This window comes from Micromesistius poutassou (assembly GCF_964030765.1).
Source record: "Micromesistius poutassou genome assembly, chromosome: 24".
Classification (NCBI taxonomy): Eukaryota; Metazoa; Chordata; class Actinopteri; order Gadiformes; family Gadidae; genus Micromesistius; species Micromesistius poutassou.
In genome coordinates, this window is record NC_140294.1 from 3213117 (window position 1) to 3320616 (window position 107500).

The 107500-nt window shown below is 45.1% G+C and overlaps 5 protein-coding genes and 1 pseudogene across 6 annotated transcripts in view; 3 read left to right on the plus strand and 3 right to left on the minus strand.

Annotated features, from left to right (window-relative positions):
• Window positions 1-27861, minus strand: part of LOC311369779 (cytoplasmic protein NCK2 pseudogene) — a 28304-nt pseudogene extending 443 nt beyond the window's left edge. Inside the window, exons 1-3 of the transcript in view lie at window positions 27786-27861; window positions 11532-11816; window positions 2-579 (exon numbers count right to left, since the gene is read on the minus strand). The product of the transcript in view is annotated as a cytoplasmic protein NCK2 pseudogene (transcript). The remainder of the gene's footprint in view (window position 1; window positions 580-11531; window positions 11817-27785) is intronic.
• A 1444-nt stretch (window positions 27862-29305) lies between these two features.
• On the minus strand, window positions 29306-30928 carry dph3 (diphthamide biosynthesis 3). The gene is made up of 3 exons (XM_084487659.1): window positions 30783-30928; window positions 30201-30275; window positions 29306-29685 (listed from the first exon to the last, which is right to left on the minus strand). The coding sequence occupies exons 1-3, from the start codon at window positions 30888-30890 to the stop codon at window positions 29614-29616; spliced, it is 255 nt and encodes an 84-aa protein (XP_084343785.1). The 5' UTR covers window positions 30891-30928; the 3' UTR covers window positions 29306-29613.
• Window positions 30929-39399: 8471 nt separating this feature from the next.
• LOC311369780 (four and a half LIM domains protein 2-like) lies at window positions 39400-42518 on the plus strand (the record flags this gene model as incomplete). The annotated part of the gene is made up of 5 exons (XM_084487981.1): window positions 39400-39555; window positions 40075-40249; window positions 40955-41124; window positions 41681-41867; window positions 42367-42518. The coding sequence occupies 5 exons, from the start codon at window positions 39400-39402 to the stop codon at window positions 42516-42518; spliced, it is 840 nt and encodes a 279-aa protein (XP_084344107.1).
• A 1254-nt stretch (window positions 42519-43772) lies between these two features.
• LOC311369882 (uncharacterized protein C7orf57-like) lies at window positions 43773-54280 on the plus strand. Its single transcript, XM_084488100.1, has 8 exons — window positions 43773-43849; window positions 44527-44574; window positions 45511-45684; window positions 46583-46664; window positions 47740-47869; window positions 49781-49851; window positions 51601-51707; window positions 52020-54280. Exons 2-8 carry the CDS (start codon window positions 44532-44534, stop codon window positions 52076-52078), a joined length of 666 nt encoding a protein of 221 aa, XP_084344226.1. The 5' UTR covers window positions 43773-43849; window positions 44527-44531; the 3' UTR covers window positions 52079-54280.
• A 1570-nt stretch (window positions 54281-55850) lies between these two features.
• LOC311369781 (plakophilin-4-like) lies at window positions 55851-100236 on the plus strand (the record flags this gene model as incomplete). Its single annotated transcript, XM_084487982.1, has 21 exons — window positions 55851-55967; window positions 63513-63625; window positions 63809-63843; window positions 69074-69214; window positions 72125-72279; window positions 73217-73664; window positions 75538-75702; window positions 77410-77611; window positions 78020-78152; window positions 82397-82610; window positions 85019-85208; window positions 87513-87630; window positions 90212-90418; window positions 92913-93074; window positions 94456-94606; window positions 95330-95534; window positions 96468-96552; window positions 96954-97071; window positions 97689-97820; window positions 99179-99252; window positions 99973-100236. The coding sequence occupies 21 exons, from the start codon at window positions 55851-55853 to the stop codon at window positions 100234-100236; spliced, it is 3429 nt and encodes a 1142-aa protein (XP_084344108.1).
• A 4178-nt stretch (window positions 100237-104414) lies between these two features.
• LOC311369782 (kinesin heavy chain-like) overlaps window positions 104415-107500 on the minus strand; it is a gene marked incomplete at both ends in the record, with an annotated part of 20386 nt that continues 17300 nt past the window's right edge. Inside the window, 4 exons of the mRNA XM_084487983.1 lie at window positions 104415-104515; window positions 105416-105632; window positions 106400-106504; window positions 107220-107291. Of these exons, the coding sequence (XP_084344109.1) occupies window positions 104415-104515; window positions 105416-105632; window positions 106400-106504; window positions 107220-107291 (495 nt within the window). The remainder of the gene's footprint in view (window positions 104516-105415; window positions 105633-106399; window positions 106505-107219; window positions 107292-107500) is intronic.

Genomic DNA, 107500 nt, shown 5'->3' on the forward strand with positions numbered 1-107500 from the left:
CCAGGCCCCTGGCGTTGCGGCAGCGCCACCACTCGGGGTCGTCGTCGGGCTTCTCCACCACCTCCATCACCTCGCCCTTGTCGAAGTTCAGCTCCTCGTCCGTCACCGAGCTGAAGGGATAGAGGGTCTGCACCGCGTGGAACACCCTGCCGCCCGCCGCCGCCGCCGCAGCCCGATTGGCCGTTCGAAACCACAACCGCCGGAGCCCCACCCACGCTCAGATACGCCCCCCCTCCCGGGGCGGTCGGCGCCGGCTCCCTCCCCGTCGCCGCCCTCCTCCAGCACGTAGTTGACGGGAACCAGCCCGTGTGGCCGCCGGCACTGCCCCGCCACCAGCCGTCGCTGCACTTCTTCCATGACGACCACCGGGAGCCCTTCACCAGGGTGAGCTCGTCCTCGCGCTCCGCCGCGTAGGCGAATTTGACCAGCGCCGGGACGGCGAGGTCATAGACCCTCTCGGCACCGCCGCCGCCGCCGCCGCCGCCGCGCCGCCGCCACCGTTGGGGGGGCACTCGGAGTCACTGCTGGGCGTGGGCGAGGTGTCCCGTGCGCCCGTCTTCCTTTTGGTCCTCCCCAGGCCTGGGAGAGAGGAGAGACAGAGAGGGAGAGAGGGAGAGTGGGAGAGGGAGAGAGGGAGAGTGGGAGTGGAAGAGGGAGAGTGGGAGAGACCGAGAGGGAGAGACAGAGAGGGAGAGAGGGGAGACAAGGTTGAGGTTAACGGAGCTGAAGGTAAGATTTGAGGGGGTTGTAAAGAGCGAGCTGAAGCGAGCAGTAGAGGAGAGCAGGATTTTGAAAATAACTTCTGTACTTCATTCATTCAATCGGTCAATTGGTGGCACGAGTCTGAGCAAAATGCGGCTAGGTTGTGTGTGTTCTTTAATAGTGCGTTTGTTTACATATTTGTTAATAATAGTGTTTGTTTGAGAAGTAATTTGAATTTATAAATATATATTAAAATGTATAAATAAATATATATATATATATATTTGTACTGACATATTTTTTTGAAACCACTGTGGTGTCTGATGTATTTTGTCCATATTTTAACTGTACAATGATTGGTTGGTAATTAGGCAGCATGAATGGCGACTCTGAATGGGTCAGAAAAAAAGTTGCCCAAATCCGTATCTCGCCTAGGGCCCCAAAATGTCTCGAGCCGGCCCTGGTGCCTCCGGGTGGTGTTATGAACCCGGACACAAAGGCGTTTCCCAACATCTCTGGGACTTCCACAACAAGTATAGAGTCCCAGTGATGGTTATCTCAGCCACAGTTGGCGGAAAAAAAGGTTGGCGGTTACACGCAGTAAGCCCCTTGTTCCTCGCGTGAGTAACGCCAGGTGAAAATTCACTTTGCTTTTCATGTGAACACTTTAGGCTGCAGAAATCTGAGTTTGTTGCTCAGAATTAGCAGCAGCCTAGAGAATCGTATGTTATGTTTTTTTTTTAGCGAGGCCTGCTTTTTTAAGGTTGGAAACCTTTTGTTTTTCAAATTTAGACCAGCTCAACACCGACAGCAGCAACCTAGTTTCAAAGAGAAAGTGAAAGTACAACAGCACCCATAGCTTCTGAGCGAGACGCTTCTCTAAACCAAATCGGCTAAAGCACATTCTACGCTTAGTGGGTTGTGACTTTGCGGGGAAGTGAGCACTGGAGGGCTAATAAGCGGAAAGCACCTTCATCAGGGCGGCAGAGGCTAGCAGCAAAGCTAGGTATTGATTACCAATGCTAATGCTCCTCCCGTGGCAGGAATACTAATTGCGCAGCTACCTGACCTAGCCATGTGAATCCCTCACAGTGCTTTCAACAGTCATTTTCTGGTGACTGCGTGCCAGTAATACAAATTAAGCAGATGTTTCTGACATCCGACCTTTTCAGCTACAGAAAACAAATCTGCCATTGCTAGTTGACCCGTGCAGAAAACCTTTGATTTCTGTCGAGATAAACATGATGATTACTGATAATTGGGAACAGCCATAGAGCCATGCACATATGCCTAATCAACTAAAATTAAAGCAAGAGGTTTCCTTTGTTGAAGTGATGGCTCTGCCAACATTTCGACATGACGTCCTGTATGGGAAACGCAAATGTGTTTTTTCCATCATTGTCTCGCTCACTTTCTGCATTTGTCACAGTGTTACCAGAATTGATACGTTTTGGCCGATCTTCACGGTTTCTTGGGTTTGCTGTGAGCCACTTTGACAAAAGAAAAGAATCCCTCTCACCATGGTGGGAGTTTGAGCGACACGCTGGGAGAAGGTCATGAGATTTAACGCGTATCCAATCTACCAAAAAGCCATTTCCATTCTTCTGCTTCCTATGAGCTGATGTCAGTTAACGGTCCGCCGAGCAAGAATATGACTAGACGAGAACAAAGACAAGGAAAATAATTACAGAGTTTTTGGCAATTTGACAACGCAATATACAAAACACCTGACAGAAACCAATCATCCCTTTTATTGGAAGTGCCTCCCTCTCTCTCTGGTCTCCCACAGCTAAACCCATGTGACTGAACTGGGTAAGCATCGGTCGGAAGTCCCGCCCCCCTCAATCTCGCCAACATACGCACATTTCGAATTCCCCCCATTCCGAGCGTTCCCTCATGAGAGGAGAATGCCTGGGAATGAGGATGGGGACCGAGACCAAAACAGGAAGAGACTGGATGTCGTTGGCCTTAGAGACTGCAGATGGAGAGGTCTTGCGTCTTTGAGCCATGGAAAACCGGGACCTTTTGAACCTCTCCACAACAAGCTCCTGGTGAGATTGTCATCATCTCCTCACTCTTTTCACAATGAGCCATGACAAAAACACATTCAGATGCTATGTGGGGCTCATATTTGTCCCTTTCCACCACCGGTCAATGTTTTGTGTTCTCTGGGCCGTGCAGTAAAGAGACACAGATAGCCCGATTAGGGCAGAACAGCACTGCAGCACAGCCATTTATCTACGGTATTGTATTACCATAATTGGACATACCTTGTTTATACCATGTCATATTCACATACTATTTATACAGACTCACTGTATTACCCCTACATAAATACACCAGAACTTGAAGATACTTTCCATAATCTGGTTGGAAGCTGAATGCGTTTTGTTGCATCATGCATAACAATAATAGTCGATTCTAATCAAATCTTTACATTTTTCTTATAGAAAATTACAATTACAACTATTATGATTATTATTTATTGATTTGTATTCAGTAGTGATGGTACCACATAAACAAATCTCTTTTTTAGGGATCAGTAGAAAGTTAGCATAAAGGTTAGCATAAAACAGGTTTTAGTGTAACTCTAGTAGTAGTTTATTAATCGTTTTTTTCTTGTGTCACCAGGTTGACACAACATTTAAGAAAAAACGTCAATGCAATCCTAGTGGAAGCAAATTAACGGTAAAAGTTAGCATTTTAAATACTATTCGAAATACATTTGAATGCATCCCCTATAGTTTTCCTTGTTTCAAGTAAATCCAAAAAAGAACTAATAGCGCATTGCAATGCTTTCAGAATCTCAATACATATGTTATCATCGTCCTGAGGTCCCTGCTGATTCGCGACGCTGTTCTACACCTTAGAGAAGGAGAGCCCAGCCAGCTCTCCCCTGCTGGCTCGGACACCAGCAAGGTTGAGGCTCCCGGGGCTGGAAGGGCGATTAGAGCAGATTGGAGGTAGTGTAGCCTCCGTGGGTCAGAGAACCCCAGCAACCCCTCTGCCACCGCCCTACTTTACGTCCGTCAACACTGTCTCCGGGTGCAGGAGAAGGTCAAGAGCGACCCCTCCCCCGCCACAAAACCATATAAATCCATTTTCCCTCTCTCGGCTCCGCTCTGAAGCCTGAAGTGGGATCACCTAGGATGATCTTGAAGCTCCACTGACCACCTTACCCGCTGAGGCATATGGGTGTGTGTGTGTGTGTGTGTGTGTGTGTCCATCATACTTGTGAGCAGGAGCAGCATGCCGATATACAGGCATTTCCTTTTCCTGAACGGCCGGAATTCAAGCAATAACAGAAAGATTTTGTAAACAGGAAATGTTACTCGAGAATGCTCTCGAAAGAATGAAATTAATTATTCCATAAAAGAACATAAACCAAACATAAATTAAATGTTCTCTGAACGGAGCTAAGGAAAAGGCCAGCCTATTAGAGCGTTGCTTGTATGGCAGGGTCCTACACTTGCGTGTGGTTGCATGTTTAACTGTCAACTGAGACTGGGGACTGATTTAAATTCAACCACACTGAACGCCTGTGGGCCTCATGCAAGCACCTCATGGAATCTTCCTTGAAATCTGTTTGCAGATAACAGGTTGAAAGATAAAATAAGAAATTACTTTTAAAATAAAAATCAAGACGGGAAATTTGTGTGTCGCAGAAAGTAGAATTGAAAAATTTAAGTAGTTGGAATTTAAGTAATTTAAGTAGTAGTAGTAAATTAATTCAACCTTTGCGGGTGAACGAGGAAAATGTGGAAATTATTGTTAGCAGCATCAGAACCGCACCTTGTACGAATTGGACGAAAAACCAAAACCAAAGAAACCCAGAGCACCGCATCTCCGACGACGAGTCAACCCCCCCTCAGCACAACGCAAAGAAAAGCGGGAGGAAGGCTATATTTAGACTGAGCAGGAAATGAGGCGCACTGCCATCGGAACGGAGTGAGCAGCGCTTTTAATGGTGATGCAGGAGAGGCTTCTGACAAGCCGGCTGAACGCATGGCTGGGGCCCGGGGAGCTCTCACACACACACACACACACACACACACACACACACACACACACACACACACACACACACACACACACACACACACACACACACACACACACACACACAGTGACACAGATACACACACAGAGAAACACACAGATCTCCTTGCAATGAGATGACATGTTATCTCTACATCTATTAAATGTCAATGGCCCATAGCTCTGCCTACAATAAATGCATTCAACAATGAAGATAAAAAAAACCAGTGCAAGAGTCATGCAATACATACAATTCATCAAATAAGCAAACAGCTTTAAGTGCTACAACATAAATACTTAGTATATATATTTTTTCATGTGCCAAGATGCAGTCTGAGCAGATTTTGTCTTCAGTCCGCGGCAGAAGATGGGTGAGGTCCTGATGTCAGCAGGGACAGCAAACCATACACACAGATGTACACATCCCACATGTACAAAACAGCAGTCGCACGCGCGCACGCACACACACAGCGTAAACGCCCTCTACGTTTACAGTGACTGCATGCAGCGTGAATGGTGATGAGGTAAAACCTTCTAAACCTTCTGGGAACAAATTACGAAGAAAAAGCCACCTGCAGGGGCGTCCCCCTGATCCTGGTGAGATAAAAACACCTGTAAGAGCCAAACAAAGTGACCATTTAATTCACGGATGCTAAAACACGAAGGAAGGGAGTTGTTGATAATTGCCAACACACACTGGGGTGAGGATGGGTTGCTGCAGGTGCTGGACACCAAGAAAAGAGACACTCTGGGAAGCCTGATAAATAAAGGCCCCAAATATAGTTACAGATAGTTACATGCTTTGCGCACACTCACAAACACACACACACACACACACACACACACAGACTGGGAAAGGTTTGTAAGTTATCAGCCAACCTTTTTCAGAGCATCTAACTGTTAGTAGTTTGCAGTCAACATTCCACTTACAACACAAAACAACGTGGCTAGAGATATCCCGGGAAAGATGGCCAGCCATTAAAAGATAAAGATTCAAGCAGACGGTTGTATTAAGTTTTTCCCCCTGCGTGGCTAAAGGGAAATGGCATTGCATCTCCTGCTAGGTGAACACAGGTCACAGGGTTGACAGGGTGAAAAACAGACTGAATGCAACAGAGCAAAAACAATACAGAGGGGCGGATCTGTAGAGCCACGAACCGGGAGCAGTGATCACTGATTCTGAGTGCTGCTCTGATCAACGGACACGTTTGATAAAAAAACATTTGGTAAGTGAAAGTGCAAGTGAAAAAACAAGTGTGGTTTGTAAACTAGGGCAGCATCACTTAGCACAAAATAAGTTTGGATTGAATGCGTTGGTTACAATTTTGGATTTTCTTCTGACCAACACCAATATTTTTTTGCTGCTTGTCAGACAAAGTAAGGGTGGTGTCTCACCGTGTACTCTGGTCCCCGGCAATGGATGTTTGGCTATTAATCGTTGCCACAGGACTAAATGATTAATCTGTGAACTCATTAAAAAACAAGAAATAGATGAATGGAGCCCTGCGCAATCACAGTTTCTCAGAGAGGCATGGTTGGAATCCAAGGCGGGGATGACAACCCCGAAGGCCAATTAAAACACTTCCACCTTCGTTAACATCTGCACCCATTCAAACATGAAGCTCGGGGATAAGGCGGTGGAGGGCGCTGGTTGAATGCCCGCAGTGGATTAGAGCAGCCTCAATTCTCAGCTCCATTTGCACCATGAGAGATTAACAGGAAAAGTAAACACTGTAGAGAAACCCTCACTTGACGGACCGAACACAAATGAAACCCACCCCGCAAGGAATAACTCCAAATAAACTCTGCTGGGCTTTCAGCCAATAGGATTGTTAGGGAAAAGAAATCACTAGGTCGAGTCAGCCAATACATTTTATAAATATTCGAAAGCTTTCTAACAAACTTTCGTTTGGCCGTTTGGGAGCTGGGCGAAAGGCAACGACTAAATCCCTGATTATTCCAGGGCGTGCTGCAATTAATTAATAAGCTGATAAACAATGGGTTCAAGATCTATAATGTATAGAGTTGCTGACCTGAGGGTCAATCTATAGATCTGTCTCCGTGATGCGCCTTTGATCAGCAAGCACCTGCCCTGTCTCACCGTTACGGTCTATGCCATTGTGCCAACCAAAGATAAGACAGACAATCTAGCAGTGCAGATAGAGAACAGAAGGCCACTGAATATAACCAACTGAATATACAACAACAAATTACTAATTCAAAACGCTCGCCCATTTGTCCAAACCCCTCGGCAGCAGTCTCCCTCGTCACAAAATTCTGTCAAACTCACGATGGGAAAATGTCAGCACAAAAGAGCTGTCAAGTTTCCCATTTTGAATGTTTTAAGCAGCGCACAATAATCGGTGCCTGGTCTTGGACGTTGTCCATCGCTGTTACAAGACCACCACAGTCTGCCCTGCACTGTGGACACGCAGCCTTCCAGTACAACCACTGTACTCTCATTGGAGACAATGGGAGCTTTGTGATACACTGCGACACTGGGAGCTCACCAGTACAGCTCCGGTCTTCCACTGTTGATCCCGGCGAAGTGCCCAGCACAACCAGCGTTTTAACTGTTGCATTCATGGCCCACTGCATAGGCCTGAGCCCGATTCTGTTCCTATTATCGTTTTGCTTTTAAGTATGGTTCTTTCATATGCTAACATAATCCCCTGAACTGATACATTGGTGTGAGTGATAGAAATAAGAGCCCTCACCAAAAAGGTATTTCAGTAGAGATGACAGTGGAAGGGGTGGCTGGCATAACATGCCCAAATTTGGAGCTTCAAACCAGCAACCTTATCAACGAACACTTTGTCGCCTTTCCCAAACACCTCGTCCTGCCGAGTGTTCCGGTGAGCTTCATGGCATTGGCTCGGCTCGGATGTGACTCCGAACGGCCGATCTGTACGCGTGAAGAAGCGCGTCGCTATTTCAACCGCCCCGGCTGTGACGGCTCCACTCGCTTGTCAGAACACTAAACACTTTGTGTCCCGAGGTAAAGCCACGATAACATTATCCCCCTGTTCACAGTTCGGGGAACGCAGATTAGAGGAAGGAGCACACAGGCCTGGCAACTGCTGTTGTTCTCATACCAAGAAAATGTGTTGTGTGTGTATCTGAGAGACGCACACACACACACACACACACACACACACACACACACACACACACACACACACACACACACACACACACACACACACACGTAATTAAATCCCATGAGGGACAGGTTGATCCTCTATAAAAAGGATAAAGATGAGAGCGGCCGGGATGCGATTCCATGAATTACAATGGAATCGTCTCATTCCCGATTCCATGTCCCCTGTGGGATTCCCAAGATTTGATTTCATATTTTTAGCCCCAGCCCCAGCACATATTACTAAATAATAAATGAACACGGTCTGTTATAGTGCTGCCACCATTAGTCGACGTGAGCGATGACATCAAAGCAGACAATCACAGAATTTCAATATTTTAACCGTCTAATAGTGTTACGTGATTGGCCATCACAGCGTGGCGTTTCTCCAAAAGTTGATACTGTTTCAACTTTTTGCGCTTTTCGTGCAGACCGGGCTGCATCCTTTTTCGCAAACGCACGCATCCCCCCCCCCTCCCTTGCCACAGATTAACACACTACCCCCGTTCAAACGAATGGCTGAACTAGCGTTTTTGCCACAACGCCCGATTCAGTGTGAATGTCCGACCTGTTACTCTGAACACTGCATCCCAACACCTAACAACAAAACATTCCGACCAATGAGAAAATACATAACTGGCCTATGAAGGACTATACGGCTGTGACCAGTATGTATATGATGTCGGAGATACAGTAGGGAAGAGCATTGACTTGTCCTTTACATGTCCTTCCTTGGGTACCTCCTGATAAGACAGCATTGAAGGATTTCCTGTGAGAATGAAAGATGGCTACTAAAAGTCTGACTCTGTGTACACATTATGGGTGATTATGTTTTAAAATGAACCCTTGTGAAAGACGGTAACACGTTGTGATTGGTGTCTCCGATTGGCTCAAACAAGAATCAGTACAGAGAATACACAGAAACCCTAACACCTAATGTTCTATGAAGGTTTTGGACTTCTTTAATTATTTTTATTCTTAGTTTTTTTGCACACATTCACTGTAGTTTTGTATAAGGAACCATCTGGTAGATGCAAAAGAAAATTAGAAAGTACCCTGGAATTTACTCACTACTTACAGATCTTCCACAACAGATGGGGACAACTGGTGATTGCGATTGGACAGCGTTTGGACGCTGTCCAGCCATGAAGTGCACACAGGCGGAGCAAAAGCAACGGGAAACAGGGAAGGAGAGAGAGCGAACGAGTGAGAGAGAGAGAGAGAGAAATAAGATGAACACAGATGTAATCACACGTAAAGGAGGCAGAGCAGATTGGTACATTAGTTTGTGATTTAAGTTTTACTTAACTTAAAAAACACATAATTTTGGCATATAGTTCTAAGTAGGAGGGGGGGAAGTGTGTACCCCATGGTTACAGACCACGGCAACTTTGTGCTTCTTTTTCTTTGCTCATTAGCATCTTTGATTGTGAGCGCTTCAATAAGCAACGTTGTATATGAAATGCGCCACACACAAAGGTGTTAATCTACAAGGGTGGAGACCGCAACATTTACATTTAGGGAATTTAGCAGACGCTTTATCCAAAGCAACTTACAACGGTTAATACACACCGACGGCGGAGTCAACCATGCAAGGCGACAGCCAGCTCGTCAGGAGCAGTTAGGGTTAAGTGTGAGTTAAGTTGCTCAGGGACACATTGACACTAGGAGGAGCCGTGGATTGAACTAGCACCTCCCAGTTACAAGTAACATAGAAAAGTTAAAAATACTACTATCTTAAAGATCATAAAATATATACTAAGATAACTATACATTGGCCCTTTAATAACATTGGTAATTGCCAAAAAATCGAAATGTTTACATTCCCAGCCAACACCTGCTAGCTAGAGTGTCTGAGTCACACGGTTGACATTTGGTTTCTAATTGATGTGTCCGACCCCAGCCAAAAGGTCAACACAGACCTTAATATTTGCATATTCAAGGTAACAAGATGTGTTTAAGGCTTCAGGGCAGTCTTTCCAAAAAAGAAGGGTTTTACATAATATAAACCACATCCTTCAGGCAATGCACAGACAGACATACAGCTTTACGATATAGACCACGATATAGACATTAACATCCTGTGTTATGCGTTCGCCATATCAGTGTATCAGTGCAGTGCTCGCCATTTTTTCTTCCTTCATCTCTAGTCGATTATTTACCGCTCTCCTATCTGTGGCAAAAATGCCACTGCTAATGGTAATGCTATGCTATTGTGTTGAGTCCTCACTCATGTGAGGAAGCAAGACTTACAATCAGGTGTGTCGTTCACGAGCGCACTTTGCACAGATTTTTTTTTTAGGAAAACCTGTTTTTTAAGGAAACCTGTGAAGTATTGTGTGAAATTAAAACTTAAAAAAAAAATGTTTTAATTTCACGCAAAGAAAATTGTTTTCGTTCACGTCAAAAATGTTTCAGCTTGCAAAAGACGAGTAAAAGGCTCTTACCGTAGAGCGCTGTTTGAAAGACTTTCTTCGAGATTATTCATTATAAGAACCATAAGAATTATCATCATTTGTCTTGTATGTTAAGTGTGTATGTGTATGAGAGTGGACCACTTTTTCGAGTCCATAATAAAGATTATTATTATTATCAGAACTGTGCAAGTTTTCTTTTTGCAACCAGGCAGCAAGAAAGTTGTAGCACGCAAATCAAGCTTGATTTGCAAATGACTGCACTGTGACTACTGCGCACATCGCAATGACGACGCTGAAATTATTAATCGGGAAGCCCTAATGTAGCATAACATTTCGAGGGAAGTAGCGATGCACTAACACATACTTTGGGGGGGGGGGGGCAAAGGTACAGCGGCATCAGATACAAGTTATAATTAGCAGGTGGGGGGAGGAAGGGGGGTAGATTATCTCGTTCAAGGATGTTTACAAGTTACACTAAGAAGAAAGAAATACACTAAGAAAAATACACAGTTTGAATCGGCCATTGTGTGTATGTATGTGTGTATGAACCTGTGTAAGTCGCTTTGGATAAAAGCGTCTGCTAAATGCCCTAAATGTAAATTTTAAACATCAATACACTGCTGATCACAACTACCGAGCGATCACCAAATTTAAAGTGCCTCATCCAGCCCTGTTTTGCGAGGTTCAAGTTCAAGTTTATTATAGAGCCCTTTAAAAACAACAACATTTGACCAAAGTGCTGTTCAATTCATTTATCTAGTTATATAACAAACCAATAGAATAAAACCAATTAATTTTTTTCAAGGGAATATAAATTTGTTTTTAGGAGGGATTTGAAGATGGGCACTGAAGGAGATGCACTCGCTCGCGTATCATCATTCGTTTTAAGCCTAGACTAAACCAGAGTTAGAAGTTAAAAACCACCTGAGGGCGTGTCTGCTTAAAGTAGGGCTGTGCGATTAATCAAATTTTGAACAGCTGGATACATATCTGTACATTATTTTAGATTTGAACATTTTCTATTTGACCATTTTGTATATTTTTTAAGGCAAAATTTCAAGTTCTCAGTTACAATGTGTCTTTTGGGAGAGACATAATGAATAAATACATTATGTTTTAGTCAAAGTCAAAAATAATCGTTTGGATAATCGTGATTTGAATATTGACCAAAATAATCGTGATTATGATTTTTTCCATAATGGAGCAGCCCTAGCTTAAAGGCCTGTGTGTCTCACCCAGGGTGTCCTTGATGTTGCGCACCAGCGAGCCCTTCTTCAGGCTGTTCTTGCGCTCCACGTAGTTGGACGGCACGTAGCCCGTCTGGTTGGCCCCGTTGCGGACCAGCCACCACGTCTTGGAGTCGTCCAGCAGCAGCAGCCGCTCGCTCTTCCTGATGTCCAGCTCCTGGTCCTGTTGGGCGTGGTAGTCCCACTTGGCGATCACCATGGTTTCCTCCGTCATCTTTCATGGGAGTCCACCTGACCCCACCCCCCCGCCCCTAGCCCACAAAACCACCAGTCCTGGATTGACAAACAAACAGACAAATGCAATGGATCAGTTTATATGGCGTGAAGGGAGACGAAGCCAAGCTATTACCAAGGCATGGCCGGCCTTAAAACGTTTACGTTTCTAAAGAGCTGACTACAATTCTGCCCTTTCAATTGTTACATTTAGCAGACGCTTTTATCTAAAGCGACTCACAACGGTTCATACACACATTCACACAACGATGGCGGGGTCAACCACGCAAGGCGACAGCCAGCTCGTCAGGAGCAGATAGGGTTAGGCGTCTTGCTCAGGGACACCTCGACACTCAGCTAGGAGGAGCCGGGAGTTTCATAATGCCGTTGCTTCAGTTCTCCACAGACGGCGGGCTGGCTACAGATTGCACACTTAACACTGGGTTTGAGCTAAAATGAATGCCAAAGCAATTTGATGCTCACCCTTTCTTTTTGTCGCCGTTATGTTATACCATTTATGCTGGAACGAAAGCACCTGAGGCCTACTCAAGTGCCTTGTTGTTGCTAAGCTGAAGACCCCTGCATGTTTTCAGTGTGTGTTGCTTGTAAGTTGGACCATTAAGACTCGTCTCTGTAAACAGATGGTACCCCGGACGATCAACCAAGTCAAATGTCAGAAGAAATGTTCCTTGCAGGAGGTGTTTGCGTCTTGTTTGAGTCCAAGAAGTCGATTCTTTGTGAGGCTGACTCAAATTAGGAAAATTGGATGTTATACGAAGTGCAAAATTGATTGAGAAAATAGATTGAGAGAGGGGAGGGAGAGTGTGTGGGTGTACGAGAGAGAGGCTGCAAGAGAGGCTGTAATATCTCTTAAGTGCTCTGGAGATATTGTACGTGGAAAAGGCAAGATAATAAAGCTGGTAACTGGCTGTGTGTGTGTGTGTGGGTGAAAAGAGGTGGTAAACAACTTGTCATCTATTGTAGGGAGAAAATAATGGGGTAGATGTGGACATGGGCAGTACCCTAACATAATCTATTCAATTGAAGACAGGCAATGACAGACTGATAGAAGTGCTGAGTGAGACCACCTCATCAATACCATGCACAAAGTGCACAAACAGCCTGGATTGACAAACAAAAACATAAACATCAGCAGATCATCATCAATCCAGCAAGCAGTGTGAAAAAAGGCTACTAACCTTTAAGCAGGAACTATACTTAAAAAGACAAGCTCTCCCCAAATTGACTGACTGTGCAAGAAGTAGAGAAAAATACGTTTGGTGAGGTATGTGTCTGTTATTGGTCTCTGCAATGACCATGATAATCTTGTTCTTGCAATCTCACCTAACGTATTCTCCGCAAGACGTACGCTACCCGCTTTAGTCTTAAAAACGTTTGCCAATGTTTATGGACCGCCATTCAAAGCAGGGAGTGAATATCGATGGAGACTTTCCACCCAAAGCCATGCCTATATGAGTGTTGATTATTTTCTGAATGGCCAATCGTACATCATGGCAGTAGTCAGTAATCTGAAGACGCATACATTTTTACATGCATACTCATCCAAATGGATGTTACACTGTATCCATCTACTATTTCAGCCTCAGTTACCACCTGACTTCAGTTTGCAGTTTGTTTTTTTATCTTTTGGTTTTCTCAACTTGTCCCTGAACGCCCACCCCTACGCTGAGGTGACATTTAACAGTCTGTTACTTTATTTTTGTCAGAAAGGCAACTTCCTGAACAACAAGCAACACCTTCCCCCAAACTCCATGGTGGTGGTGGGAGGGTGGGGGACATCTCTAGAGATGCAGAATCCCATGCATCTCTAACGATGGTAGAAATGGAATAGGATGCTGCCTCATCCAGCTGTAGCAATACACGGCTTTAAATTGATATGGAAGCCATTTATTATTCATTGTGTGTTCATTGGTCTAGAAAGTAAAACAAAGTTCCTGCTCAATATCCTCTTTGAAACAGGGTTAGTGGTCCTGCAGTGGTCCGATTAAGAGGTGGAAATGTGCCAAACAACCGCCACAGAGGAGTAGACATCCGTCCACCACCGGAGACGAGAGAGGAGGAGAGAGAGGAGAGAGGAGGAGATGGAGGAGAGAGAGGAGAAGAGAGCGAGGAGGAGAGAGAGAGGAGAGAAAACAGAGAGGAGAGAGAGAAGAGAGGTGAGAGGAGGAGAGGAGAGAGAGGAACAAGGAGAGAAGAGAGGAGAGAGAAGAGAGGAAAGAGGAGGAAAGAGAAGAGAGAGGAGAGAGAGGAACGAGGAGAGATGAGAGAGGCACGAGGAGAAAGGAGAGAGGGGCGAGATGTATGAGGAGAGAGGAATGAGAAAAGAGGAAAGAGCTGAGAGCAAAGAGGAGGGAGGAAAGAGGAGAGAGGAGAGGTCAGCTGGAAGACGATGAGATTTGAATGCAAAGAAGAGAACAGCGACTAAGGGGCTGAAAAAGGGAAGAGAGGACAGCCCTTAAAAAAAGAAGCAACAAAGAATGAAAGAGAAAGCAGACATGCTCCAATCAGGCCAGCAGAGCGAGGAGCGATCACCAGCGAGGCCGGAGAGGAGATGGAAAGAGGGGAGAAAAAAACAGGAGGGCCAGGGGAGGGCGAGAGAGAAGAGGAGGGGGGATGAGGACGAATGGAGCCATGATGGTCATGGAAAAAAGCGCGCGAGAGAGATAGAGAGTGCGAGAGAGAGAGAGATAGAGAGTGCGAGAGAGAGAGAGGAAAAGGCGAGGGAGTTATTCGAGGAAAGGGTTCCCCGGGGAGCGCGGCAGGAAGTTATAGAGCACACGGACAGCGGAGGAGGAAGTGGCTCCCTGACCCGCCGGGACCCCCGGGGTCAGCCATCTTGGAGGCTGTCAAAACAAGCGTTGACCCCCCCTCCTCCACAGCTGGTCGCAAACAGTCAGCAAGATTCAGCCGACCTATAGCATTTATTTATAAAAGGGAAGGTCATGCAAACACACACACACACACACACACACACACACACACACACACACACACACACACAGACACACACACACACACACACATAGACACACACACACACACACACACACACACACACACACACACACACACACACACACACAGCCTTCGAGTGCTGCCGGGTGTTGGTGTGTTGCTCATGAGGTCATCAGCAGTAGCTTTAAAACTCACTTCGGCAGACAAGCCACTGCGCAGACTCAAACTTGTGCGTGCGTACGTGCGTTATATTTGTCAACCCCAAATAATTTGGCTCAGACCAATCAAACGCCGCCCGTCATCCAAGTGCAACAGCGCTGACAGCTGAAGAGACGCGATCAATGACCGCGCCTCATCGCCACCACATCCACCATAACAGCGAGACGGCTCCGGAGAAGCCAAAGGAAGTCTGCTCGGGCTTTTACGGCCATTAAGGGAGCGCGCCGCGCCCATTCAATTACCACTAGCCTATTAACTGGCAGAAAGAGAGAGCGAGAGAGAGAGAGAGAGAGAGAGAGAGAGAATGAGAGAGAGCTAGAGAGAGAGAGAGAGAGAGCTAGAGAGAGCTAGAGAGTGAGAGAAAGAGAGAGAGAACGGGAGAGAGAGCAAAAGAGAGAAAGAGCGGGAGTGAGAGAGAGTGAGAGCGAGAGAGCAATCACTCTCAGAAAAGGTGCGGGCCGGGTGGTGCGTGAGGGGTGCTGAGATGGATGCGTGGGAGAGTGTAGGAAATGAGAAAGAAAGAGCCAAAGATCCATCATGTCCTGTCAGCCGCCTCCCCGACGGTCTAAAGACACTTCTGTCGGCCTCGGTGAAAAACGGCCCATTACCTTGCTGTTTGTTGGGTAGAGGTGGTACGAAACAGCAGCGACGAGACCTCTGCCAATACTCACTCCCCGAGGTGTCATTTGACAGACAAACCCTATAGCCTACACCCCAGACCGTGTGCAACTCAAGAGAAAGAAAAGGAGTAAGAAAAGTGTTCAACTGACACAAAAACAATCAGAGTCTCTGCACTGATATCACAGAAGTTGAGCCTGGCAGACGTTTCATTTTTAATGTTAAATCAGTCAACAGAATTTCTGGATCCCGCGGCGAGGCAAACACATTTAAATCGGACGAGAGTCAAAAAAGTGCCATTATGCACTTTTTGGAGCCTCATGAGAGAGCATGACTGAGATGATTTCCCCCCCCCCCCACCCTGGCGTGATACGGGCTCGTCGGCTCGTGGCCTAAACAAGGATCCAAGCGGGGCCCGTGCGCTAATCTAATCCCTCTGCTAACAGCTACGCTTCATTAGCACAGCTGGAGGAAATCGCAGCCACTCACTGGGAAAAAAAAAGACACAAAAAAAATGCAGATTCCCCAGAGCCTTTCTCGTTTTATAGTAAAAGGGCCCTATGAATATGAATCAGTTATGAATTAATAATCCAGATGCATCTGCATGGAGATGTGCGTTTTATATATTAGGGCATGAAGAGAGAGCTGGGAGGATGGGGGAGTCTGATTAGCACAGCGATGGAGAGGAATTAAATTGACCAAACATTACATGGGGGATTGAGGTAGATGAAGTGATCCTGTGTGTGTGTGTGTGTGTGTGTGTGTGTGTGTGTGTGTGTGTGTGTGTGTGTGTGTGTGTGTGTGTGTGTGTGTGTGTGTGTGTGTGTGTGTGTGTGTGTGTGTATGTTTTGACTTTAAACCTGCGTTTGCGGTACAAGTTATTATAGAGTTATTCGACCAAAGAGAAACTTAATCGAGCGAGTCGATGAAGGTCTTCACGGTATTGTTTTCCGAAACCTTTACAGACGCTATTATAGTTACAGTCAACAGTCAACAGTTGACTGTAACTACAGTCAACCTGGGGCGGATGTAGCTCAGGAGGTAGAGCGGGTTGGCTGCTAACTGGAAGGTTGCTAGTTCAAACCTCCCGGCTCCTCCTAGCTGAGTGTCGAGGTGTCCCTGAGCAAGGCACCCACACCCTGACTGCTCCCGACGAGCTGGATGTCACCCTGCGTGGTTGAATGAATGGTTGTCGCTATGGATAAAAGCATGAGCGAAAATCCCCTGAATGTAACTTTGGCTGGCCAAGTTTTTGTTTGCTGTTATAACAGCAAACAAAAACTTTAGCCAATCACACGGGTACAAATAGCCAATCACACGCGTACAAATCCCCGCCTCCAGCCACATGATTCGGTCAGAAGAAACATGAAGCGAAAGAAAGTGAAACAACCGGTTCACCCAGTCTCTAGCTCGTCTGTCATCAGACGTCAGATCATTAACCTAAAGTCTGATCTGCGAGACTAGACTACACACCCACCCCATGTTAGCATAAATTACCCTAATTACACGTCTCATTGACTGAGATAATGGAGATAATCTGCCATAGCATTGTGGAACTTCATGATCCGATATTAAGATAATATCAACCAACATGTTTGGCGTTTTGGGTCCCCAACATGCTTTAGATGGGATATCCCGATACTGTGGGAGGGATTAGCTCCGGAGCGGGTTGGCTGGTAACCGCAAGGTTGGTGGTTCGATCCCCGGCTCCTCCTAGCTGAGTGTCGTGGTGTCCCTGAGCAAGACGCCCCACCCCAAATTGCTCCCGACGAGCTGGCTGTCGCCCTGCGTGGTTGACTCTCCGCCGTCGGTGTGTGAATGTGTGCATGAATGGGTGAATGTCAGTCAACACTGTAAAGCGCTTTGGCCCATTTACCATTTGCTGTGAAACATGGTTGATTCTTTTATTTGACCCCCAGAATAAAAGCATAAAGTCAGTTAAAAGATTAAAGTTTCTCTCTGTAATGTATGCCGCACAGTATTCAGGTCTCTGCCCTATCTACTCTGCTCTCCTTTAGACTCAAGGTTAGAGGATGGGAACACAGACAGGACGAGGGAAAAGAACGTCACCTGTTCTCTCCTAAGTGTCCTCCAAACAGAAACAAAGTACTGTACTCTGTGTGACGTACTTCACGAGATGGCCCGGGGAGCCGCGGTCTCTCAGATGTTACAGATTCAAAGAGGCACTTGAAGGTCACTATGGCAACAATAAAGAAAGTTTACGTTGGATCACTTTTGGGAATCGGCTCCAAAACTGTCGCTTTCTAAAGACCGAAGCCTCTGGGTACCGGGGAAAGGAACCGTTATATGAATATATGAAAGCTGAGTCACACGCAATACCCGCTTTGAAAGAACAAACACAAAGTGTGCGTCTTTGATGCCTTTGTATCGATTGAGTCGTCGTGACTCTCGAGGACGTCTGGAAGCTGGCGTAAACCGTCCGCTCGACAGAAAACGCCGGGCTGATTCCACTACGCCAGGGCTCCACTGAATTATGGAGAAGTGCTGAAGATGAATCAATGTTGAATCATTCTCCGTCGACTCCCCCCCCCCGCCCCCTGCCCCCGAGTATCGCGGACGGGTTGAAATATTGATTGCATTCTCTCTGGGCGGAAAAATAAAAGCGGTGTTTTATTCATTTTCTTCGGCTTTAAACGACTGCTGCTGGCAATTAAAGCGTGGCGAGTGCTGCGCTTTCAAACTTTTTCCGTTTTTATTGTTGGTTGTTTATATTATACAGCCAGCGTGTCTCGCTCATTGACTTGGGAGGAAAGTCATTTTCTGCCCGGTTAGCCACGCGCTACGGCGATTAGGTCAGGCTTAATGGGCCCCGGCTCTGTCGCCGAACCACTGAGGATGATGAAGGGCCCTTGCAAACAGGGCGGGGGGGGGATATGCAGATGAGTGCGGTTTGCTGTTTAGGAACCAGGCTTCACGCTGACAGGTAAATTGCCTTGTTTTTTTGTCGTATTGTGTGTGTGTGTGTGTGTGCGTGTGTGCGTGCGTGCGTGCGTGCGTGTGTGCGTGCGTGAGTCTTCCTTTGTGTGCCCATGTCTGTATGTGCCTATGTCTGTATGTGCCAATATCGAGGTAAGCATGTGTACGAAATGGAAACTGGGATTGAAGATGAAGACAGTTTTTTTTGCATTGAAAGTATCATGTATTCAATTTTTAATTTTTTCTCCATGACCCATCTGATTATCTGGCCCAATTCGCCTTCTGGTTCAGTGTTTGCCCTCAGCTGTATTCCAACAGCGATGCTGAGGTGTGTCTGTCTGACGAGTCGCAGAGAGGTCTCCGCGGGGTTAGTGTACGAGTTGCTACTCCGGGCCCATTTGTTTGATGCAGAAATAGTACAACACTACAACAAAACAATGTGACAAGGCAATGAGACTCGAGTCACATTTTTTGCCGTTAACGTTCGCCCATAAACAATTCAGTCTGTGATTTACAGCCAGCCTATCGTCAGTTTTTTAGTATTTAGTTTTAATACTGCTGCTCACCCCACCCACACAACATCCAATTATCCCAGCATGGTTACGGTAAAGCAGCCAGCAGGCTGCCAGCAGAGGACTTTGAAACTTTGGAGGACTTTAGTATTTCGTGTTAACCAAACCAAACACTTCTATGAGGATGGTTTACAATCCGTGCTCACAGACCTCGACCGACATTGCTTTCAGTGAGTGCTCACAGAAGCGGGAGGTCTTTGGGTTCTGGGAAATGGGTTTCAGCGAGCAGGGAAAAAACATTCAGGATCAGAATCATAATGGAAATATTCGCTTCAATCCACCTACAGCAAGTAATCACTAAAGAGCGCGTGTGTGTTGAGTGTGAGACGGAACAAACTGCCCATTAAGGCATGTTGAACCCACGCAAGAACCCTGAAACGGTTATTATATCTGAGGACAAGCAATAAAATCACTTAGTTTTGGCACTCGTAGCGAAAAAGGCTTTCACCGTAATTAACAATCACATAAGTATCAGACAAAAGGACACTGGGCAAACTGCTCACCATCATGGACAACGACTGTTATCCACTCTACAACGCCATCATCAAGCAGAAGAGCTTGATCACCTGGAGGCTACGCGCATTGCCATGCAAAACTGACGTCGGAAGTCATTTGTCCTCAGGGCCATACAATTGTACAATCAGACAATTAAAGGGCAAGAGATATAGAACATACGTACACTGTTCACATTGTTTACTGGCTAAATTAGCCCTTATGCACAGCCCCTCCCTCCTTCCACCAGCAATATTGACCGTTGATTTGTCTCTCCTACTGTTTGCACTATTCATCATAATGCACATATTTATTGTTATTATTATTATTTCTCAAACTATCCTTGCACTGCTACAGTTGTTATAGTTTTTATATTATTACAATGTCTATATAGTTATTTTATATTGTCCCTATTTAATTTAATGCTGGTCTCTGGATTTTAGAATTTATCCTTGCACTTCCTTTCCTATTTGCACTACCATCATGACACGCACTATCGCCGAGCACCTTACCATTCATACTGTATTACTGTATCAAAGGGTCAGTCCCTGTCCATGTGGCCATATTATTTTATTTAGTTTATTTAGTATCTCTTATTGTCCATAGTATTCATGTAGATCTCTTTTTTATAATCCTGTGTATGTTATGTGTGATGTCTTTAAAGCTACTGTGACCTTGAATTTCCCCTTGGGGATCAATAAAAGTATCCATCTATCTATCTATCCAACCACTTTGTTGACGTCAGTTCCACGTTTAAAGTCGTCGAAACCTCAGAGATATCATCTACCTAGCTAGGCACAGGCAACATCAGTACGTGACATGTGAGGCCCTGGGGTATATATAGCACTGCCAATGTAATTTACGACAAAAGACATTCAAGAAAAGGGGGGTTGAAGACAATATGGCCGACACGGCTAAACCATGTAGCGGAGCGGCTAGCCATCGAGGTCACTTAACCTTGGGCCTACACTGTTCACACCACCCCTGCACTCATGTACTGTGCAACTACTACTACTATTCTAGGCCTACTGTATTCTAGAAAGCAACACTCTTGTTTAGAAAGCGACAGTCAAGATTTCAAAGGCAAGCATTCATGTACAGTATCTTGTCCACCTCAGAGCTTTAAAACTAACAATTAACATTAAGTAAAAACAATAACGGTTAAATAAAGTTTTGTTTTATGGAGTAGCTTTAACGGAAAACAGTCAACACTGCTTAACCGGTGAATTATTAAATGGGGCGGCTGGCAACCCTACCGATATAACAGTGGATATAACTGTTTAAGAAGCATGCGAGTGACATAGCAAATATATCACTTTCCCTCACGGGGTTAGGAGTAGCCTGGTGTTCCTCAACATCTGCAGTGGAAGGTCACACAGAGCCTCGGAGGAACCGCCGGAAACACAAACAGATGGCCGCAGTGCCTCCACACACACACACACACACACACACACACACACACACACACACACACACACACACACACACACACACACACACACACACACCTGGATAATGGCTGACATTAAGTGTGTGTGTATGTGTGCTGCTGGTTTAATTCATGGTCCAGTAATCTCAAGAACTGAGTAGCCAGAATCACTCACACACACACACACACACACACTTAATTATTTAGGTGTGTAAAAGAGAATGGGATGGGGCCAGAGCTCATAGCACGCACAGCGAGAGATCAGCCAAAGAAAAGAGAGAAACAACCTCTCTCAAGTTAAATAAAGTCGCCTAGACAGCAGACACACAACACTATGTTAATTACTACATCTCTTTGCTCTTCAAATCAAGATTGTCACTAAACTGTACTCATTGGCCCCTTAAACTGTGGATACAGAAATGTTACTTTCCTTTTGCACCACCTTGAACCTAACACATTTATCTACAATATGCCAACATATATACGGTTGGCCAAGCCACTGATTTATTTATTGGATTTATTCACACGTAAAACAAAAACGATCGAAGAAGACCGAGTGTCCAGCCGGACTCCCTGCTCCCGCAGCAGGAAGCAGGAAGGAGGGGAGGTGAGAGGTCAGGTGACAACAGCTAGATGTTTCCCATTCCCTGTACCCTGAGATTGTCTTCCTCCTCCAGTCTAACCAGGCCACTGCAAGGATGGAGCCGGCTTAATGGAAACCCATACCTTTTGTGGGAGAAATATCGACAGGACACAGAGCCACTCACACACACACACAGAGCCACACACACATACACAGAGCTACACACACACACACACACACACACACACACACACACACAGCTAATTAGCGCGGCATACGCTAGCTGGCGTGTCATGTACTGCATGCTTTCCCACAGGGAATCGACCTATACGCATCCGGGGCCACGGTCGGAGACATCACGTTGTCTTTTCCCCTTTTTTCTTTCACATGAATCCAGAGCTCCGGAAGGGGTTAAACATTTGGAACGACACACGGGGCTATGGAAGCATAAAAAATAGCATAATAAGAGCCATGCACCACAAACATTGTATCATTAGAGAAAATGTTGTAGGACCTGTGCGTTGCAGATGACTTAAAAGAGGACGTCAAGGGTACTGTGTATTCTGTCCAACCACGGCCCACTTTCTATCGAGGTCCGCTCACTGACTTGCTCCTTACACTCCGCTGCCAGAACCCACAACCAGCAGGGCTCTGGGAATGTAACAGCGCTAGATTAGATCAAAAAGCCAATTACACGTCAGGATATGGATAACTATTCCGGGACGCTCTCCAAAACATCCTGTGCATATTGTAAACACTTCATCTGTAGGACATTCTGGCGCTGGTCAATGGGAAGAAAAGTGGAGCACAATAGTAGTAGCTTCTAAACATTTAAATTAACTTATTATTATATGACACTCAATTAAACATGACTTATATGTTGTTCAAAGCTTTAGTGTCTGATTAGCGTGTGGATGTTGATAGCTCGCTTTGTGACGGTAAAGGAGGACACTGGAAGGCAGAGGGAGAAGTGTCTATAGGGTCCCTCGCTTGAGACACAGAGAGCTCGAGGCTGGCTCCCTGTAGGCAGGCTGACCGTGACTGCACAAAACAAGAGCATGGCCCTTTAAGTTAGGAGGAAACTCAAAGCAAAGAGAAGCAGGAATAATAGCGATGCCATATACATTAAGGCTGAATGGAAAGTTGTTTTCAAGATTTACATTTAAATATGAAGTGCAGCAGTCTGTTTTGATATGTTATTCTACAGAATGTTGTGTAAATTAAGAAAAATACAACTGCACATTATGGGCTGTCACAGTTAAATAGTATCATCTATCCCTGAGTGGCCCAGGTGTTTTGCAGTGGAGGCCTCAGGCTCAAAGCCGACATGAAGTTTGCCATCATTCATTTCTCATTCATAACGTTTCGGCTGTTTTTTCCTGTCCTTTTCTTGGCAGATATCTGAAGAAGGCTTCATGTCTGAAAATGAAAAAAAAAACTATCCACTGAAATTGATCTGATGCAGTATTTATGCTGTGTTTTAGTCAACACAGTCCAGAGCGCTGGTCTCTGCCTTCTCGGCATTGAGTTTGAAGAGCTTATAAGTTTGATTATAAGATTAAGATTGATTATAAGTTTCATTAAGTTTCATTTGTTGTTCGATTTTTTACAACATTTATTGCTAACAATATAAAGAAAAGGAAAATTTGTAGGGCTGTCCCAAGCATTTCGTTAGTCGACGAATATCCCTCCGGACTACTTGTAGACTAATTGTACCAAATCTTTCATTTATTTCATATTTGAGAAATGTCAAGTTGCAAGTGGGGTGTTAAATCCTAACCATGTATATATTTTATTTGTTTTATGGGCACATCTGGTGAATTCCTTTAATCTGCGTTCCTAACTATCTGCTTCAAGATTTATTGATTGATTCTGAATCTGATTTATAAAATAAAGGTTGTTTTTGGTGCCAAACATACGGCATTACAAATAAATCCATAGTGGACAGGGAGACGTGGATGAGTTGAAACAGGTTGATGAGGAGAATAAGCAGAAATTGTGGGCTCAAACATATGAATCACAATGGATGGGATTGCATTTATCTGACTTTTCTTTACAAGTGAAACCGTTTTGTGGTCGGCTTTCTCTCTGCGTGTGTCTTGGATGCAAACGATGCATCCCTTTATATGGACAGCGTAATGCTTGAAGCAACAAGGCAAACCAATACTATCTAACACTCCCCGTTTATAACACACAGTACCGCCTGGAAATCTGTTCAATATTTAATGGCTGCATTTATCACAACCTATGATAAAAAAGATACATTTATTCTCCATAGCCTGCCGCATGCAATATCTCCAGTCTCCTGCTGACCATTAGGAATAAAACATAAAAGGTAACTAGATAAAACCTTGACGTAAAGTATTCATAATGTCACATTTACAATATGTTGTTGCCTCATTGCAGTTGGGAATTATCCCTAATGCATAATTTATAAGATGTATAATTCACGCACAACTGGTCGTTTCAACCAAGCGAGACTTCCTTAAAATCATCCTGAAAGGAATTACAGGATTTTCAATCTGCTAAACCTATGAGGCTATACTTGCCAAGTACATTTAACAGAAAATGTATTTTAATTTAAAAAAAAATGCTTAAGGGGAATTGTGGCTTTGAAGGTAATAAAACATTAAAAAGTTGCTTGGTTCAATATTGAAAACCAGATGTACATTAAAAGCGATTGTAGGACTCTTACATGCATAGGTTTTAATTTAACTTAAAAACAGGTTGTAATTTAACTTCAAAAATGAAACCTTCCCAAACTCTCTCTAGAACAGCCTGTTGGTTCATTAAAATGTATATTTCAACCGGGATAAATAAAGGAAGTGGTCTATGCATGGAAAATGCATAGACCATATAATGTCGATATCATATAATGTAAGACCAGGCTATAATGTCGGTTCCTTCATAACATTCGAAGGCCGAAACGTCATCCAAACAAAAGATAAATACATATTGAGCCGGGTGTGCGACACTGGGTGTGTGTGTGTGTGTGTGTGTGTGTGTGTGTGTGTGTGTTTTACTGGCTTGTGAAGAAAGAGTCCCCTGAAGACACCACCAGGTAAAGACTTCTAGGTGTTTGTAGACACCATGTGGGGGTTGTTAAATCATTCTTATTTATTCGCCATCACACCCGGCGGGGAACATCCCGTGATGGCTCTGTTCCCGGGTTTGGCTGTGTGGGGGGGTTGGGATGACGGTCAGGTGCAGCGTTGGAATGCTGTGGCTAATGTTCAGAAGGATCCGGACTCCCCATGTCATGCATGATTCACAACATCTCCATCCGCCCCTGTTTGCCGAGTGAATTCCCAATGCGTGGTCCGATTTTTTGGAGTATAATACACTCTGAACTGTGAATAATACTAATAATACACTCTTAATAATAATAACAACAATAATAATAATACACTTTTATTTTATTTAGTTTTAAAGAAAATGATTACAGATATGAAGCTGATAGACATTCACTGTTTTGTTGTCTTCAGGAAAACAGTGATTCAGACTTAGATACCAGGGAAAGGGAAACAATAAGGCTGTGTCATCATAACCATATGATAATAACTACTAATAACTAAACTAATAACTAAAACTCTCAAGGCAATATCTACTTATGCTCATACTACAGCGTGAGCTACATTAGCCAGCACTTCACACACACCGGGAGCAGAAGGTAACGTGCATGCTGGTGCATTGCACTGGTGTCATTTCAAAGGACAAACAGAGCTTCCACAACAACAAGACAGAGCTCTTAACCAGGAGAGCTCTGGATCTCTGCTAGACAAGGTAGGTCTATTGTTTTGCTTGTTTCTTCTGACATGAGCACTGCGCTCACAATCGTTTTTCATGTGCGAGTTGGGAATAAAATCACGAAATGTTCTATCACCTCTGGATGGTGGAAGCTGGAGTGTTGACATCATGGGTCCAGGTTTAACGTTCTCAAATCGGCCTGATTAGGAGAAATCATGTCAATGGTCCAACTTTTTCGCAGAAACTGAGAATGTTGCAAAAATAAATTCCCAACACGCATGTGAAGCAGTTGGCTCTTATTTTAGAAACTAGCTGAGTCTGAAGGTTCTCCTTAAAAATAGGCTCCTGTGTGGGAGGGGCCTGGCCAAGCTTGGGGCCTCAGAACAGTGTCCCTCACTGTTCTGAGGCCCCAAGCTTGGCCCGGCCCCTCCCACACAGGGGGGCCTCAGAACACCAATGTAGTCACTTGGCTCTGGGTGTATTGAGTCCAGGGTACCAGAAACTCAGGCTCCATCAGAATGATGCAAGCTGCACCTGGTCTGAGCCCAACTGTTGTGCTCCCATAGTCTTTCTTCAATAAGGATTTTTTGAGAGCACAATGGTTTCCCACTGGGTCTTGTGGAAACTGTGGCTTGACCACCTTAAAGGGTAACCCTGGGCCGGGGTTCACCAACCTGTGGTACCGGTACCGTCGGTCAGTGGCAGTTTTAGGCACGGGCAAAGCAGGCAGCCACCTGTCAACAACTCCGCCAGCCCGTAATCGCGGGTTTCGCCCAGGGCGTAATTCAATGTAGAACCGCTACTGCCGTCAGTGGTTGGCAAGAGTACCACAGTTGGTAGGTGGGATTTTATTCATGACACATTTATAATAGAAAAAAGAATGAGCATATTTGAAAACAAACTTTGGAAATATTGTTTTTTCCCAAAATCGTGTTGTTTTTTGTACATTCCATCCATAAGTTTTCCATTTGAATGTTTACCACAGATGTTTTGTCTTCATTATCGTTTGCTGAATAATCCCACTGGGAGCTTAAGGAGTGATGCTGACCTCTTCTTTCCACTGCTTCCTGCAGTAATAACTGTGTATAACGTGGGGGCTGGCCCTCTTTGCTCAGCCACTGCATGAGTATCCATCTATTTTTTACCTTTTGAATTGAGGTTGACCGCTAAAGACCTTGGTGACGATTTAGTGATCCACCCAGAGTCATAGGTTGGGAACCACTGCCTCAGGGACTGACTGTGACAGGTAGATTGATGCCACTCCCTATTTCAACCACCCAATTAAAAAGCACTGACCTGAATACAGACAGTCTCAACATGTCGGCCCCGTTTGGTTTAAGGATGACAGTTATTACAGCCTATTATACCAACACCAAAACGTGAGAGGAAAATGTTATGAAACTGGCCCAGCTCTTTGGAAAATAGCATTCACAGAACGTAGACCAACATGTGACAAGGCAGGTGAGAACATCTATAACAAATAAGCTCTTTATTGAATGTCAACAGCTGGTCTTTTGAGTCCACTGCCCACTCTCATCGGGTTTGCATCATGAATTAAAGCGATTTGGGAGTTTATATTTGTCCTGATAAAATGACGTTCGCGGTAGGCTACACTACATGTAGAACAACACTCGGAAAACAAAACCACCCAGCAGCCATCCCTTCCTCCTGCTCCTCAATGTACACACACACACACACACACACACACACACACACACACACACACACACACACACACACACACACACACACACACAGGATCTTAGTATTGGTTAGATGTCGCTTGTGAACCGATGACATCTCCACATCCCAGTCCGGACTAGACTCCGTGATGACTTAAGGGAACTTAGATTAAGAAATAAATAGATTGTATATATTTTTAAAAAGATTATACTATAATCACCAGCTAAGCCTGATCACGTCTAAAAGCATTGTTGCTTAGAAAGATCTCAAAGCGACGCCAACTCACAACAAGACACCCCATGAGTGCAGATAAACATCCGAGGCATCAGCTTCCCCTCGTCCTTCGATCTCACCGAGTGATCAACACGCCTAGAAATGCACATCAACGTGATACATGATTTTGGCAAGCGTTGTCCAGAACACAACACCCCAAACTTGTTCTGTGAACCGTGTTGCCAGATTGGGCCAGCCCAATCTGGCAACTCAACCTGGTCTTGTTCACTGTCTATGAACCTCTTTTGTGTGGCGCGGTGGACAAAGGAGCGGACGAGCCGCATGCACTGACCGCCGCGCTCTGCTCCCACAACAACAGAAACGTTCCGCGTCCAACGCGTTCAACCACACCATCTCAGGCACACACTCATATTCTTCATCTGGCTCTCAACTGGACCCTTTCTAACTCCCCGAGGATCGCATTTCCCCCCATCATCAGCACCCGCCATCCTGAAAGATGTGCAACTTTGTCGGACCCTCCGCCGCTGGATCCTTCTTACCTCGGTCGGTCACCGCGAGAAGGAGGATGAGCCGGAGACCGGAGGGAGAGAGTCAGGTGGTGGTGTCCAACCCGGCCGACGAAGTTGTCCAGGAGTCGCCCTCCGGTTTAATCCCCCGGTGAAATCGCCCGCGATGTTTATGTTTTCGTGGCTGATGTTTGACGAAACGAGGCCCCAGCTGCTACCTTACCGTGTGTGTGGCCCGGTCGCCTATCACTACCACTACTACTACCGCCGCCGCCTCCCGCCTGCAGAGTCCTACTGCTGGCTGCCAGGAGCCGTGACGTCAGAGGGGCCACGGGAGAGAAAGCTGAAGGGACGCACGCGCGCGCGTGCACACACGCACACGCACGTATGCACGCACGCACACACACACACACACACACACACACACACACACACACACACACACACACACACACAAGCACACACAAACGCACACAGATACAAATACACCCTATGAGGCGCGTAGGCTATAGACAAACAGTGAATAAATTCTTAATGTTTGTCAGTAAACTAGGAGGACATTACACTTGTACAGGTTTTGAAAGCCTTAACCTAGGGTATGGGGGGGGGGGGGGGGCAGCTTTATAACAGCAGCAGCCCCAATATAAATAATGTAATAACAATCAGCGGGAGGGGGGAGGGGGTGGTCCGCGTGTAGATGGCCCGGGACCGCTGGGATTAAAAAATAAAACTAGGTCAAAGTGACTAATTCTTTTGATCTGTTTCCATGTTACATTGACAATGGAGAAGGGCTTAGAGGGAAAAACATGACCATGGTATTAGAACGGGGGTTGGATATTATAGACATGTATTGTTTGCTTATTTAAGCTTGTTTGGTGTTATTCAGGAGAGGAGACAATGATCATATTGTGTGTTCATAGAGGACAGCTCTGTTGTGCCTCGCCTCAATTAGAACGACCCCCTGCTCAGAAATCCATTAAACCATAATAACCGTGTGTTCCTTGTCAAGATCACGTCAAGGACACGGCGGTGACGCGCGCCCTCCATCCTAGTTTATAAAGGCCATGACGCCCTTTGCCGCGCGCTCTGTCAGTCTACACGCACGAGCTGACGTGGACGAGCGACGGTCATCTTCCCTTATGGGCCCTAGGTTAACAAGGCCAATGTATCCTAGGCTACTGAGCAGCTGAATTGCATCGGTTTTGATGTGGATGAACAGAGCATGTATCTCAGGTCAACGGTTAAAACCTCAGTAAAAACTAAATGTTCAAATACTTGTAATTCACAACTGGGTCCAAAGCCATTTCCTTTATGGCAACTAACATAGGTCTATCAAAAATCTATTTTGCACAGATTCTAGTGAAATCATAACAAAGATACACTTGTAATGTGTGGTTGGTCAGAACGTTAACAGCTGTAACAGTGGATATAACAGGGCCTCCAGCTCAGTCTCCTCTGCTCAGTAGGACCGTTATTTATCCCTTCTCGAAGGCGCCCTCTGCTGGACAAACTACAAAAGCAGAAAATAAACCCGAAACGATGCGTTATTCGGCGTCAACGGTTTTTATTTATATATACACGTAAAATATAAATACAAATCAAGTTATTTACAGACAAGTTTGCATAATCATGAAGTAACCACTTTGTCGTTTCAGAGTAGCTGGCGAGGTAATCACATCTTCCAACCGACATGGAAAATATCAACACTATTATAAATAGACGATAAAACCGGGAACCCAGTCTTTTCGGACAGTGAACGGCGTGGGATCGCCCACCGAACCATCGGTGGGCGATCAGTGAGCATTGTGCAGAGGGGGGGCACGTGGTTCCTGGAGACCCACAGGCTAGGCTTCATCTTTTGTCACGACTGGGCCAGCTCCAGCTTGCTCTCCGTCGAGGGCGCCTCCACGACCTCTCCGGCCATGAACTCCTCCTGCAACCCCACCGCCACCACAAACACACAAGTTAGGCGTGTCTTATGTGTTATCAGATACAAACCGCTGTAGCGATCCACTATTGCTGTTACGTTGTTACAACACTTGAGTCACTCCATGCACACAATCGTGCGAGCTCCGTCAATGATTAGAGATGTGTTGAACAAAAATCAGTACACTAACCATGTGTTGATTCTTATAGCTGCTCTGCATAGTTTTTCGATTTCGTAATTTTTTTAAGTATGCTTGTAAGTATGTTTGAATGACATGCTCTCCATGAGCAATTTGATTTTGCAAAATCAAATCTCACGTGAACACGCCTGCCACAAATATAAACCATTGCACTTATGTGTTTGTGATAAGCTGTTGTAAAGTACTCATGAATGCAAGCAGCATAATGCAATTGATGTAGCCATTTGAGTGTAATTTGTTTAATATGGAACAGTCATTCATCAGGTAGGCAAGAGTGAACCCATTGGTGTTTGCTACAGTAAAGTGTGGATGAGCATCGCACCTGATCATAGATGACTTTTACAACCAGGGAACAACTGGGACATGTGGCCACTTCTTCACCATTTTCAAGGTCTTCCTGTGGAAACAACAGAGGATGTTTACTGAATTGATTAATTCAGATTCTACATTTCAGCAGACTAAACTACAGAACTACAGCCCCTCAGAACAATTTGAACTACAGCCATCTTCAGAACTACAGCCCCTTTAGAACTGCAGCCCCTTTAGAACCATTATAACTACAGCCCCATTTAGAACCATTAGAACTACTAACTACTTTAGAACAGCTCTACAATTTCCTCAGACTCTGCTTTCGTAGTACAAAACACGTGATCAGTTTAGCATTGTATTCATAACAATGAGCATGCTGTGTCATCCTGACACATGGGCTATACTGTCCCACGAAAAATGCCACAGTACACAAAAACAAATATCAACCAGAAGTGCCTTATAAACAGTAACCAATGCTTAGTAAACGTTTTGAATGTTTTAAATATTTGATGATAACTCACACAGATTCATCTGATGCAACTTTTCGCAATAGCCAAGTATTGATACTTGACCTGTTCTTATACATTCAACGTACCTTAGTTATAGCGAACCTGTCACCACAGGGACAAGGGAAGTAGTACGTTTCTGTTTCTTCATCGTATTCAAAATCTTCGATCTCTACCTCGTCGTGATATATCGACATTCTGGCTATTAATCTGGCCGAAGATATAAAAACGTGGAATTCTCACATAGCCAATGCTGGTCGACTCATGCATGTGACGTCAATCCCGGTTGTCGCAGGAAAATGACACTTGGAAAGTTCCGCCACTAGAGGGAGACAGACCGCGGTGCTCACATGGCATTATTCCATACCTCCTTCTACTGTCTCTGTCTTTCTGTCTCTCTGTTGGTATGTCTGTCTGGCCGTCTGCTTGCGTGTCTGTCTGTATGTAGGTCCTTCTTTATGTCTTTCTTTCTTTCTTTGACACTGTCATTGTTAGAAATAATAAGAGAAACTGTTTGAATAAGCTTTGAGCATTTCATAATATTACCCATGTTGCAGTATATCTCCATGATAGTTAATTGAACATACTTTATTATTAATATCAACAATTAATAATGCATTTTCCATTCAATATGATTACAGCCACTGTGTGTTGTTTTGTTTTGTTTGAGGAATTCATGTGGATCCAAATGTTAGGGGCTCTATTATCCTGGGATAGCTGTTAATGGAAAGAGAATGTGCTGCTAACAATGTTCTGTTCAATTGTCAACATGCAGTCTGCTCTTCTCATTGGCCAACAACTATTCTTGAAATGGTTCAGTAAAAATTCCTAACCTAGTTAACACTGGAATCCCCTTCATATCTGATGCAATTAACTTCTTGACCTGGCAATGCAACTGAATTCGATTTTAAGATTGATGATTCACAATTAATTAATTTATCTGACAAATTTAGAATAATTTAGCCCTCTCACCTTACCCCACCATTCAGTCCTACAGACAACTGCCACAATGTTACTGCAGAAAACATAAATACTAAACAAAGTAACCACTTTGTCGTTTCAGAGTAGCTGGCGAGGTAATCACATCTTCCAACCGACATGGAAAATATCAACACTATTATAAATAGACGATAAAACCGGGAACCCAGTCTTTTCGGACAGTGAACAGCGTGGGATCGCCCACCGAACCGTCGGTGGGCGATCAGTGAGCATTGTGCACGTGGTTCCTGGAGACCCACAGGCTAGGCTTCATCTTTCGTCACGACTGGGCCAGCTCCAGCTTGCTCTCCGTCGAGGGCGCCTCCAAGACCTCTCCGGCCATGAACTCCTCCTGCAACCCCACCGCCACCACAAACACACAAGTTAGGCGTGTCTTATGTGTTATCAGATACAAAGCGCTGTAGCGATCCACTATTGCTGTTACGTTGTTACAACACTTGAGTCACTCCATGCACACAATCGTGCGAGCTCCGTGGTATTCAGATCAGACTTTGGTTGAAGCTCTAGCTATCAATGATTAGAGATGTGTTGAACAAAAATCAGTACACTAACCATGTGTTCTGATTCTTAAAGCTGCTCTGCATAGTTTTTTGATTTCATCATTTTTTTAAGTATGCTTGTAAGTACGTTTGAATGACATGCTCTCCATGAGCAATCTGATTTTACAAAATCAAATCTCACGTGAACACACAAATATAAACCATTGCACTTATGTGCTTGTGATAAGCCGTCGTAAAGTACTTGTGAATGCAGGCAGCATAATGCAATTGATGTAGCCATTTGAGTGTAATTTGTTTAATATGGAATATTATTCTTATTATATGTTACACAACATTAGGGATCAACAATGCTTCAATTTATTGGTAGAAAATAGGAAATGTGACGAAAATAACAACAAACAAAAGTTAATTACACAATTTCCAACCACCAGAAAGCAAACCAATAGGGCATTAGTTACGGCCGGCTACTGCTGACCTATCACACAACAAGTCATTCTATAACTAGAATTCCTAGAATTCTATGTGTGTGTCTTTGTGCGAGTGTGTGCATGCAAGTGCGCATGCGTTGGTTTGAGACGGTTGATGCCACAGTGCAGTTAGGAGTTTGTCACGAGGATAATTGAATAAAGCGCCGGACACAAAGTTAGATTAAGTGGCTTGATCTTATAAAAGAAGAATTTTACACAGACTCTTTGATTCTTGGAACTGTGCTGGTTCAATGGCTTCGCACAAGACGAGGGTTTTGGCATCGGACATCTTGGGGAGAAATGGCATGTGACAGGATAGGTTGTTGGTTCCATCCCCAATGACTGCAGTCTACCTGTGGGCGTTCCTGAGAAAGAGGGCCTCACTGCTACATGCTCCTAAATTACATTTTAACTCAGAGTAGCTGTGGATAAAAGTGTCAATTATAAACAACCGGTCTCTGATTCAAAGCTATGATGGAATGGGTGTTACCCATAATGCAACATGGGCATTTTCGAACATAAGGCAGCAGGCAACATAAGCCCTTTTTGGTATGAAACCTGAGGACAAGACGTACAAGGGCACACATATTAACAGAGGTGAACAAAGGTGTGTGGGGGGGCCCATCTTCTGTAGGTACAATTTGAGGGTTGTTGAGAGGGAGTGAGCAGAAGCGAGCAGGATTTAGAAAATAACCACCCAAATAACCACAGCATTCTTCTTCATCGCCTTGAACACTATGTTGGCATCAACGGTTCTGCTCTTCACTGGTTTGAATTTATCTCAAGGATCTGAGATAAGAATCGAATCATTGCAACCTAAGCTTTGGTATCTCCCAGGGGTCAGTCCTTGGTCCATTGCTTTTTGCAATCGACAAGCTTTCCCCTGGGCAACGTTATCCGCAGCTACGGAATCAGCTTCAGCTTCAGTGCTATGCAGATAACACTCAAATCTACATTCCGGTTAAGTCAAAGGAGTCAACCCAGTTCTAGAAGGTTGAGTCCTGTCTGACAGCAATACAAAGTTGGATCGAGAACTACCTTCAGCTCAACATAGCGAAGACTGAGCAGGACCAAAGAAAATTTGAAGCAGTCTCTATATGTTTTGACAGCTCAGTCATCTCGAAAAGTGCCTGTGTTAAAAATCTCTGTGTCCTGTTTGACCCTTTGCCTTGTTTTGACCAACATGTCAAAAGTGCATTCTAAGAAATAGCTAGACAATTGACTAGAACAAGAACATTTTATCATATTACTCCTATTCCTGGCTCTCTACACTGTCTACCAATAACTACCAGATGGATTAGCACCATCCTACCTGAAGGACCTTATCATTTCTTATAGTCCTTCTCAGCCCCTCCGGTCTTTGGGAGGGGCTGAGGTTAAAAATAAATCAGCAGGGCAGAGAGCGTTCGCCTATCAAATCAGGAAATCAGGAAAACTGATTCTGCTGAGCTTTTCAAAGCAAAGCTAAAAAACAAACTTTTGGTTGGGACCTAGGGGTGCCAAACCAACTGCTGATGTGGGGACTGATGCTGAATGGGCAGATGATGTGTGTCAGTGTCTGACTGTGAATGTTTCTGATGTGTGTTTGTGCAGTCACTAAATTAGCAGTTGTTTAAATCTTTTGTGTGCCCTTCCTCCCTTCTGATTCATTATTCCGTCTGTTTTGGCGTGTTACAGTGACTGCGACTGGAGGCCTGGACTCTCCTTATGGTTAACCGGCAAGCACCCCATCACCATAGACATGACTTTTATAAACAAAATTATTTTTTGTTATGTTTTATGTTTTGTCTGTATGTATTTCAATGATGGGACCAATTGCAATCCTGACACTCCCTGGAACTAGGAATCCCCCACTCTGCATTCCTTCTCAAGATTTCTTCTTTGCTAATTAAGTTTTTTCTTGCCCTCTTGGGGACTCGGGTTAGGGGGATGTCAGAAATATATGGCCTGTTAAGCCAGTTGAGACTGGACCTGTGATTAAGGGCTATACAAATCCAATGAATTGAATCAAATTTAATCAAATTTAATTCAATCGGATTGCTATCTCTGTTAATTCATTTTATTTTCCCTTATTTTGACCGTTCATGTGAAATTCTCAGGATGATACAAATGGTTTGAGTTAGCAAGACAATTGGGATAGTAACACGGAGCAAAGAGGCCTACACACATGTTTCTGGGTGTTATCACAGCAGATATGCAAGCAAACACAGACAACATATAGACAGTCATGATGACAAAGGTGCTTTCACACCAAAAGTGAAGTGAGATTTTAGCCTGGCTAAGGTGCAAATTTTTCACTGGCCAAGCCAGCAGCAGAAATGGTGCGAATGGCGTGGCGCGAACGACAGGGTTCATGCAAATTTTGTGTGATTCTACTCATGCAAATGACTCAATTTGAAATATAATGAAATATTAATATTTATATATTTATTTATTTCTAGTCGCTTCTTTGCATTGACTTTGTGAACGCTACTCAAGGATTTGCTGTGCTGTGTTGACTGCACAAATCACAAAGAATAGAAAATGTTTAACATCGCATTGGATTCGTGTCTCTTTAATAAAACATAAACCAGAAGAGAGAATAGAGTCATTATGGTCCAAAAGGCCCATGTCTGACAAAAGTCTTCAATACAACGTTTAACGTGAACTTGGCCACAAAGTACATAATCACAGGCATCTAATGATCTGCGAGCACGTGGATTATCTTTAGCATCCTATGCAAGGCTTTTCTTTCAGTTATGTGAATAATATCCTATAAATCAGGCAATATGATGGCCATTTGGACATCTAATATCCATAAGATTGATGTTTGCCGACATAGGGGGGATGCACAACATATGTCTGTTTTGTGCATCCCCCTAACAGACTGACAGGATTCTGTGGTCAGAATCAAACTTATTATCTAGATGGGGGTTGATGTGAAAATATTCTTTGTTTAAAAGTTGTATACAATAAATCCTAAAGTATAAGGTTTTGTTCCTACTCAGTTACCTAAAGCTAGCCTAACATTTCTTAGAATTGGGAAAATGTTGTCCAAATTGAGTCAAATGAGGAGTCTTCTTTTTGGTGACATAGTATCATCAGCTAAGTACCACAGCACATTGGCATGTAGGGGAAATGCAGTGCTACTTGAGCCAAGAATAAGTACGTAAGCCAAGCGTGTTTACCATGCTAAAACCCTTATCCCATGTCCTTTCTGACTATTGCTCTATTAAATCAACATGTTTCCTAAATACCATAAGGAGCTCCTTTTTCTTGGAAAGGTTAGTATCTCTGAAGCTCAAATAAGTGAGTGTTATCAAGTTAAAATCAAGTTGAGTGCAATGTGTGTCTTCTCCTCTCTGTTCCTATTTGTCCACAGGTCCTACAGATCTATATTTAGAACATCAGAAAAGGCCCAGGCATAAATGCAAACAACAGAACAATTCACATATTCCTCTCTGTCAGGCAACAATGGGCCTTTATATGTTGTTTCAAGGCTGTCAGGATCTGTCAGGATCTGTGTAATTGCTCTGCTAGCAGTAACAAACAAGCTAAATCACCATCAAGTGGTCTGTTCTTCTTCAATGGCTAAATGTAGTTTAGAGCAGTTTCATGAGATTGCGGTTTGGTTAAAGTTAATAGCCAATGAGCTATTATGACTTTGGTGATGTTTTTATGTTGTTGTTTTTTTTAATAACCTGCATGGAGCAGTTCATTAATGTGTGGAAGTATGTCTCAAATTAATTTATTATTATTATTTTCAGTGGAGCAGATAAGCTTGTGGATGGAAAGCGCATTATAAGACCATAGTAGTCTTCTGTTTTCATATAAACCATGAAGTTTATTTTCAGAGGCCTTTTAGATTTGAACGTTTTTTCCTGTTTGTTTTAGCACGGCTGTGGTCATTGAGCTTTTTCAAAAGAGATCCAGTTGATCCAGTTAGTCTCTATGCTTTGTTTGTGTGCCAATTTGTTTCAAATCTGACAACCTGGGGTACTCTGAGAATAGTGATTCACGACACACAGGCCCCAACAAAAACCTTCTGACCCGGGATCGTACATCTGAAAGGTGATCATACTGGCTGTAGCATTGTTGTTGGAGAAGCCAGTATTTTGGCTTAGCCTGTTTTCATAATATCTGATGACATGTCATGCTCATTGTATGATTGAGTAGAGTACATTTGTTGCATAAAGTCCCTTTAAGGAGGCTTGCGTAACATGAGTTAAGGAGGGAAACAGCCTAGTCATGCTAGTGTTCAGCGAGTAAGTAGATTCAGATTCGTGTATGGATGGATGGATGGATGGCTGGATAAATAGATAGATAGATAGTTCTCGATCGATTGATACATCAATAGATACATGGAGAGAGAGAGACAGAGACAGACTGCAGACTACAGACAGACTGACAAACAGACATATGGTGAATAGATAGATTGATAGATAATGTAAATAAATCAACATACAGACAGAGAGAAGAAAAATACATTTAGATAGATCGACAAACAGATGGACAGCTAGGCGGCCAGACACACAGCTCCGTTTGGATGCTTATTATAAGTGGGGTACTGTTAGACTCAGCCAGGATTGCAGTCTGTACCCCAGGGAGCTGGCACATATACAGTGACTGTGGAGCCAGTCAGAGCCACATGTCCCTCCCAGGTCCTCGGTTCTTTGGGATATTCTTACTCTCTCTGATCAACAGAAGAAGAACTAGAGAATTCCTCCCTGAGCAGACAGTACATAGGTCTCAGTTAATTAGCTTCAACTCAATTTGTGTGAATCGCACAGTGAACAGCTGCATCCATCGAGTTAGTATCGTACAGGAATGAGGTTAAAGGCACTGGCTCTAAAAGGATCAGTGTGTGTCTGTGTGTGTGACATGTTCCAGGTTGCAGAATACAGTTAAGGTAATTCATCAATTATGCCAGACCTCTGTCTGCAGTCAGCAATAAAAACATAAATAAGTTTCATTGATGCAGCATTTATAGGTAGTGGTGTGTGGCGTCCGTGTGCATATTACAATATCTACATTTCTATATTTATTGATTGTGCGTGACTCGCAAAAAAAGTGAATAGTCTGTCCCATCAGCGAGCCACTGGCTCCGCCCCCTCTCTCAGCAGGGTTCATAATGGTTGGGTTGAGCCCTGCTCACACACAGCTTACCACGCCTTAGGCATGACCATCTCTTGAGGACCAGGAAGCCACCCAAGAACCAGAGAGCCACCCAAGCCCACCATCCCTTGAGGACCAGGAAGCCACCCCAGCCATCCAAACACAGCCTCTTCTAGCCTCTGTCCAGGTAACGACCCCTCCTGCCCCTCAGCTGTCTCACCATGGCGGTTCCTGATACAGCCTGACCTTTAACCAGTGTTGCCAGATTGGGCCATATTTCCCACCCAATCGGGCCCAATCTGGCAACACTGCCTTTAACCCCCTTCATAGTGGCCTACCAAACAGACTTGTAGTTCACGTCAAGCCATTTTGAGTGTGAAAGTTGTGAACCATTTCTTTGTTTTGATTGGGTGTTTTGTGTGGCGTATGTTAATGAGACATCACAACGTCATATACTGATGTTTAAGCTGATATGTTCCTATTAACATACCCTGCTTTGACGCTTCTCTTGAAATGGATCAGTTTGTGTCTGCACAAAATATGTATCTTGTATCTTAAGTCTTTTTTTCCTCTTTGATATTTCGATAGTTCAAAGACAATTTACACATGTCTTGCTTAAAATACCTACATACTACATTCAGTTCAGACTTTGAAAATATATATTCTTTTGCTTATGCTTTCCGACCTTAAAAGCTGTGTTGAACTTTTATTTATTTTCTAGATGCTTTAGGTTCATTTTTATCTATGCCCTTTCATTTTGAAACAATAAGTTTGAAACTTTAAACTGTGTCTTTAGTTCGAAAAATGTATTATCTTTCAAAGCCAGGTTTTGCTATTAAAACTTCTTACCTTACCTGGCAAATATTGATCCTACCTTATGACTTTGGAAGGATACTTTTATGATTGCCAGAAGTTGCTAGAAGGAACATCTACGGAACTATGAAAACTCCCTTAGACGATATATCAAGATGTTCCTTGATATCGACATTCAAGATTCAAGGCCAAATTTAATCTTCTAAAAAAGAGGTCTGGGTTATTCACACATAAACACTGAACTGTTAGAAAAGAAAAGGCGTGTGGCCATATTACGTTTTATGTGCTTTTTAGTCAAACTACTAGCTCACATTTTATAATGATGTCTCAGTATGTTTTGTAGTACTACAGCCTTTTAATTGCATTATTTCACACAGGCTCACACAGGCTCACACACACACACACACACACACACACACACACACACACACACACACACACACACACACACACGCACACACACACATTCCTGTTTCCTTCTTGCATTATTCTTATCTTTTCTGCTTCAGTCCAGTTAAATGTTTTGTAGAAGAATTTTGCAAATTACCCTTTGATCCCCAATGTGCTACATGTGACATAAGTCGTAACTTCACCCTACTGAGAGTCATGTGATCCATGATGTAATTTTGAGTACTCTAAAATCCTAAATGATCTTAAATACACGACAACCATTTAAATCGTGATGTATCAAATCAATGATGCAACTTATTATCACTGGAAAACAGATACTGTTTTTCTTTGAAATAATGAATCTGATATGAGAATACATATCAAACAACTATTACCACTGGAATGAAACTGTACAATTCTTTCCCCAGGACCAGTTATCCAAAATGGTGGCGATTTATGATTGCAAGGGGTGTAAAGAGTCTTTGTACGGGGGGAAGTACATCCTGCAGCAGGAAAACCCTTACTGCCTCACCTGCTATGAGAAATCCTTCTCCAACACCTGTGAAGTGTGCGAGAAATCTATTAGCTGCACCAGCAAGGTACTTTTATTGTGATGAATTGTTGATCACAGTTAGTGTTTCAGTAGCTTCCTGTCAAGAGTAAGGGACAACCCTTAACTTACTGTACCTTCCATTCCAATACATTACAAAGCCTTACAATTCCTCACATTTCATTACTTAAAGGGGTTGTAGGTAAGATTAAATAACTATTCTTTGAGTGTAATTTGTTAGAAATATCATTGATATCTTTAAGCTATAAATGAGTGAAATACGCTGTGAGAATATATGTTTTTAGTTCAATGCACCTGCCTCTATATGAGCCAATCAAGATTTTAGACCGCTCCTGGCTCATTTCTGACCAATAAGGGGAATCTCTTCCCTGATTGTTTCAGGAATCCATCTGTCCTGTCAATCACAGGTGCATAAAATCCGTCTTTACAACCCTCAAATCTGACCGACAGCACCTGAACATTCTTAGCCATTAAAGTTTAAAGTTAAAGTAAAGTTTTTTTAGCATTTCTTAGCTGTTTAAATGTCTCTAATTCCTCTCCCCGGCAGGATCTGTCGTACAAGGGCCGCCACTGGCACTCGGACTGCTTCCAGTGCACCACATGCATGCGGTCGCTGGTGGAGAGGTCCTTCACCACCAAGGACAACGTCATCATGTGCGTGGAGTGTTACTCCAATCAGTACTCTGCCAAGTGCTTCGGCTGCCTCAAGACCATCATGCCAGGTCGGGGAGGGGTCTGCTATTACTGTGTGTGTGTGTGTGTGTGTGTGTGTGTGTGTGTGTGTGTGTGTGTGTGTGAGTGTGTGAGTGCATGTTTCTTTCTGTTAAACTTAAACTTCTTAAGCAGCTTTGTTGTCCCGCCATCGGTCGTGCTTCGGTCTTAATGGGGGCAGGATTCATTCAATTCATCTTAATTATTCAATATATTTGATTGTCCCACGGGGAAATTAGCTTTGGAATCTGGCTCCTGCTGCAGTTAAAAATCATCAGACCACAACCCTTCATCGACTACAACAATACCACAACAGTGTACAAAATATGAAAAGCTTTAAAAGATCCAAACTATTGCACAGACTCCCATGGCTTGATATAGCGCAGTTTATGGCTTATATCACTGCACATCCCTTCTGTTGCACATTTAGAAGGATAGTGTGTGTAGAAGGAAAGGGACTGGGTTCGATCCCCCCCAAGATCTGCAGTCTATCTACCTGTAGATACCATGCCTGAAAGCAGCTTTGGATAAAAGCATAGCTCTTAATGCATAATAGTAGTATGAGTATATATATATATATATATATTTATTTATTGACAGACTCAAGGTCTAAATGTAACGTCTATATGTGTGTAATAGTTAAGTTAAGTGCCGTTTTATATCTGTCTTACATCCTCATGGTTTCCTGATGTCTCTTCTCCCGCTCTCTCACTTAGGCACCAAAAAGATGGAGCACAAAGGCAACAGTTGGCATGAGAACTGCTTCACATGTCAGCACTGCAAGCAGCCAATGGGCACCTGTAGCTTTGTGGCCAAGGAGGACAGCAACTACTGCCTGCCCTGCTATGAGAAGCAGTTTGCGCTTCCCTGCTCCCACTGCAAGAAGGTAGCCATTTTGAATAACCATCATAATACCATAATGACATACACAATGACATTCATTATCCATAAACAATTTTTCTCATACCCTCAATCTTGGTTTGTTCCATTTCTAGTTCTGTTATGTTCCCATTAATAATGTTTTGTTCAGTCGTTGGACTGGCCATATTTTCTTCCACTGACGTTTTCCCCGTCACGTTACCAATTTCTAAGGAGTTAAAACATATGCTGCATGTTGCATTAAATTAGATAGTAAGTAGTAGTAAATTTGATTTTGTAAACTGGGACATATTAGATGTCCTGCATGGCAATTCCATTAAAGGTAAAGTGAAGATCTAAGAATAAACAGTTACTAGATTCAAATCAATTGAGATATAAATAATCAAGATGCAATATCAAATTTATTTTTATCCTCACTTGAACTGAACTGGTTGGAGCGGACTTGTCTGGAAATATTCGCATGGAGCATCCGATTAGAGTGTGCGTACGCGTCTACGAGTTACCTTGGCCACTCCCCTTGATTACGCAAATGTTTAAACTTTACTACTTGCTCTCGCTTCCAGCCAATCACAACCGGAGGGGTCAATTACCGGGACCAGCCCTGGCACAAGGAGTGCTTTGTCTGCATCTCCTGCAAGCAACAGCTCTCCGGCCAGCGCTTCACCTCGCGTGACGACTTTGCCTACTGCCTGGACTGCTTCTGCAACCTCTTTGCTAAGAAGTGTGCTAACTGCACCATGCCTATCAGTGGTGAGGCCCTCCTGTGTGTGTGTGTGTGTGTGTGTGTGTGTTATTATGCTGAAATGCAGTTGCTAACTGGGATTGATAGAGGTCTATTCGTCATTGCGTTAGCCTCATAGCATCATCATTGCCATTCATATGTTGGCCAAATTGTGATATCTAACCTAGCTCTACTCTCCTAATGCTGCTGATTCAGTGTGTCTCATTGGCTATATCCTAAGCCAATCAGAGTGCTTTTTAAATTCCATAATCACTATGTCATCTATTTGGCATTTTGGATGCAAAATAAAAGATGAACCTTAAAATATGACTTGGGCAATTATGTTATGATATACTAATACTGTCATTCTAGCATACTCAACTATACATACTATATTATACCATATATATATATATATATATATATACAGGCAGCGCTAACGACCACAGCGGGCACCACCACATTACGGGTTATTAGATCAGCGACGCTCATCAGGACACCGTTGCCCTCTGCTGCTCTGCTCCTCAGGTCTGGGCGGCTCCAAGTACATCCTGTTTGAGGAGCGCCAGTGGCACAACGACTGCTTCAACTGTAAGAAGTGCAGCGTGTCCCTGATCGGCCGCGGCTTCCTGACCTCCCGCGACGATGTTCTCTGCCCCGATTGCAGCAAAGAGGCGTGAAGAGGGAGGGGCGGGGGGGGGGGGGGGGAGGTGGGGGGGGGGGGCGAGGAGACGGCAGAGAGACGGCGGTCTGGGGGAACTCAACCGCATTGCATTACATTCATGATCCTGATCTCAGTATGATTGTAGGTTAGGTTATGGTGTGTTTTTAAATTACATTATATCAACCGTTTTTTTTTTTTTTTTAACTAACCTCATTTACATTTTGTGCATGCTCATGAGAGGTGAATAGCAGGCCAGGCCCATGGCGTATAGGCGGTGCAGGCAAATGCTAGGGCTGCTGTCCGTCCAGACATCTGAGGACCATACATCAGATCCATAGGGGCCCCTACGGATTTATTATTATTTACTAATACTATTTTACTACATTTTTACTAATACTATTGTAATACTATAATTTCGAGATATTACAAAAAAAAGCCCATAATAACATAACTGCACATAGCCTATTAAATAGGCCCTATTTTGTGGGTTGCTGACTTATTCACATTGTGTTTAGAATTTGATTTCCGTCACTTGTTTCTTTAGTACAGTTTTGGTTGTTGTTGTTGTCTCTACAACAAAGAAAAATACACTCTGCAATAATTTACGCAGAAAAGGCACAAATTGGTGCAGAAATATTCACCAGAATATTTATGAGCATCAAAAATGAATTGTTTTAGTGCTCAAAATGTAACCCTTTATGTGTCCCCCTCCCCCCAAAGCAGACTCTCGTACAGTACGCCCTTGGGCTGAGATTCAAGGGGTACCATTGAAAACCCTGGCGAGGGCACCAAATTGGTCAGAGGTCGCCCTGGTAACAGGTTGCCTATTCATTAGAAATATTAAATAATTTATTTGTCTGGACAGAAATGTCAATATTCAGAAACTGTTTTTTTCTGAAGCACATTGTATTTACTGCACAGCCTTTAATATTGTGAACGCCAGAGATAATATAATGAAATAAAAATGTAAATTTACAAAATTTATTTGTATTATTCTTCATAAAACGGTGTATTGTTGTAAAACCTTTACATTTTATGAAAAAAAAAAAAAAAAAAGATCCTACTTGAATTGTTTCATCTCTTGCGAAAATTATAACCATAAAACCATCAGGTCTGACTGTAATGCTTTCAAACACCAAAGCAGGAGCACTAGAAGGAGAAATGATGGGATGGGTGTCAGCTTCTCATCCTGCATGAACCCGATGCACTCCGCCGCCGGAAGTAGGCTCAATCCGCGACCGGAAGTCTATCAAGCAGAGAACAAGGGAACGCTCCGGAGCTGTCACCACCCATCCCATTCATTGAATCAGTTCTTTATATTAAAACACAGGAAGAGCTCTAATCTCGGTAAGACGGCTGCCTCGTTTGAATCCCTAAATGTATGAATATATGTATTAGAATATAGTATAATAGGAGAGCTTTGTTCCGTGTTTTGGAAAGGTTAGCATTATGAAGCTAGCGGTGATGGTAAGCCGGTGGCTACATGTAGCAGCGCTTTGTATCGCTGCACACCGCTATATCGGCGAAATTAATGATGATTATGTCGAGGTTATGGGCGGCGTATTAATCATTCTTTGGTATGCTATTGCAGGGCACGATCTATCATGTCACTATCAATTTCACATCACAGTACTGGTCCTATGTACTGTTCTGTACTGGGCGGCGCCGTCCTGCCTCACCTGAATGGGTTAAAACGGCATGTTCTCCTAAAGGAGCCATGGATGGGTTTCATTATCTAACCTCCGCATCCCTCCCCTCGGTGTTTAAGAGATGCAAAAAAAAAAATCATGATGCGTTATTTGAGCCGATTCGAAATCGTTTTCTTTGTGATTGTATTGACCTTTATGTTTCCTTTTAGACAATGTAGCAGTCATGCTTTTAACGTGACTTTTAATTTATTTTAATTGCATTGTATTTTATGAATCAGGTTTAAACACGGGAGCAGCACAACTTCAATGTTCTTCTTCTACTTCTAATATTTTACTATGATCACGCTAATATTATCTTTTACTTCTGATCACCAGCTGAAATGAGCACTGCACTTCCAAACTATCGGAGGACCAAGCCTGGTGGTGAGTATGGATCACTGCATGCATGAGAGCCACATTTCCCATTGCAACAATTATTGCTTGCAAACTCGAAATTCTATTTCACCTTGCATAAACCTAGCGTCTCTGCATGGTGTTTTCTCTAGCTCAAAAGCACGCAAAAGACCTGCGACTTCTAAAAGTTGCTCATGGTGTCCTGTTGGCCTGATGGCTGACTGCACGCCCGTTTGATTTATTTATAAAGTTGCCTAAGCAGCAGAACCTGTGCTGCGGTCTTCTAGAGTTTTTCTATGTTGTCCAGATCATTCCCCCTGCGGCAGCACTGATGCCAGCCAGTGTTCTGTCCCAACGCATCAGGCCTGACAGACAAGGCTGCTCGGCCAAAGAAGCAAAAGCTATGTTGCCATAAGGCTGCAGCTAAGAACTATTTGGGTAGATTATTATTTACAAGTCGAGAATTATGGTCTTTTTTTATTACTTTTATTATTAGGATGTAGACGGTGTTTGGATTTTGGACATGTCACAAGAAGGGCTGAAAGCAAAAATATCAATTTATTTACATTAATTAACAGTTTAACAATTCAATAATAGTCTGAGAGACTTTCACTCCACCATCTCTATAGGTTGTGGCTCGGAATGTCCTGTCGACACCACTCCAGTGGATATAAGTTCCTGTTGCATTACTTTGACCTGCTTCAAATGAATAATAAATACCAGCAGAAGTCACCTTCTGGGTTTTGTAGAGGTTGTTGGCGAGCCTATGCGCTAAAATAAACAGTTAACAATGTATACATTGACATCTTTTTACATGTTTAAACTGACATATTTTTTACTGTGTTTAATCATACATTATAAATCGTACAAATATGATAATAATAATAAAACATTATCATAATGATGAATAAAGTTTGGTGTCATTGATAAAAAGCCTGGTCACCCTAAAAAATGCATTCATCACAGGCATCAAAGTGGCGGCTCCGACCAATGGCAACGCCGGGCCCACGTCCCAGATCCCGGGCCTGTCCCAGAGTGCGACTGAGTCCACCCCCACGGAGAGGAGCACCGGACGGAGGGTGGGAATATTCGCCACCGACTCTGAGTATGTGAAGCTTGCCAAGGCAGGTGGCCAGAAAGGTGAGGAGGGGGGGGGGGGGGAAGGAGGTTTGGCGTGGCCCTGGTTTCACAAATCAGACCTAAGGTTAATCATGGGAAGATGAATCATCTTGGTAGTATTTGTAGTATAAAGCAGCAGACAAACCTTGTTTACATGTTGTGCATGCTCATAAGATGTGAGTAATAGGCCCGGCTTATAGCATAGGCGATATGGGCAAAGGCAAGGGGTGCTGTGCATCAATAGGGGTGCCTATAGCTGAAATGTGGGGAACATTGTATTTAATTTTCTCCTTCTTCGTAATAGTTTCGACCAATTGTGTCGCTCGATGCGGCTGTTTGTAAGCCAATATTTGGCTAACGGAAAACATAAACTCGGACAAGCACGCAAAACTTTTCCGTATGAGAAAATGAGCTAAGTCCTAAGAAATAGTATCTGTAGTTCAAAATCGTTCACGTTTAGATGGGGCACTGTAGAAATACACTTGAAACTTCATCCACTCTAGCCAATGAGCTTCTCTTCGGTACAATATCTCTGTAGTGAAACAGGAAACGAGGGGTAACTCCGCCCCTTGCAGTTTTCGGTTTCAGGCTCTGCACCTGAAATCCGTGTCTGTGTCTCCCCCCTAAAACATAGGACTGCTGGGTCAGAGAATAGTATAAATGTGTTGGCTTGTCCGTAAGGGAGATAACTGGGTCATTTTGTTTAGTGTGCAAGCTATTTTTAACAAATGATACCAAAAATACAGTAGTGGCATCATTGGCGTCATTAAAGTAGGCCTGAGCCCACTGGAAGAATAAATAATCTGGATTTATCCCTGTCGCCTCCACACTTAAACGGGGGAGGCAAATCTACATCTATGGGGGCACATCTATAACCATGTTTTTTTTTTTAACCTTTTTTTGTGGATCTCCATGGAAGGCTTGCTGAGTCACGACGTGGATAAGGACGACAAGCCCAAGACGGCCTACAACCCCCCTGATTTTTTCAACGTGTCCAAGAGGTACCAGCGCCAGACACACAGACCCACAGACACACGGACACACACATATGTAGCGTTCAGCATCACATAAAACATCACATTATATATATACTGTGCATCCCCCTACCCTCTCAAATTGGTTAACAAAATAGTGTTTAATATATAGATATATATAATAGCAACAATCCATGACCCGCATCTTGTTAGTAACCAGCAGGTTGGTGATGTATTAGGCTTATGAAAAAAAAGATACTGATGTAGAGTTAAATCTCCTTTGTTTTTAAGAGGCTTGGGCCAGGCTTTGGCATTTCCTATTAGCATGATACACTCAAAGAGTATAATCTGGTGTAAACCAGACAAAGCCGACACAAGATTGTGTCGCTGAAACAGCCACTGCTTGGATGAGACCGCCACGGGCCTGCCTCTAGCGATCTGTCCCTGGGAAAGCCAATGGTGCTGATGCCGTTCACTTTTGCGTAGGTTGAAAACACTTTTGTTAGCAACTCGGTTTAATCAGTCCAATGGCCACTAGACCGCAGTGTTGGAAGTGTTTCTGGAAAATGGGAATAGTTGTGTGGAAACATTTACGTGGCTGCAGCAACATTTGGTCAAATAGCTTTATACCTACAGTGTCCTTTTTGGGCATTCAATTATTTTTTTTAATGCCGTTAAAGGAATGAGAAACTATTCAAAGCGTTTAAGTACACTGACGGCAGTTGCTGGCCTTATTTAAATCCTTTCACTAATTAAACATTTAGAAAATGTGCTAACTTCACTCGGCGAGGCAAAACCTAAAATGTTGCTTTGTCTTGCTTTTAAAGTCTGACTACAGTGTTTAAAAAAAAAAAAAATAATAACACCAGTGCAAATATCTAGTCTCATCGAAAGAAAGACTCTGTACACACCAAACACACCAAAGTCCCTTGAACCCCCATTCCCAAAGCAAGGGAGACAGCGTCGCTCCTCTCCAGAGAAACCCGGTTGTTGTGTTGTCCGCCGGCCCCTTGTTGCCCGGCTCCCAGGCTCCCGGGAGTCAGTCGCACCTCCTCCAGCTGCAGGTGCCCATGGGTTGTCGGTGTTGTTGTTTATCTTGCAGCGGCAGCAAAGCCACGTCCCCAGACGGCCCGACCAGGGCGCTGCGGCAGCCCCTGGCTGCGCCGTTTGGCACGGATAGCGCACAGTCCTGGGACAGAGAGGACGAGTGCGTTTCCCCCAGTAAAGATAAGGTGAATGGACCCCGTATTGGTAGTTAAACACCCCCATCCCATCCTCTCCGTACGCTGGCATTACTTTGCTATTCTTTCAGCATTTTTTCAGTTTTTCAGTTAATCTCCATATCTTATTTTTTTTCAATACTGGTACAGTTGACTAAAAAGATAATGACCATGAGGCTAAACCCTTATTAATGACAAAAACAACTGCCTTCTGGTTAAGAAGGCGAAACATCCTGAAAATATACAAAGAATCCAAATTCGCCATTAATAATGCATAAATACCCATCTAAAATCTTAAAAACCAAAACACTTATTTCATTAAAGGACACCCTGTGGGGGCAACATAAACACGGTGTTATGTTGGCCGAGAAGAGCCGGCAAGTGGTATTCATTTCAAAAACCTCTCTTGGTTACAGCTTCAATATCCATTCATGTCTCTGCATCTTGATTTAAGTTAATCATCCACCTCATCTTCAGCTCAATTTTGTTCAAACTGCTTTTTTGTCATTTTTGTGTATTGATTTGATACCCATGAAAGTGTATGTGTGATGTTCATACAACTGCTATTATACTCTTCATACACTTGTTGTTATACTTGTAACTGATTCTTGTATAATGGGTTTCTTGTATGGAGGTTTTGTTTTGGTTCTAGACTTCCTGGTCACCCAAATCCATAATTAGTTTAAATTTAGGTTTGTATTTGTTGGCATCAAGTGTGCATAGTCCAAATAGTCAAAATTTGTATTTGTTGGCATCAAGTGTGCATAGTGCATAGTCAAAATTTCAGTCGGTCTTTAGATACACATATATTATACACATATTATACGCATATTATACACAGATATCCATAACTGGATGTTATTAAGGCGGGGTATCTACAATTAAGAGTGACCTCACACTTTATTGACCAATGGTGCTAACATAAGCCTGTCCATTGACAAAAATGATCCTCATTATCCCAGGCAGCATTTATGTGGCTGGCTTAATAGATCCTTTTCAAAGTGGCATCATTGCAGGAAAAACAAAGTGTCCCTCATTAACTTTTTTTATGTACCACGGCGTGAGTAATATACTAAGCTAGTGAAAATATCACACAATGACCATGTGCTTTGTTACATAAAAGCAGCAGGCACATAATTGGAGTGACACGTTCAACACCGCTCAACAACGCTGTTTAAATAAAATGTGTACCTTTTGTTAAATGTCTCCATCCCCGTTGTTGAAACGCATTTGGAACCCCTTTTTTCGATGCTGCTAATTTGCGGCACGCCTTTTGCGTTTGCATTTTAAAAGGGTGTTGAATATTGACGGCTGAATTAAACCACTGACTCAGCTTCCCCGGCGGTTAGACCTGCTGGAAGTCAATGAAACTGCTCAACACAACGCCTAGTCATTCCAGGAAGAATCGCTGCGCTAATACTGTCATATTTAAACAGCATTTTATTAAGGTAAATACGATTTTCTCTTCATCAAACCTTCATGGATGACTAATAACAAAATCACCTTTCTATTTATGATCAAATATACCCGTTTGGGTTTGGGTGACCAGCCCTCAAGCTGCCATAATGCTTACAGATGTGTTCAGCCATCAAGACATGCAAAGATATTCAGAATATTTCCATTAAAGTGATGCTTGATTATATAATTACATCTTATTTATTTTACATAATGTATCATATATATGTTTTTATATTTTCATGTTGATTGGGCTATTGCTGGTCATTTGGCGATTTAAAAAGAATCGCAATCCAAACGTATCATGCCTCGTACACAAACACCATCACTCATCCCAGACACGTTGACGCCTGTCCATGGAGATGTTCATGTAACACTGGCTCCCTGCCATACTACACTACAACCGCTCGAATCAATACTATTGCCGCAGAACCCCAGTCAACTGTAGTTTGTCTGTTTGGCCCACAGGGGTCTCCAGAGAGCCCGGCCTGCGACCTAGAGGGGCTGGTCATCTCAGAGGCCCACAAGTACAAGAGAACGTAAGTCTCCGTCCTCATCCTGCTCCACACCTCCCACGCGGTTAGGCCCATTACCCACAATATCAAATCAAACTTTATATATATAGCGCCTTTCGTACAAAATTGCAAAAAAAAATAAAAAATTTGTAATACAATTTATTTTTACTGTATGGTTAAGCACCATACAATAAAAAATAAATAAATAAAAGGGATTGAAAGAAAGCTGAATTAAATAGGTATGTTTTAAGGTTTCTTTTTTAATGGTTTGTCACAGATTGTGATGTCCATGCTCTTCCCGCAGGCTGTTCCAGAGGCGAGAACCAAAGACACTAAATACCCTTAAGACCCTTTCCTTTGTAATTGACTGCTACAATATCAGACAGATGACTTTGTGTTGACACAAGGTCATTTGAGGGAGTACATAATGCGTGTTATCTCTCTGTGAGTTTGGCGACCCTAATTCAAATACTGTGTCGCCTAACTCGAACAGACCCTCACTGTAAATCCTACTCGGCTTTACTAGATGTTTTAAACAGCTGCACTCGTATAAAAAGATGGCCCCCTTTTTGTTCTGACTCGTTTGACAAGGCGGCGGAGAGGACCAATGTGTCTTGTTTCTATAAATATTATCTATCTGTAAAATGGGGACTGTTGTGTTCCCATTGAGTTATTTAAAGATGAACTTGCTGTTTTTTTTTTTTTTTTTTTTCTCGGTTGTACGACCGCTCAAGAAGCCACTACAAGGACATGTGGATGGTGGGATACTCCTGGTACCATTAAATGAACCAACCCACACATCGAAGTAGTGCCAAACCTGAATATTCAATTATTCAGATATTTTTTCGTTAAGTAGGTCGTCTGATCTCAATTCAGGATTTGACTGCTTAGTTAATTTTTGCTGAAAAAACATATGAAAATAAATTATATTTCTTTTTTTATGACTATGCATGTAAGTGAAACATAAGTAAAAGATTAGGTTACATTTCTCCCAAACATTCAAATAGGAACAAAATTAATATGTAATGGCGTGTGACATCTCTTATTCCAAGAACGCTTCACCGCAATGCTAAATTACCTCAACGATTTAATTGAGGTAACCATAGGATTTTAATAATGAACGTGTCTCCATGTTTAAATGAGGCCAGAAGTTACTGAAAGCTCTACTCCTAATAAGGGGTCGGTAATTGAATAAACATGAATAGCACAGATGGCTATGCAGTATCAGGGTTTCCCACAAAAGTGAAGGGTATTTCTTCCTGAGGAAGAGGCACGCAAGAGTTTTACAAAAAATAATCTCATGCATTATAACAACCAAATAAAACATGAGTAGGCTTACTCTCCTACTATGTAAGTCTTCCGAACTTTATGCTACGTTAAAGCTTTGCTGTAACCAAGTCAGACTTGGTTTCAATGAGTGGATCCTAAAGCCACCAACGTGGCTTTTGCTTTTTGCGTTTATTAAAATAACACTAAAAACTAGAACAAAGAACCGATTTAAAATACGCGTTACTGCAGGGAAAGGACACACATTACGAATTTACGTTATTATTATTTTTTTTCTGAATATTACAATTTTTGACTATCCGAAGCTTGATATTATGTATTCGGGCTAGCCATACATAGCAGAGGCCATATCGTACCCCGTCAAAACCACAGCATACGATTTTAGCACATGTCGGAAGTATATCGAGGGGTCATTAAATCCCTCACATTCCCACAGACCACAGTCTCCGTAGTGGACCAACCTCGTTTCTCCCCTCTCCTCTCTAGGTGCTACGACAAGAAGACCCCCCCGGTCAGCATGTCCAAGCTGCTGAGCTTCGGCTACGTCGAGGAGGAGGAGGAGAAGAAGAACTCCAACGATGACGACGCCTCCAGTACGGTCCATCTCTTACTCATATTAACCACGAAAAACATATTAATCACGATTACTTACTGGGCACAAAGGCTCCTCCCCTTTTATTTTATTTGTACCTGTTCTGTTTGAGTAGTTATGTTAATGAGATCTTATTTTTTTTCTAAATGGGGAATCGCATAGAGGAATGCGAGTACGCTAGCTGCATTAGCCTTCTGCTAACCAGGCCAACACTGGTGCTCATCTAGGTGTGTGTGTGTGTGTGTGTGTGTGTGTGTGTGTGTGTGCGTGCGCAACCCCTCCACCCGTTCAACCACTCTTTCCCCGTTCCCAGGCGTGACCTCGGAACAGACGAGCACCATAGCGACGGAGGACGTGGACGAGCTGGAGTAGGGCGGGGGACCTCCCACCTCCAGGGAGGAGGGTCCCACCGTCCTCCCCCTCCCTGACACGCACATAGTCCGTCCCATTCCTCCCGGGATTCACAGCCCATCTATTGTACATTCACCGACTGTTAAATTTAATGCTGGTGACAACGGTACTGTCCTCACTATTTATTTTGTTTTGATTTCCATCCGTTGACTTATGATATTTATTCTATCGATGTTCTCCATGTGAAAGGCACCGGTACGTTCGCAGCCAGGGGAAGGAAATTAATGTTCTCATTCTGGAGGCCCAAGGTGTGAGTTTGGACACACTAAATTCCCAGACGCTTGCCCTAAGGCTATGACATGCTCCAACAGAGCTCAGAGATCCAGGCTGAGCCCAGCTCAGCCTGGATCTCTGAGGGGAACCTGTGTGTTCGTGTTGCCCACAGTTCAAATATTCTCCTGCAATGCTCGGTGCTAATCATCCACATTCCAATCGGATATCTGCGCTTTTAACTTAATTATAACTTGTTTTATTGATAATTAATTCATAAACACCTTACAGCCAGACGGCTATGAAAAGATTGTTGTCCCTAGACCCAAAATGATCGCAAAATACTTGCCTACCCACCTTTACGCGTGGAAATCATAACTCGTAGTTCCCGTCCCGTAGGGGAGGCATTGCAGCGCTGGGCTCTCTTTGAGCTTGTCATGGAGCTTAACGCACAAAGCTATTGCATCACTCAAACTCACCTTTTCAGACCCAACAACAGCGCTGTTTTTGGCGGTAGCTTTCTTCCTTTTTCTTCCGATTAGAAGAACCAAAACAAAGGTGCCCGATAGCGCCTTCAGTGCTGGCTTCCTCCCTTCCGACATGGCGGCCATCCAGTCATCGAGTGCCATAAGTGACGTTGCGTTTGTGCTCACAAAGTGAAGTGGTGTGAAACATGGTGTGTGTGTGTTCTGACCCGGGCCGTGTGCCCTCTGGCTGCGGCGGTGGTGGTGCTTGAGTCTTTCCTCTGGGCCTTTCAGGGCAGCATCGTCTGTTGCCACGGCAGCAGCCCCTCTACAGTGGGACGGAGACCATGCGTATCACACGCCACTGCACACCGCCAGCGCATATACTGTCTGCTCTAGCGGTTTGTTCTGCGGCCGAGGGATTCCACCAGAATTCATCTTTTGGTCTTGGTGCGTCTGTAGCACTTAGAGGGTTTATTGAAGTTAAACGATATCGGGTTCTTATTTATTTATTCATGTCTTGTTCTTACCCTTATTGTTATTTCAACCTCTCCCTCTCAGCAGAGAGCGACTGAAATCAAATTTAATTTCAATTGGGATGGGAAACTTTCACTACAGTATTACAAGCAGAAACGTATTTTTGGTGGACTTTTCCTGCGCCTCCCATCAGACCGTGTTTAATATCAATGTCATAAGGGTGCCAATATGCAGGTTTAGCTGCTAGTCCAGTGTTACCACATTGTAGGTGTTATGTGAGACGTGAGCAGATCGATTTGTGCACTCGGATGACGGTGCCGCTCCAAGGCACGTGCACCGTTTACATGACGTTCATTCATTCAGAGTGAGATTCCTTTGTACTTGTACTCACTTTTCCACACCAAGTGTTCATTATTTTGTACATTTTAGGTATTTCATTTAGGCCTGTTTTTAGGATATTTTCGTTTTTATTTATTTATTTTTTAATAAGGAAGGAAATCCTTTCATACAACTTGTGTATTGTGGACATGTATTGAACTATAGTAGTCAGAACTGTTAATTTAAATTCGTCCAGCACGCCTCACTTCTGTCGAAAACAAATAATTGGAATTGTGAAACAAAGTTCTCCTCGCAAATAAATTAAATGAACATCAATGTGTGAAGCATTAAATCTGCTAAATGTAACTTCTTAACTGTGGATCCAAATTAACCATATTGTTGCCTAACTGAACTTAACATTTGAACGGGCATTCATAGTGATTTAGCAAATAACCGGTATTGCATTCTTTGAACTGGTTCTCTTTATGGTGCCATTTTCATGTCATTAGCCTACTATTTTGTTGTATAACACACACTAAATGTGAGATGAAGAATAACTGAGTAACAAGCGACCCTTCGACTGTATGGTTCGGAGAGATCAACTTAAAACATGAAGTGATGAATATGACCACGTGTTTCTTGATGAGTTCACTTTGAGTAAATTGTCACTGAAATAAATGGGAATGTGCATGTACCGGTTGGGTTTCTTGTTTCCATTGCGCTCACTTGTCCCATGGTGGGATATGGAGTATGTGGTGTTGGTATTGTAAGAATATGAATCAATTGGGTATAGTGTAAACAGGTGGCAATTAATAACTTCTTCTCCTCTGTTAATATGGAAAGGTGTGTAGTATTTTACCATTACTCATTTGTTTGGAAGGTTGTAGTGTCGATTTGTCACCACAAAGGGGCTCTAATGCAAATTGATAAATCGTGGCGCCAGGTGGATTGTGGGCGTTTTCCTGGTTGTAGAGATAACGGCCACAATGCCACCTGGTTTCAATAGTGTCTTTAACATTAACTCTTACAAATTAGTATTCGGCCTACCAGTTGTTTGTATACCCCTGTATGTTACAGTGCATTGCATGCATACAGTAAGTGTATATCTTGCAAACCATATCAATTGTTATTACAAATAAGCCTTATCTAAATGACCGATTCTTTTAGTAAAATACATTTTAATAGTAGTAGCCTTTTTTTTCCATTTCCCCTTTGGAGGTGGATATTCACAGGTGGGACGGCGATAAACACACACACACACACACACACACACACACACACACACACACACACACACCTTGATGGACCTGACCAGTAGCCTTCTACATTAGCACCAGTGTTGGCCTGGGAACATCAGGTGCAGGGTCCACACCACGGCGCGTGCATCCGCGATTGATCCGCGAGATCAAGGAAAACGATCCATCGCCGCATGGTGACGTCACGCCCCAATCACCACCAGTGGGCGGGTACCGCCGTCGCGTGCGTGTCTGTCGGTTTAACGGATGAATTCAAAATCCACGCTGAATAAATACACATTGCACGAAAAAAAAAAACGCCCCGTGGACCTTCATGCGCCACACGTACTTACGGAGAAGAAGCGTCGTCCTGTCGGACTGCTGTTGAATTGTGAAATGTAGCCGAGCGTGTTTACGCCTCACCGGACGTCGCCAGCTGTGGCCTGCTCACAACGGCAACATCTGGCTGGTAAGTTGTGTTATCATCAGCCTTAACGTTTAGCTAGCAGTAGGCGTTTCCTCCATAGCCCCCCTCCCCCCTGTGTCAACCCCCCCGTCGCGTTTGGGACTCTAAACGTACACGCGTCGTCCGAAAGTTAAACGGCGAGACTCTTTTTCGGTTGACCCCGCGCTCGTTTCGTTAGCCTCGTAACCGCCCGCTCGGGCAAAAGGCGGGACGCGCGTGATAGATGCGGGACGTGCGTGATGGATGCGCGTCATCGACAGCACAAGTGTATGGGCTGCGTGCACGCGCATGCCTAGTATAGATCGGTCGTTTTTTTTCTTTATGAATTCAGCCTAACAGACGTGTCACGTTATCCGCTGACTCCCGCTCTGGCGAGATGCGAGTCTCCGCGCGCTCCGCGGGAATAGACAGCGCGAGCCCTCTGCAACGCTCGTGTCATTGAGCGGCACCGTGCATCATCACAGCCCCCATGGCCAGCGAGTGATCGGCTCTGTGCGGCTCTCTAACAGGGTCAAAAGGGGCGCCCTGACAACCCGCCAGCTGTGGACTAGGAGGCGGCAGAGATGGAGGGTGTTTGTGTGGAGGGGAAAGGGCCACTGGCGGCCAGAGATGGGCCCAGCGGTCATAGCCTGCAACACGACACCACCACCACCAACCTCCTCGCTTCTGTCAAGGAGCAGGTAAGAGGATCAGCAAACCCCTGGATGCTGCTTGTTATTCTACCTATTTGCCTTTCACACACCTTTTCATCTCTCATTGGCTCTCAAGTTCTGGATCAGTGAGTCAGGCACTCTTGCATTGCCTCCTTATATCTTTGTGTTTGCCTAGTGTGCAGTGACAGCGGCTTTCTGTATATTTCTTTATCAAGTCGTTCTATATGGGACAATCTTCCTTCTGTTCTTAATTACACTTGGCCAGCGGCCATGTTCTGCCCTCGGTGTGTGTGTGTGTGTGTGTGTGTGTGTGTGTGTGTGTGTGTGTGTGTGTGTGTGTGTGTGCGCGTGTGGGTGTGGGTGCGTGTGGGTCTCTATTGTCCTAGAATTATGATTTGAGTTGATATTAAGGTATAACATGTTGGCTACACACAGGACAACCATAACACATTCAGAGCAATTAGCATAGGTGTAATATACTGTTTTCCCATCACTTAAAATGTTGGTTATTTGGCAGTGATGGATTTTATTGGTTCACAATAGGCGGTGGAGCAATAATGTTGATTTAATTTGAGAAGAAAATAAAAGAAAGTCAACAGACTCACCCTCACATGTTTGGTAATAAAAGTGTGTGTGTGTGTGTGTGTGTTGTGTCAGTGTGGGGGGGGTCTGGGAAATATCTGCTTAGGAGTGTGAATCTTTCAGTATCTCACGATTGGCTTCAATTTCGATTATTTGGGTCACACTTCGATTCAAAACAGATTCTCGATTCAGCACATAGAATCAGGATCTACTCCAGTCCGCTATGCGCTTAGAAATGTGGTGTGGCAATTGGGAAATGATGGCATAAAACCTGAGTAAATTGCTGAAATGTTCATATTTGAAAAAGTTAAAGCCCATCAAAATATTCCACTAATGTAAACACATTTTTGGAAGCTGTGTTTCGATTGGGAATCACAGAAGATAACAATTGCGATTCATTTTTTTAACATTGAACCATCCCTCTAGAACCCCTTCCGGGCACACTTGATACGTTACTTTGAGTTTGGACAGCCTTTGATGTCAATGAATTACCTAAAAAATCCTGCAGTCAAATGTATCTTGTTGAAAGCGTGTTCTGCATCTCTATGAGGGGCTATTTTGTTGTGAAGATGTTACCTCTGTTCTGTTATTTTCTGGAGGCAGAGTGCCCTATGATTGAAGAATAGTGTTGTCGTTTAGGTTTTTTGACATTGCATACATTTGCTGTGAATGCATTTGTTGTGAATCCATAGCACATTGTTGAACTGATATATCTTTGATTCATCTTTGTTATCAGTGAATTATCATAGAAACGATTATAGAAAAGAAGGTTACCTTGCATGGATATTAATTGATTGTAGATCTGTTAAATGCTTTTTCCCGGAAATTAAGTATGTTATTTTGTATGAACCATAGCTCTTTCTATCTGTGGGTCCTGGCTGCTGAGAATATCACCCTTACTTCAGGTACCAATGAAGGATCACGTATGTTTTTATGACTACTGACTATTGACTAAATCCTGGATTAGAGGAGAAAATTACAATTCAAAAACAGCTTCAAAGAAAAAAATACAATAATTCACCCTCTTCCTTCACTGCTTGTGTATTGCAATAATTAACTTTCTTTAAACGGTCATTAACGATTACGGCCCCATGTCCGTGATAAGCAGAAAAAAAAATGCCAAGCAGCATTCCCTATGCTATGGAACGAGTGTTGGAGCTCAACCCAGCTCTAGAAGGCTGCCCTGATATGCTTTTCCATTTTTCTTTAGCACAACGTGTCAGTTGGCTTGTTTAATGTCAGTTGGATGAGTCACGTTAGTCCTAAGGACAGATTCTGTTGATCAAAGGCAGATGGTGGCTTGCTTTTGTTTTTAAGGGACTAAAGTCGGCGGCATTGTCGTCGCAGTGGCCTCCTGTCTTCCAACTGCACGTCATGAGATGTGAACAGGAGTTTGAAACACAACAGGAAGAAACAGATGCTACTCCTTGTGTATTATAAGAAGGCTGGTTTCATTACTTGTCACGTTGAATGTGTTTTAATAGTCATCTTGCAGTGGCCCAGAGTAGCAGACAGTTGTTTAACTGGTCACCTCACAACACAAGTACACTGTTTAGGTTGAACCGGTTGAGTCAATAGTAGTAAGTAAACGGTGGATTTACAGGCTTGTCTCTCAGTAGCCTAGCATAAATTCACTGTGGTTCTTTTGCTGGGTACCTCCCAGTTGCACACAGCAGTATACAGACTCTAGTGGTTATATGCTAATTGCCTGAATATATTGAGAGGTGCATGGAGCCTGCCTTCTACAGCAGTGCTGAAACATGACATCAATTGAACACCCACCACCACACAATGGCTGATAGATTTTACCATTTGGCAGGTAAAAAGAAAAGAAAAAAGGCTGGTACATTGTTGTACTCTAGCAGGTGAAAGAACACAAATCAAAAGGTAAATGTTGGACCTTGCGGCGCAGAACCGTACAACACATACATGTACTCATGAACACAGAACACCCAGAGCTGTATAATAGATGTTGGTCAATGTCACCCTTAATGGGGATAATTCATGAGTAGATCATCCACCCATTGTTTTGCAAGAAAAGGGGCATTTATTACAGGATTAAATGGATGAGTGGATGAGCGATGTGTGTCATTTGAAACCACTCTTTCTGTGCTGTGCATGTTTGCATTACTGCTGCACAACGATGGGTGAGCTGAAGAAATCCATGGGCTACAGTTGCACTGTAAAGCCAGTGCTGCTCTGTCACGCCCAGCCCCTCCAGAATGGATTTTAGATATGATGTGGAAAGCATCACTGGTTAAAATCAGCCTGGCATGTTATTGATTAGATGTGACGTGTGTGTGTGTGTGTGTGTGTGTGTGTGTGTGTGTGTGTGTGTGTGTGTGTGTGTGTGTGTGTGTGTGTGTGTGTGTGTGTGTGTGTGTGTGTGTGTGTGTGTGTGTGTGTGTGTGTGTGTGTGTGTGTGTGTGTGTGTGTGTGCACGTTTTTGACGATAACATTATTCTGTCGACCAAAGATAAAATTCCTCAGGTGCAAACGGATGGTAAGAACATAAGAAAAGGGGGGAAAAAAACAACAGTTTGTCTCCAATGACAGAACATGGCCCGATTACCTCACAGATACACACACACACACACACACACACACACACACACACACACACACAGACACACACAGACAAGCAGTCCCTCGACACCAATGTCTCTACATCGCCAGCGTGACAACCACCCAATAGATAGAGACAGAGAGATACGGTAGGATGGGTGAGAAAGAAAAGGGGAGGGAGAGAGAGAGAGAGAGAGAGAGAGATTGTAGAAGTCATTGTGGTGAGCATCAGTCCAGGGCAGAAGAGAGGAAGGCTTTGTGACAGCGGTAGACCGGCACCCAGCTGGTTCCAGACGCGGAGCCGGGGACTGCTGCATGACGCTGTCTCATCCCGGCAGCACATGTCGTCCAGACAATGACACAGTCCCGGACCTCGGGCCCACAGCGAGGAACGGCACTGCATGTGCCATGGACTACTGTCATCTTGCGTCCAGTAACAAGAACCACATGCGCTGGCAGAGAGGACTTTCATGTAAATAATACAAGAGGTCAGCTTTAACCACACAATGAAGGTCTGCAATGAAACTGACAATGCAGCCTTGTTTCCTGTACGCGGTCATAGAGGTTTTATTTGCATATATATTTACTTATCTATTTTATTCAGATGTATTTAGCAGACGCTTTTATCCAAAGCGACTTAAGGCGGTTCATGAACCAACAAAGGAGTCAACCACGCAGGGCGACATCCAGCTCGTCGGGAGCAGTTAGGATGAGGTGTCTTGCTCAGGGACACCTCGATACTCTGCTAGGAGGAGCCGGGGATCAAACTAGCAACCTTCTGGTTCTGTATAGTCATATACAGAATATTCAAATGTCCAACACTCAAATGTACATCCCGCTATTTGATCAAATGACTCCTAAATCCAGAAGGTTGATACCTTGACTGGTGACACCTTGAACGTTGAAAAGACCCCTGTGGTGCAGCCATTGGTGGGGCGTTGGGCCAGTCCTCTTCACACTATGGTTCTGATCCGGATTGTCATGAGGGAGCAGCAATCTCCTACTCCAATGGCGATTTGTTTATTTTAGTTTTTATGTTATTCTGTAGAATGGCATGGCTTTTTTATGCTTTTCTGATGAAGCATATTAGCATTCATACTCTCTCTGCTATACTGCTCCCCACAAGTATCAGATTTAGCCTGCTAACATGTTCACTTTTTTTCCAATGTAGTCTCAAAATGGATATGGTGTTCGCCTATGACCCAGACGAAACGATGTTTAATTTGCCCTGCAGATAAGGTCTGGCTCCTCTCCCATACAAAAAGATTTTGTGGTCTGCGCCCATTGGCAAAGGCCTCTGGAAATAGAAAAATTAACGGAGAGGTTCCAGACTAATTGCAGTTTGCAGTTTGCATAATGAATGGAATTGTTCCATTTTTACCGTGTTCAAAAAAGCCAAGTGCAAGTCAATGTGTCTCGGCCCAGTATCTTGTTTAAATATATGTCTTGTTTAAATTTGATAAAATTGAATTGAATCGAGATATAATTATAAGCATGGATGTATGACACGCGCACAGCAGAATAAACAGTGTCTGAAAATTCCATGTGTGAGCGAATGGTGGCTTACTTTCTCACAGTCAGCACTAGCGTCTCACAAATCAGACTTTAGATTTATGCTGAAATTATGTAGACAAGCTCAAATCTGGGTAACAGGGTTTTTCATTGGTTCATGTTTGTTTGGAACGTGTTGTTGGAGGTGAGGATCTGTAAATGCATGATTGGCTAACTAATTACTTTAAATACAATTTTGCAGTAACCTTATGAAAGTGTCATCACAGTTTTCTTCAATAGAATCGCAACCCCCCCCCCCCCCCCCCCACCGAGGTAACACATTGACAGGTGATGATTTATTTTGAGTGACAATTTAAGTTTAAACTTTCAAAGCTTGACAACTCTAAAGTGTTTTGGCTTCTTCACTTAATTTTCTGCTAGGCGAGCTATTTTCTATAAAAATACCAATACTGGGTTGCCCCAGTGGGAATCAAACCCCTCACCACGGTTAGTGTTATTGCAATACTCTGCGGCCTGAGCCTCACACGACCAGGCAGTCTAAGCATGTGTTTGTTTTTGCATTACATTTTCTCCCCTTTTCAAATCACTGTTTTTGTTGTTAACTCAACAGCAAATATTTTGCTTATTTACCTGCTGTGTTTCTGCAGGGCTTTCAAACGTCCTCGTGAACAAACAGACGATGCAAAGTCTTCTCCTTGTTTGTCCATGGCGTCCCATTCAGGTTTCGTTATTCTAATCACACGTATCGCAAATCAATAATCTATTAGAAGAACATGTATGAAACACTAGTTTTTGTCTCTGTACCTTTTCCAATACTTTAAGACAGAGTAGGCCTCTGTGGTCACCATGTAAGACATCCCTCAAACCCTGGTACTGTATCACTGACTGCATTCACCCTATCATGGGAGGTCCTGAACCTTCACTGGGTAAAGGGCCCGAGTCCCCAGGCGCTGTGGACGTTTTTCAGCCAAGATGGATAGCATACGTCACATGGCTAGATTCTGACCCAAATATAAAAGCGCTTTTGTCAGGCATCACTAACTGGGCAGTGAGGCTTTAAGTGTATAGCCTACTTTAGAATCTTTTAATCTTAGATCACCCCTTCCCCCCTACCATGCATCCTTTTATGCATGGTAGGGGGGAAGGGGTATCCTTTTATGTTGGCCTATGTCTAGTCCCTGTGGTTTGACCCAGGGAAAATTGCAATAGTAATCTATCTTGTTTTTATGTGATCCCTAGGCATATCCAAATTGCACTTAATGTATACCACTAGATAACTAGTGGATCAAGGTCAATTTACGGGTTGAAATGGGGGCCCTTTAATCCAAAACACCACTCAAATGAGTGTGTACCTCTGTTTCTGAACATGCTATTTTCATATAATTTATTATTCTCATTTAAATTAATTTGTTTTCAATAGTGTGCTTTCACATGCAGCCAACAGATAGGACCTGTTTTGAATGTATATGTGCACTTTGGGGGGTTCCCGTAATCCATTAATTGATTTACAGAGTAAATCAAATCAAGCTATAAACCATTTGTTATAATTGAATTTTCTGCACATACAAATTTGTAATGCACAACTCGAATAACGCGGCATCTAGCAAGACAGACTCTGAAGAAATTTTATATAATATTCATAAGCATTTTTTAAATCCTGAATGTATTTGTGTATATATCTGAGAATACAAATGGTTAATTTTCCTTTACCCTGGAGCCCTTTACATCTACATAGGGGCCTCTCAGGGCCACTAAGCTCCTCTCCGGAGCCCACCGCCATGTTTCTACAGTAGCCCAGGATGGACAAACGGCTGTGGAGAGCTTAAATAAAGGAATACAATTCATAAATCGATCAGAGAACCTCATCACCTGACGTTTGGCTACTAGATGCATCGTTGAATTTAAATTGAATAGAATTGAATTGAATTAAACAAATTAATACAAAAACATTATTACTTAGTTTAGTCCTGCAAGCCTTTCAATGGTGACCTGTATAACCACAAGGGCATTGATGAATATTGGAGCCCATCTCCACAGGGATAATTAGTTAGATTTATTTCCTTATTTTATTGAGTAAGATAAAGGACATTCCTCATTGCATTTTAACTGTGACCCAGAGGGGGAAACATTTTTGACAGAGCAAATCAGATAAGTTATCAAGACCACAGCCTCCTTGATGCAAAATCAACAAAGATGTTTTTTTAATGAAGACTAGTGCTCAACCGATATATTGGCTGGCCGATATTATCGGCTGAAATTTGCGGTTTTTACGTGTATCCGCATCGGCCGATTTTTTAAATATATTTTTTATTTTCCCACCATGATTTACAGACAGTTTAATAAATGTTCCTTTTTTAAATTGAGACTTGTAACATTTGTTATCATCATTGTGTCATTTTTTATGATGAAAATTGAGGCAGCAAAAGCAGTATCGGCTCCAAATATCAGCTCAAGAAAATCGGTATCGGCCTATTGGTCATCAGCTAAGGCTGATGAAAAGAAATTGGTATTGGTATCGGCCCTAAAAAATCCATATCGGTCGATCCCTAATGAAGACTCCACAAGACGAAATGGGAATAAAACAAACTTGTGTGAAGCTGCTTTGATGGAGACACTCAGACCGGTGGGGACAAGAGATTGACTGAGAATTGACTGTAGAAAATCAAATTGGTAAAAGAGAGTGATGCATCAGGCTGAGAGCCTTTTATCTTACGTTGCATGTGATGCTTGACCCATCATCCCTTAATACACTTTTTTCTTTGATATCATCAGTTGAAGGTTTAACGTTTTCAGGGGCCATATTCACTCAGTTGTATACCGTTGGGCCTGCGATCTGGCTTCCGATCGCCGTGGTTACGCCGTACCCTAATCCGTACCCCCGCTACCCCCCACCCCCCCCCCCCCCTTTCTAAGGAGCTCCAGTTCGAGCGTTTGACGAGGGAGTTGGAGGAAGAACGACAGATAGTCGCCAGCCAACTGGAGAGATGCATGCTGGGAGCGGAGTCACCTGACGCGGACAGCACCAGGTAGAGAGGACGCACGCACACACACACACACACACATTCGCACATTAAAATAGACCCATATGTACTTGTAGGAAACGTATATTGTTCGTTTGTTAATGTCTTCCTTTCATCCTTCATTTCTTAACTCTTTACACTTTTTCACTTCTGCTCTCCTCCTCTCCCTCCTGTGTGCGTGAACCAAAGCTCGTCTGAGAAGTCGTTTGCTTGGAGATCCGCAGGTAAGGCTTGATTAATAACTCCTTTACGATCCCACTCACTCTCAGCGTTAATATCCTCCAAACAGTCTGTTCCCTTAGGATGTCTAGTAGCGGTGCAGAGGTGTGTGTGAGGTGTAGGGCGGTCACCTTCTGGTGGGTTGGCTGATTGGTTGGTCAATACGATCTTGTTCGACCACCTTCTCATTGGTCGGACCATCGCTGGCTTTCCTTTCATAAGGAGAAAAGTGCTTGTTAAACCATTCTTTTCTGGGGGCCGGAGGGATGTAACCCAGACCATTGTAGTTTATGTTTGAGTGATGTTTAGGCTGTATTGTGTTAATGATATTGATTATGAATAAAAAAAGTTTACAAGGCTCCGTAGTTTCTGGTTAGATAATCGTTTGGTTTAATAGACTGTAAGACGTCAAAACACTCCTTGTTTCACAACATTGAACAAGGCTAACTTAATGGAGGCCGCTGGTCGTAAATTACTGAACAATTGACTCGGCTCCAAACTTATCGAGAGCATGCCAAAGAAGTAGGGTTAGGGTTAGTGTGGCAGCATTGTGTTAAAAATTGAAACAAAAAAAGTATATAATCTAAAAACTTTAGGCCCCAGTTCTTGTTGTTTTAGGGTTGTCTGCTCGAGGATGCTCTGTAAACTTTCGTTTAACTCTTGGTGTGTGAACACATCAGAAATGGCACCTTGATTCCCATGGCAGTGGCATCCATTGTGACCCATCGTATCAAACAGATCGAGACCTAAGATTGATTTTCCCAGCGTGCGTTGTCTCCTGGCACTACGCAGCGGCTGGCCCACACGGCTCTCCGTGGCTATGCCGGTGTGCAAACCGCTTTCATTGAGCTCTGCCGTAACCGGTGGACCCGGGCCGATAGCGTATCTGAAACCCAGGGACTTCCTGCATACAGATCTTACGTGATATTAAGGCTACCAGGTAGGGTGGAGCACACTCCACTCTATTTTTATAGTATCTTTAGAGGCTGCTCTCTAACCTTTGAATGCATGTAAAATGCTGTTCCTAAATGCCCTCACTGCTGTTTCCAATCAGGAGTGTACTCTTTGGCCGTTAAAGATCCAATGTGTATTCCCCTTTTTGGACACTTCTTGGACACGTGTTGGTGTGTGTGGATGTGTAGAGCTCTGTCATGCCAGTGGTTGATGTTGATGTGCCCTTTACTACTTTTTTTTCGTTGACTTAAAAACACGTTCTATCTAGAGCTATTTGTCCGTTCTGGGCTACCGTAGAAACATGGCTGTGTAACATGGCCACCCCCATGGAAGAGGACCCGCTCCCTATGTAGACATAAAGGGCTCATTCTAAGGTAATGAAAACAGAACAATTCTTATTTTCATGGGATTATACTCTCAATTCAACTCAATTCAGTTTATTTAAGAAGGGGACAGTGCAAATTAATAAAACACATGATCATACATGGGTTAAAAAAGCCAGAATTAGCCAAAAGGCTATTTTTCATCTGTAGTCCCCTGGCATCGATGTTAAATGAAAATACAATTAAACAAGATAAACAACAACATAAACAGGACAGAACCCCACAGCACAAAACAGGGCATCACAGAACAAACTAAGGTAAAACTAACTAAGGTAAAACAACAGAACACAAAAAATGAATAAACTAAATACATAGTGTGTTGACCACATTCACAACAAATGATTTTAGTGTTGACATGTATATGTATTGATCATCCATTGTCTTAACTGCTTAGTAAACAATTTGTATGTGTTTAGTTCCCTGATATGTTGTGGGATTGAATTCCATTCCTTTGCACTTTTGACGGAACAGGCTGACTGACTAAAAGTGCTTTTTCGCAACGGAATAACACAATCACCCCTCGACGATCCCCCCGTGACACGATCAGTACCTGTTCTTCTATTGATGTACTCAGCAAGTGGTGGTGGAGCTAGATTGTGAGTGACCTTAAAAACCAAGCACACATTGAAATATTTTTGAAGGTCTTCCCAGCATAAAAGCTGGTACTTTTTTAGAATCGAACAATGGTGGAAGAGTTTTGTTTTTTTATCTAGAATTTTTATTGCTTGTTTGTATTGTGATTCAAGTGGCTTTAATGTGCTCAAATTGGCCTGCGACCAATTTGTCAGACAATAATTCAGATGAAAATCATAGAGTGTAGAAACATTTTAGCAGCCTCTGTAGACATGTAATTTCTGAAGGAACGAAAATTTGCGATGTTGAATTTAGTAGTATTGCAGGTTTTTTTTTACATGTGCCTTAAAGGAAAGGTTTGAATCAATTAACACCCCAAGATAATTGAATTCACTCACAACCTGTAATTTTTATCCCGCTACAATTATGTGATGGTCACTAGTGGGTTTATTAGTTTTACAAAATACCATGCTGACTGTTTTTGAGACATTTAATTGCAGGCAACACTCTCTCAGCCATGTTGTAACCTGAGCCATGGATCTAGTAAGCTCATGTACAACATCTGCCATGTACAAAAAAAACTGTATCATCTGCATACATTATAGTTTCAACCTCAGGACACACAGATGTAAGGTCATTAATATAAATACTGAGTGGACCAAGAATGGATCCCTGCGGCACACCAGCGGGCAACTTCAGTGACTTTGATCTTTTGACTATGATTATTTATGGAAACTGACTGAGACCTGTTTGTTAAATATGATTCCACTCATTTAATTGCACCATTACAAAAATTACATTTTGATATCTTGGTAAGGAGCACTTTATGATTGACCGTATCAAAGGCCTTCCTAAGATCAAGAAATACTGCACCTACAACACCACCCAAATCAAGAGAGAATTTTATTTTCTCTAACAAAAGACATGTAGCTGTCTCTGTTGAATGTTTGGTCCTAAAGCCAAACTGCATGGGGTGGAGAGAGGTTGGGCTGTTGTCAAGATGGAAAATAATCTGCTCAGCTACCCATTTTTCAGCAATTTTGAATGCTGTCGGGAGAATACTGATCGGCCTATAATTATTTAGGGATTTTAGATCTCTGAATTTGAAGATTGGAGTGACAATACCTGATTTCCATGCATTTGGAAACTGTCCAATTGATATTGACTGATTAATAATAAATGTAATAGGATAAGCCAGAACTGAGCCCAGGTCTTTAAGCATAGTCAAATCCATCCCAAACACATCTTTTGCCTTAGGAGGTTTGAGGGACCTGATGGTTTTCATGACCTGTGACTCAGTGATGTTAGTTAGGCTAAAGGCAGGTTCTACTATGGTGGCTGGCTCCACTCTGCCCTGGTCTACTTGGAAATTTGGAGATTTCAGCCACAGAGTCAACAAAGTAGTGATTGAAGGCCTCTGCTATTTCATTTGGCTGACTTAAGATAGTTCCATTTAGGTTAATTTCAGGCATTTTTCTATTACTGTGACTTTCCCCTCTCAGTTTCTTTAAGTGGCTCCAGATCATTTTAACATTTCCTCTGGCCTTGTTTAAAACTGCTATAAAAAAATTTGCCTTGGCTTTTCTGATTTCCCTCATTACCTTGTTTCTTAATGTTGTGTATTGATACTTATCATGTTGAAGTTTTGTTTTGATGGATTTTTTTAGAGCAAGATCACGCTCTTTCATCAGTTTTAAAATGGTATCATTTAACCAAGGGAGACTGTTCTTTTTGGCCCTATTTTTAATCTTACAGGTAAATTGTTTAATAATGTCCTGTATTTAGTTTGAAAATGTTAAACACTATATACTTTCCGATAGCAGCTCATTATCTGCTGGATTGAGGTTTTAAAATTATGTTGCTCATTCCTCAGAATTTTATGAGATTCTGATGCAGCCAAGGGTTTAAATCGCTTACTATTCAGCTTCCTTGCCACTAAAATCTGATTGTGATCAGACAGTCCTGTTAGCATATTGAATGATTTCAAAATTCTCTCAGGTCTGTTGCTAAAGACTAAATCAATCTGTGTACTGGTGGAATTAGTTATTCTTGTGGGCCCATGAATTAGCTGTGTTAAACCCATCCCATCCATAACCTTTTTCAGATTTTTCCTATTTTGTTTATCCTCCCAGTTTATATTTAAGTCACCCATGATGATTACCTCTTTCTTAAAATTACATTGTTTCAATAAATTATCAAGTTTTTCATAAAAGTCAATATTTGATGAGGGGGGTCTGTAAATTACAATGAGGACAAATTACATTTGTGGTGACAAAGTTATATCGAGACAAATCAATTCCAGTCCATTTTCATTTGATACATGGATTTCTTTACAATTAAAAATATCTTTGGCATAGATCAAAACCCCCCCCTCCCTTTGAGCCCACTCTAATTAAATCATACTTGCGTACTTACAGACAATTACGCTAAACGCTACTTAATTCTACACACTGCGCCTTTAAGAGAATCCTAATCTTGAAAGTGTCCGAAAATCCAGCCAGGTTCTGACATGTTCAAGGGCAGGTTAACAGTACAGATGACTAAACACCTCTACACACACACACACACGCACACACGCATGCACACGCACACACATGCACACACCTCACACGCCCCCCTCCTTGGCTGCCAGACTGCTCGGGATCCACAGGCAGCCCAGAGAGGGATGCCTGTGGCGAGAGAGAGAGAGAGAGAGACAGGCGATGAGTGTGGATGTTTTGCATGCAGTGCTGGATGAAATAACCAAACAGTAGGGCAGGATGGAGTGTTGTTTTGATGAAAAGGAGGAATGCATGCAAAATATGCGAAACAGGAGCAGCTTCAAAGGGGATGAAATTACCACAATGCACCGCCGGCGTATGTGGGCGGGGCAGAGGATGCCGATCTGGCCCCGACAACCGAGCCGGCGGAACCGACACCCATCTGTCACACACATGTTTTAATAGACGACGGTGATGATGCACTGTATTGAAAGAGTTTCCGTGGAAACAAAGAGCGAGAGAGGGGATTGTTAGTCTGAGCCTAACCTCCCCCCCCCCCCTTCCCTATCTCTCTCTCTCTCTCTCTCTCCCCCCCCCTTCCCTATCTCTCTCTCTCCCCCCCCCCTTCCCTATCTCTCTCTCTCCCTCCCCCCCTTCCCTATCTCTCTCCCCCCCCCCCCCCCCCTTCCCTATCTCTCTCTCTCCCTCCCCCCCTTCCCTATCTCTCTACCCCCCCCCCCCCCCTTCCCTATCTCTCTCTCCCACCCCCCCTTCCCTATCTCTCTCCCTCCCTCCCCCCCCTTCCCTATCTCTCTCTCTCCCCTCTCCCCCTGTCTGCTTGACAGATGCCTCCGCTCTGGGGGAGCCACGAGGAGGAAATGGAGGAGGGGCGTTCGAGACCCCCGTGGCCCCGGTCCGCCTCTACCAGGGCGAGGAGGTGCTCCGGCGGCTGGAACCGGAGCGCGTCTCCCTGCACGACAGTGAGGGTTCGTTACCACGGAGACGCTGACCCCCACCATCCCGACGACAGCATCTATTCGCTTGGCGCTTGACTCGCTTGACTATTTGCTAACTCTGTTTGTTACGCACACACACACACACACACACACACGAAATACACGTGAAAGTGATGGTTTATTTTCTTTATTTTGTACATTTATTCACTGCTATAGTCTATATAGAGGTCTACGGCCTCTTCTACCATGGAGATGCGGGCGTTGTGCCCGTGTTCATGTTCTGACAATAGGGTGCATTCCACCCGTTACGGTTGGGTTTCACGAGCTAGAAACAGATGTTGGACTCGAAGGTGCTTCCGGTAAGATCAGATCAGTTGGAAAGAGAGAGCAGAAGCGAGGAGCGATCACAAAACGACAGGGAGAGAATACAAAATGGATCCCCCCCCGAAATTGGTCTGAAATGAGCCGGGATGGCTCCCCCAGAGGCAAGCACAGTCAAATCAAAACATATACTAACAGTTTGTTTCACTCACTGATCATTATAGCATTTCTATCAAATTATAATGAAAAAGCAGTTCCTAAATGGTACATACAGCATTCTTAAAGGTCCCATGGCATGAAATGTTCACTTTATGAGGTTTTCTAACATTAATATGAGTTCCCCTAGCCTGCCTATGGTCCCCCAGTAGCTAAAAATTGCGTTAGGTGTAAAAGGAGCAGTAGGTATCTTGCTCCGCCTTTGAAAAAAATGAACGCTCAAACGCGCCGAGACATATGGGATCTGGCCCCATATGTCGTCATATGGGGCCAGGTTACCTCCCCTTTCTCTGCTTGGCCCGCCCAGAGAATTTGGCCCGCCAATGAGACAATGAGCTAGGACCATGCGAGCGCCACATATGTGTGTGTGCATACACACACTGTAACACAAGTGTTCTTTGTTATTTGGATAACCATTCTGCTGTTGGTGTTATGGCGCATAACACGCAATACAATAACGCAAGCTTGCATAAAGCTCCCATTTGGTGAAAAGACTAGACTGCGTCGGGTTCTCTGAGGTCTCTGGTATTTCCACAACGAGATTCGTAGTGGGGGTTATCTCGGCCATGGTTGAGAAGGAATTGGGAACCGCGACATGGAGGAGAAAGGGATGTTGCCCAGGATTGTCCGCCGGAGCCCCGCTGCCCGCTGAACGCTGCCCGTTGCCTGGGGCAACAATCGCGGGCAACAATCCCTTTCTCCTCCATTTCGCGGTTTGCAGTCTGTACTTAATATTAACGTGGAAGTGGAAGAACCAGAGGCGTCTGAGAACCTGATGCAGTCGTTTGAGATTCATAATATCATCCGGAGGCGCAAACTGCTGATTGTCATGATAATATATATTATATTATATAGATATCTAAATATAATATGATATTATTTAGATATAGAGCTCCAGGACTCCCACCGGAGCACCCAGTGTTCCATTGTAAACACTAGCGCATGGTACCGTGGCCGCAAGCTGCTCAGGGCCACACCCCACCCTCCACCTTGACTGGCTCGTAGTGGCTGTAATTCTGCACCAAGGCTGAATTTCTTGAACGTCTTCAAATACTGTATTAGGGGCCCACTAACACCTATATATAAGCATCTATAAAGTAGCATCCCATGGGATCTTTAAGTAGAACATCACAATGCATCAGATATATCTTTTAATAACCCCACATCAAGAATAATTTAATTAGCGTGATTCATTTTCACGTTCATTTAAATTTGATTCAAAAATTAAGTAGGTAGATGCGGGCACTGATGTTTTTTTCACCGCCAGCTACATCAAGAAACTCTCCCGTAGGACATGTGCCGGCGTAGCTACGAAGGACACGCACGTTATGTCCTTCAGACTTGTCGGCAGAGAGCGAAGGCTCACCTTCCCAGAGGAAGGAAGGCAGCCCATGAAGTTTGGCCGTAACATTGCCTTTGACGCAGAGCTTGCGTACTCGTGCTTGCGGTGCTTAATATATATATGTACATTTAGGGGATTTAGCTGACACTTTTTTCCAAAAAAGACCCGCCATTCATTCACACTTTCACACACCGACGGCGGAGTCAACCATGCAGGGCGACAGCCAGCTCATCGGGAGCAGTGAGGGTTAGAGGTGTCTTGCTTAGGGACACGTCGACACTCAGCTAGAAGGAGCCGGGGATTGAACTAGCAACCTTCCGGTTACCAGTCAACCCGCTCTACCTCCTGAGCTATTGCCTCCCGAATACAACAGTTTTGGTTTGCCCCGGCTCGCGCCGTTGATGCGCGGCCACTATAAATTAGTTTCGACGGGTCCAGGTGGTGCCGACGGAGCACGCACGCTATTATTCATCTCCGCCTCCTTACTGCTTGAGGAGTGAGAGACCCCTTCACACCTGGGGCGCCCGACACAGTAAACATTGGGCTATTCTGGGCCTCGATGCCGGCTCTTCTGGAGCTAACGATCACCCTTTTAATGGCCCAAAACAGACCCTGACAACGACAACAACAACAACAACGACCGCCGCTAATGAAGCACGCATAATGTCTGGTGTCTGCTGAGCTGTGGTAACAGTGAGTGATGCAACTTTGAAGTGTATGGTTAAGACACAAGTGTAGACCGGCGGGCGTGTGTTACAATAGTCAAACGACGGTGTGCTCACGGTGTGTTCACTAGATGCGACACTGACAGGCCTTTGTTTCGTTCATATAAATGTATTGACATAGCCTCACGCTTTCCATCGTTTACAATAAAGTGCTCCCTGTTTTGAGCATTGTTTCCCCCTCTTCCTCCTTCCTCTCCCTCCCTTTCCTCCCTCATCTCCCCCCGCCTCTTCCTACCTCCTCCTCCTACCTCCTCTCCCTCCCTCCTCTTCCACCCCTCTCTCCCTTCCCTCCCTCCTCCTCCCCCCCCCTCCTCTTCCTCTCCCTGCCTCCCTCAGGCTCCCCGGGCCACTCGGCCCAGATGACCTCGTACTCCGACAGCGGCTACCAGGACAGCAGTGCGGGTTACTATAGCAACCAGAACGTGGTGCGCTCTGAGCCCCGCGGCACCCTCTCCAGGAGCCCGCGGGCCGAGGGCCAGGCGTCGGGACAGGTAGGGCCCGACCGGGAGACAGAGAAGAGATGATTGGCTATAACAACAGAAGGATGCTTTTGACAGCAGTTTAAGTGATTTGACATCCAGAGTTATTATACATACAAGGAATGGAAATATGTAAATCAAAATAGTGAAGAAGATTTTTTATGTGTATTGCTCTTTGACATCCACGTTTCACACTGACAAGCACATCTCAACGGTGTAATATCACAACAGTCCGTAAACACAGCCGGCTACCGTCTTTAGAACTAAATATGTCATTTTTTTCCCTGTACACTACTCTATGTAGTGGAAGGAAGGAAGAAAGTTCCACTGTCGGCTAACACATCAAAACAGGCCTTTGAACTGTCGCATGCAAGGAAACAAAGGAGAAGTAAAGCACTCACACTAAACTGACCGCTCTCCCCTCCCACCATAACCTCCCTCGACCCTCACTTCCCTCCCCCCTCACTTCCGCCCTCCATCACCAACCCTCCCCCTTCACCTCCCTCGGCCAACCTCACCTCCCTCCTCCCCCTTCCCTCATCTCCCCCCTCAATCACCTCCCTTTTTCCATCACCTCCCCAACCACCTTGCCCTCCCTCCACCTTCCACCATCATCAACCCCCCCCTCCCCCTCCACCATCATCACCCCCCCATCCACCATCATCACCCCCCCCCCTCCACCATCATCACCCCCCCCCCCCCCTCCACCATCATCACCCCCCCCCCCCCCCCATCCACCATCATCACCCCCCCCCTCCACCATCATCACCCCCCCCCCCGCCCCCTCCACCATCATCACCCCCCCCCTCCACCATCATCAACCCCCCCCCCCTCCACCTTCATCACCCCCCCATCCACCATAATCACCCTCCACCCTCACCTCCCACCACCCTCTTCTCCTCCCACCACCCTCTTCTCCCCCCCGTCCTCACCTCCTCCCCGCCCCCAGCCTTCAGGTCGGGTGCTGAGGAGGATGGGCTCCTTGCCCTCCAGGAGCCAGTCGCCGGGGGCCGGCGCCACCGCCTCCCCCTCCCACGTGTCCATGCGGACCTCCCAGGGCAGCGCCTACGGCTCCCCCGTCCTCTCCGAGCCCAAGCCCCTGGCCTCCCTCTTCCCCGGCACCAGCATGCCCCCCTCCTCACCCCCCTCCCCCATGGCCGCGTCCGGCGCCCCGGGGCTGGGCGGCGGCGTGGTGGGGGGGCGCCTCGGCTCCACCCTCTCCTTGGTGGAGGGGCGGGGCCTGGCCGGCTCGCCCCCGGCGCGGGCCAGTGGGATGGCGGCGGTGCCGCAGCACTACGGCGCCACGCTGCCGCGGCAGAGCCAGCCGCTGGCGTACGGCGCGGACCCCTACGGGCTGTACCAGAGGAGCGCCCTGCCCCGCCCCGACAGCCTCATAGGTCAGTCCCCTCCTCCGCCGATGGCTGCCACCGCTGCTCAGCATCAGAAGGAGAGTCATTAGCTCACTGTGGAGCTGTGACGCTGTGTGTGACACACACACTGTCACACACACACACACACACACTCACACACACACATAAATGATGTGTGTGTGTTTCTGTGTCTGCGTGTATGACTGTGTCTGTGTGTGGGTGACTGAGAGTGTGTGTGTAGCCGTCACCGACCCACACACACACACATACACACCCACACAAAAACCAACAAAGACGCTGTCACTCACACACAGAGGCTGTCACACACACACACCTAAAGACTCTCACACAGACACAGACACACACAGATACACAGATGCAGTCTCACAAACACACACACACACACACACACACACACACACATACACACACACACAGCCACTTACAGAAAGTCACACACACACGCACACACACACACACACTCACACACTGTCAATTAGCGCCAAGTAGCAAAAGTTCAGCAGTTTATACTCGTAACTGCAGCTGGCAAGATGCCTTGCTCAAAGTGCACAGTGGGCAGTGAGCTGCGTCGTCGTTGGGAGAGAAATTCTCCATTATAATTGTTCCAGTTAAATCCCCTTTTATCAGAGGAGGAGGGGGTTCAAACCAACCATATTTAATCTTAATCCCTGCCTCTCATTACTGGAAGAGCACAGCCTGTTCTCAGACACAGCTGGCATTGTTTCACAATCACACACACACACACACACACACACACACACACACACACACACACATTACAGCGCTTGACGTTTTGACAGCACAATCGTGCGTGCCTGTGTGGTTTTGTGTGTGTCTGATTCGGAGAGAGAGAGATAAATGGGAGGGGGGTGGGGCAGAGACATAGATCTTTATGTTTATGCTCTGAAGTGAACCTCTGCCACTTTTACACTAAGCCTATCGCTCCATGACCCATATAGCAACAAAAAGCCCCCCCCCCACCTGCCCAGTGGCACCCTTATCGGTGAGTGTGAGTGTGAGTTTGTCTCTGTGCCTGTTTGTGTGTGATGGTGATTTCACGCCTTCCTTTCTCTTGTTTTGCGTTGCGCTCGGGTGTTTGTCGTTGTGGTGCCAACAACCCATCACACAAAAGACACAAGAATAGCGATCATCCAAAACGGATCTGGGAGACAGAGAGATAGGGGTCACAGGCAGTGAACAGGGGGTGAAAAGTGGCCTTCACGGAGAGTGAAATGGCCTTAATTCCAGCCACGCTGCCGATCTCACACCCAGATTACAGGAAGATAAACTATCAATAGATTGACCCGATTAGCTCATCGCTAATCTACTGCATCAATATGATCGTGTGTGTGTGTGTGTGTGCTTGTGTGTGCGTTTTTGTGCGTTTATGTGTGTGTATGAGGGCGTGCTTGCATGTGTGTTTATGTATGTGTTTATGTGCTTGCGTTTGTGTGTGCGTGTGTGTTTGCTTGTGTATGCGTGTGTGTTTGCTTGTGTGTGGTGTGTGTGTGTCTTAATGTGCGTGCGTGTTTCTGTGGGCGTGTATTAATGTGTGTGTGTGTGTGTGTGTGTGTGTGTGTGTGTGTGTCTTAATGTGCGTGCATGTTTCTGTGGGCGTGTATTAATGTGTGTGTGTGTGTGTGTGTGTGTCTTAATGTGCGTGCATGTTTCTGTGGGCGTGTATTAATGTGTGTGTGTGTGTGTGTGTGTCTTAATGTGCGTGCGCGTTTCTGTGGGCGTGTATTAATGTGTGTGTGTGTGTGTGTCTTAATGTGAGTGCGTGTTTCTGTGGGCGTGTATTAATGTGTGTGTGTGTGTGTGTCTTAATGTGCGTGCATGTTTCTGTGGGCGTGTATTAATGTGTGTGTGCGCGCTCCAGGTCTCCACAGTTCCTACGCCGCCCACCAGCTGGACCCCGAGCTGCGGGCCGCCCTCTCCCCCGACTGTCACATGACCCCAGTGTTCGACGACCGCTCCTTCCACAGCCCGCTCTACCACAGCCCCTCCCACGACGACCCCGGGACACTCTACAGGACCAGCACTGGTAGGGACGCCTCTCCTGTTCCCCCTCTCTCTCGTTCCCCCCCTCTCTCTCTCTCGTTCCCCCTCTCTCTTTCTTGTTCTGTCTCACTCTTTCTTTCTCTCCCTCTTCTCTCTTTCTTGTTCTCTCTCACTTTTTCTTGTTCTCTCTCTTTCTCTCCCTCGTTCCCCCCCCCCCCTCTCTCTTTCTCTCTTGTGTTCTCTCTCTCTCTCTCTCTGCTCTACCAGTCTATCTTGCGGGGTCTTGTCAGTCCCTCTAGAGTCCCCTCAGTCCCTCCCCCCCCCCCCCCCACCTTCAGCTAATCAGATTAGGAGTCCTAAACTGTGGGGCGCCGTGGGGGAGAGGAGATCAGAGTGAGACCCAAACACTGGCTGTAAGACAAACACTAGCGGCTTTCGCTTCCACACTCGGCCCGAGTCCCACTCAGCCGCGGCGTGAAAGGACAACACACTTCTGAAGATTTAGTTCTGTGTCTATTATGATGAATGGGAGGATGGCACTGCGATGCACGCCAAGGTTTCGAGCGGTGCTGGAAGTTATAGCGCGGCTGTATGGCGGCGCCGGTGGGAGTGTCGGGAACGCCACGGCCCACTTAAATTCAAATTAAGACTCGCAGCTTTGATGGGGGTGCTTCAAACAAACATAAAACCAAAAAGGTGCTTTGTTCATTGTGCAAAGTCCCAATGAAATTGCGCCACTGCAATGATGCTTTTCAAGATCATGTGAGGAAGAAAAACACACGTTGGCCCGTCCATCGACTGGGCAACCAGAGCAACCAGTGAGGGCGGATCCCAGGCCTTGTACATGGAAATATCTATTTTGGCCACGGGTGGCTCTCACAAGTATAAAAACGCTCAAGATGGCTGTATGCAGGGCAGGAATCTCACCGGCGATGCCCTTTTGAAAATCGTCGGCCGCTGTGGCCTTGGTGCCCCGCGCTCTGCCCCTTTAGTTTTTTCTTTCCCCCCTGCCTCTCTGCCCGCTCCTGTCAAGTCTGCCCCGGCCACGGAATGTTAGTACGTGTACTTGATTGGTCAACACAACAGTAACGTTATAAACAAGTGTGAACAATCAAATGCAAGCGATGAAGAGCTCTTGTTGACCGGCTACCCGATCCGTACAGACGACATGACAATAAATGTAAGCGTTCGTAAAAAAATCAACAAATAGCTTTTTTTCTGAATCAAATAGCTTTTGAGTAGCTAAGGTCTTGACCAAGTAATGTGGTAGCGTCCACACAAAGTACATTTTCTCATGTGAGCGGAGCTTTCAGCTGCACTCTGAAGTCTGAAATAAAACTGCTTAGGATCAGTAAGTGACGCCTTCGCCAGATTGGGACAGATTTCCCACCCAATCTGGCAACAGTGGCGACCCCCGTGACGGCAGAGGGAGGGTTATTGTCATTTTGAAATAATCGTAATTATAATGTGTAATTTATAAATATATATTACTTATGGACAATTCTAATGTTATAGACAATAATACAGTTTTAACATTTAACAAAATTAAACAAATGCTTTTAGAAATGAATCTGTCTGTAAGTGAATTCAAAATCATGTTTTTTAACTTATGGCCTTGATGCCCTGGCATGTGGCCTTTGTGCCCTCAAAAAGGATGGATTCATATCATCTCTGTGTGTTTTTGTGTGTGTGGTGTGTGTGTGTGTGCGTGCGTGCGTGCGTGCGTGCGTGCGTGTGTGTGTGTGTGTAGGTGTGGAGACGCTCACGCGCGCAGTGAGCCACTGCGGCACGTTGCCGTACCAGCGGAGCAGCTACGGCCTGGGCTCTGCCCCCCTGTACACTGACTCCTACAGGGTCTCCCAGCAGGGGCTGGACGCAGAAACCCTCTTCTCCAGACACTCTGGACTGGGGGACCGGACCCCGTCCATCGACAGCATGCACAAAGATCCAAGGTACACACACACACACACACACACACACTCACTGACTCACGCAAAAAATAATGTGAACACACGTCACACACACATACATACATACACAGGAATGGACACACACATGCACGCACAAATAATGTGAACACACACACACAGGCGCCCACACACATGCACACACACACACACACACACACACACACACACACACACACACATACACAGCACACAACACACAACACACACACTCAATCACACTCACTCACTCACTCACTCAAAGGTCTTTATGAATACACACACACACACACACACACACACATATAAACAGATGCCCTCACACACATCCGGGCCATTCCTGGAGCATCACATTACACTACACTGGTTGACTTTATGACCCCACACATTGATCATCTCCTCCCTCCTCTGAAGGGAGTTTGCGTGGCGCGACCCCGAGCTCCCAGAGGTCATCCACATGCTGCAGCACCACTTCCCCTCGGTCCAGGCCAATGCCGCCGCCTACCTGCAGCACCTGTGCTACGGGGACAACCGGACCAAACTGGAGGTGGGCTAGAGAACCGGGCCGGGCACTGGACCTTACCTCAAAGCCGTCGTAACTCTTTTAGGATTCGCTCCGTCGGTCCGTCCAGGAATTTGCGAGGGGAAATCAGTCCAAAAGCTGTGCCACGCGTCCACTGTCGTTTGACCTACGACCTCTCATTTACCGTCAATCAAGGACATCCACAAAAGACGTACAAAAGGCTTTTCATAATAATTTCTGCAATTTTTACTTGTTCCCTCGACTTTAAAAACCCATCTCAACTATCACAAAACCTCTCAGTGAAACCCCGGATGGGCTGAATAGAAAGTGTTGGAGCACTTGGAGAAGCCAAGTGGGGTCAAGGATGAGGCCGGCGTCATTGTTGTGGTGGCGTATGCCGCCATCGTTGTTTGAAAGCCCATTAAAATCCATCACGGAGCCTTTGTGTTCTCTGCTTTGGACCAAGGCATCCATCTTGATTTGATGGTCATACTTTCATATCGTATCTGAATTGTTTTCATCAGCCTCAACCGAAAGGAAATCTGTGGCTTGTCTTCGAGTCTCGTCCTCAGTTTGTTTTAAATAACGTCCCTCATGAGCGATACTGTGAGCAACTTTGTGATTAGAAAAAACGTCAATTGAGAAAATGCTGAGAATACAGGAGTACAGGGTCGGGTGGTTGAGGTGGTTCGTGAGGCTTGTTCCACTCATTAGCGTCCTTCACACCTTTCATTACAAAGGTCCAAAAGGCCGTGCGGTGAAAGGTGGAACACGCAGATGGCCTGTTGCTGTACTACTGTACAACATGCTTGACATCTGTGGTTTCAATGCTAACTAAACTCTGGACAACAGCCAAGAGTTTAGACTACGTTTTCGGTGGTAAATGCACCAAAGAAAAACAAAAAAATTATATATATATAAAATCAAGCACTGACATCATGGTTGCCAGTAGTAATAAGCGTTGCAAATTCAGTCTAATCAAGTATGTCCTCTTGGGTAAGATCTAACGACTCTGCTCTTCCCCACTATCTTTGTAAACTCTGCTTTTTTTTTAATCTTTTTTCTAAATGTAATCTTTTACTTCTCTCTAGGAGTAAAAAGACTAAACGTTGCTTTTTATATGGACTATGCCTAGTCCATATAAAATAAAATAATTGGCTTACGTGTGATTTACTTTGTCTTACCAATAAGTACCGAAGCTTTTTATGACAGTAATAATGTGTTATGTTGCTGAATTAGTGGGCTTCACATAAGTGTATGATGTGAGGCATTTAGGTGTTAAATTACGGGAGGCCACAAGGCAGTTGTCTAATATCAAAATATCAAATATATAAGTTCATGTGTTTATATAAACATGTAGTTTACCAGACAGTGGCCCTATTGTCTGGAAAGGTTAACTGTCCATTAGAGGAATGTCACTTGGAATAAGTACCTAAAAGGGCAATTGCTTCAAATAAGTAATAGTCTAGTCTAGTCTTCTATAGATGACATTTGTAGTCTAATAGTAAACCTGCCCCTTTGCGACCCCAGCTGGAGAATTGAACAACTGCGGCCTTTCAGCTACAGGGGGAGTAATTTTACAGTGTATAAAGTCGCGAAAATGCTTTTAAACTTGTTTTCCTATCAAATTTCAGAATTTCAAGAATACATACATGTAAACAAGAAATATTAGACAAAAGTCCTGAATGGGCGACTCTGAAACTTGCTTGAGAGTTTAACTCGACTTTTGTTATATTTACTAGCGGTCAAAATGACTGTGGTGGACTGTGGTTCTCGTGTTAAATCAGGACCAGCGAGACCACCATGAACAGTCCCATCACTGACGAGAAGAAGATGCCACAGTTGTGTACATGTGCTAAAGAGTGGACGGCATTCAAAAGTTTTGGAATGGTACCTTTATCTAACGTGATGCCTGCCAACCCCCCTTCTGTCGCCTTTCAGACGGCTAGAACGGCCATCTGTCTCGTATGAGTCTTAAAATAAATGTCCTGCCAAATGTACTGCTTGGACTGCTCTTTGCACCGCATCCAATGGACTGAATAACCGCCCGCTCTCCCACTGAGAGAGCCAAGCTACGCTCCTATTGGAGGGAAGTTTGTGTTACTATCACTCTTTGCCGTTTGTAGAGATGGAGTTTCCTGTATTTCAGGTTCAGACTTCAAGGACTGCGCCTCAATATAGTAAATATTAATTAAAACTGAGGATAGAAAAAAAATACAAGTAAAAATGTTAAAGTAAAGTCAAGGCTACATAGGCACATGCAAAGAGGGCTTGGCCTCAGAGGCCCAGGCCACTCCCCCTATGCCCTAATTGGCTGCTCTCTGGACCAAAATCACACATAAGAATGAATATTTCGAGAGCGGTTTATTTAAGTCTTTCTGTTAGGGATGTGAATCATCAGGGACCTAACAATATGGTATTACACAGATTAATGACGCTTTTATCCAAATCGACTTACAGACGGCGGTGTCAACCACGTAAGGCGTCTGGAGCAGTTAGGGTTAAGCTTCTTGCTCAGGCACACCTCGACACTCGGCTAGGAGGAGCCGGGGAACGAACTAGCATCCTTGGTTTCAAGTCAACCCGCTCTACCTCCTGAGCTAAGCCGACCCTTGCATCAAATATGCACTTTCATCCTTTCAGTGGTTAAAGATTTAGGTTGGGGTTCAGGTTTTTCAACCTTCATCTTTCAAATGAACATTGCAGAACACAACATAGTGTGGATACACCCTGGGCATTTGTAAATCCTCTCGCAGGTGACAGGACACAGAGTCCCATCAGCCAGAGATAAAAGAGAGGCCAGATGAAATGCCCATGAAGGCGACAGCGACGCCTGAGGTCTGCAGAATGGCCATCCCAACCTGGCGTTGCAAGATAAAAGCGCTTTGCCCGAAGCAAAGGAGATCAGTCATGGCAGCACCAATGTGAAATGTAACTGTGTTCTGTCTGTATGTATCCTATAGCCTGCAATATATTAAGTAGGCCACAAATATAATCTCAAATCAATATCCCGCCAATTCATTTTGAATGTAACTTATTCATCCTCGTGGGTATTGTTTGTTTTTCGTCTGTCTAAAAACAAACATAATATGATATTTCATAAATATATGAAATATCTCTTAAACGTCCCAAACGAATCAATCAACTTGAACGATAGGCTTGAAAATTAAAGTAATAAAAATAAGTGTGTGTTGTTGTGTCGGACACACATCCACACATCTCAACTGCTTGAGTCTTTATTATTCGTTATTTCATATCATTATAATAGGCCTTCCAGTGTTGACTTGTCCCTCAAACGAATGTCTCTCAAATGTTACTATATATATAAAAAAATAACTGACTTTGTGCTGCGTCTGACACACGTCACGTCATGCGCAGGTGGGAGTTGTCAACCGCTTGCTTGTTATTATTCGTTCGTTCGTATAATTGCACGGTGGAACTCTGGGAAATATGTTCAGAAAAATTGTCATATGCGGAAACTACACTAATCAGAAATAAATCGTCTCTCGATGAGCTGCCGAGATTAGGAATCAGACAAGGGGGACTGTGGAAAGTCTAACTGAATTCATCATCGCGATCTGCCACGATAAAATAAAAAAAATCGGTCAGTGAATAGCACTGATACTCGTGGTATTAGCATTGTGGGTGTCCACGCAGGGGGGTCGGCCTTCCCACGAGTGTGTCAGAGGATCGCTGTTAGTCACACATCGTCGTACTGTAGTACCTTTTAGCCCACCCACGGCAGATGGGTGCACAGGGAGAGTATAGATTATGCAAATCGACTATAGGTGAATCCCTTAGCTTCCATTGAGGTAAACATTGGCCATCTGGCTGTGTTGATGTCTCAAGTCAACTTCAAATGACTACTTTCTGTACACATATTCTAGTAAGTAGTGTGTTTAAAGTACGTGTGTATGTTCACCAGGTGAGATTTCTGTCCTCGTGTTCTTGAATGCCGTCTGTTGTAGCCAGTAGGTTATGATGTAGGTTACACATGTTTTCATGTTTTACATGTTTTCTAGGTGAGCCTTTTTGTACAAATATTCTAGAAAGCTGTGGGTATTTAGTTAGTATCCTAATATGTTCACCAGATAAGTCTTTCTAAACACCTATTCTAGCAAGCCATATGTTTTGATGCTTTGTTCACCAGGTGAACCTTCAGCATTTATACTGTTCTGAGACCAGTTCTCTGCTGTGTTCATCCACCAGGTGAACCTTCAGTATTTATACTGTTCTGAGACCAGCTCTCTGTTGTGTTGGTCCACCAGGTGCGTCACCTGGGGGGGATCCAGCTGCTCCTGGACCTGCTGGACCACAAGGTGTGTGAGGTGCAGAAGAGCGCCTGCGGGGCCCTCAGGAACCTGGTGTACGGCAAGGCCACCGACGACAACAAGGTCACCCTGCGCAACTGCGGTGGCGTGCCCGCCCTGCTGCGGCTCCTGCGCAAGACCACCGACAACGACGTCCGCGAGCTGGTCACCGGTAGGTCCCTCCCCCGCCCTCACACTCGCATGTCAATCACCCTCTGTCCCACCGGGAGGCCCTCATTGGTCGGCTGGTTTGTGTGTCTTTGTGTGTGTGTGTGTGTGTGTGTGTGTGTGTCTTGGTGGTTTATTATGATCTGTTGCCGTATGGTTGGCTTATGACCCGACGACCAGCTGTGTGTGTTTGTTTGTTTGTGTGTCTGTCTGTCTGTCTGTCTGTCTGTCTCTCAGTCTTGTTGGCTTATTATGACCTGTTGGTGTGTGTGTGTGTGTGTGTGTGTGTGTGTGTGTGTGTGTGTGTGTGTGTGTGTGTGTGTGTAAGCAATTTGTGTGTGTGGCTTGTTGGCCTATTCAACATTCAGCATCATGACGAACGTCCAATGTTATTATAATAGAATATTATAATAGAAACATGTTATCAGTTTGTGTGTGTGTGTGTGTGTGTGTGTGTGTGTGTGTGTGTGTGTGTGAGAGGGAAGCCTTTCAGAGGTGCTCAAGTAAACGGCTCCGTTCCGGCGTGTGCATGCGTCTGTCCATCTGCGTCTGTCTGTCTGTCTGTCTCTGTATCTGTCGACTCTTGCATCCCCGGTGTGTCTGTCTGTCTGTCTGTCTGTCTGTCTGTCTCTCAGGGTTTCCCGCCAAAAATGTGTTAGTTACGGTTGTGGGGTTTGCCGTCAGACCAGGGGGGGTCTCTGTATCTGTCCATGTGGGCGTCTCTGGCATGTGTGTCTGTCTCTATATCTGTCCATGTGTCTGTCTCTATATCTGTCCATGTGTCTGTCTCTATATCTGTCCATGTGTCTGTCTCTATATCTGTCCGTGTGTCTTTCCCATGTGTGTCTGTCTCTGTATCTGTCCGTGTGTCTTTCCTTGGCGTGTCTGTCTGTCTCTGTACCGGTCCACGCGTGCCTCCCTGGCGTGTCTCCCTGTCTATCTGTCTGTCTGTCTCTGTATCTGTCTGTGTGTCTGTCCCATGTCTGTCTGTCTCTGTACCTGTCCGTGTGTCTGTCCCATGTGAGTCTGTCTCTGTACCGGTCCACGTGTGCCTCCCTGGCGTGTCTCCCTGTCTATCTCTGTATCTGTCCCGTGTCTGTCTGTCTGTCTGTCTGTCTCTGTACCGGTCCATCGTGTGTCCGTATGTCTCAACATGGCGGGGGTATATAGCGGGGGAGGTGTGAGAGAGTCGGCATGCGAAGCGCACGACGCACAAGCCACCCATCATCCCTCAACACAGATGCTCACGGTGTGGGGGGGGGGGGAAGCTGTGACAGGTGGTCTGACAAACGGTGGAAATACTTCCCCGCCAAGTAGCGCCCGGCCGACAGTCGCCGTGATTCGCGTTTGATTTACGCCCCGTTTCACGCCCCAAGGATTCGTCTCTTCTTCGTGAGTCTCGTAGCTCAGTAAACAACGTGGCGTTCACAAGCTTCCCTTTTGAGACGTTTCTCAAAAGTTGAAATCCGTGTCGGAGCTATCGAGTCCTTCATCGACCCACACACACACACACACACACACACACACACACACACACACACACACACACACACACACACACACACACACCGCCATCACCCCACGCTCCCACGCTGTTTTCATTTTTTAACATGAATGTTGATCTGAGTTCTTGCAATATCTTTTCTGGTCCCCTTAATTTGAACTGATTAACTGAGGTTGATGTAGATTGTCTTCCAGGAACCCAGAATCCCTCAAATTTCTAGTTAAGGTTATTTGCGGACCAATTGATTGTGTGTGTGTGTGTGTGTGTGTACTGCACCGTGTGTGTCCTGTTTATTGTGTGTGCCTGTCTCATGACCCTAGTTAACCGGGAACCATTACGCTCTCCAGGGAAACATGTGTTGAGCACACAGAGTCGGCCTATAATAGGACGAGAATAAATCTATTCATAGAGAGATTTCAAAAGTGTAGGAATATGTTTGTATCTCTCATTCTTCTAGTCCACTCCCCCCCCCCCCTTTTGTGTGCTTGTGTCTTTCTCTCTCCCCATCTCTATCTCTCCATATCTCTGTCTCTCTCTCCATCTTTCTTTCTCTCCTTTCTTCCCTCTCTCTATCGCTTTGTCCATCCATCTCTTCTTTCTCTCTCCATCTCACTCTCTCTCCATCTCCCTCTCTCTAACGATCTATCTCTCCTTTCTTTCTCTCTCTCCATCTCTCTCCATCTATATCTCCTTTCTCACTTTATCCATCTAACACTCCTTTCGCTCTCTCTCCATCTCTTTTTATCGATCTATCTTTTTCTCCCCCTAACCCTCTTCTTAACTCATTTTATTCATATATCTCTGGTTTTCTCTTTCTCTCTCTCTCTCTCTCTCTCTCTCTCTCTCTCTCTCTCTCTCTCTCTCTCTCTCTCTCTCTCTCCCCCCCAATCCCCTCCCCCCTCCCACAGGCGTGCTGTGGAACCTGTCGTCGTGCGACGCCGTCAAGATGACCATCGTGCGCGACGCACTGAGCATGCTCACCAACACAGTGGTCATCCCCCACTCCGGCTGGAGCAGCGGCGCCGTCCCGCAGCGAGACCACGCCTCCCACAAGCTCCACGCCTCCCTGCTGCTGCGCAACTCCACCGGCTGCCTCAGGTGAGGCGCCCCAACCCCCACCCCCCCCCAAACAGCCAGGCCCCCCGGGGGTCCATGCGTAAACACGGCCGTCGCTGCACGGGATCTTTGGTGTCTCTCCTCCTCCATTCTCTCCTCAACACTCCCCTCCTCTCCTCGTCTTCACCTCCCTCCTCTCCTCTCTTGTTCTCTCCTCTCCTGTCTCCTCAACGCTCCCCTCCTCTCTCCTCGTCTTCACCTCCCCTCTTTGCTCTCTTGTTCTCTCCTCCTCCATTCTCTCCTCAACGCTCCCCTCCTCTCTCCCCCGTCTTCTATCCCCCTCCCCTCCCTCCTCCCTTCTCCTGTTCTCTCCTTTCCTCTCCTCTTCTCAACTCTCGCCACCTCTCTCCTAGTCTTCACTTCCCTCCTCACCGCTCTCCCCGGGGGTTCACACGTGAACACGTCTGTTGTTTCACAAGATCTTTTGTGTGACAGTTAAAGGTGACAAGGTGTTTTCACTGAGCCGCCATGCTGCTATTTACGCTTTACTGACCCGGTTTTCAAATTCATGATGTCAAACGGGAACCACCTGATAAAAGAAGGAATCAATTGCCTGCATCCCTCCTCACCTCTCCTGTTCTCTCCTCTCCTCTCCTCATCTCTCCACTCATCTCTCCTAGTCTTCTCTCCTCATCTCTCCACTCCTCTCTCTTAGTCGTCTCGCCTCCTACATTCTCTCCTCACCTCTCCTGTTCTCCTCTCTCCTCCTAGTCTTCACTCCTCACCTCTCTCCCCACACAGAATACCACAGGGTACACTCTGGACCAGGAGGTTTTTCGAGGGTCAACTTTATGTCTTGAATATATAATAAAGTATAAAATAAAAGATAAATGAGTGTACAAATGTAAGTAAATACATATAATTTGTACAATAAACCAAGTGTATAAAAGTACCAACAGTACATTTCCATTCAGTGGTGTAGCCTGTGTCTCCAAAGCTACAGCTGTGTTTGGACCAGAATGATTAGACAAGCTAATAGCTAGTGTCTATATCCGTTCGCGAGACAGACAGGAGCAGAGCAGGAGGAACACAGAACGGCCATAAAGTGCTACTGCTAAACTATCTATTCATGTACTCCTCTTTAAAGAAAATACTACTCATGCATTACTCTTTAAAGAAATAGACATTTAGAAATAGACATTTAGAGCATTTCATATTATGTTTTGGTGTTTAAAGGATTTGGCTGTTTGCGAAGTGAAGGGTTGACATTGTGAACATTGAGATGTAAATCAGCCATGGTTTCGTTTTCTCTCGCGGTGTACATGCATCCAGCAATCTGACATTGTTGACGAGCCACTGACATCCATCTTATTTCAAACAAGTGTGAGAAGCTGCCATAGCTGTATCTTTGTTACGTCCAACACGATAAACTGCATACAAAATGCCCTGGCTTGGTAGTTTGTAGTTAGTGCCCACAAACAAACAAATACAGTACATACAAATATTTATGTGTGTGTGTGTGTGTATATACACATAAATTCACGTATAAATACAGATACATTCATATATATATATATATATATATATATATATATATATTTATTTATGTATATACAGCATATGGTAATGAGTGCAGACTCATTATTATGCTGCTGGTCTGTAGCATCATGTGAGCCAGCTCGAGTGAAATTGTGCATTCTTTCCTTGACTGCCTGAGCGGTTTTGTGCTGAAGACTGGTATTGGCTCAGAGACCAGCCTTAACTGTATCCAGGCAGGTTTGAGGCCGCCCTGTGGGCCAATGTATACATTGCTGTGTGTGTGTGTCTGTGTGTGTGTGTGTGCCAGATAAACCCTCAATCCACATATCCCTGGGTTTGTAAGCATGTGTGTCCAGTGTCTGGGATTTAATTGAGTCAACAATAAGGGTTTGTGTGGGGGTGCGTGTGTGTGTGTGACCAAAGATGATAAATGTAGTCCCTGAAAGCACTCGATCAATATTAAGCGTTCTGTGTTGCTTTGTTTGTGTATGTATTTTGTGTGTGTCTGTGTGTGTGTTTGTGTATTTATCCTGTGTGTTTGTTTGTATGTATCATGGGTGTTCGTCTGTGTTTGTGTATTTATCATGTGTGTGTGTTTGTGTATGTATTATCTGTGTGTGTTTGTGTATGTACTATGTGTGTGTTTGTGTATGTACTATGTGTGTGTTTGTGTGTGTATCATGTGTGTTGGATTGTCTATGTATCATGTGTGTTGGTTTGTGTGTGTATCATGTGTGTTGGTTTGTGTGTGTATCATGTGTGTTTGTGTGTGTATATGCATCATGTGTGTGTCTGTGTGCGTCTCAGGAACCTGAGCTCTGCAGGGGAGGAGGCGAGGAGCCAGCTGAGGTGCTGCGAGGGTCTGGTGGACTCCCTGCTCTACGTCCTCAAGTCCTGCGTCAACACTGCAGACTACGACAGCAAGGTAACCGCCGCTCTCCTCTCCACCTCCCTCCTCTCCTCTCCTGTTCTCTCCCCTCCTCTCCTAGCCTTCTCTCCCCTGCTCTCTCCTAGTCTTCTCTCCCCTGCTCTCTCCTAGTCTTCTCTCCCCTCCTCTCTCCTAGTCCTCTCTCCCCTCCACCTCCCTCCTCTCCTCTCCTGTTCTCTCCCTTCCTCTCCTAGCCCTCTCTCCCCCCACCTCCCTCCTCTCCTCTCTTGTTCTCTCCCCTCCTCTCTCCTAGTCTTCTCTCCCCTCCTCTCTCCTTGTCTTCTCTCCCCTCCACCTCTCTCAACACCTTTCCTGTTCTCTTCTCTTCTCTCCTCTGCTCCCCTTCCTCTCTCCTAGTCTCCTCTACCCTCCACCTCCCTCCTCTCTCCTAGTCTTATCTTCTATTTACTTCCCTTGTCATCTGTCCTGTTATCTCCTCTCCTCTCCTCTCGGCTCCTTTCCTCTCTCCTAGTCTTCTCTTCTCTTCCATCCTCTCCTCCGCTCTCCTTTTCACTCTCCCGTTATTCTTGGTTTTTAACTCTTCACTCTTCTACTCCATTCTCTCCCCTCCCTTCCTCTCATTCTCCTCCTCGTCTTTCCCATCCTTTCCTGTCTTCGATTCAATGTGAGCGGAGAAGCACGACACTGTATCTTCCACTCTGCTCACAGTGGATGCCCCTCCAAGGTAGAGCAGGAGTACATCCAGAGTCCCTCATCATCTTCATAACCTTGAGGGATTGTTTCCCTAAGGGGGGAAGAACATAGATAGCATATACTATTACATCTGGAGCATCTGGTGCAGGGGCCAATATCAATTCCTCACTCCTCTGGGAGGAGGATCAATGGTGCCTCGTGGCTAAGGGCCCCCAGGAGATCAGATGCGGCCCCTGATCTCAATCCCAAACCCCCAACCCGCAGGCTGCAGTTCAGTGACTGGCCAAAGAGGGCAGTAATGAGAAGGAACATCTTATTCGTAGACGTCCTTTAAAGCAGACGGAACCATGTGGAGAACCACTATCATTTATCCACTCAGCGGCAGCACTTATATAAGATTGTCGGTTAAACATCATAGAAATAGATATGCATTAGGCTGAATGTAATCCGCCTTCGTAGAAACAATTACGATGATTCACCAATTCTCTTCCCACAACGGCTGAGGTGTGTGAGGTTGGGTTTGTTGATGTGTGCACAAAACAGTCTTGATGCGTGCGTGCGTGCATGGCGCTCATGTGCACGTGCGCGTACGCGATAAGCCATCAGAAAGGGTTTAGTGCGATCAGTGATTCCACTAGGGCTGAATTTCAGATGAAATAGCCTCATACAATGACATAACATTATAACAGAAGAACACAAAAACAGCTTAACACGTTTTCTTTGGCGTGCGTGTTGGCGCCTATCCTGTTTTGAGTCTGCGGTTCGCAGCCATCCCACCGTCTGGGTTTCATTATACTGTTGCTTCTGTTGATCATACATTTATGCTACTTTCTATTATTAACTATTAGTCACTTTGTGTGACTTGGACTATTTATGCTTCCTATATTTTGGCTAATAGTCATCCGTGAGCTTTCATGTGTTTCCTACACTGCTATAGCAGAACACCGTTCTGTCAGTGTTTCGCCACGGTATTTCTCTGAGGAAAATAACGATAATTTGACAATGGTGGAGTAGTGGGTGCAGTAGGGGACATGTATGATATCAGGTTTATATATATATATACGAAAACAAATTGCATTTTGGGTGGCCATATTAATTTTGATTTCTTCTACGAAGTGCTTGGTAGCTGACATTGGGGTCATCCCAGCTTCACCTGTGATCCAGGTGCAGTGTGCGTATGGGGGAACACAGTAGGTGCAGTACACAGTAGGTGCAGCTAGCCGCTGCATCTGTGACGGCTAGCAGGGAACCTGTCAGGTATGGCTTCTTCAGAGGCTGACGCGCTCAGCAGCTGTTTACTTACCTTCATCCACCGTGAAGACATCAGCCGGATGGACGAGGACGGACCAATTAGTGTCTGCCAAGCAACCGCCGTAGACCATCCACCTGTCTAATGTGTGTCTGTGTGTGTGTGTGTGTGTGTGTGTGTGTGTGTGCATGTGTGTGGGCGCCTGTGTGTGTGTGTTCACATTATTTGTGCATGCATGTGTGTGTCCATTCCTGTGTATGTATGTGTGTGTGTGTGTGTGTGTGTGTGTGTGTGTGTGTGACGTGTGTGTTCACATTATTTGTGTGTGCCGTGTCCACATTATTTGTGCGTGCATGTGTGTGTGTGTTCCTGTGTTTGTGTGTGTGTGTTTTTGTGTCCATTCCTGTGTGTGTGTGTGTGTGTGTGTGTGTATGTTCATATTATTTGTGCATGCATGTATCTGTGCATTCCTGTGTATGTGTGTTTGTTTGTGTGTGTGTTTTGGCGCATGTGTGTGCGTGTGTGTTGGCACACGTGTGTGCGTGTCCACATTATTTGTGCGTGCACGTTCATGTGTATCCATTCCTGTGTGTGTGTGTGTGTGTGTGTGTGTGTGTGTGTCTGTGTGTGTATCCATTCCTCTGTGTGTGTGTGTGTGTGTGTGCGTCTGCATAGATCGTGGAGAACAGTGTGTGCACGCTGCGGAACCTCTCGTACCGGCTGGAGGTGGAGATGCCCTCGTCCCGTCTCCTAGGCAACCCGGAGCTGGATGCCCTGCTGGGGTTCTCCTCCCCGGCCCGGGAGCTAGACTACCTCTGCCTGGGCAAGAGGAGGCGCAGCGGCAGCGGCAGCAAGAGGAGGAGTGGCTGGACCGACGACAAGGTAAGGGGAGCACCGGAGCACAACGCCCCCCTCTGGTGGCGGCCCGTCGGTACTGCGGGTTGTTTTATGCAGCGTTGCATTGCAGTGGGTTGTAATGGTAAATGGACTTCATTTATGTGGCGTTTTTTTGGCACCAGTGGCCACACAAAGCGCTTTGCAATGTTACCATTCTTATGCTAATGCTGTTAAGATACTCTCTGACACACGTCTGTTAAACGCGTCGTCTTTATACTGATGTATACAGCAGGGGTTAAAACAAACTTTTTTCACCACCGTCCCGGAAACGTCCCAAAAAACATTTTGAACTGTCCCGAATCGTTCCGAATTTTCAAAAATCTTTTTTACATTTTGAGTTGTTACTTACTGATAATATAATAAAAACACAATACATTATGTTGATAAAATAATATATTTATTTCCAGACTAGTTTTGTCTACGTGACCTTCTGCCACTACTCAACCATTTAGTAACTGCATTTACCGTAATTTCCCGACTATAAGCCGCAGTTTATACACAAATTTGCCAAAATTCTGTAAGCTATGCGGCTTATGCATGGGTGCGGCCAATACATGGGAAAACGATTTCTAAAAGTCCATTTTCAATTAATTAGGTTATTCGTTCTTTGCTACAAATTTCTTTCTCACGTCGTTCGTTGCTAAGGTTGGTCTGAAGCGCTCGTAGAACCTTCTTAGCTCTACCGTAGTGATGGTTCAGCTCCTGACACTCGTCTCCGCCACTGTACAGTAACCTTTAGAAATCCACATTGCGCATGGAACTGCCACATTGGCAGTGTTGTGTTTCACCAATATACAATACACACAGCAGGCGAGGTCAGCTCGACTCGCTTCCAATAATTTCAAAAACTCGCAACTTCATAAATGAACAAAACTGTCTTCCAAATTAATGAAATGATACTGGGAAACGAATAAACCATTATAAGCAACGAGTGAAATTAATAAGCGGTCAAAATACTTTTTTCAACCACCGCCTCGTTCCCTTGACGGTGCACAAAGCCCGCACACAGACAGGTAGCAAAAAGCAAAACAGTCTCAACATAAACAGTTGTGAGTTAAATATGTCCATCGGGGAACACGTCAATTCCTCTAATGTTGACGTTAAAAATAAATCAGCACCGATTTACCTTCATCTTCAACTGCATCCTCGCTGTCTTTATTCCTTTTTTCCAGATTCATATGGCGGTTCATGGTAAACTAGCTCATTGTCAGGTGTTTAACAGCGACACGCACTCAGAGACAATAAAGAAAGAAGGTCCTGTAGCTGCTACGTGCGTTTGATGTGCTCTCGCCGTTCTCCTGCACAAAAATGTGCGTGTGCCAAGCAGTAGGCCTAGTCGGTCTTAACGTTAAGGGGGAAAAGCAAGTTCAAGTTTAACATCGATTTGCAGTGACCACTTGGCTGAAGGGTTTTATATGCCTATTCATAATATAATTCATACATAATTAGCCCATTTGAAACTTGTGCGGACTATATATGGGTGTGGCTTATGCACAATTCTGTCTTTTTTATACATAAATTAAAGGCTTGCGGTTTACCCACGGTGCTGCCTATATGCGGGAAATTACGATAATAAAGGATCTTTGGTGACAGTATCCTCGTCTCGTCTCAGCTCGAGCGGCAAGCAGTGCGAGAGCAGCAGGCTGCAACATTGTTGCAAGCAGTCTCTGCGTCTCACTGAACAACACAAACACGAGCGCGCCAGCCAATTGAATGAAGCTCAGTCCTTTTTCCATTTACCTTTTCACGTAAGTCTTTTCCATCGACATTAAGTGTTTTCCACCGACCGCGAACCCGTTCTGGTTCGCAGAAAGTGTTGAAAACTTAAACAGAAAAATTAAGTCAGTGCCCACAAAATTCTCTTCGTCCCGAGGTTGACTCCTGAGAGAATATTGATCCTCCCGATGACAATTAATTACGGCCCCCGGGACGACGGGACGTCGTTAGTTTTAATCCCTGGTATACAGTGTGTATTGATGGAAGGGTGGTTTCTAAACTGCAAGATGTCAGCCATTGTTTTGTTTTCTCATTATGTTGTCTAACCCTGCCATTCACTACTAGAGGTTAATCTTTGTGTGTGTGTGTGTGTGTGTGTGTGTGTGTGTGTGTGTGTGTGTGAGTGTGTGTTTGTATGCGTGTGTCCGTTTCCCCCTGTGTGTGTGTGTGTGTGTGTGTGGGTGTGCGTGTGTGTGTGTGTGTGAGTGTGCGTTTGTATGCGTGTGTCTGTTTCCCCCTGTGTGTGTGTGTGTGTGTGCGTTTGTATGCACGTGTCCGTTTCCCCCTGTGTGTGTGTGTGTGTGTGCGTGTGTGTTTTTGTGTGTGTGTGTGTGTGTGTGTGTGTATGTGTGTGTATCCATTCCTCGGTGTGTGTGTGTGTGTGTGTGTGTGTGCATGCGCATGTGCGTGTGTTTCCATTCCCCTGCGTGTGGGTCAATTCCTCGGCGTGTGTGTGTGTGTGTGTGTGTGCCCCCCCCCCCAGTGGGACGGTGTGGGTGTGTCCCAAACCCTGCGGGGGGCGGAGCTGCTGTGGCACCCCACGGTGGTGCGGCCCTACCTCAACCTGCTGGCCGAGAGCTCCAACCCCGCCACCCTGGAGGGCGCCGCCGGATCCCTGCAGAACCTCTCCGCAGGGAACTGGAAGGTAAGGACCTCGTCATCATCACCATCATCATCCACCTCATCTTCCTCCTCATCATGATCATCATCACCTCCTCCACCTCCTCCTCCTCCTCCTCCTCCTCCTCCTCCTCCTCCTCCTCCTCCTCCTCCTCCTCATCATCATCATCATCATCATCATCACCCTCCTCCTATTCCTCATGATGATCATGATCATCACCTCCTCGTCATGATCATCATCACCTCCCCCTCCTTATCCTCCTCCTCCTCCTCTTCCTCCTCCTCCTCTTCCTCCTCCTCATCATCATCACCATCCTCCTCCTCCTCTTCCTCATCATCACCATCCTCCTCCTCCTCCTCCTCCACCGCCTCATCATCACCATCCTCCTCCTCCTCTTCCTCTGCCTCCTCCTCTTCCCTCTTCCTCCTCCTCTTCTTCCTCCTCCTCCTCCTCCTCCTCATCACCATCCTCCTTTTCAACACACGAGTTATGAAGCGCTTTGTGATCGTGATAACAGCGACCACATCGTATGAGAGCAGCACAAACAAACTAACAAACAAACAAACTGTCAAACTGTGACAAACGTAAGAACTACACGCAAGGCTGATCACACTCACACACACGGGGGGTCGGGACGGTGTGAAGAGTATCAGATGTAACGGATGGTTAAAGGTGCCCTAGTGTAGAGGTGATGTTTGTAAAGCAAGAGCAGAACACAGCAAGGGTTTAAATAACATCCTTTTAATTATCCCCCTTTACTCACAAACAATACAGCTATTAACGTATAACAAAACTGAAACAAAGTGTGATCATCTATAAGTCACTAGGCGGGGTTGTAGCGAAACTTGGACAGAGATCGTCGACGAACATGAGAAACACAACTAAATAAGGGTAGATCTCTACATGGTCTCCATTGATTTGATCAACCAGTTCAGTGCGGCCAGTTATCCCAGTAATCCCAGTGGGCAGTGATAAGCTCCTCAGTAAGATAGGAACAAATGGTTGAATGTCTACTGGGCTGTAGGTGGTTTGTTACATGGTCCACCAGTATCATGGTTATTAAACAGCCATGCATAAAGCTTCATATAAGAGAGTGTACGTTTTGTTTGAAATGTAACAGTGGATACGCTGTTGAGCAGGGCTCTTGTTCGCTACCCCAACGCCACGATGTGCTAACAAATAAATACAGCACTTTCATAGACCTCGTGATGATGTGATCTCTCCCTCGCAGTGTTACCGTTTTCTGTAGTTGTGATTTTGGGGACGTTCATTAAAGCGATTCCCCGGAATGTATTATGCAACAAAGAAAAGGAGTTTAGTGTTGAAATAAAAATGGACTGTGTCTGTGTGTGTGTGTTCTTGTTCTTTGTGTTCTGTGTGTGTGTGTGTGTGTGTGTGTGTGTAGTTCTCCTCCTACATCCGAGCGGGGGTGCGTAAGGAGAAGGGTCTCCCCATCCTGGTGGAGCTGCTGAGGATGGACGCTGACCGGGTGGTCTGCTCCGTGGCCACCGCCCTCAGGAACATGGCCCTGGACAGCAGGAACAAGGAGCTCATAGGTACACACACACACATAGAACACACACACACACACACACACATAGAGCACACACACACACACACACAGAACACACATACACATACACACACAGAACACACACACACACACAAACATAGAGCACACACACACGCCACACACACACACACACACACACACATAGAACACACACACACGGAGACACACACATCTTCATAGAAAACGCAGATGTACACAGAGTGCGACTCAAAGAAATACACACATTCACAAACAGAAGGAGGCATGAATACAACACACACACACATAGACTGCCATGCAACAATGCACAAACATGAGCCGTGCACATGAAAACATGGACAGATCCACAACCACTGCTCAATTAACCTGTTTTGTGTGCGCTGTGTGTGTGAGTATGCTGTGTGTATGTGTGTGTGTGTGTGTGTGTGTGTGTGTGTGTGTGTGTGTGGTGTGTGGTGTTTGGTTGTGTGTATGTTGAATGTGCTGCGCTGTGTGTGTGTGTGTGTTGTGCGTGTGTGTATGTGTGTGTGTTTTCTGCGTGCTCTGTGCGTATTTGTATTGCGTGCACTGTGTCTGTGTGCGTGCACTGTGCGTTTGTGTGTGCCTGCCTGCGCCTGTGTGTGTGTGTGTGTGTGTGTGTGCGTGCGTGCGTGCGTGCGTGCGTGCGTGCGTGCGTGCGTGCGTGCGTGCGTGCGTATGTGCGTGCGTGCGTGCCGTGCGTGTGCAGGGAAGTACGCCATGCAGGACCTGGTGAGCCGGCTGCCCGGCTCCTCCTCCAGCGGCGGGGCGGCGCCGCTGGAGGACGACACGGTGGCGTCGGTGTGCTGCACGCTGCACGAGGTCACCAGCCGCAACGTGGAGAACGCCCGCGCCCTGGCGCACAGCGGCGGCATCCAGAAGCTGGTCAACATCGGCAAGGGCCGCGGCAAGGGGTAGGCCCGCACCACACGCAGCACGCCGCACCACCTCATGCACCACGCGCACCACTCCACTCATGCACCACGCGCACCACTCCACTCATGCACCACGCGCACCACTCCACTCATGCACCACGCGCACCACTCCACTCATGCACCACGCGCAGCACGCCGCACCACCTCATGCACCACGCACACCACTCCGCACCACCTCATGCACCACGCACACCACTCCGCACCACCTCATGCACCACGCACACCACTCCGCACCACCTCATGCACCACGCACACCACTCCACTCATGCACCACACGCACCACTCCACTCATGCACCACACGCACCACTCCACTCACGCGCCACGCGCACTCCGCTTTGGGTGGAGCACTCTCTGCTAGTGTTGGGGGTGGGGGAAGGGGTAGGCTGGCACCACACGCAGTACCCTTTGGGTGGAGCACTCAGGGAAAGGGGATGGGGTTGGGGATGGCGGGAGGGGCAGCTTTCAGTGTGCAAGAGTAATCGGGATTCTTTGCTTCCGCTTATTCTTGTATTGTCAGGTTTAGGTTGAGGAAGCCAATGGGTGTTACTGAAGGGAATAGCGTCCTACAGAGGGCGCTGCAGTGTGGTCGTTTCCGGTTGTTTTGCTTCTACTGCGTTCGTTCCTGTTTGCTCACATTCATTTAAAAGACAACTGTGGACACAGATGGACCTTTAGAGCCCGGACCTCAAATGATATAGTTATATGTTATACCATATGAAATATCAAATCCGTCATAAAAATCGGATTATCTTATCACGATATTTACAGTGGCGTAATTGAGTGTAGACACTGTAGAGCGCAGCGAGCATCAATCCTATTTTGATTGTGCAAGCGTGGTAATGATCTGATGATTTTGTATGCAGTGGTCCTCTCCTGTTGACCCCTAATGGGCGTGTCTTCCCCCCCCCCAGGTACTCCATGAAGGTGGTGAAGGCGGCCTCCCAGGTGCTGAATACCCTGTGGCAGTACCGTGAGCTGAGAGGTCTCTACAAACAGGTGAATGAAGGAGTGTCATGTGGGGGGCGCTGTGGTGCAGTCACTTCCAGTCCATTTGCGTTCAGTTTGTTTTGGTACCGTTCATTTAAAAGGCAATAGTGGGCTCCAACTTGCCTGTAGAGCCTGAACCTCAACTTATATTAAACTACATCAAACAATAAAGGAATTGAACACTAAACTTTATGTCGCTAGACTACAAAGGCCTGTGGACTTTTAACCCAAACACCTCACCAGATTACTTTGCACACTCCTGTTCTCCGTCTGTTGGAACCTGAATTGAACGTTGGAGAACAGAAAAAAGCTGGTATTCATCTTGGTTTATTATTCATTTTTATAAGCGGATGTGAACGTCTAGACGAGTCTGTTCAGGAACCTGACGGCCAAACGTTGCGTCTCCACAGGACGGCTGGAACTACACCCACTTCATCACGCCCGTGTCCACACTGGAGAGAGAGCGCTACCGCTCGCAGCCCGCCCTGCCCACCAGCCCCCTGCACTTGCCCCCCGTCGTCCAATCAGGTGAGACCCGCTGGAAGCCCATTGGCTGCCCCTGTTGAGTGACGCAAACGGAGGCAGGGAGGAGAGAGCGTCAGTAGGCCTCAGCAGGGTTTTATCTGAGGTTGTCTGGACATTATTTAAGTCAAGTCATAGTATTCTCTTACATTTTATATTAATTCAACTTTATCAAACGAGGCGTCTTGCTCAAGGACACATACAGGTAGGTAGGAGATATCTGGGAAGCAGTGAAACACCCTACACCTATGTATAGAGTTTGTGAGGTATTTATTGTTATTAATGACAATACATTATCATTATTATTAATTTGGTTGCAACATTGAAGCTGGAGTTAAATGGTCCTCATTTATATAGCGCTTTTATCCAAAGCGCTGTACAGTGTTGACTGACATTCATGCACACATTCACACACCGACGGCAGAGTCAACCACGCAGGGCGACAGCCAGCTCATCAGGAGCAATTCGGGTGAGGCGTCTTGCTCAGGGACACCACGACACTCAGCTAAGAGGAGCCGGGGATTGAACCAGCAACGTTGCGGTTACCAGCCAACCCGCTCTACCTCCTGAGCTAATGCTGCCTGTAATGTAGTGCTCTGTCCAATGTGTCTGTGTGGGGCCAGGGGGGAGTGCCACGTCCTCTCCAGCCATGCTGGGCATCAGGAGACACAGCTCCAACAACCAGAGGATGCAGTCGTCTATGCAACTGGACTCCTACTACGGCGACAACAGTTTACACAAGTACCAGTACAACGGTGAGTGGCCTCGTTTTGACCGTGTCCTGACGATAAAGACAAGGTGCAGGCTGCGTGCTCTGTGTTCTGATGGAGCATCAAAACTGCAGCTGTGTGTTTTACTCATGGTCAATGATTTATCATTTATAATGGGATATGTGAAGGACTGGCCCGGGTACATCATTTCAAGGCTAAGATTGTCGTTAGGAATATTGAATATTTCAATAGTTCATAAATAAAGACATAAACCAAGGAAATATTAGCGCATATTTCGTCGGTTTAGGTCGTGTTTTTAATGAACGATTGAAATATTCACACATGTGGGATGTGTTTTTATCAACAGTTAACGGTTTATTTCCTCTTCATTTTTTGGTTATATTTTATGCGGTTCAATTCGTTAACAAATGTGTCATATTAATATTGCAAAAAAAAAGCCAAACTACAATATCACAGGACCGCCGCGTGGACGAGGGCTGTGACTCACGGGTCTGAGAGTGACTGGTTAGGGCAGAGCTCCAGTGTGACAGCTCTTACTGAGAGAGTAGCCTGCTCTAATGATTGGTCTCAGTTGAGACGTTCATGGGGATGATTGAAGTCGCATTAAATAAGGATTGCTCCTGTTTTGAATAGCTTTCACTAATTGCCCCATTGTATTATCTATATGTATTGAAATGCTGTTCTGGTTGTTTGACCGACTGTTTCTATCTATTGTACATTTGTATTTGTTTTTATTTGTATGTTGTAATCAGGGCGTCATTGAAAAAGAGAGCCTGCTCTCAATAGCGCCTTCCCTGAATAAATAAAGGTTAATAAAAAAAAAAATAATGACCCAACGACAGACCTAGCGCTGATCACAACGCACCACAGCACCGCGGACCACAGCTCACCAGGGAGGGAAACAACAGAGATGGACCTCTTCTAGTCATGCTCATTCAATTACCAACCCGCTGTTATGAGTAGGCAGAGCTTTCTCACCCCTCATTGAAACAGCTGCTAAAGACGTCCATTACTGAAACCATTAACCCCCCCCCGCTTGCCACCAACTCTTGTTTCTATGGCTGCAAGTGACAGGTGGAAGTGCCACAATGTCAATTAAATATATCCCGGGGAAACCCTATTGCACTTCAATAAACACAATAGTGCTTTGTGGACCACCGGTTAGTTTAAAGTGCTCCCCGCCTCCCCGTTCCTGTGGCCCCTTGACAGCAGTCTGCCGTCACTGATGATGTGTCAAAGCGGTGCTGAAGTGTTACTGAGGAACGGCCGTAACGAACCAATGATCTTACCGTTACTCCAATATGTGGGGCCAGCCCTAGACGTGTTCACATCCCCAGTTGTGTATTTGTGCGTGTCTAACGTTGTTGTGTTTTCCCCTTCAGGTTCTGAGAAGAACCATCCGTATTTCATCGGGACCTATTCCTCCCAGTCCGGAGAGGACCTGCGTAGGTCTCAGGTAAGATACCCATTAGACGCCAGAAAATAAAGTGGTGATTGTAAAGCAGCAGTGTTGCGCTCTTCCTTTGTACTGCTCAAGATACCTATTAGAACCATAAAGAAACATGCTCAGAAACATATTATAACACAGAATAATCTAGTACATATCCGACCGAACAAACGGCTTCTAACCCAGCTTCTCCAAACAACGCCTCTTTAATTAAAATAAATCAATCTTTATTAGCTTTAGCTGTTTTGAATGAAGACCCACTTAAATTGATTGATTTATTGATGTCATTGCAAAAGAAAAAACTAATCCTATTTTGAAAACATTACAAACGTTGCAACACTCCCCCTCTCTCCCTCTCCCCCTCCCCCCTTTCCCCTCTCCTCTCTCTCCCCCCTCTCTCCCCCTCTCCCTCTCCCCCCTCTCTCTCCCTCTCCATCTCCCCCCTCTCACTCCCTCTCCCCCTCTCCCTCTCCCCCCTCTCTCTCCCTCTCCATCTCCCCCCTCTCACTCCCTCTCCCCCCTCTCTCCCCCCTCTCACTCCCTCTCCCCCTCTCCCTCTTCCCCCTCTCCCTCTCCCCCCTCTCACTCCCTCTCCCCCTCTCCCTCTCCCCCCTCTCTCCCCCCTCTCACTCCCTCTCCCCCTCTCCCTCTCCCCCCTCTCACTCCCTCTCCCCCTCTCCCTCTCCCCCCTCTCACCCCCTCTCCCCCTCTCTCTCCCCCCTCCACCAGCACTCGGAGCCCTTCTACGACGAGCCCGACCGGAAGAACTACAACAGCTACCGGATGTACCTGTCCTCCCCGGTGCAGGGCTACGGCGACGAGTCCTACGAGGACGAGCCGGCCGCGCTCACGCCCCCGTCGCCCGACGGCTACCCGGGCCAGGCCCTGCGGCCCAAGGCCCACGCCACCAACTACGTGGACTTCTACTCCACCACGCGCAGGCCCTCCCAGGGCACCAACAAGTACACCGGCTCCCCCGACTCCTGGGTGTGAAGAAGAGGAGGGAACGCGGGGATGCCGGTGACCATCTTTTTATTTCAGCACGGTGGGTTCCCCTTGTGTGCGTGTGGTTGGGAGGTTGGGAATGCATGTTAAGTTAAGCCGTGCACATCTGGGTGTACTTCTGTGTCCGAGACTCACGGAAGTCTTTTTTTTTGGGGGGGGGGGGGGGGGGGGGGATCCGAGTTTTGACGTCGTTCCGTTTGGTCAAACTTAGAAAAGATCGGCGCAAAATGTGGACGTCGGACTACGGTTTCGTCCGATGAGACAGCCTTAACGTGGTCGATGTTGACCAGGGGGGCAGACTCGCGTTCTGGTCACCTTCTCGCCCTCTCTGCGGTGTGAACACGCGCAGACCAATGGTTGTTATTGTTTACCAACGTTTGATTCATGAATGGAAACCCTGGAGGCTCGGTTTGTAAAACATCTACACTGGGGTTCATTTGTTAAGTATTTGTGATTCTTTGACACTGTGTTAAGAAGCAAAGGAGGAGCTGTCTACCTCGATGACCGGGGGAGTCATCGAGGAGGAATTGAGTGTACTACCTCTGAACACTACTTCAACTAGCACGCAATTAACCACGAAAGGTTTCCTTTAATTCCGATATATTTAACTCCAAATCATACCAATTTCGGATTTGGGGAGCAACACATCGCATCGCTTGGAAAATATTCTGTCCTGAGTCACTTTCAAAAAGAATTCTTGTCTGTTTAGTGAAATAGGAACATGTCTATTGATAAAATATTCATATGATAATGATGAAAACCCATCCCTAAAAGTGGAAACTATTCAAAGTAATATTCAAAGCAGAAAAAAAATGGTATGGATTAAAAAAGTGTTTGACATTTTAACTAAGGCAAAGAGCGACTTACAAAACTCTGAAACCGTGAATACTACGGTAAAACTTTGTTCTTTGGCCAAATGTTCGGTATATCCTAAAGTATGTGAAACATGTGAACACGTGGGGAAAAAATACTATTTGTACAGAAGATACAGCGGTTTAACTTTCTTGTTACGTTGTTGTATTAAATATGTATCAGACTTTATATGTGATTGTGTGAAGGAACTTTTTCTATTGTTTCTCCTGTTTTTTGTATTAATTTACTTGTGACCTGACCAAAACTCCCTGTCTGTCTGTCGTGTCAAACCGATCATGATGTGCAATGTGAGAGGGACACTATATATATAGGGATTAAAGACTATATCACAAACATGTCTGTGTGTCTGTGTTCACAGCAGTACAACATGGAGGAATTTGTGTGGAGTAAAAACACAGGTTAACGATCAACTTTTATAAAATACTATGTATTTTATCGCATACAAATGTACTTTCCGTCAATGTAGTCTGAAAAATGAATAACATGCCAAACAACGCCTGTTTAAGTTAAATAAATACATCTTTATTAGCTTTAGCCGTTTTGATTGAATATACACTCAAATTGATTGATTTATTGATGTTATTGCAAAAATAAAAGAAAGCAAGGACCCATAGACCTGGCGTGGTCTCCATCGATGGTCATTATATATATATATATATATGTATATGGATGCAGAACGTTGCACATTTAAACGTATGTATACGTTTAAATGTGCAACGTTCTGCATCCGTTTCACATTTCCATTGGCATTTCCCTGAGCACGCCTGAAACAAGCTAGCCGTGCTATCATATGCATTTATTAACATCCAGTTGCACTCATCAGCTGCAGACCAAACGTAACCCATGGGCTGATTCACACTAATACAAGAGACTAGTGCTAGTGGTCATGTTGGGAGCTAGGGGATACTCAGAGCAGATGTTTCTAGCAACAGGGTTAAGGGATAAAGGGGTCAACTCTGATACACAAATCAAATATTCCCTCTAACTTTCAACTGCAAACTATCTATTCTTTAAATAACATAAACAAAGGCATATATGCATATATATTTAAATGCATTACATTGCAACATATTGCTGTTTCATGCTGGTCTCTCTTTTCCATTAAACGATGCATACACCAAGTTTGATATTTTCTCATGATGGGGATAAAAATTTTAAATGAATTAGACCATTTCAAATGATTGCAGTTTCAATTGATTGTTTTGTTAGTTTTGTTTTTAAAATAGCTACTCTAGCTCTGCCCCCTGGGACAAGGAGACATCTGATTGGCTGGTCAGTGCCCCACTGCTTTATTAAAGGGATACACAGATATCTGTAAATTAGTGTTTGCCTGTTTTACCGAGAATTAGTCGATTGGTTTAACTACATAATCATCATTATGTGTCCAGATGGGGATTTCGCTGGGTTATCATTTGCGTTTCGTTAGCCACTTCCATTGACTTGCAGAGCTACAGTAGCATAGCTCCTGGTCATATGGGGTGAATACACTTTGAATTACTTTCCAAAGATTTCCAATGTGTTCTGAATAGTCGCTTATTCAAAATGTCCAGTAAAACAAGATTGTAGTTTGTGTATAAACACAGATAATCCAGCAGTACTTTCTCTGTGTCTCTGTATATGAACCACAATCTTGTTTATTACTGGCATTCATTAATAATCTGCGACTCTTCAGAACACGTTGGAAATCTTTCGAAAGTAATTCAAAGTGTATTCCCCTCACATGAACAGGAGCTAGGCTACTTTAGCTCTGCAAGTCAATTGAAGATGCCAAAAAAAAGCCCATGCTCACCCCGGGTTCTCCCCTTATGTACGCCAAACGATGAATCTGGAATTAAAACGGCTCGTCTGAACCTGGGCAAGAGAGGCCAACGGCGACACAGATCGGTCGGCCTACCCCTTTAAGTAGTGGTAGTTGCTGTCCGAGGAGGAGCTGGAGCGAGATATTTGAAATACAGGCACTCTGATTACAAGATTGCCCTGGAGCGGGAGAGGTCATGTGAGGCATGGGTTGTCTTTGAACAGAAATCCTTCAAAACAAAATGGAACTAGGTCAGTCGGTTCTACAATGCAGCTACATCTCCGAGAAATTCCAGGGGCCTTAATCTATTACAACAAAATAAAATACTGTTATTCATTACACTCGATCTAAACTGCCTTATAATGTTTTATCGAATACAGCAAGGTAAATAGTAGATAGCATACAATTAAATTATATAGTGAATGTACTACTCAACTAATAACAATTAGCACTAATTCATACTAAATAACTATAACTGGCATGGCATATCACATTCAGTGTATGATCAAGAACAATTTGAATAAATACAATTAACCAAATTAAGAAAAAAAAGAAAATGAGATTGTACACATGAACAGAGTTTGTAATTGAAGGGTTCATAAATAAGGCACGTGATTTTATTGTTTTGTTTTACTTTGGGCCAATAAAAAGAGACTTTGCGTTACATCGCTGTATTGTTTCCAAATCCAGGAGGGAGGTTCGTGTGTTGTGGGCGGGCTCACTGGGAGATGGTCTCCTATTGGACTAAAAGTAGGAGGGGTGAGGCTGCGTGTTCCAAACAGGAAGTGTGCATCAGACATGCTTCTGTGAAAAGGAAGAAAAATTGTTATTTACCCAATCAACCGCTATTTCCTGTTGAGCTATGTGTGTGTTCCAGCCTTATCGATCAATACAGATCTTCATTTCTGATTGGTTTAAATCCCATTAGTTGAAGGTGCTGTAGGTTACATTAAAGGGCTATCACTGCTCATTATGACCAATCCATCCCTTCCCTGATTGGTTAGAGGAATCCATGTTGCCTGTCAATCAGTTGTTTGAAAAGCAACACTTCTTATTGGTGTGCGGAGGGAGGTAGCAGAGCGGGAAGGCGTTCTATTGGTCTAGTTTGAAACCTTGCTCTCTTCCACTCTTTTCTCCCTCTCTCTAAAACCACTCTCAAACCATACCTACAGCAGCTTTAACGTTGGTATTATCTGGTACTGTCACTCTTACTAAACTGAGAAGCTATCATATAGGCTGCTGATGGTTTAATGTCTTCCTGTAATATTGCCCGAGGTAAAAACTTTTTGCCTAACTTTTTCAGACGTTGTGTGTGTGGCAAGTAACTGTTTAAACAATTATAAAATGTAAACAAAATCGTGTTTTTCTCATACAAGCTTTTCTCATACATGCTCTTTAACGAGAAAAGCTGTCATTCCTCCAGCAGTAGCAGCTTTGACTGTGACTGACAGGCCTCCTGGTGGGCGGACCTCACCGGGGGGGGGGGGGGGCGGGGCTAGATGCTGGTCTGGTAGTGGTTGTTGTTGTAGAGACCACCTCTCAACGCGTGGAAGGTGGGAGAGGACAGAGGGTGCTGGCCTGGACGGATGGGCTTGGCTGGAGAATACACACATACACAGACCAACACATACACACACATGCACATATAAACACATGCACGCACACACACACACACACACACGTAAACGCACGCACACACACACACACACGCACATGTAAACGCACTCACACACACACACACACACGCACATGTAAACGCACACACACACACACGCACACACACATACATAGGCGAGGTTATACAAGTTCTGAGAGTACAATCTTGCAAAATGGTGAATATATAATGCTCACATTTTGTCTTGGGTAGAGTTATGTTGAGGCAACAAAACGTGCAACAGAGCCAAACGCTGAGATCAGGACCGAACGGATACAATGATCATTAAATAATAATAATAATAACAGGTGAAACTCAAGTACTGTACCTGTGTTGTTGTTTATATAACTAGCTGAAATTGTATTGGCTCAAACATTTTTCCCATTCAAGACAAATGTGTTTCTTGTAATATCCAGATTCACAAGAAGAGTGCTTTACAGGCCTCCACTTTGATGTAAAGACAACTCAGAAGCTACGCCCGGCTTGAATATAAAAGATAAAAACTAAAGGGATCCGTCACGCTCAGATACTTTGAAATATCAAGAGAATATAAAGAGAATACCGCTTCGTTTGTTGGAGATACCAACATCAACTCACAGAACATCAAAAAATATACATGCAGAAATGATGGAATAATATCGACCATAAACATGCTGCTCCGTGATTTGTGTTCTCCATTGGTCCATTTGAGAAATAGAGACATAACGGTCCTACTTTCCTGCACAGGGTGGATGTAACCAGTCGTCACGCTTATTTCTCAACACACAAAACACACAATTCTCTCTTCCATTCTAAACCATCAGGTCATGACTCAAAACAACCACGGGGGGGCGACGTGTTACCGATCTGCGCCGAGGGCCCCCGGCGGACCATCTTCTTGGCCCGGACAGCCTCCTTGATGCGGCCCACCTCCAGCTGGTAGTGGCGGCGGTCCCGCGACGCGCTGCCCTTGGCCTCCTTCAGTGCTCCCTCCAGGGCCTTCACCCGCTCCGCTGTGGCCCGCAGACGCACCTCCAGCTTGGGCAGCTCACAGCGCAGGTCCCCGTTATCACTCACCAGCTAGAGGGGAGGGAGGAGGGAGGGAGGAGGGAGGGAGGGAGAAGGGGGGGAGGGAGGGAGAGGGAGAAGGTGAGGGAGGGAAGGAGGAGGGAGGGAGGTAGAGGGAGAAGGAGGGAGGAAGAGAGGGAGAAGGGAAGGGACGGAGAGGGAGGGAGGGTGGGAGGGAGGGAGAAGGGGAGGCAGGGAGGGAGGGAGGGAGGGAGAGGGTGGGAGGGGAGAGAGGGAGGGGAGGGAGGGGGAGGGAGGGAGAGGGAGAAGGTGAGGGAGGGAAGGAGGAGGGAGGAAGAGAGGGAGAAGGGAAGGGACGGAGAGGGAGGGAGGGTGGGTGGGAGGGAGGGAGGGAGAAGGGGAGGGGAGGAAGAAGGGGAGGCAGGGAGGGAGAGAGGGAGGGAGGGAGAGGGTGGAAGGGGAGAGAGGGAGGGGAGGGAGGGAGGGAGAGGGTGGGAGGGGAGAGGGAGAAGGGGAGGGAGGGAGAGGGTGAGGGAGGGATGAAGGAAGGGAGAGGGAGGGATGGAGGGAGGGAGAAGGGAGGGCGAGAAGAGGAGGGATGGAGGGAGGGAGAAAAGAGGGAGGAGGGAAGGAGAGGAGGAAGAATGGGTGGGGGGGGAGAGAGGAAGGGAGAGGGGAGGGAGAAGGGGCAGGGGGAGGGAGAGGGGAGGGAGAAGGGGCAGGGGGAGGGAGAGAGGGAGAGACAAGGTGCTCAGAACTTGATTTTCCCTGATCCGCCGCCCTACGTTAACAGAGCGGTGGTGCCGACTGGCCCCCACCTGCTTGTGGACCTTGGTGAGGTGCTCCAGGTTCTTCTCCAGGAAGCAGATGCGCTGCTTCTGGGCCACACTGCCCAGCCCCTCCTCACACTCCAGCTCTGCACTCTGGACCAGGCAGACAACAACAACAACCCCAACGTATTCAGCAGGCGATTCTATGTAGAGTCAGGGTCAGAGTCCGTGGTACCTGGGTGTGATACCCCTTGGTCATAACTGTGGAGTCATTTCTGTTAATGCCCCTCCCTCTGTTTGTGTTTCTCTGTGTGCAGCTGCTGTGTTTGAGCAGTGATTGATTCAGTTAATGTAATGTAACCCTGCGTTTGATTGGTTGGATGTGCGGGTGTCCCCGCTGATTGGCTCACCAGATGGCAGCTAGGTTTTAAGATCAGCAGTGGACACACATCAACACACAAGCCACCTCCTTCTCACACACATCCTGTGTCTTAACTTAGTTGTTGCGTGTTATTTTTATTATATTTATATTTTTTTATTCCAAATATGACTTCCCCAAACCGGGACCTTTCTATCTCTTGAAAGGATTAATCATATTGAATAATCTACACATCCTAGAGAATCAAATGTATTTCATAATTATCAAGAACATTATCGACGATCTGATTCTAGTCAAATAAATAATCCATGTAAAACTAATAATAAATAAGATAAAGATAAAATAAAAAACGATTAGAGTATAATATCTGGATAACCCCACAACGGTATGATAATAACAACCTGTTCACTAAACCCCTTGAAGGAGGGACTGACTCTGACCCTGTGGAGATGGATGGAGATGAGGAGCACGTCTCAAACAGAGTCCTACCTTCTTCACGCGCGCCGTCAGGTCCTTCACAAACAGCCGGCGCAGGTTATGCAGAGTCTGCAGCTCTTTGGCCTGCAGGGGGGAGGGGGGGGGTCTGACTCAGTCACACAGCGGCCAACTTGTTTTCAGAACACTTCCTATAACACGATTTGTCCGATTTTTATTGTATTCAGTAGTGACAGTCGTATTGTTTTACGGTTAGAAGGCAGTAGTTGTTCTGCCTTTCTAGCTGTTGGGTTGAAACTCGTGGATTTAGATACAGGATTCCCCTGGGTTTACAA

Excerpts from the sequence above, each read along its gene's own strand:
- dph3 (XM_084487659.1), bottom strand. The coding sequence starts at position 30,890 with ATGTCGATATATCACGACGAGGTAGAGATCGAAGATTTTGAATACGAT. Across the intron at positions 30,276-30,782 it reads ACAGGTTCGCTATAACTAAG|GAAGACCTTGAAAATGGTGA; the intron begins GTACGTTGAATG and ends TTGTTTCCACAG. Across the intron at positions 29,686-30,200 it reads TAAAAGTCATCTATGATCAG|GAGGAGTTCATGGCCGGAGA; the intron begins GTGCGATGCTCA and ends GTGGGGTTGCAG.
- LOC311369882 (XM_084488100.1), top strand. The coding sequence starts at position 44,532 with ATGAGCACTGCACTTCCAAACTATCGGAGGACCAAGCCTGGTG. Across the intron at positions 45,685-46,582 it reads CAAGGCAGGTGGCCAGAAAG|GCTTGCTGAGTCACGACGTG; the intron begins GTGAGGAGGGGG and ends TCTCCATGGAAG. Across the intron at positions 51,708-52,019 it reads CAACGATGACGACGCCTCCA|GCGTGACCTCGGAACAGACG; the intron begins GTACGGTCCATC and ends CCCCGTTCCCAG.